Source organism: Urtica dioica, chromosome 8 (assembly GCF_054948205.1).
Source record: "Urtica dioica subsp. dioica isolate 48M chromosome 8, U.dioica_male_clone48M_v1_H2, whole genome shotgun sequence".
NCBI classification, from domain to species: domain Eukaryota; kingdom Viridiplantae; phylum Streptophyta; class Magnoliopsida; order Rosales; family Urticaceae; genus Urtica; species Urtica dioica.
This window is the reverse complement of record NC_142763.1, coordinates 49,624,427-49,768,605: the sequence shown is the minus strand read 5'-3', so window position 1 is coordinate 49,768,605 and position 144,179 is coordinate 49,624,427. Positions and strand designations below refer to the sequence as shown.

Sequence of the window (144,179 nt, the reverse complement as noted above, 5' to 3'; positions counted from 1 at the left end):
AAGGAGTGGAGTGGTGGAAAGTGTGGTATAGGAGCCGAGCTACCAAGTCGGGAAATCCACTCCTTTTAGCACCAAAATGTTGTCTTTTGGTTTTGAACAACGATTTAAAGACTCGAATGGTTCGACCCAAGGTCGGACCAAGTGACCGTGCTAGAGCCTACGCATCTTGAACTCGGTATCCCGAGTTCATCCCTAGTTGTGAATGGTCTTCCACATCCTTCAATGTATCCTACAAAGAGAAGGAAAGGTGAACGACAAAGGGGAAGCAAAGGGGTTGCCTCTATTTACCTCTCCGACTCTCAACATTAAGAGGATTGAGGTGGAAGAAAGGTGTTTAGAAGCCAAAGATGAGTGAAACGAGTGACTCACGGGTTCGACATCGTTTCGAAGCCCAATTTCGGATAACCTAAGAAATAGAGCCAATGCCTCTATTTTATAGATTTGGAGACGGGGTGGCTGGGTAGACGACCTCCTAGTCGCCGAGTGGCCTGGTGGCCGGATGGCTTAGTGGCCGAGTCGCTGGACCGCCGAGTGGCCGAGCGGCAGGTGGCCGGGTCACCGCGTGATAGGTCGGCTGGGTTTCCGTGTGACGGGTTGGCTATGTTGTCGTGTGACCGGTCGGCTGTGTTGCTATGTGACCGCTGTGTATTTCCGGGCGGTGTGCTTCTGATCGGGCCTACTTTAGGTAGTTCCGTTGATTGATTTCCAAAGTTCAAAATTGATAAACATTATACTAAATAACTATAAAATCTATGTCGATATATATCTGATCTATAATAGTAACGATATTTTGATATTTATATCTTTGATTGGGCCAGAATAAGAATTTATTCAACTTGGCAGTGAGAGGTCAGCTTATTTATTCATTAGAAAAGTTCATAGGTTTCCTATGTGTTTAATTGAACTACCCATTAACATAAGAAGAGTCGCATTGGTCACTGACGATGGTGACAGAATAAAGAACTTATCAGAGAAAGAAGAAAGAATTGTTGTCGCCGCCACCATAGTCATTGAACCTCGTACAAGCTCTCTGAATCTGGTTGACAACCATAGCAAATTCTCCATAGTTATCATGATCAAAAGCTCTCTATGTGGTTTTTCTCGCTCGAAACCCTAAAATTACAATCTCTCGTTTGCTAGTTCCTTAATGAAAAAGAAATGAAAGTCCAGCCGCACGAGCCAAACAAGAATTTTGTTTTTTTTTTTTATATTTATTTTTTTTATTATAAAAACAATTCAAGGTATAAAATGAGGGAACTCATTAAGGGTAAAATTAGTAATTCAATTTTTAATACTTACCAAAATCAATAGAATCTTATGAAAATAAAGGATTTTTTTTTTTTATATATATATAAACATGTTTTAAAGTATATAATTGATAAAAAAAATATTAACAAAAACTTCTTGTTATCCGTCAATTCTGAGACTCCGACTCGAGAGACAGATCTATCTAGAGCGGACTGTTGTCAATGGTGCTCACAAGAAGAGTAGTAGCGTCTATTTATGTACATTTGATGTAGTATAGTCTGACGAAGACTCTTGCTTATAACTGCTGAATAATTAATAAAAGTTGAAACGTTCATTCATTTTTCCTTGTCTGTTTGAAGCTTTATGATAATCTATAGTCTTTAGTCCTTAAACAAACCTAACAACATATGAAGAGACAAATGTAGATTTGCATGAACAAACTCTTCATGATTTGCTTAAAACTGCATATTCACAATCTAATGATCAAAGGACTTTTGATCTCAGTACGATTGTTGGGAGAATCTATGATGTCTGGTTATGGGACATTGAGAGTTGTAGACTCTATAGTTATTGTAGGTATCTTCTTAAGGTACTGAATTGACCAGTGCACTTCTAGAGACAGAATAAGAACAAACCATTTAACCTCTTATGTCTCGAAGTCACTACGTATGAATTGCATCATGCTTACCTAAATCCTGAAATGAGACATGTCATTTCATAGCTTACGTATTCTCATTTGAGAAACTCAGAGTTCAGATTCACTATGTGATTCTGAACAGGACCTATTGGTGAAGTACTAAGCTATGAAGATGTCATGAGTAACTTTGTGAAGATCTCATAGATATGAAATTCATGTACAAGATTGCTGAAATGCAATGTATATCACCTCATGCTTTGTTCATTGGAATGTGAATAAATGAACTGGCCAGTGTCCAAATTGAGTCATGACTCTTTTGGATGAATCAATGTGACCTGTTAGCTCCTCGTCAATACATTGCTTCTAACTTATTCACAAGTCAGTTGAGGAAATAACAACTAGAAGGGTAAAATGGCAATTTTGTAAATCTCATCTAGTTGATGATATTCATGAAGGGTAAACATAGATAATATTCAATGGATCCAATCATCACAATTAAGTAGAATTCTTAAGTAGAAAATATATTCATTTGAATCGAGAGATTTTAGTTTCAACTCTTTAGTGGAGTTAGTTGACATTAAGCAAGAATTTGGAAAAGGTTTGTGAACTTTTGAGTCCAAGTATGCTAGCTCAAGCTTTGTTCATTTGGATCCATGAGGTCACTACCACAAGTCATTAGAGTAGGATTAGTTAGACTAGAAGCTAAGTCAAAACAAGTTCAAGTGTTGAACTAAATGGTAATTTTGTCCATAAGGACATTAGATGGTATGAATGTCAATAAATAAGTTTTTTTGACATTGTCATATGATGACAATGAATTTAGTCACACAGCCAATATTATTTAATTGGCCCTGAGGATTGATTTTCATTACATGGAATTTTATGTGAAAATTCTACATGGGCTTTTCTTATATTGTCATGAACAAATAAGGAAACATCTAGAAGCTTGTTCTAGACTCCAATTTCGTCCCCCATCATAAGAGAAAGAGGGAAATTATTTTGTGCATTGATATATGAAAATACTTGTCAAAAGAAAAAGAGGAAACAAACTTGCTCCATGAAGCATCATATGATTGGGCGGCCAACTAGGAGAAAAGAGGAAACTTCTTCCAACCTTGGTAGTTTGTGTTGGTGAATCTGGCGCGCATCAGACACGAACAATCGCTCTGATGCGCCTCGATTGAGATGATTCCACCATATAACCATATTAATGCGGAAAAATAATTAATTACGCTGATCATAAGCTAATTAAATTATGGTTATAATTAACAAGATCTAGTTATGTTTAATTAATTTAATTCATGATAGCATATTTATCAAGCAACTGATTTGAGCGAAAAACGAATACTTACATTGATTTTCAGTTCAGCTACAGAACGCTCCTAAACCAATCGCGTACTCATTGCCTCGTCTTGATGAAGGACTCGAGGATGACACCTTAGTCTTCCGAAACGTAATCTCCGAGACGAATAAGAAAGATGAGTGGGCACAGTCTTTATCTCACTAGATCACGAAACTAGGTGTTTCGAGATCTTTCTTTTATTTTACTAAGAATGGAAACGAATTTCCGAGGGGAGGGAGAGAAAATTTCGCACGGCCAAGGGAGAGCCACGAAATTATTAGGTCAAAATCCTTAATTTTTGCCTTCTCATGAACCCCTATTTATAGTAGTAAAAATAGAGATATTCATGGAATCTTCCAGAATATATTATTTCTTTTTATTGTGTTCACACTAGATGATTTAATCTATGCCCTTGGATCTCAACAAGTGAATCCTACTTTTTCTCTCATCCATCAGATTAATATCTATGAGATATTATTCTCTATTTAAATAGAGAATATTTTATTTAGTGAGAGAATAAATGAGAATATATTATTTCCCTTTAAATATATTCTCACATATTCTCCTAAATACTTTCCTTTAAATAATGAGAAAATATAAGACAATATCTTATACTATTCAGTCTCCTTCATTTAAACAACTAAAGAGAAAATATTGGTAAATACCAATATTATAAAAATCGAATTTTAGGCACACGGCCAAGGGGAATTTGCACAAACCCTAGTGCCAAAAAAAAAACCAAATTCGACTTTTCATGTGTGCAAGGCCCAATTGCTTAAAACCCAATTATTTATTTACTTGGTCCAACAATAAACAAATAATTAATAATTGTTTATTTACTTGATCAAACAATAAATAAACAATTCTACCATAAATATTTATTTAATTATGCGAATACCCGTTTTCCAGAATTAATGCTGTCAATCACAATTACAGCAAGTGAGATTAATAATGATAAACATTATTATACTAAAGTTCTTATCCGCCTTTATCAGAGCCGAATTGTGGACCATGGACCTAGTAATAGAAGCTTAACAAATCCGATGAAAAAGACGAAATAGTCATTTCTCTTTTTCCATCGATTCGTCTAATCTTGGTCAAATACTCCACCTTGTAAGCCAAGACTGAACTCTCCTTTATACCATAATTATATTTACTCATCGTGACGAGTGTCCACTGATATAGTCAGTTCGTGATCAAGATCCTCCAGGTTCAACCCGTGTCAAGAGAAGTCAATTTTTCCGTTATACTTCTCTTGATACATATCAGCCCTAAACAATGTTGCTTCCCCAGGGAAAGATTCTTTCGAACGTTACTTACTTCGATAGTGCTAGCAATCTATCGGTTCTGGAATCAACCCTTAGGTGAGTGAACATTAACCTTCTTTCAAGAAGGCTGGATTCTGTATCTGTAAATCATTTCCCACTCGAATTATGCTCTGAGAAAACTCCCAAGACATAAGCTGTGATTGGCATGAATAGCCTTTTAGAGAATGAGTCAAAGAGTTCAGTAACATAACCCAGTGTCCATGATCACTTCAGGATTTAGATCAAGTCTCACTGTGACCATCATAGTGGCCTCGGTTAGTGTGTCGTAACGGTCCTTAAACGATACATCTACAACCAAGACCTGTCCAAGTCGTACACTTACCACAAGTGTAGAATGCTCCCACATAGTGATCAGCCTTCACATATGTGTTCCACATATATGACTTTAGATATAGCTTTCCAGGCGTATATCAGTCATTGACCTCGTTTTAACTCACCGCCCGAACTCAGGTGCCCAGCACGTGACTCAGTTTAATACGGAGGCTATGGAAGATAGTTGTTATTGATTCTAATGGTTTAGAACTCAACCCACTAATCATATAATGCTAATAAAGTAATCTTATTATCGAATTTAGTAATCATTTATTCATTATCTTCAAGTGGGCAATATTCCGGTTAAGGATGCCATCTTCAATGATGGGTTTAATCCTATGAAGGATTTTGCTATTTATTGAACAACAAGTGGCTAGATTTCATTAAAGAAAGCTCCCACTCTTTTATTGAACAATAGTGACTAGAATCCTATTAAGGATGCTCCCACTCAATAATATTGGTTATTTAGTGGCTAGGTTCCATTTATGGATGCTCCCACTAAGTCAATGAATAAGAGTAGCTAGGTTCCAGCTAAGGACGCTCATACTCGATTATTGAATTTTAGAGTGGCTAGGTTCCAATTAAGGATGCTCCCACTCAATCAATAAATCTAGAGTGGCTAGGTTCCATTCAAGGATGCTCCCACTCAATCAATACGAATATTAGTGACTAGGTTCCAATTAAGGAAGCTCCCACTAATTTAATTCATCATCAACACTAACTTTTAGTTGTGTCTCCTTTATTACTAATTATTCGCACAAGTCATTGTCGAATAATGGTAATAATTATTTAGACGCTTTCAAAGCTCTAAATAGTTCTTAAACAATCAAACATATTCAACATAAGAATTTAATGAAGCAATAAAAGCTAATTAAATTTTAACAGAGATAATAACTTAGAAAATATTTATATTTATTTATTGTGCTTCTATATAGCATACGAACGGAAAAAACGTGACCTTCATATTCTATATCTTTTTCATAAGGACATAAGCATTCATGCATATTCAAATATCATAAAAGCAATCAAGGCATTCAATTATAGAAGGAAATATTTAAAGACACAACCATGTGTTCATAAATAATGTAATAAAACATAAAGAAAGAAAGATTCATCCTTTCTGGAATAACCATAAAGGCTACAGTCCAAAAAACCTCGGATTATTAAATGACACATCCCATGTTCAAAAATAAATCCAAAAATGAAAGTAATAAAACTAGCGGGAAATTAGATATTCAAACGGAGCATGAGCTTCTCTACAATTCGGGCTTGAATCCGACATTGTTCAGCAAGCTCGTCTACACACGTGTGCTCCATCAGATCTGCTCTGCAACAAGAAAAGAAGTATGCTCATGAATAATTATCCTCAAAACATTTTTAGGATATCTTTAATCATGAATTTTAAGGTACCATACCAGCATTCTTCTTGTTTTTCTCAAGCTTTAATCATGAATTTTAAGGTACCATACCAGCATTCTTCTTGTTTTTCTCAAGCTCAGCCAAGTACAAAGGACAATGCCTCTTCCAATGGCCTTCAGTGTTGCAGTGGTTACATTTACCAATGCTTTCTCGCTTCTTTTCTTTTCCTTTTCCACTTCTCTTGAAGTTCTTCCCTTCCTTCTTAGCGGGACCTTTCCCCTTTGAAGTATTCGGGCGTGCCTTAGATGACTCAGCACTAGAAGTCAACTTCTTCTTGGTTTTAGGCGAAGAACTCTTGTCAGCATAGAGAGCCGACCCTTTGTTCTTCCCATGTCGAGTGATAGACTCGAAAGTCTGTAGTTCATTCAACAGCTGAGACAGTCCATACGTCAACTTGTTCATGATGTAGTTGGACGTAAACTGTATGAAGTCACTCGAAAGGGAATTCAGGATTATTCCCACCTGAGTAACCTCATCCATCTGTGCCCCCATGGAGTTCAGCTTCGGTGAAGTAGTTAGTCATCTTCATGACATGATCCATCACCGGAGTTTCCGCAATCATCCTAGTGCTAGTGCACTTACGGGTGAGCTCAATGCGGGCTTGCTCGCTTTGCATCCCAAACATTTATTGCAACGAGTCAAGGATCTCCACAGCGGTCTCCTTCCCTTCCATCTTAGTTCGCAACGCATCAGATATGCTTGCGAGCATGTAGGCCACCGCCTTATTATTGGCAGTAGTCCACTTGTCATAGTCCTCCCTTAAGTTCTTGGAGGCACCATGAGCAGGAAGAGGAGGTCTGTCTTCAGTGAGGATAAAGCGAATGCTTTCACTCACAAGCACAATATTGAGATTCGACTTCCACTTAGGGAAGTTATCTCCAGTCAGGACGTCTTTCGACAACAGGGCCATAATAGGGTTCGACATGATTACTAAAAACATAAAAAAGCACATTTACTAGCAATATGAAAAGAAACAACTATCAATATAATTTAGGAAATAAAAACTATAATGCAAACATGCACGAGATAAAATACTAATCAAAAGAACCCAGTTTTTATATTCCAAGGTAATTCGACTAATAGCCACAGTCCGTTTCACTCAGGTGACGTAAAGGAGTGCACCTAGTGAAAATGAGAACCATCTCAGATTAGTGAGCAATCATAGTACATGCACCTTCATAACTATGCTCACTAACTACCAATTTTATAGGAATCTTTGGCCACATGAGCAACCACCGGTTGGTTCATGCATGAGTCAACCCAACATTTCAGTGAAAGAAATCTAGCTCATACGCACTAGCGTAACTAGTACACGTAGAGATCAACCCTCCCACCTATCGTCAGAGACACAACCTTGGTATTGGAATCAGAAAAGCCCTTCCGAATGGAACTGACCACCATGTTTAGAAAACCGCCGGTCACGAGGGGATCTTTCATCCTCACGGTGTTGTGTCAATGTTGGACACCTACGACTCAATATACTTTCAGTATTTTAATTTTTCTAGCATTAACTTTAATCTAGGTGATCCACTCGAGTTAACTAAGTCATATTAAAAACTCGAGTGTTTCTAAGCTACCCTTAAAAACAGATGTTTCGATATAGCTTAGTGATTAGGAATTCGTGACATCTAGTCTTGATTATCCTAAAAGTATTCCATCACGGAAAAGCTCCCAGTAGAGAAGGTGAGACACTAGGTCTTCTTAAGTACCTCTCAGCTTAGCCTTTTATCGGCTTGGTGACAGAGCTCTCCGATCCGTTCAACTCATTCATTAATTAACTATCCTAATCCAATTAGACAATTTTAATGAATGAAAGCCCATGACAACTATTAACATACGATACATGATCTAAGTTATAGCATACAACCATGGCATAGTAATTAAATAAACAAGCAAGAGCATGCAAGAATGGTTTGATTCGGATTGATCGTTTCCTATTTGATTCTATAAAGTAAATCAAGATGAGCCCAATCATATTGGTCCATGGATTCAATTGGGCCCATTCTTATGTCCCTTAGAAAAAATAAATCAATATCAAATTATTTAATTTTTCTAATTTTTTATCGAAAAAATTAATTAAGTAAGGGCCCATTCTAATGTCCCATTTAAAATAAATCGATATCATAATCCTTTATTTTGTAATGCTTTAAATAAAAATCATTAGGGCTCAGCCCATACAATTAATTAAATAAAACATTTAAAAACTTAATTTTTTTTTCGGTAAATTTTTTTTTTAATGAGTGGGCCTGTGGGCCCACTAGGGTTTCCGGGCTGAGGCCCGGACGAATCCTCTAATCTTGACCTAGGTCAAGATTAGACTTGAGGCTGCACCGGACCGCCGCCACCACGAGGACGCGGCCCGGCACGAAGAGGACGGTCGAGACTTGTCACAAAATTTTGTGACAAGTTTTCTTGTGGCGTAGTCGTGGAGGCTTTCTTCGTCCGTCATGCTTCTTCGTTTTGTGTCCGTCTCTCGCCGATCGTCGTGATCAAGAACGTCGCACCATCGGATTACAACAACAATAATAATAATTACATAAAACCTATACCCTTTGAATTTCGGGTTTACAAAAAATCTAGAAAAGCGAGAATCAAATATTCTACGATCAAACCACGAATCACAATCCACATATCATATATGGAATTGCATGAAATTCACATCCACATATAATTTCATTCAAACCATATTTAAATTAATTACAAGAACGAATCGATTAATTAATCATAACAACTAGCTCTGATACCACTTGTTGGTGAATCTGGCGCGCATCAGACACGAACAATCGCTCTGATGCGCCTCGATTGAGATGATTCCACCATATAACCATATTAATGCAGAAAAATAATTAATTACGCTGATCATAAGCTAATTAATTCATTGATTATATAACAAGATCTAGTTATGTTTAATTAATTTAATTCACGAGAGCATATTTATCAAGCAACCGATTTGAGCGAAAAACGAATACTTACATTGATTTTCAGTTCAGCTACAGAACGCTCCTAAACCAATCGCGTACTCATTGCCTCGTCTTGATGAAGGACTCGAGGATGACACCTTAGTCTTCCGAAACGTAATCTCCGAGACGAATAAGAAAGATGAGTGGGCACAGTCTTTATCTCACTAGATCACGAAACTAGGTGTTTCGAGATCTCTCTCTTATTTTACTAAGAATGGAAACGAATTTCCGAGGGGAGGGAGAGAAAATTTCGCACGGCCAAGGGAGAGCCACGAAATTATTAGGTCAAAATCCTTAATTTTTGTCTTCTCATGAACCCCTATTTATAGTAGTAAAAATGGAGATATTCATGGAATCTTCCAGAATATATTATTTCTTTTTATTCACTACTACATAATGCACATTAGAAGACATGGGATTTAAGACGTTCTCTAAAATGCACGACTTTAATAATCTAAATTTTCGTTTGAATTTTTAAGTCATTTAAAAAACGTCTCAAATAAACTTTTGAAGTCAATAAAATAATGTCTTCAAAAGATATATAAAAAATGTTTTAAGTCATTTAAAAAATGACTTGAAATGCGTATATATTTTTAAGATGTTTAAAAAATGACTTAATAATTTATTTGAAGTTATTTATTAAATTACTTAACAAATTAAATCATATCATTTAAGTCATTCAATAAACGTCTTGTAATATATATAGAAATAATTTTACAATTATTTTTATATATTATTTTAAATTTATTTGTAATTTCCACATAGACAAATAAATCTCACGTGGCAATGAAAAATAATTCCACATGATATCAGTAAGCTGTCAAAATTATTAAAAGCAAAGCTTTGATTCATAGCAATTGTATCCAGTCTAGAAGCTATTTCGTAATATATGTAGCTTTACTTTTAAAAACGACAGTTTGCTTAAACACACACCCTATCCTGTCGTTGTAACAAAAAAAAAACAATTCTCCTCCAAATATCTCTCGCTCACCACGATGAACGCCGATGAATCCCCATCACCACGAACGTCAATCTCTCGCTCCAATCGAGAACTAGACGAAGCCGAGGATTTTATTTCCACCACCAATTCGCCCTTCATGACCCTCACACCCTTGAAAAGAAAGAAGAAGAAGAAAGAAAGAAAGATTTGACCTAATCCCCCGCCCAAAAAAAAAAACCCAAATTTGAGGCTAGGAGATCGAATTGGAGACGAAGCTAGAGCTGGTGACGAAAGCGCCGTCGAAGAGAGAGCACATGTTCGACAAGGTGGTGAGGCGAGCGATGTGGGGAAGCTGAACAGGCTGGTGATACCGAAGCAGTACGCGGAGAAGCACTTCCCTTTGGGCGCGTCGTCGAACGAGAAGGGCCTGCTTTTGAGCTTCGAGGACTCGGCCGGGAAGCAGTGGCGCTTCTGCTACTCCTACTGGAACAGCTCCCAGAGCTACTCCGGGAAGCAGTGGCGCCCCCCGACTCCTCACCCGGGCCATGTCTTTTACCTTTCGCCCCCGCCCCAGGCCGTCGTCTTCGATTCCGTGCCCGTGCCGCCGCAGCACCATCTTCCCAAGGCCACTGCCAAGCGGCTGAGGCTCTTCGGGGTCAATATGTCTCGACTGCGGCGGAACCAGGGGCCCTCGGCGCAGACTCTGTTATTTCTTCTATGTATGCCCTGTATGATCTGTACTGTATTGCTTGTTTTTTTTTTTTTGTGCTGCAAATCAATGACCATCCGATGGTGATCCAGGCGAGGCAATTTCCGGTCAGGATTGGGCAGTCAGGATGATGATCCGATGGAATCCTCTAGGTGCTCGACAAAATGTCTAAGACAAAAAACAGCATTTCTTATAGACTCAGAGGTTTGTTTCCTAAAAAAGAGAATTGTATTTTTTCCCCTGCCCATTTGAAACTTTTTTTATTCAATCATACCCTTCTTTATTTCTTCAACAAAAATATTCACTGACCTGCAAATCCATTTTCCAATCTCTGTTTAAGAAAACCAGGGCAGGAGTAACTAGGTTTGATTGAGAAAACGTAATAGAAGAACTTATTCTTCTGATGCATTTGAAGTTGATCACCTTTTATTTTATTTACTCTGATGAAAACGATTTAAATAGAAGATTACAATTCGGACGTGTTGTTAATATACCCACGTACGTAAGTCAGTTTCCTTTTTTTTTCTTTTTTTTTTTAAAAGAAAGTCAGTTTCCTTTTTTTTCTCTGAAGGTGGTTTTGTAGACGTTCTTTTTTTTATTAACGTAAGTAGTTTCCTTTAAAACTCATATATATATATATATATATATATATATATATATATATATATATTCAATTTTTTTTATTATTAGTCTTTCAGAAAATAGAGAAAAAAAAGGGAAACCTAATTGTTTTTGTTCTGAAACAGTTTTCCACGTTCTCTGCCTTCACTGTGCCCCCGTCCTTCACGATTTTTTTCAGTCCTTCTCATTGTTCGTCGAGTACGTGCAGACACTGTTTCTCTTTGGCCGACACTTGCTGATTCCAGCGGTTAGTATATATCTATACTTGACGGTTTCTGGCTGGTTTTTTTTTATCTTCTGTATTTGACTCTGTGATGAATCAGCCTTTGTTTCTGGCTTTTTATTTTATCTTCTGTGGTCGTATATGTGTGCCCACTAATTTCAGACTTGGTGCCAAATTGTTTAATGTGGACTGATTAAAGTTCTTTAGCATATAGTTGACTCATTTGAGTATCGCTTTTATTATTTTGTCCATGTTCCTCTTTTATTCTTGGAAAATGTCTAATTTTTCTTTTCATAGCTAGTATCATGGATGTGGGGTTTTGAGTTGAAAAATGAATGGGTTAAGTGGCTAAAACTCTACTCTGAGAGGATATTTCATGAAATAAATTGATGTAACAGACACACCATAGTGTTCGTGTCCAGTTTGCATATCGCAAAGCGTAGCAAGCTAGTACAGTGATTACACGGCTATATAAAACCGAGTCTTGTGCCAAAATATATGTTGACTATATTAAGATGCACTTACGCACATATTCTGCACTTCAGTGCACTACTAGTTATATTTGAGTGCTAGTCTATCTCAGAGGTACCGTTAAAAAATGTGATTTCTTTCATACAGGTTTCTACCATAAAATAAAAATGAAATTAGCTAGTCTCTACCAGGTTTCTAATAGTTATACAATAAGATTGCCAATAATCTTCCCTTTTCCAGTTATATATTTGGTTTGTATGTTTTATTATTGATATAATCTTTCCTGACCTCTTTTTGTTATTTTGAAAATGTAGTTTGATAAAAGATCATTATATACGGCTGCTGAAATCAACGAAGTTCGAGTTATTTGGGCGGAATGTGTAATTGAAGGATTACAACTTAAAGTCTAACTAGAAGTTATGCAAGACAAATGAATGCAGCTTCTTCCCAAGGCATGCTCTTTTTTACACTTTCCATTTGAATCCAATATTATAGTTGTTTTTGTTGTCACTTCGTACATTATGCTGTATTGCATTATTGCACTTTGGATTAATATATTGCATTTTGGATTGTTGATGCCAATTTGAGACTATAAATGAATTTTTTTTTTTGGTTATGCTATTTGTAATTATAGAAAAGGTATTGAAAATATTATGAAAATATGATCATGTATTAAATATATTATGAAAATATTTAAATTTCTCAAAATTAATAAATTGCCGCATCCACGTCAGCATCCCAAATTGACTAATAAAAACGTCTTCTAAATTGCACCCATTTAAAAATAACGTCTTCTTTATTAAAAAAAATAATAATAATAACGTCTTCTTAATATAATTCCACGTCAGCGATATGCAATTAAGACATTAAAAAAATGTCTTAAAAATGAGTACATGTCAGCAACATTGATTATGTCAGCGTTTATTACGTCGTTTTTTAAAAAATTATAAAGACTCTTATAAAACGTCTTCATAACTTGTCCACGTCATCTTTTATTGATGACGTGGAACCATTTCAAGTCGTTTTATAATGAGATTTAAGTCATTTTTTATAATTCTACAAAGACATATAAAAAATGTCTTTAAAGACCCCTCCACGTCAGCATTTCTTTGTCTACGTGGACACTTTTCTAAGTCATTCTATTCAAATATTAAGTCATTTTTTTAGGTGATTTGAAGACATTTGAAAAACGTCTTAAAAACTACAGACTTTTTAAGTCACTCACCTAGAGGTCGTTTTCTGGTACGACTCGGAAGGTATTTTAAGTCACCATTTTGATGTCTTAAAATGTGCTTTATGTAGTAGTGATTGTGTTCACACTAGAGGATTTAATTTAGGCCATTGGATCTCAACAAGTGAATCATACTTTTTCCCTCATCCATCAGATCAATATCTATGGGATATTATTCTCTATTTAAATAGAGAATATTTTATTTAGTGAGAGAATAAAGGAGAATATATTATTTCCCTTTAAATATATTCTCATATATTCTCCTAAATACTTTCCTTTAAATAAGGAGAAAATATAGGACAATATCTTATATTATTCTCTCTCCTTTATTTAAACAACTAAAGAGAACATATTGGTAAATACCAATATTATAAAAATCGAATTTTAGGCACACGGCCAAGGGGAATTTGCGCAAACCCTAGTGCAAAAAAAAAACCAAATTCGACTTTTCATGTGTGCAAGAACCAATTGCTTAAAACCCAATTAATTATTTATTTACTTGGTTCAACAATAAACAAATAATTAATAATTGTTTATTTACTTGATCAAACAATAAATAAACAATTCTACCATAAATATTTATTTAATTCTGCGAATACCTGTTTTCCAGAATTAATGCTGTCAATCACAATTACAGCAAGTGAGATTAATAATGATAAACATTATTATACGAAAGTTCTTATCCGTCTTTATCAGAGCCGAATCGGGGACTATGGACCTAGTAATAGAAGCTTAACAAATCCGATGAAAAAGACGAAATAGTCCTTTCTCTTTTTCCATCGATTCGTCTAATCTTGGTCAAATACTCCACCTTGTAAGCCAAGACTGAACTCTCTTTTATACCAGAATTATATTTACTTATCGTGACGAGTGTCCACTGATATAGTCAGTTCGTGATCAAGATCCTCCAGGTTCAACTCGTGTCAAGAGAAGTCAATTTTTCCGTTATACTTCTCTTGATACATATCAGCCCTAAGCATTGTTGCTTCCCTAACGAAAGATTCTTTCGAACGTTACTTACTTCGAAAGTGCTAGCAATCTATCGGTTCTGGAATCAACCCTTAGGTGAGTGAACATTAACCTTCTTTCAGGAAGGCTGGATTCCGTATCTGTAAATCATTTCCCACTCGAATTATGCTCTGAGAAAACTCCCAAGACATAAGCTGTGATTAGCATGAATAGCCTTTTAGCGAATGAGTCAAAGAGCTCAGTAACATAACCCAGTGTCCATGATCACTTCAGGATTTAGATCAAGTCTCACTGTGACCATCATAGTGGCCTCGGTTAGTGTGTCGTAACGGTCCTTAAACGATACATCTACAACCAAGACATGTCCAAGTCGTACACTTACCACAAGTGTAGAATGCTCCCACATAGTGATCAGCCTTCACCTATGTGTTCCACATATATGACTTTAGATATAGCTTTCCAGGCGTATATCAGTCATCGACCTCGTTTTAGCTCACCGCCCGAACTCAGGTGCCCAGCACGTGACTCAGTTTAATACAGAGGCTATGGAAGATAGTTGTTATTGATTCTAATGGTTTAGAACTCAACCCACTAATCATATAATGCTAATAAAGTAATCTTATTATCGAATTTAGTAATCATTTATTCATTATCTTCAAGTGGGCAATATTCCCAACAGTTTGATAGGAATGGGATATAAAGATTATGCTCATGAATATTTGATATTCAATATAAAAGAAGAAACTACCTCTTCAAGGAAATCTCTCCTCTTATAAATACCCCACCTCATTCACAATGTTGAACACATAATTGTGAGATTGAGAGTTTCTCTCTCTAAGTTGTTTAGCCGCCCACCCCCTCTCTCTCTCTATCTCTTCTTGTCCTTTTTGTTTTGGAACATAGGTCCTCATTAGACCTGGCGTTTTGTTTTAGCTCTTTGGCTCAAAGACTTGTTCTTGAGTCATAGTGTTTAAAAGTGCCCACACATTGAATCCTAACCATACTCAAAGACTCTAGTGGTAGAATATTTCGTGGTACTCACAGGTTCAAAAGACTAGTGGGAGAGGCGAGTTGCGTGGGGAGACGAGCATTTCACACTTGCTAAGGCTTCTCAACGTTCAAGCTCCATTCAAGGTTGGTACCGAGTAAAAATTAAATGTAGTTTTAAATTTTGAAATTATATGTTCGTTCGCTTCGTCTAGGTTGTAAAAACGTTTTATGAGTTTTTAAAGAATTTTTTTTATATTCTGCGTCTTGCTGGAAGCGATAAATCTTTTCTTAATCTTAGATCTATTCCAACAATAACGATGATCTAAAGTCTTCAGAACCAAATCCTCGAGATGCGAGAGTCGGGGGCAGGCGCCTATGGGCCAGACAATAGGGTGGAGACATCCTATTCGCCATTCACTGCCCAAGTTCTCACACGACCTTCAGTGGATCCACTCATTACAATTAAGTAGAATTTACATTCATTTGAACCGAGAGATTTCAGTGTCAACTCTTTAGTGGAGTCAGTTGACATTAAGCTAGAACTTGGAAAAGATTTGTGAACTTTTGAGTCCAAGTATGCTAGCTCAAGCTTTGTTCATTTGGATCCATGAGGTCACTACCACAAGTCATTAGAGTATGATTAGTTAAACTAGAAGCTAAGTCATAACAAGAACTAGACAATTTTACGAAAATTGTCTAAAGGGTAATTTTGTCCTTTTGGACATGGGATGGTATGAATGTCAATAAATAAGTTTTTGGACACTGTCATATGATGACAAGAAATTATTCCACGAGGCCAACTTAAATTATTTGGGCCTTGAGGAATGAATTTCATTTCATGAAATTTTATTTGAAAATTTTTAATGGGCTTTTCTTATGTTGTCATGGACGAATAAAGAAACATCTAGAAGCTCCTTCTAGAAGCCACAGAAACCATCCATACCAAGGGAGAAAGATGTATTATTTTGTGCATTGATGTATGAAGATACTTGCAAAAAAAAGTAGAGGAAACAAATTTCCTCTTGAAGGAAACATGTTGGGCGGAAACCAAAGGAGACACTAAAAGAAATACCACATTTAGCGACGAAACTATTAGCGACGATTAAGTCGTCGCTAATCACCCTTTTAGCGACGATATTATCATCGCTAATTCTTTGGTGCGAAAAATATTAAAGTTTGGCGGCAAAGATAATTAGCGACAAATTTGTCGTCGCTAATTCTTTTTTGTCGTCGCTAAGTTCGCGGGAAAAGAATTAGCGACGATAAATTCGTCGCTAATGATTTTTGAATTCATTTAGCGACGATAATATCGTCGCTAATAATGTTGAATTAATTTCGAATTTTAAAGAGGGAAAAATCCCTCCAATTTAATTAAGACGAAAACATTTAGCGACGATTTTCTCGTCGCTAAATAGTTTTTTGTCGTCGCTATACAATTAGCGACGACGAAATCGTCGCTAAATGTTTTCGAATTTTGACGAATTTTAAAGAGGAAAAAATCTCTCCCATTAAATTAAAACGAAATGATTTAGCGACGATAAAATCGTCGCTAAATATGTGAAATTTACTAATAGCGACGAAGAAATCGTCACTAAATGCCTGGTTAACGTAAGTTCTTTTAGCGACGACATGAAATCATTTAGCGACGAGAAAATCGTCGCTAAATGTCTTTAAATACCAGATCGCGACCCAGCTTCCCCATTTCTCTTTCTTTAACCTAAATCGATATTCTCTCTCTTTTTCTCTCTCCCGCCGTCGCCGTGCCCTCCTCCGCCGTGTGCCGCCGACGCCGTCGACGCCTACCCGGTAAGTCTCTCTCTCTCCTTAGTTCTCTCTCTCCTCACATGCATCTCTCTCCTTACCTCTCTCTCTCCCGTTGCAGCTCCTCCGCCGCGCCACTCCGCCGCCGACGCCGCTCCTCCGCCGCTCCGTGTGCTTCCCCTCTTCCCCGCGAACCCGCGCCCTCTTCCCCGCGAACCCGTCTCACTCGATCAGTAAGTTGTTTTTTTTTTATAACTTTATATATATATATATATATATATATATATATATATTAGTTATTTATAGAATTAATATATTAGTTATTTATATATATATATAATTTTTTTATATATTAGTTATAAATATAAATGAATTAATTAGTTAGAAATGTAAATGAATTAATTAGTTAGAAATGTAAATGAATTAATTAGTTATATTTACATAATTTATATTTATAGAATTATATATTTGTTATAAATTATAAATGAATTAATTAGTTATAAATGAATTATATATTTGTTATAAATTTTATAAATATTTAAATTAGTTTTGTTTACACAAATATTTAAATTAGTTATAAATTTTAATATTAGGTATAAATATTTAAATTAGTTATAAATATTTATATTAGGTAATTTTATGTAAAAACATGTAAAAACAATTAGTTAGTTTATGTAAATTATGTAAAAACATGTAAAAACAATTAGTTAGTTGATATGGATTATGAATTTTAATAATCGAACCACTGAGGTTGGATTTATTGTTAGTTTTAGGATGTTTCTATGCAGGTTTTAAAGTTAAAGGCTTGATGCCGGGTTGTTAAGTTTATAGGGGAGGTTCTGCCGAAATTTCGGTAGGATCGATCGTGAAATTATAAAATAAAATCCGAAAACTACTAAATTTTGAAATGTTCAATCTATAGGTAAAATGAGTTATCCAAATAGGAATTGGATAATCGAGGACCAACGTTTAAGCGTTGAGTTTGCGGCTGGCATGACAGAGTTCATGGCAATGGCCCGACAACACGTAAATGTCGAAGGACGAGTTAAGTGTCCATGCAAGAGGTGTAACAACGTGTTGATGCAAAAAATTCCTGATATAGAGAATCATCTCTTTATCAGAGGATTTAAGAGGAATTACACGAGGTCGAACTTTCACGGGGAGGAAGAAGATGACGTAATGCAGTATCAGACGGAGTACAGAGGAGGAGGGATGTTTGATGTTGTACACGATATCTTAGATCACAACGACGTAGACGGTGATGATGACAGTATTGACCCGAATGCAGAATACCAAAGTGGATAGTTCGATGAACTTTTCAGCGACCTGAACACAGAATTATGGCCGGGTTTAGGGATGGCATTTTTACCCGAAACCCGTTAGCCCGTCCGTTACCCGGTCTTAATGGGTCGGGTAATACCCGTTCAAAATGAGTTAACGGGCTAACGGGCATTACCCGTTAGTATTTTAGCGGGTACGGGTCGGGTAGCGAAAATGTTAAACCCGCCCCGTTAACCCGCTAACCCGCCGGTTAATTATTTTTATGGAAAAAAACTAGATATTTTTTTTAAGAAAACATTATATTACATCATAATGGGTAGATTGTTGTTTTGATTCTTACTAAAAATTATTTTTTTATTATTTTTAAACGGGTTAGCGGGTGCTCAATTTTGGCACCCGTCACCCGGCGGGTATACCCGTTACCCGTCCCGTTGGGAAAACCGGGTTAACGGATACGGGTTAACGGGTATTTTAATAGGCGGGTACGGGTACCGGTATTGGTGTACCCGCTAAAACCCGTACCCGTTGCCATTCTCAGCCGGGTTGTACGGAGTATTCGTCACTCTCATTTGTTGTCACGTTTATGCATTTGAAAGTGATGAACAAGTGGACGAATAAGTCGTTTGATCAGCTACTGAAAGTACTGAAAAAATCTCATCTGATCGGTTCCAGAGTCACACTATGAAGCAAAGGCGAAATTGCGTCGATTTGGTATGGGTTACGAGATTTTTCATTTTAGAATTTCACAACCAAAAAACCATAAAAAATAAATAATTAACGGCGAAAAAAAAAATTATAATAATAATAATTAGCGACGATAAATTCGTCGCTAATTATTATTCCACACAAGGTTTTAGCGACGACTTTGTCGTCGCTAATTCACGCGGGAATTTTTCCCGCGCTAATTAGCGACGAAAAAGTCGTCGCTAATTATCTGTTTCAAAATGAAAAAAAACTTCTCGTCACAACATTTAGGGACGACTTTATCGTCGCTAATATCGTCGGTAAATATTTAGCGACGAATAAATCGTCGCCAAATATATTTAGGCACGGACAATTAGCGACGATTATTATCGTCGCTAAATACATTTAGCGACGATTATGGTGTTATTACCGACGAAAAAAATCGTCGGTAATTGTCGAATATGTTGTAGTGAGAGAACAAATTAGGAAACAAATCCAAGGACTTGCATGGTAAGGCTTGCACGTCTATATGGAAGAAGGGGAAGCAAATATTTGCTCATGAATATGAGATATTCTATAGAAAAGATAAAACTACCTTTTGAAGGTAATCCTCCTCCTCTAAATACCCCACCTCATTCACAACTCACAACACACAATTTTGAGATTGAGAGCCTCTCTCTCTACTTTGTGGCCGCCCCCCTCTCTCTCTCTCTAGAATCCCTTCTTGTTCTATGTTTTGGCACCTAGGTCCTCATTAGACCTAGCATTTGTTTTAGTTGTTTGGCTCAAAGACTTGTTCTTGTGTCATCGTGTTTAAAAGTGCCCACACACTAAATCCAACCATTCTCTTAAGACTCTAGTGGTAGAAACTTTCGTGGTTGCTCACAGGTTCAAGAAGACTAGTGGGAGAGGCGTGCTGCCTGGGGAGACGAACGTTTCAACCATCCAAGGACTTCTCAACGTTCAAGCTCCATTTGAGGTTGGTACAAAGTAAAAACTAAATGTAGTTATAAATTTTAAATTATATGTTCATGCACTTTGTCTAGGTTGTAAAATCGTTTTACGTGTTTTAAAAAAAATTATATTCTGCCGCTTGCTAGAAGCAATAAATCTTTTCTTAACCCTAGATCTATTCCAACATGCATATCACGAGAAGTTTTATAAAACGAAAATTACTTACTAGAGAGATCCACTACATATGAAAAATTCTTGAAAAATGAACAAGTTTCTTTTGTACCTTTAAAGCGATCAAAAATACAGTTAATATCTTGAAGATATGTTGGGATAATATATATATATATATATATATATATACTGGCAGACAAAAATGTTACAACAATTGTCTTGTGAAGAATAATATATCCCGAGCAATAAGATGTCGAGCACTAAGAATTTTTAGCATGATTATCTCTAAATGTAGACGAATCTAGTAAAAGAGATAATGTAATTGAGGGTGTTTAATGATATATGAAGCATTCTGGTGCGAGTTTGAGAGTAAAATCGTGCGTCGTTCATTTCGTTGCTTCCTCGGCTATTTATAGGCATTACAGAGTTGAGTACTTGGGCTGATCGGACCCATGTTTTAGTAGTGGCCTCTAATAACTTCCCTTGATCGTATGTAGTGGGTGATTAATATGGCTTGTGTTCAGAATAACCGTCCAGGTGTACGTTTCTCGAACGACGCTTTAAGTTTTAGTGGCCACATATTTTATTACTTGATTAGTTTTTGACCTATCAATTTCTCATTTCTCCAAAGTTTTGTTGCTCAGTACGATTCTCTCCTACTTTATTAGTGGCTTCTTCTTCTTCTAGAATCTAGTTTACTCGAGTCCGGTGCTTGATTTATATTGTTTTCAGTGCTTCAAGTTCTAATTCGGCATTGGCAAATTCAAGGAGTAACAATAAATATTTATAATTAAACCAGTGTAATTCAACTGAATTTCCATCTACAATCTGTAGTGAGCCGAAGGAACTGACTGAATTCTTCATATATAAGATTACATGTTGTTCTCTTAGACCTCATACACGTGCTAAGGAACATAGGCATTCATTTTTCTTCCAATATATATGTAGCCACTTCAAACTCCTGGCGATATCATTTCTTGACCTCTACTTTTGTTTTATTTACTTTTGTACTCATTGTGTTTTCATAGAAGCGTGATAAATAAAAAAATAAAAATCTTTATTACGTTACGTTTCAAATGTTGGGCGGCAATGAAAAGGATAATAATATAAAAGTATACCTTATACGCGAGTGTAGTGGATAGAGTAAAGAAGACGGAGTAGTGGTGCTGGTGATAGTGGGAAAGATAACAAGAGATTCCTTTCTCTTTTTATGGCAGCTTTCTATGACCATAATTATTCATCACATACACATTTATATGTATATTCTTCCGTTCGACTCCATATATATTTGAATAAATACCGGAGACATGTATTAATTCCAAGAATACAAGCCTTTTGCAGATTTCAAGCTCAAACGTAGTAAAGGGCACCGGGTCACACCAATTATACATATACATATATATATATATATATATATATATATATATATATACACACATATATATATATACATTTGTATGTGCGCTTCAAATACTGTGTGCTCATGTTTAGCATGGCTTCATATATCTTTTTACGTTATTTTGGCGCAATTAACACAATAAATTTTTTTTATTGTATTGTTTTGGTCTCTAACCTCTTCTTTTAACATTTTGATCCTTAAGTTTTTAAATTAATAACTTTTTACGGCCCTTTACAAAAACAATTAATTTTTTAGGACGAGCAAGTTTATAGTTCAATTAGTCCATCTTATAAAATTTTAGTTTGACCATCATTTATTTTATCCTAAAACGCAATCCTATAAACTAAAAATTTAAAAGCTCACAAATTCTCAACTCCTCGAATCCGATTAATATTATTAATCGTAATGATTAATATTATTAACCGTAAATGTTAATACGATTAACAGCTTGTGATGTACTATGTAGTTAACGGCTATGAAGTTTTTATCAACCATTCGCTATAAATTATGTATTCGGTTCGTAATAATGACAAAAAGGTTAATAACACGAGTGTTTAATCGTAAAACTATTTGAAACTTTCTATCAATGTCATTTAAACATCCATTAACTTAGTATTAGCTGTAATTTTGTTTGGTGTTAATAACCACTTTAAGACACCAAATATATATTGGTTAAGGAAGGTTAAAGCTAAACACCAAAATACTCACCCGGATGATATTTATGGGAAGATATTATAACATTGGCTAATTTTGAATTATTTTATAGTTTTGCTGTATAATTAATCTATTATTAGCCCCATCAAAAGGTGGCTAATCAATTGCAAAACAAATTTTTATTTATGGGAAAATATCAAGAGTATCCCTTGTGTTTAATCGAAATGCGAGATTTATCCCCTCTATTTTTAGAAATATCAGACATATTCCTCCAGTTTAATATAAATGACAAATACATCCCCTAAAAAATGTTATATTACAAATATCACCCTTTTTCGTTTATTTTTTACAAAAAAATAATTTGAAATCCCCTAAATACCCTTAATGAAATAATTTTTATCTTCTATTCTATATACAAAAAAATTAAATTAAAAAAATTTCTTTATAAAAAGTTAAGGTTTTTTTTTTATAAAGAGAGATTTTGATTTTTTTTTAATAAAATAGTAAATAAATATTTATTCTATTAAGGGTATTTTGAGGAGTTCAAATTATTTTTTTGTAAAAAATAAACGAAAAGAGTGATATTTGTAATATAACATTTTTTAGGGGATGTATATGTCATTTATATTAAACTGAAGGGATATGTTTGATATTTCTAGAAATAAAAGAGATAAATCTCGCATTTCGATTAAATACGAGGGGTACTCTAGATATTTTCCCTTTATTTATTGTGCTTGGAATCAAGTTGATGACTAAATTAAATAATCCAAAAAGAAGATTTGGGACTAAAATAGTTAGGAAAATTACTACAAAAAAAAAATCTTATTTATATAATTAAGAAATTTACTGGCTAATAATCATAGATGTAATTAGGTCTTCATACGTATTATACATTACGTAGTTAAGTAATGATAAACGTACATACTAATGAATGTTTGAACTTTGAAAATGTTGGAAAATATGAAGATAGATATTATCCTTTATTTTATATTTTATATTGTGGTTAATGGACACTAATCTGATGACCCACTTTAAAATAAATGTGTGGGCGGTGGTGTTTTAAATCTTGGCTAATGGTTAATTAAGCAAGCCTTTCAAGGTGATTAGTTGACGTATTCAGGATAATTAAGAATAGTACTATGTTCCACTAGCATCGATATCCCAGAACATACGTTAGGCAGCAAAAGCCCGTGGACCAACCGCCATTTTATAAGAGCAATGTACGTTAATCTATACTAGAACTCTCAACAATAATGATCGTGAATGGTCTATAAATGAATTTGTTGGGTTTTAGTTTGCCAAAATTGTATGTTTTAAGTTGTTAAATACGATGACACAACTACTTGTTCAAGACTTAGATTGTACAAGTCATGTGACAGTTTGCGCGAACATAACTAAAGATTGAATATTTTTAGTTCCCATTTTTATTGAGATACGATAAAATTTAGTTTTCTGATTGATTTAATTCGCGGAGATTATGTTATTGACGCATATAAAAAATTCACTGGGTTTCATTAGATCAATTGGAACTTTTAGGTCAATAAACACGGACTTTAATCTAAAATCGGCCTCTCTACCAAATCTCTATATCGGCAAATGACTGAAGATAGCTTGCTACTGTTGTGCTTTATTTAAGATAGCTTCCTACTGATGTGCATTGATACCCTGAGAATACCTTCGGGAGGGGATCGTGTGATCTTCGAGAGGACGAGTTACGTGGAAGTGAGAGGGAGTTTCAGATCTGATGGGAGCTCAGATTGAAATTCATCAGAGATCGGAGGAGATGGCTATATGAGAGGGAGTCTTCAAAATTGAGTCATTGTACCTTTGATTATTATAATGAATTATTTTTCACCACCAAACATATCAGTGCACCTAAGTATGTGCTTTATCATCGAATAAGGTTCTTAATTCCGTGTGTCTTTTATTACTTTATGTTTAACTGATTGTTTGATAGTCGATTTAATTAATCCTGCTAAACTCAATCAATTGTTCAACAAGCAATTCCACCAACATAGTTAAACAAACTTCTCAAAACACGTTTAGTCATTTCATAAGAGAAATTTCATTAATTGGGCTTAATAAGCCATTAAATATCAAGATTAGACCCTAATGTTTAAAAATATCTAAATATGGACTTTTGACCCAAAATCGGACAAATATACCCCTGATTCAAAAAACCCATGTTTTTCTCTCATTTTCAAATCATTTTCATCACAATTCTTTTCATTTTCGAATTGGTTGCGCTAGGATTAGAATTTTCGGTGGTCGAGCTAGGAATTTGGGTATGTGTTCAGTTTCGATTTTGAGGGTTTCACATTGTATCTCATCGTACGGCATCGTATCGCATCGTACGACATCGTACAGCATCGTACGACATCGTACGATATCGTACATTATAATGTGTATGAATTTTATCGTACATTATAATGTATCGTATCACATCGTATCGCATCGTACGGCATCGTACAGCATCGTACGACATCGTACATTATAATGTACGATAAAATTCGTACACATTATAATGTACGATATCGTACGATGCTGTACGATGTCGTACGATGCGATACGATGCCGTACGATGAGATACAATGTGAAACCCTCAAAATCGAAGCTGAACACATACCCAAATTCCTAAAAAAAAAAAATCGGCGACCACCGAAAATTCTAATCCTAGCGCAACTAATTCGAAAATGAAAAGAATTGTGATGAAAATGATTTGAAAATGAGAGAAAAATATGAGTTTTTTGAATCAGTGGTATTTTTGTCCGATTTTGGGTCAAAAGTCCATATTTATATATTTTTAAACATTAGGGTCTAATCTTGATATTTAATGGCGCTTATTAAGCCCAATTAATGAGATTTCTCTTTCGTAATTGAAATAAAATACTTTGACTTCTACTTCTGAGCGTGCCTATATATAGATTCCCTGAGAGGAATTACTCCTGGCCAATCTTAATAAAATACGTACATGCATCAAAGTTAGTGCACATCGAGTCCAAATATTCTTCTCTCTCGCACCCTTTTTTTTTTTTATAAATACGTATATATTAAACATTTACACGTCATGGTGTCAGCCTCTCATATATCATGTATTCTTTTTGTATTACGCTCGCTACTTTTGCTCCCTCCTTTATTACATTTATGTAAATTGTTATAACTTCTTGTCGATCCATATCTCCCTGAATAATAAAACAGCATTTAATATTAAAGCTACGAATATTCTTCTTTTTCAGTTGATTTCGAGTAAAAGCAAAAGGTATTGTCTTTACCGTTATTTTCAATTAGTTAATTCATTACTATAAATATTGGTTTGCACCATACAATTTACACGATAGCTCCCAAAAAATTATCGTGCAACTACTTCACCGCCACAAGAATTCGGCTCGACGTGGCCCAAAGATCGTAATAATAGCTTGCACAACACTTTTTTTTTTGTGTTGTGCAATATTAAATTTTACATCTTGCACGATACATTTTTGTCTGTAGTACAAGCATCGAAATATTTTTCAGATTGAACGAAAGTTCTCGACTGTCGTGCACGTTTTTAACCCTGAGCTGCAGCAGAAATAAAATATGCAGCAGCTAGTTACAAATTGTACGACAGTAAATGCACTGTCGTGCAATTATGGAGTAAAAATATAAGAGTAAGTGTAAATTAAAGATCCAAGCCGTGGCGTGAATTTCTCTAGCTGCGGCAAGCTATATTGTTGTATGACAATAAAACCTATATGTCGTGCAATTAGAAGAAACTATATAAGAGAATTCTTTAATTTTCAAACTCATTTATTTTATTTTTCCCTAGCAACAGAGATGGTCAACCTTCACCTTCAACATCCCTTCTTCCTCACCACCGCCACCTATCTACCACCGCGACATGTCTTCATCCTCTCCACATTCCACAACTGTTTTTAAGCGTTGTAGAATCCTAGTTTTGTAGTAGTGTACACCGCCAACCTAGACCTTCGACATCGAATTTTTAGGTTTGCCTCTCTGTCTCTCTCTCTCCAACCGTCTCTCTCGCACTCTCTCTTACCTTTTAATGGTAGACGATTTTTCAAGTTTGTCCCTCATTTCTCGACCAGTCAATCCTTGACAAGGTTTGTTTCCCTTATCTCTTGAATTCGAATTTTTATTTTGATAATCCATGGAATTGGAATGGAATGTATACAATTTTGGTAAAATGACGTTTTGGTAGTACGAGAAAAATAGAGAATGGGCTAGAAGAGAAACACTTTGGCTGGAGTTGAGAAATGATTTAACAGGTAACAAGGATCTGGCTCTAAAAGAATTGGAGAAAATTGTAATCAGAGCTTTATATTTTTTTTTTTTTGATAATTTTTAATTATCATTCTTATCATTGTTTATTTCGCAGAAATATTTATCGTCGCAAGTTGCTAATGGTGAGTGGGAACCAGAGGGGTCAAATGACGTCTTTCAAATATCATTGGGATCTAAAGAACATGAAGGTCGGGTTTGGGGACAATCCAAATTTGCTACACAAACCAAATACTTTTGCACGCCTTATAATTACACGCCGGATAGATTTTATAAGCTAGAACGTGTAATGCTTGAAATGAAATCGAAGATGGAAGCGGGGCTCTCGCACACCGGAGTTAATGGAGATCGTGTTAGCGTTGATCAAGGAGATCGGATTAGCATTGATCATGGAGACCGGGTTAGGGTTGAAGATCATGTCAATGTGGAGAAAGAAACAAAAGCCGAAAACATAAAACAAACTGCTGAAAAATGAAAATGCAATAGCATCCGCCAAAAGTTGTTTATTGAATGAAGGATCGCCACAATCTCTCCCTCGGACACCAACTTCAGATGATAGTGACGAATGCATTCTCATGATTTTTGATGATTTAGGAAAGAAGACCATCATTGCGACTGGACACGTTTGGATGAGTAGTCTACCGACCGTTCATAATACACCTTTAGGTGATGAGAAAGTAAATGTGTCTATTCACGTTGTTGTCTTAAAAAAAAATTATTTGCTTCCGATTCCATACGATCTATGACAATTGAAGAAGCCGTCGGGAGTTTCGTAGCTTGGTCGAGGAGCTTGGTTGAGGTTAACTTGACAAAAGGAAGTCGCGGCCCCGATCCTAAAAGAGGCTCACACACAACGATCCAACCTCCCGTGGAAAAAACCAAGAAGATTTTTTATTATGTGATCTTGCATGTGATGAGATTTATTGCAAACTATGTCAATACATCAATGTTATCCTGTGATAGAGTAATTAATGTAGGAGTATTTAAGACTCTTTCGGATCTTGGCATTCTGATAACATTCGATGACACATCTCATGGGTTATGAATTTCGATGAATTAAGTCAATCATGCATAATGATTTAGATGAGGTCAATTTCATCATCTTCATCATACGTGAATTTTTATATTTTGTTTTTAATACTAATTGGAATGTTGTTAATAATTACTAATTTCAATGTTGTTATAGATTGGTAAAAACTAAAGTGGACAAGGATCATTGGACCAATCAAACAGATTTTATACCTCCACACATGTGTTCTTAACTAAAATATAGTGATGCTCCTATGAAGGACCGAGTTTCGAATATCACCAATTTGTTGGAGAAGTGCAGGAATGGAAAAATATGGCTAATGCCATATAATTATGCAAATCATTCGGATTCTTGTTCTCTCGATCCTTGGCCGGATTTCGTGCTAATCTTTGATCCCGTTGATGGAGGCAAATCACCTAATGATCTAAAGTTTTTCATATTTTTTATTAATGAAACATTGTATTGTATTATAAACTTCTAAATATATGATTGTATGTGTGGAACATTTTTTTAGAGTTTATGGTGAAATCAAGATCATAAATATAGGTTTCGGATCGAAGACTAAATTGACCACATGTACCCTTTCCAAAGACTCTCCAAAACAATCAAGAAGTGTGGATATTACACTCAACGTTACATGCGCAACATCATAAACTTAGGTAATGATGGCATTCCTAAGGAAAAAAATTATTCACAACGTGAAATAAATGAAGTTAGACTCGAATGGTGTGATTATGTAGGAACATATGCTACTTTTGTTTAGTTTATGTGGGGAAAGATGTTGATATGGAAGTTATTTTGATACAAATATAGACATATGAGTTTGACATATATACATTTTGCGAAAGGATTTTGAAATTTTTTTTTTCTTGGAAACATGAACTATGATTGATTGTGATTAGTAGGTTATTATTGAAAATTTTGTGTTACTTTTGATGGATATGACAGGTTGTGGTGAATGTTTAGAATTTGTTATGATAAAAATATGTATTTTTGTACCAGAAAAATGCATTCCATTGTATTGTATTGAGCATTTTTTTTTTATTTTTTTGTCTAAAAATGCACTTTGTACGACGGTTACAAAATAGTCATGCAAGGTCTAGATTCAAAAAAGAAAAATTATCAGAAAATTTCCACCGTGGCGAATAATATTGGCGCCACAGCTTGGATGATTCAAAAGACATTTACAAAACACTAACTGAGCCGCGGCGATCTATCTATGCGCCACGGCAAATATCTTATTTTAAAAATAAATAAAAAAACCTGGAATACACGAAAGTTAAGAACTGTCGAATACACGACAGTTAAGAACTGTAGTGTAAACATTTATTTCGCCACGGCCTTACGTTGAATGTCACGCCGAAATTACATGCCGTGGCCTGACGTATTCCGGCCACGGCGAACTTTATTTTGGCCACGGCCGCGACGAACCTATTGTAACAGCTTTGCACGACAGTTTAAGTGTGTCGTGCAAACATAGCAGTTTTCAAAAATTTTGTGCAAGGTTGCACAATATGCTCTTACACGACACAAAAGAACTGCAAGCCCATTTTTATACTAGTGATTATTCTTAAAGGCGTGGGGTTCCATCTAAAATCAAACTTGGTAATTAGATGAATAACCCACAAGCCTTATAAAGAGGTTAGGATCGTAATACCCAGTCGATGTGAGACTATCTTTGATACACCCCCTCACGCGCACAGCCACACATTGGCACAGGCACTGGAAGCGTGAAGTATAGACCCGATCAGGTAGCCCACAATCGAGAATGGGCTTCGCTCTGATACCATCTTAAAAGTGTGGGGTTCCATCTAAAACCAACCTTGGTAATTAGAGGAGTAACTCTCAAGCCTTATAAAGAGCTCAGGATCGTAATACCCAGTCGATGTGGGACTATCCTTTATAATTATGGCTAGTAAACATTCTTAATTATGATTCGGTAAGCAGTTGGTTATTATGATCAAGTACCTTATCATTTCTTATATATAAAAAAGTATTAAAAACGGTCATATCTGGGCTTGTGTAGGTACGTACAGAAAAACAAGCAAGCAAATCTCTCGGAAACATAACTTGTCATATCATATGAAAAGCACAGTGACCCGGGGTGTTTTCTATATAGTAAAGTAGGGAATGAATGGGATCAGCAAAAAGAGTTGTCGTTGGTCTGGAGAGTGGATCCCCTTGGCGGAGCACCAGGAAGAAAGCAAGAGAGAAGCGGCGGGATGGTGAGATCTTGGGTGAGGGCATAAGCGTTGGAGCAGAAAGGGTCCAAAACGAAATCTCCGGCGACAGGAAGGAGCTCAACGTCGGAGACGGTGAGGTTGGCGCAGGGCACGGAGTCGCTGCAGGCGAAGTGCACCGCGGGGCTGCGCACGTCGTACGTGCCCTTGATGCTGCGGTAAGACACGTCGGACACGGACACCGCTGAGGTGGCGTTGCGTGCGCAGGGCTTGGAGAGGCAGTAGAACTGGTCGATGATGATGGGGTTCCTCACCCCTTCCATGCGTATCTCGCTGAAGCTCACGCCCGAGACCCGCCCCGACCCCCCTTGCCACGTCTTTATCCTCACCCCGTTGCTCGATGCCTTTATGGTCGACTCTTGCACCGTTATGTTCGACACGCACGCCCGTGAGTTATGGTTCCCCAGGCTCCCAATGCTGCACACGCCTTGACATTTTCTAAAACCTGTCGTTTTCCAATGAATCTTTTTTTCCTCTCATTTTGCATAATGCCCATACCTTATTCCGTGGCCGGGTCCGCAGGTGAGGTTCCTAATGTCGACGTGGTGAGACCCTGAGCCAATGGATACGCAGTCGTCTCCGTTAGCGATGAGGGAGTTGTGTATGCGCACGAATTTGGTGTTCTCAATATGAATCCCGTCCGTGTTGGGACTCAGCGCCGGTGCTGTTATGGTGATGGATTCCACGTGCACGTTTTCGCAGCCGTCAAACCGGAAGTGGAACTGTGGGCTGTTCTTGATCCTCAGTCCCCGCACCGTGACGTTTGAGCTCATGAAGAACCTTATCGCCTACCATTATCACAAACGCTCTTAATCAACCATTAATTCTCATACGTGAATAAGATATCATATATGTTTACAGGAATTGGCCATACAATGGGGCTTTCACAAGGTCCGGGCTTTGCCTGCAAATGAAACGTGATAGCATGTATTAACTTTTAGATATATTAAAAATAATATTTGCGGATATACAGTCATATAGACAAATATTATGCATATATATTACGCACTCTTTCTTTCGGTATTGGTTTCTCTTATTCATCTCAAATTTAATTGTGGCATTCTAATAACTGATCTTATAGAGAGAGAGAGAGAGAGAGAGAGGTGACCTTGTGGGGTTTGCAAGGGAGATCCCACCATTTTTGGCCTCGTCCATCGATAAGACCGTGACCTTGCAAGGAAAGACCGTCCACTCTGTAGAAAACCAGCCACTGCCGGCGGCTATTGGCCTTGGGCCACGAGTCCGGACCATCAGGAGGCATAATGGTCCCATCCACATGGAAGACGAGGGCAGTTTTGCAAGGGCCGGTGAATATGGAGGACTGAATCATGAATGAATATCCGTCGGGAACCATGACGACCGAGGGCGACGGGTCTGCCAGCTGGCATGCGGCGTCCCATGCCATCTTGAAGGCGCTAGTGTCGTCGGACATGCCATCTCCAATGGCGCCAAAGCTTCGCACGTCAAACACTCCAGTAGCGGTTGGATCGTCGCCGCTGTAGTGAGGTGGCTCGGCAGATGGCTCGGGAGCGAGGCCGAGGTCGGGCTGCGATGAAGGAGGTTGGGAAATCTGGGAACTGCCTTTGTGGCGGTTAGAGTGGTGGTGAGAATGGTGGTGAGAGTGCTGAAGACCACGATGCCTCGCCTCCGCTGAGAGGAATGATAATAATAAAAATAATAATATGCTAAATAATGCAATGTTACGCAAACGGGTATGCATTATGAATATATAATATAACTAAATTCAAAGTTCAGTTAACAAACTGCAAGGACAGTGAAGAAGTATGAAATTCATGAAAGGGATAATCAGGTGTATATATAATACCAGAGTGACAGTGGAAGCACTTTATTATCTGAACCTCAAACTTCCACTCCTATTTGTTGATTAGCAATTAAGTAATAGTATTTGTGGGGCGGGAACCGACCATTCGCAAACAACAGTCACATTAGCTTTTTGTGTTTTATATTTTAATTTTAGAATAGATGTGGTATGACAGAGATTCTGAGTCACAGAAAAAGAAAGAGAAATAATAGATATACAAGGGAGCACTCCCACGTTGTTTCCATAAATTCGTAGGAGAGTCAGTTTAGCTTTTCTGTGGCCCCAAATCAAATCGGTTACTTCAAGTTTCAGCACTAGTCACTACTCTAGCATACCACCACCGCACTAATTGCTCGTCTTTTTCTTTTTATCCTTTGTAACCCTTTGCCAACGCCACCATAATTTGTGCTCTTTACCAAGTCAAGGTACAACCTATATATTCTACACTACCCTCATTTATCATTTCCTTGCATAATATACTATGTACAAAATATTTCGCTCAAACTAATTCAACTTTCAAACTTTATTGTATCGCACAAAACTAGAAAATCATAATTCTACAACAAATATTAGAAACAGCCACAACTTTTATACCAAGTAATAGCCGCGACAAGTCGTGACTAAATAACCGCGACATATAATGCTACAACAGTGACTAATTGCGGCTGTTTCTTATTTCATATTTTCATTTAGGCGTACTTATTTCCGCGCTAAGTATTTGGGGATTTTGGAATAGCGGCGACTTTGTCGTGATTAATCACTGTATAACGGCATATAGCCACGACTAGTCGCACCTGAGTATAGCTTAAGTCTCGTACAAAATTCATTCCTTCTCGCCTCATTTCTTTCTCACTTTATCTCCATCGACTCTCTTTCTTAAATAATCAGAATACTACCACTCCGCTAATTAAACCACCACCACTGTGACTAACCACCACTAGCCACTGGACCACCACCACCCCTGATAAACCCAAATCACCAAACCCCCGCCACTGCGAAAACCCTAGAAATATGACCACCCCCTAATCAGCCCGAAAACTGTTAAACAAACCATGGTCGTGAAAAGCCCCAAATTTCACGAGCCCTGGAAATCTGACCACTCCAAATCAAAGAACATCAACCGCCGTCGCCGCTCAGGTCGTATTTCGCTCCGAACATCTTGCACACGACAGCCCGACTTGGTGAATACCGCACAGAGCTCTAGGTAACTTCCTAGATTCTTTCCCTGATATCTCTATCTCTGTTTTTCTCTGACTCTTCTATGTCTCTCTCTCACTTGTCTCAGTTGGGGTGAAATCTGCTCAGCCTCTCATAAAGCCCTCTGAACTTTCCGTTTCTCCCTTTGGTGTGGTGTATGGTTGTTGGAATTGATCTAGGGTTAAGAAAAGATTTAACGCTTCTAGCAAACGGCGGAAAATAAAAAATTTCTTTTAAACAAGTAAAACGATTTTACTAACCTAGACAAATAGCAAGCACATGTTATTATTAAAACTATCTAAAAGCGATTACACGTATACTAACCTTTATGAAGCTTGATCGTTGAGAAGCTTGTGGAGGTTGAATCACTCGTCTCCCCACGCAGCTCATCTTTCTTCGTTCTTCGAGAACTCGAGTAACCACGAAAGTTTCTGTCACATAAATCACTCGAGGTAAGAAGGAATAAGTGTGTGGGCACTTTTAAACACGACGACTCAGAACAAGTCTTAGAGTCGAAGAGCTAAAATAAACGCTAGGTCAAATGTGGACCTAGGTGTCAAAACAAAAACGAAAAGGGAAGAGAGAGAGAGAGGGAGAGAGAGAGGGTGACCACTTGTTCTAGAGAGAGAAGCTCTCAATCTCTAAAATTGTGGGATGATAAAACAATGAGAATGAGGGCCCTTATTTATAGGAGAGGAATTATCTTCAACAAGGTAGTTTCCTCTTCTATAGAATATCACATATTCATGTGCAAAGATTCCCTCTTTCCCCTTCACACGGCCAAGGTAGTCTTCTAAAAGACCATGGATTTGCTTCCTCTTTTGTTTTTCTTCTCTCTTGCCTTGTGTTTGCCGCCCATATCCCTTCCTTGTAGAGGAAATTTGTTTCCTCTTTTTCGTTTGGAAAATATCTTCATACATCAATGCACAAAATTAGTATCTCTTTCTTTGGTTTGGACGTGCAACCCTTCTAGAAGGTGCTTCAAGATTTTTTTTCATTTGTTCATGACAACATAAGAAAAGCCCATTAAGAATTTTCAAGTAAAATTCCATGAAATGAAATTAATCCTCAAAGCCAAAATTCTTTAACTTGGCCGTGTGTTTGAATTTCATTTTTCATCACATGACAATTTCAAAAAATTTATTTATTGACATTCATTCCATCCCATGTCAAAAAGACAAAAATACCATTTAGACAATTTTCGTAAAACTTGTCTAGTTCTGTTTTTGACTTAGCTTCTAATTTAACTATTCCTACTCGATATGACTTATGACAGTGACCTCATGGATCCAAATGAACAAAGCTTAAGCTAACATACTTGGACTCAAAATTTCACAAACTTTTTCCAAGTTTTAGCTTAATGTGAACTGACTCCACTAAAGAGTTGACACTGAGAATCTCTCGGTTCAAATGAATTTATTTTCTACTCAAGAATTCAACTAAATTGTGATGAGTGGAACCACTGAATATTATCTATGTTTACCCTTCATGAATATCATCAGGTAGTCGAGATTTACAAAATTACCATTTTACCATTCTAGCTGTTATTTCCTCAACTCCTTTGTCGCTTGTGAATAAGTTAGAAACAATGTATTGACGAGGAGCTAACAAGTCACATTGTTTCATCCAAAAGAGTCATGACTCAATTTGAACACTGGCAAGTTCATTTATTCACATTCCAATGAACAATGCATGAGGTGATATACATTGCATTTCAGCAATCTTGTACATGAATTCCATATCTATGAGATCTTCACAAAGTTACTCATGACATCTTCATAACTTAGTATTTCACCAATAGGTTCTGTTCAGAATCACATAGTGAGTCCGAACTCGTACTTTCTCAAATGAGAATACGTAAGCTATGAAATGACATGTCTCATTTCAGGATTGACGTAAGCATGATGCATTATATACGTAGTGACCTCGAGACATAAGAGGTTAAATGGTTTGTTCTTATTTTGTCTCTAGAAATATACTGGTCAATTCAGTACCTTCGTAAGATACCTAGAAGAACTATAGAGTCTCCAACTCTCAATGTCTCATAACCAGACATCATAGGTACTCCTAACAATCATACTGAGATCAATAGCCCTTTGATCCTTAGATTGCGAATGTATTGTTTTAACCAAACCATGAAGAGTTTGTTCATGCAAATCTACATTTGTCTCTTCATGTGTTGTTAGGTTTGTTTATGGACTAAAGACTAAGGTTTTATCATAAAGCTTTAGAAAAGGAAGAATGAATGAACGTTTCAACTTTTTTTGATAAATAAGAAATTATAAGCAAGAGTCTTCGCGAGACTTTATTACATCAAATGTACACAAGTAAAGACTACAACTCTTCTTGTGGGCACCACTGACAACACGGTTATCCTCTTGTCATCGTTGAGGCGGTAGACCATCACTTCGGGATCAATTCTCGGCATGTCAGCGTGTGTCCATGCGAAGACATCCTTGAATTTGTGAAGGAAAGACACGAGTTGGAGCCGGACCTTGGTCGAGAGTTAGGCGCCGATTTTGACAACTTGGTTAGGTTTGGCATCATCCAACACGACGGAAATGAGGTCATCAGGTGTATCTACCTTCTGACACGGTACTTCATGTTGGGAATATTGCCCACTTGAAGATAATGAACAAATGATTACTAAATTCGATAATAAGATTACTTTATTAGCATTATATGATTAGTGGGTTGAATTCTAAACAATTAGAATCGATAACAACTATCTTCCATAGCCTCCGTATTAAACTGAGTCACGTGCTGGTCACCTGAGTTCGGGCGGCGAGCTAAAACGAGGTCGATGATTGATATACGCCTGGAAAGCTATATCTAAAGTCATATATGTGGAACACATAGGTGAAGGCTGATCACTATGTGGGAGCATTCTACACTTGTGGTAAGTGTACGACTTGGACAGGTCTTGGTTGTAGATGTGTCGTTTAAGGACCGTTACGACACACTAACCGAGGCCTCTATGATGGTCACAGTGAGACTTGATCTGAATCCTGAAGTGATCATGGACACTGGATCATGTTACTGAGCTCTTTGACTCATTCGCTAAAAGGCTATCCATGCTAATCACAGCTTATGTCTTGGGAGTCTCTCAGAGCATGATTCGAGTAGGAAGTGATTTACAGATACGGAATCCAGCCTTCCTGAAAGAAGGTTAATGTTCACTCACCTAAGGGTTAATTCCAGAACCGATAGATTGCTAGCACTTTCGAAGTAAGTAACGTTCGAAAGAATCTTTCGCTGGGGAAACAACAATGCTTAGGGCTGATATGTATCAAGAGAAGTATAACGAAAAAATTGACTTCTCTTGACACGGGTTGAACCTGGAGGATCTTAATCACGAACTGACTATATCAGTGGACACTCGTCACGATGAGTAAATATAATTCTAGTATTAAAGGAAAGTTCATTATTGGCTTACAAAGTGGAGTATTTGACCAAGATTAGACGAATCGATGGAAAAAGGTAAAGGATTATTTCGTCTTTTTCATCGGATTTGTTAAGCTTCTATTACTAGGTTCATAGTCCCCGATTCGGCTCTGATAAAGGCGGATAAGAACTTTCGTATAATAATGTTTATCATTATTAATCTCACGTGCTGTAATTTTGATTGACAGAATTAATTCTGGAAAACGGGTATTCGCAGAATTAAATAAATATTTATGGTAGAATTGTTTATTTATTGTCGGATCAAGTAAATAATCAATTATTAATTATTTGTTTGTTGTTGGACCAAGTAAATAAATAATTAATTGGGTTTTAAGCAATTGGGCCTTGCACAAAATATGAAAATCGGATTTGGGAATTTTGGCATGGGAGTTGCGCAAATTTGCCTTGGCCGTGTGCCTAAAATCCGACTTGTATGATATTGGTATTTACCAATATTTTCTCTTTAGTTGTTTAAATAAAGGAGAGAGAATAATATAAGATATTGTTTTTTATTCTCTCCTAATTTAAAGGAAAGTATTTAGGAGAATATATGAGAATATATTTAAAGGGAAATAATATATTCTCCTTTATTATCTCACTAAATAAAATATTCTCTATTTAAATAGAGAATAATATCCCATAGATATTGATCTGATGGATGAGAGAAAAAGTAGGATTCACTTGTTGAGATCCAAGGGCCTAGATTAAATCCTCTAGTGTGAACACAATAAAAGGAAATAATATATTCTGGAAGATTTCATGAATATCTCCTTTTACTACTATAAATAGGGGTTCATGAGAAGGAAAAAATAAGAAGAAGGATTTTGACCTAATAATTTTGTGGCTCTCCCTCTTGGCCGTGCGAAATTTTCTGCCTCTCCCCCTCGGAAATCCGTTTCCATTCCTAGTAAAATAAGAGCGAGATTTGAAACACCACATTTCTCATCTAGTGAGATAAAGACTGTGCCCACTCATCTTTCTTATTCGTCTCGAAGATTACGTTTCGGAAGACTAAGGTGTCATCCTCGAGTCCTTCATCAAGACGACGCAAGGAGTACACAATTGGTTTAGGAGCGTTCTGTAGCTGAGCCGAAAATCAATGTAAGTATTCGTTTTTTTTTTTGCTCAAATCGGTTGCTTGATAAATATGCTCTCGTGAATTAAATTAATTAAACGTAATTAGACCTTGTTAATTATAACCATAATTTAATTAGCTTATGATCAGTGTAATTAATTTTTTTTCCGCATTAATATGGTTATATGGGAGAATCATCTTCAACGAGTGGTATCAGAGCGATTGTTCGTGTCTGATACGCGCTTCATTCCCCAACACTTCATCCCTTTGGTCCAGCTCCCCGAAGGTACCTCCTTCCTCCAACTTACATTTGAACTTGTCCCCAAGTTTGTAAATGGTGCTCACCATTTTCCCTTTCTCCTAGCCGTTCACCCCTTGAACGTAGCACATCCTTGCCATGGATTGGTCTCCCAACATCGTGGTGATCCTCTTTTCATTTGGAAATTCATCATAAGGTGATATGTGGAAGTGATCGCTCTCAGTCGATTCAGAGTGGGGCGGCCGATTATGATGTTGTACACGGAAGGCTAGTCCAATACCAAGAACGATACGATATAAGTGACCGCAATCGCCCCCGGAGTCCCGAAGGTGACTGGGAGGTCAATGGTTCCCTCGGTCATCACCATCTCCCCGGAGAAGCCGAAGAGCGGGGTTGAAATCGGAGTTGGCCTCAGCTCGGTCCGCTTCTTCCTGTCCAGAGCCGACTTGAAGATGATCTCGGCCGAGCTGCCGTTATCTATCAAGATCCTCCAAACTAGGTTGTTCGTAACCAGTGTCGTGACAACAATCGCATCGTTGTATGGGTGCAGCACGCGCACCGCCTTCTGGTTGGTGAAGAACATCGACTCGAAAGGAGATGGGGGCGAACCCTCGTATGTGAGGTTGATGTGCTGGGCAATATTCTCTTGAGAGACCACCCGAAGATATTTTTTCTTTTGAGTACTAGAGTCCCTGAGTTCGGGGCCTCCCATGATTATGCCCACGACATGCATTTGTGAGCGTTCAGGTTCGTTATCTTTTCTTTTACCGCGGGCGCTCCCCGGACGCGGTGGCCATTCCGATTGTTCGGAGGACATACTCTTTGAGTTTCCCATCCTAGATGAGGGCCTCAATTGGTAACATTCTGACGTCAAATTCCCATGATCTTGGTGGTACTCACAAAACTTGATCTGATCCCGTGTCGCGGGATCCTTCTTTAGGGGAGCAGGGGTACCCAGCTTGTCTCGATGCAACACTAGGATCCGCTCCGGTGGAGTGTTCAATGGGGTGAATGCCAAGAACTTGCGGAAACTATCAGCTAGAGGTAGCCTTGCCCCAGGGAGAGAGCGACCGTTAGGGGTCTGGCCCCCCTTGTGTCTCATCTTTCGAGGCTCAGGATGATCGTTAGGGGTCTGGCCCTCCTTGACGCCGACTGCTCTGACCACTCCCATTTCATCCATCAAGGTAGTCCTCAATTCCCATGTACGTGCGGGCTCGTTTCATGAGCTCTGCCTTATCCCTCAGGACTCTATCGACTATGGACTTGAGGAAGTCGCTCGTGCGAGCTTTTTCAGTGATGGCGGTGATCGCATCCTTGTCGCCGAAACCCTCAACTTTGTGGGATTCCTCGGTGAAGCGAGCGAGGTATTGCCTCAAGGTCTCGCCACTCTTTTTCCGAATTGACAAGAGGTATGTCTTCGATTTCTTTTGAGCCACGGATGTGGCGAATCGGGCGAGGAATGCCTCTCGGAGGGCTCGGAAGGACTAGATGCTTCCCGGCCTCAAACTTCTAAACCATTCAAACCCAGACCCGGTGAGGGTCAGACTGAATGCTTGGCACACGTTGCGTCAGATAGCCCCTGCATGGTCATCTACGTCTCGTAGTGTTGGATGTGGAAGTTCGGATCAGTACGTCTGTCGTATAGAGGAATCGAGGGCAGCTTGAAATTCCTGACGCATGGTTACACCAAGATTTGGGTGGCGAATGGCGAGTATGATTCCTCTATGCCGTCGTACGGTCTTTGGCCCCCTGACCCCGATTCCCTCATCTCAATGATTTGGTTTTGGAGGATATGAATCATCGTGACCATGTCAAGCCCGTTAGTTGGGTTAATGGTCTGGGCCACATGAGTCACCTATCGGCGCTCATTGGACGTTTAGTCCACGACATTGAATGGGGGGGGGCGACCTAGCGTGGCAGTGCCCAACACGCCTCTCTGCGAATTCAGCCTTTGTCTGAGGTCCTGACATCGAGAGCTCCTTTGAGCAGTTAGGTGCTCTCTAAGGTCCCCGTTATGCGCTTGGCGGGGGGCGTGACCCTCGATCGAGCCTTTCGGCGGGCCTCCCGACTATCGGCTCTGTCGTCAACGTGAGTGGCTCTATCCTCAGCGGGGCATCGCATCCGACCTTCCCTTGACATCGAGGGGGCATGCCTCCGGGAATGGGTGCACGACGTGCCAACGAGGTTGCCCTCTGTCGACCATGGGAGGGGACGGCCACGCTGTCTCTCGGCCTTTCGGACTGGGTGCGCATTTGGCTGGGGTCGGCATCATCAGTCCTTGACTCCCCCACGTAATCGGGGTCCGTATCATGGCGACTAAAGTCGTCCTTGAAGTCGTATCCGAGGAGGTTGGCGATGAGCGTGTCGTCCACCCTCGGCCGATCGAGGAGCTCGGCGAGTCTCAGGGCCATGTCCTCATGGAAATCGTCATCGGCGCCGTTGGCCGGTTCGAGGGGCTAGCTCTCGTTGTCACGAGGCCGTTGTTCCCCTACGTAGTGTGCCAAACTTCTTAGGTCGTACCTCGAACTAGTCGCTCGACCGGCCACGGAGGTAGCGGGAAAATGACTCATCAATCGAGAGTTTTTCCGTTGAAAGTAGAAAATGAAAGTAGTGAGGGAACGAGCTGCCAAGTAGGGAAGTCCCCTTTTTCTAGCGCCAAAATGTTGTTGCTCATTTTGGACAACTATTTAGGAGCTCTAAACAGTTCGACCCAAGGTCGGACCAATTGGTCGCGCTAGAGCTCGAGTGTCCTGAACTCGGTGTCCCGAGTTCTCCCTAGCTATGGATGGTGTCTATCTCATCCGTCGTTGGTCCTACAAGAGAATGAAATGATGAACTACAAAGGAGAAACAGAGGGGTTACCTATGTTTACCTCTTCGACGCTCAACATTAGTGTGATTGAGGTGAAAGAAAGGTGTTTAAGGGTGAGAGGCCAAAGATGAGTGAAACGAGTGACTCAGAGGTTCGACAGCATTTCAGGACTCAAAAATGGATTACCTTTGGAATAGAGTCGGGGTCTCTATTTATAGGGAGCGAGGAGTGCTCGGGAGAAATAGATGGCCGGCCGAGTTGATGGCCGAGCGAGCCAATGGTCGGCCGAGCCAATCGCCGACCGAGCCAATGGCAGGCCGAGTGAATGACCGACCGAGTGGATGGCCGGACGAGCCCATGGTCGGCCGAGTGGATGGTAGAGCGAATGGACGGCCGGACGAGTCCATGGCTGGCCGAGTGAACGACCAAGCGAGCCAATGGCCGGCGAGCAAATGGCCGACCGAGTGGATGGCCGGCCCAGCCGATAGCCGACCGAGTACGTGGCTGGTCGAGCCATCGAGAGACGGCCGTGCGGGTCGTAGCATCCGTGAAGTCGTTGTGACGGTTTTGTCCTCGTTGGTCCGGGACGGGTAAACAACATACGTAAACCGTCTTTTAAAATACATTAAACACTGGCAACCTTCTTGTAATCTTTAAAAGACGGTTAATAATCACCTTTTAATCCAAAATTTCTTTTACTGGGGAGAATTTCAAGCTTAGAAACATCTTTAGTTTAGGTATGTGAGTCACACCACAATCAATGAACGAATAGATACAAGAAAGCCAAGTAAAAGCATACTCTAATACCACTATTGAATTTTGTTAACTCTTAATTACACTTTCAAACTTTGGTTGTTAACCCTTAAAATGTTCCTGCCTATAAATAGTCATTCATTTTAATGAAAACAGAGATCCAGATTCTGATGAAAAAAATGAGTCTTCTCTTTTAAGTTTTATATGAACTTTTATCGAACTTGACTTATCAATCGGTCTTTTGCATCTGATCCTGGTTCCATTCAATCTCCGAATTATCAAACGAGTTTTCACCGTCATTTGTGGCGCCTTCTTTATTCCAAGTTTCACGTCTCTTTAGGTGTTGGGTCACGGTGTCACCAAACTTATCGTAATGTTCCGTTCCCTTGAAAGCGTGATCATCACGAAGAGGATCACATCAATATTTCTTTGTGTTTTATGGATGGAGAGGAAAAGATGGGAACGAAAAAATATGAAGGAAACTGTACAACTAATGAGGGGATTATCTTTCATGAAAAATGATATTCATCCAAATTTTTACATGGGGGGCTTGTGTTTATGTCTATTTTCTCATTTTTCTTTTTCTTTCTCACTCTTATTTTATTTTCCAGTTTCATTTCCTTAATATTATCATTTTCCCTCATACTTTATGAGTTTCAAACGAACTTTAGAGAATTGAGATACTATTGTATTTTTAACGAATATCGTGTTGTACATAAATATGGGCATCGGAATAAGAATGTGGCAGAATTTTTGGTTCCGACCACCCACAACGACCCGCATGAACTTTTATTCCAGTGGGTCTTTGAACAAGCACTTATGGTTTCCTATTGAAATTGGAAGGCAATGGTACAACCCAAAAGCACATGTTTCGGGAATTGTACCGTTAAGATATAGGAGCGTTTTTTATTGGGCCAATTACGTCTATTACTGCCTTCGGCCTCATCCTCAATAGTTTTAGCGAGAAGAACTCGTCTTCACCTCTATTGAAGTTGGACAATCTCATATTGGTTGTGTGTGTGACTGGACATGTGTTTATATATCGGTTGGACCTCTCGACTTAACACCAATTGGTTTTAAGATTAAATTTAACATGTTATCAAAGCCTTGTCCATTCACACAATTGAATTTGGCTCAGCTCACGTGAAGCGTGAGGGAGATTGTTACTCAGTCTAATCATGCTATGCGTGAGGGGGAGTGTTGAAATGGGATAATCTCACATTGGTTGTGTGTGTGAATAGACATGTGTTTATATATCAGTTGGACATCTTCACTAAACACCAATTAATTTTAAGATGGAATTTAACAACCTCGACACTACAAACTCCCACCACCACCAATCTCATCCTCAGCAGTTCCATCAAGATGAACATGAATTCGCCTCAACTTTGCGAGCTCCCAGAATTAGTTGTATATAAATGTAATTATTAATACATAACTAACCATAACCCTTTTTTTTCCAATAAGTGGTATAGAATTATATATGATATGCTTCTTCGGGTGGTTTGCAATAAAAAATATTGACAGCCATATTACTAATCAAATGTGCGGATAAGTGTCAAGTGGAAACTAATATCACCCATTTTTATACACACTTAAATGGCCCATCCAGATAGTAAAAGAAATTATATCATGGCAGTAGGAAATAACAAGCACGGGAGCAAAAGGAGGATGAATTGTGGCCCTTTAAGTTGCAGCATAAAAAATAAACATAAATATATCCAAGAAAAGGTGACTTAGATTAGCCGGCTATTAAAATATTAGACGTGCTTGGCTTAGCCGAAAAGGTTTCAGAGATTAAGTTATTTTTAGAGCACTGAGACCTTTCTTTCTCTTTTGGTCGCCGACTTTGTACTTTTGATCATGCCCATGTCTCGATACTTCTTCTTCGAGTCTCTTTCGAAATTCATTACCACTAATTTTCCACTAAAACATATAAGAAACACTTATAACTAATTAAATGGCTATCTTCAATTAATTAAAGAAAAATTTGTTGTAACTAGCCGCTAATTCTCTAGCTTCTTTTATAATTTTAGCTAAAGTTTTATTTTATTTAAAAAATAGTTCACCATGCCGAAATAAATTAAATTAACTGAAACAATTAATTAAATTTACTTAGATCAGGTCGAAGTAAATAAAATTAACTAAAATATTTAATCGAATTTACTTCAGCATGGTGGACTATTTCTTAATAAAATGAAACTTTATTTTTTTTTAGAATGAGCGTAGGCTAATGTGCTACTGGCTTAGTGGTCCCTCCATTACAATTATAATCTAATTATTTAAATATTAAAACAAATAACCTAACTCATGCCTACCTCTCTATAATATATCGCATGCGTCTTGCTCGAGTTTAAGCTATTTATTTAATTTATAGAAACTTCAGCTAAAATTTTAACGCAGGGGATTTAAATGTGTTATATGCCTGATTGGAGAGTTAGGTAGATAGTCCATTTAAATTCCCTACGTTAAAATTCTAGATAAAATTTCTAAAAATTAAAAAATAAAATAAAAAAAATAGTCCAAACTCAAGTAAGATGCATGCGCCATATTATTTAGATTGCTTAAATAAAATAATTCTTTTGTAGTTTTTCTACATGATCATTTCAAATTATTCTGTCACGGATTCTCACGCATTTAGCTTTCGATTATCATAGTTTAGTATGAAATTTTTTTATGTTTTAAAATTCCCAACGTAGTCAATTAATTTACCAATGAAGAGAGTTTTCTTGTTTTTTTCCCCATTCGATATCGTTGATGATTGCATTGGAAAAACTATGTTGTAGGCTTTGTAATCTGGTTACCAAATTTCATCCGAAGATTTTTAAACAATTTAAAAACTAAATTATCAGCCAAATAACTTGTATCTTCTATAAGACAGAATCTTTTTTTTCATGTTTTGTTGTTTAATTTTTTTTTTTTTTTTTTTTTTTTTTTTGTAGATTGATTCTCTTATCAATTCGAATCGTTATGTCATAGATTCTCGCAGATTCAGTTTCGGATTCTCATAGTTTTGTCTGAAAAGTTTCATATTTTTTTGGTAAATTAAAATGCCATACTATTAAATAAATTTACCATTTGGAGAGTTTTTTTTATCCTCTTTATTGCATTTTAAAAAATTCTTGTGCATGTTCATTTTATGAAGTATTTCATTTCTCTTTGTAATGGTTTTGCCTTGTTGTTTTTGTATTTTATTCGATGATTTATTATAGTTTTAGTCAATTAAATTACCAACGTATATCTACTACTGAAGAGTATTAGTGAAATAGTGTGATGTTGTGTAGTCTCATGGACTAATTTTTACTTGAATGATACTCAAGTCTGGTGTACTACTTAGCTACCTCTCCCCCACAATGAGAAAGAAAGATTTGATATAGCTTCATTAAAACAACAAAAAACAAGTGTAAAGAATGAGGAACACAGGGCAAATAACAAAGAAGAAAGACCAAGTCGAACTTAACTTTCTTTCTTTATATTTGTTAACAAAAGAATATTTATTAGATAAGAGATCTAATGAAGATCACTCAGATTGCAATGATTGCCTTCTTTGGGCTAATTTAGCCCGGCTCTAATGAGATGTTTTGATTTTCTCTAGAAAAAATTGATTTGTAGCCAGTTTCCCGTCCAATAATATCAATATGCTACAACGAAATTTGCAGTCAACTCAATTCTCTTTTTTTCCTTTACGGATCTGTTTTAGTGGCGCTTCGTAATGAATTTACTGGAACACTTTCAAATCCTGAATTGTGATAGACTTGAAAGAGCACCTTTCATCTAGGGTAACAAAACACAAAACGTGCACGTAACTAAAATAACCTAGCAAGGTTAAATACTTGGCATAATGCCATAATATTATACTTCTACATAAGAAAAAAAGTATTGTGTGTACACGAGTAACAAACGAACAAGGAGATCAAAGAACACTGCCTACGGGTGATCAAAATGGATTTATAATATAATAAATTTTAAAAAAAAATTATAAATGAAAAACTTTTAACTACTTTTTCTACAGTAATGGATTTTGCGAGAAGCAGATAAGCGGCCGGGAAAACCCATCATGATCCGAGGAAGCCACATTGTTTCTTAGCATGGTCCGGAACCAGTTTTACCAGCATCTCCACAGGTACATTCTTCAGCTCTGAGTGTTATAAAACTAAAACCGTAAATTTTTTGAAATATATATTTAAAACAGAATGATAAAAACACGAGAAATTAGCTTCTTCATGCTTGCTTACCATGAGACTTGAAGTTGAACAAAGGTGGAAGGAAACGGCCATTTGGGAGGCGGGTGTGAGAATCGCGTAGCTCGTCGAAAAATGGATGAACCATCGCTTCCAACTGCCATCACAATTATCAGAGATCAATAATTTTGAGTTGAAAAATATGAGAAACATTAAATGTTTGAGAAGAAAGAAACAAAGAAAGAGTGAATAGAAACATAGTCTACTCACCGCTGTGCTCCGGAGGTTTGGTGAGTACTGAAGCAGCCTTGACACCAGATCCACCGCTTCAGGAGGCATCCTCTTGTGAAATATCTGTTGTCGAACACATATCATTATTGGAAAAAACAAAATTAATTTTATATAATTTATTCTCTCAAAGGAAAAGAAAATACCTTGTGCCACGGATGGGCTTTAATTTGGGGAAATTTGAACTCCGTGTAATTCGGGTTCATGCACTTGATTTCCTCCCGCGTTGGGGTACCCAAAACCTGATAAGAGAATTTAAACTCACATTTAGGCTATAAACAAATTAATAACAAATAATAAGAATAATAATTGTAGACATATTTACCTTGATGATTTCGACGAGCTGGTCAACACCACTTTCACCGGGAAACAAAGGCTGGAAAGAGAGCAAGAACTTGTTAGTTTTTTCGGCGAAAGGGAAAACTCAGACAATGACAATTGACAAGATGAGCTGACCAACCTGACCAAGCATGAGTTCAGCAAGAACACAGCCTGCAGACCAAATGTCGATTGCTGAGGTGTACTCGGTCGCCCCAAATATGAGCTCCGGTGCTCGATAATACCGAGAACATATGTACGATATATTCGGCTCCCCTTTCACCTGCAAAATCATACAACACAGATCAGTATTCCTATCACTGGAGAGAACGTATGTAAATAAGTCGTGACAACGCTTACCAAGACTTTAGCGCTTCCAAAGTCACAGAGTTTAAGCTGATGAGTGTGTGGGTTAACCTGTTCAACAAATCAAAAAAATATTTTTAATATATCCTGTAAGAATATTAAAAAAAAAATAGAAGTAAACGTGTACTTACCAATAAATTTTGGGGTTTGATGTCCCTGTGACAAACTCCAATGCTGTTGTGAATATAATGAAGGGATCTACATATCTGAAAATAAGAAGAAAAAAAAAATTATATCTAAAAATATAGTGACGCAATTGAACAAAGTCATGTTCAGTCGCAATATATATATATACCTGATAAAAGTAGAGTTTAACATATATCAGTGGCAATCTTTGGTTCATCTTGTAGTAATGTTTGATGACTCGATGAACCGTCTCGGGTACAAACTCGAGTACGAGATTAAGATAGAGCTCATCCTTTTCGGTGGTAGAGAAAAAACAGTGCTTCAATGATACAGTGTTCGGGTGGTCTAAAAGCCGCATCGTTTGCAACTCCCGGTTCTTATACCTCTTATCTTGAAGCACTTTCTTTATTGCCACTGTTTCTCCTGTTTCCAAACACTTGGCCTGCAAACAAAATAATCATTACACAATGAATTAAAATCTCTAATAGGAACACATCTACTAAATAACCTACTCCTTCATAAATTCTCGTACGCACCTGAAAAACTACACCGAAAGATCCGCTCCCTACAACACGTTCAGCCATATAGCTTATCGTCTGAAACCATGGCCACAAAATTGTATCAGTGTAATCAGGGACGAAGCCTATAAATTACTTTTGGGGGGCTAAATTATTAAAAGAAAATCAAAAAAATTAGTCAAATAAACCACCGAAAGTCTAAGAATTGCTAAATAACCAACCTTTTGTAAATAGTCATCTCAACTTATTTACGACACTCAAAAAGACAAAAATACCCAAAAACATTCTCGCCTATTTTTTGGTTTTGTCGTCTTTTTGAGTGCCGTAAATAAGTTGAGGTGGTTATTTACAGAAAATTAACAAAATGTTGGCTATTATAAAAAACGTTATAAGTCAAACGGTTATATGTAGCTAAAAGACCCAAAAAAAAATACTTATAATATGATTGAAGATACATAAATCTAATTAAAATTAGACAATATAGTTATTTTAAACTTTTATTAAGAAAACAGTCAAAACTTAACTTATTAAACAAAATGACAAGGTTTTTTTAGCTTATTTGAAAGGAATTTGACTACTTCGTAAATATAATAATACACTTATTATCTGATTTTTAAATCATGCATACATTTTCACTTAATAATTTGGCGTATTAGGTCATACACCGGAAGATCCGAAGGCGAACGCGGTGATACACGACTCAGCAACACAAGCATCGGCGCCGGTACCAGTAACCACTTGAAGATCAAAGCCAAACAGAAAAGCGGCACTCAACCTCGAGCGATCAAGAAGTCCACGACCAAGACCGGCGGGCCCAGATGGGGTCGGCGATTACAAATCTGATGACTTCCGTCACGACCCGCAACCGCAAGACTAGCGCAGCTGCTCATCAAGACCACGCCAAAGCGGGAGGACAGACGACTTCGGAAGAGATGGTAATCAGGAAAGGGAGGAGTCCCTAGTCATGAGTGAAGATAGCAGGCAAGAGGGGGATCGTGAGTGAATGGTGTAACGATTGGAGCAACGACGACGGCCGCGTCCTCAATTATCTGGGTCGGGGAACTAGAGTGGGGGAGTCCAGCCATAACGACTTGCGAAAAAGACACTCTAATTGGATTTCGAGATCGTACGGTCATCCTTTTAGTAGACGGTGTTGCTGGGATTAAAACTTGGCCGACAATCTCCGACGAATGATCAACCAACGCTTCAGTTGGGATCCTTGCACAGCGGAATGAGGGTGTGAACGAGCTACTCGTAAAGGAGGCGTTGTGGAGTTTGAGCTTAAGGACAAGCTCCAAGAGGAAGAGGGGGGTAATGTTACGTATTTAGTATCTAGAGTTATTAATTAGGGAAATTAAGGGTTTTCAATTATGAAATTAGGGTTTTATATTATGCAATTAAACTTTTAAATTACACCTTTTCATTATTCCGAGTTTAGATAATCAATTAGAGGGTTTTATTTATGTAACTAGGCTTACGGTTTTGGGCCCGGCCCATAAAGTTGTAAACCTAGTTCTATTTAAGAGATCCTGAATTAATGAAAAAGAAAACCAATAATCAATCACCAAAAGTTTAGTCCCTCTCAAAAGAGGGGAGGCTAAGCTAGGTGAAAGATTGGCAAAGCTCTTTTCTCAAGATCGAATCCCGGATCATAGTGTAGTGTAGGATTTCAGCAAAAAGTAGGAAAAGTAGGAATAAAGATATACCTGTTTTGGCTGGCCATTTTTTCCGCCAATTGTAGTGACAATAATGTGTCCTGTTTCTGTCCCATTGCCATCAACGATGGTTGCCTCCATTTCCTACCCAGAAGAAAATGGACATGTTAAGTTACTTGCAAAATCAAGAGACTTATAGCGATGCTTTGCGAACCTTGTCATCTCTGATTTTCATGTCATTCATCTCCTCAGGCAATCTGTCAACACCAATTGTGTTCCCGCTGGATTCTCTTACTGCCCTGGAACCAGGAGCTACGCTTAAAGTGGCCATCAACTTTAAGAATTTTATCAAAATAAATTATCCTCCAAATCAACCAAGCAAATCAACAACTAATCTGCAAAAGTATGAAAATGAAACATAAGGTAAGGATTATGATGTTATAAACGATCAAGCATCGAACTTTATGATGAACAAAATGAGACTCTCTCAGGGTTCGGGTTTTCTTTTCAATTTACAAGCAATGCCCCGTAAGAGCAAATTATCAGAAAAATAATTATACAAAGATTAACTAACATATTCGTTGGAAGTGTATTTCTGACTTATTGAAAGTAATTGAATATCGGATCTCAAACACACGACGAATTTCCCTTAAGAACAAGGAGTCCCTACAAAAAATTGGTACTTTTCCACGAGCTATGGAAACATGCAGAATCAAGGTACATCTAAGCTTGTTACGAAAATCTACAGCTACATTTACAAAAAAAATTAATATCCTAAGAGTTAGTACAAAGGAAACCAAATTAACCCATCAACAACGAGAAGACATATCGAAAACCAACCACATTTCAAGATCGAAGAATTTAAAAAAACCCAAGTGCAGCAGAAAGACAGAATTATAAGCAACCCTAGTTGGATCGGCCGAAAATCAACCCGAGACTGACCTAAGAAAGCGAAATTTGTTACATAAACGGAAGGTGAAAAGAAAGGCGATAAATTTACCGGCGATGGATTCATGACATGACAGATCTGAAGATCCGAGTTTTTTGTTGTGAAGGACAGTCAGTCAAAAACCATACATGGGAAGATCAACCCAAATGTGAAACATACCACCCCTGCTTTTATACAAAAATGAATATATATATATATATATATATATATATTATAAATTTCTATATTATAGGTGTATATTAGGAATAGAGGGAGAGAGTTTTTTTTTTTTTTTTTAAGGGAGAGAGAGAGTTGTTATGGGTAATTGGGATGGACTTTTGCTTTCAAGATTCAACTTTCAACAGTCTCCTCTCTGTCTTTTTGACCGTTCAACTCACTCTTTAACCAAATGGGACCCACTAAACCACCACTTTTCAAATCTCCAACATTAACTATTACCAAGTGGGCCACCCAATAAGTTTTTTTTTTTTTTACCAAAATTGCATTTGCGCCAATCAATCTGAAATTCTATTAAAATATAAACAAAATCAAAAAATTAGATTATGCTTAACTTGCATATCGAATTTAACTTTTGGTTTTCAAAAATATCGAGTTTCTATCATCCATTTAATTAAAATGATGAAATTATACTTTAAAATAGATAACACGCCGCGAATCTTCTTTTTATTAACTTTTCATTAATTAATTTTGATTTTAATATAAGAAACAAATCAAACTTCAAACTAGTGCCCCAACCCCAAATTCCCAATTTTAAAGTAAAAAAAAAAAAAGTTTTAATCGAAATAGACTAATAAAACTCATACCTCATAAGAGATAGTTTCCTTCCGTGTTCGAATTGCAATTCTGAGTCCTGGATTTGACGCTCAAATCAGCGATTTTGATGACCATAGACTATCAATTTTTAACCATTTTCTCTGTCTGTATTCTCCATGATGCAATAATTATTATGGGTTATTAAGTTAAATAGCCACCCGAAAATAGGCAATTGTTTTTTAGCCCACATGATGTTAATTTATGGTTAATAGCCATACTCATTTATTTACAGTATAACAAAATACCAAAATGACATCAACTGTTCCAGCTCATTTACACACCGAAAATAAAAACATTTAAAACAAATATACGGTCAATATTCTTCTGGCACAAATCAAGGCACAAATCAAGGACCATTAACAAACGAAATTAAACATCACGCACCACAAAATCCATTCAAAACAAACGCACCGCAGAATACACCGAGATGCACCCTCGTCGACAGGCTCACCACGAATCTTTTCTTCTTCTGTCGTCTTCTTTCTTCTCCGGGGGGGCAACGAGATGAAAGAAGATGGCAGAAGAAGAAAAGATTCGTTTAAAAGATAAAAATATTCATTTGTCCACGTCTTGATGTCGACCATGGTGTTCTCCGCCGTGGTCATGCTCGACGAGAGCGATCAGAATTGGGATTAGAGGATTTCTTGTATTATGATGATCCTTCATTTTTTTTCTCTTCTTCTTCTTCTTCTTTTTCTTCATCGGAATTGCTGGTGGTTTTGAGTGTATGAGATATGTTTCAGTGATTGTGAATTTGTTGAAATTTTGGTTCTGGTGTTTCTTTACCAGTATTGTAAATACGACGTTGATTTACAGTTAATACCAATTGTTTCAGCTTTAAGGATTATAAAAATAAAGATGATTTACAGTATATTCGTGTAAAAATAAAACTGATTTACAGTATATTCGTGTAAATACATAGCATATTTACAGTATATTCATTGTAAATACAAAGCATATTTACAGTATATTCGTGTAAATAAAACTGGAAAAAATTCTGTAAATATTTTGGACGTTATAAAATTATGAATATATGGAAAACATAATAATATCAGTTTTTAAATCATTAGAGTATTCTAATATTTGAATTGGAATTGGCGGCCAACTGAGATCCGGAATATCGTATGTAATATTTGAATTATTTTCCAGAATAAAGTCAATAAATGAGGAATTCTTTTGCAGATTGTATATTATATTTTGCCACAAAAATAGAAACTGATTGCCTAAGGTCAACCGGTAAATCTTTTATAACCACACGTCCAAATCTTCTATAACTACTTTCCTAATAGGTTTCATTATTTAATTCGAAATTTGAAAAAAAAAATTGCCTAATTAATAAAATCTGCCGAATTAAATAAAGGCAAAAGTGTAAACCTAATTTAATTAATAAGCTGTCACGTAAGCAATATGGCTATTTACAGGAAATTAACGAAAGGTTGGCTAAAAAAATTGCTAGTGTTTAAAATGGCTACGCAGCCAATAATTTGAATTATTATTCGTTTTTTCGTTTCAAATAAATTATATATACGGCGCGAATGAACCCAAATGAGGTTTACACATAATAATTAGAGTCAAAGTCAATGAAAAATGAAAACAAGAAAGTTTTGTGGCACTGAAATCTATTTTAGGGTATAATTTTGTCATTTTAATTAAACAAATTGTACAAATTCGACATTTTTGAAAACCAAATGTTAAACTCGACATTTCACAAAACTAAAGGTATATATATGTCATTTTCCCTGGATTTGACTCTTAGCACCTATATCCTTATCTACCAAAAAAAAAACATTTTCATAATTATTTTTTTCAAAAACCTATTGAATTTTGTCGGATTCAATCGAATTTTATTGAATTATGTCCGATGATATTTAAGGACAAAACCAAACTCTTTTTAATATAGTTGTTTCACCTTAAATTGTAATTTTAACATCTAAATTTGATGACTCCTCATGAAATTCATAATGCTAAAACTTAATATAAGAGTATTTTTCGTTCAAAAATCTGTCAAAAGTTAAATTTTACAAGTTTGCAACCTCCTAATTTAACTAAATAATTTAGCTAATTATAAGTCAAGAAAGTGAAATTTTCCTAATAATTAAATTAATTTTTCCAAATAGCTAACTATAGTCAGAAACATTAAAGCTTGCACTAATACCATACTCACCAGGTAAGTCAAGCTTGTAGGCATGTCATTGATTCGCTCCAAAACCTGAAATGGTATGTCATCCCTTGGAAGTAACTTGGAACGCCATTGCTCAGGGAATCGCTCCTTCCTCATGTGCAACCAAACCCAAACTCAAACCCCTGGCTCAAAAATCACTTTCTTGCGGCTCTTGTTGGCATTCTTTGTGTATTGCTCAGTCTGTCGCTCTATGTTTTGCCTTGTCTTCTCATGGATCTGTTTCACAAGATTTTGTGCATTGATGTATGAAGATACTTATCAAAAGAAAAAAAAAAAAAAAAAAAAAAAAAGAGAAAACAAATGTGCTCCATGAAGCAATAGACTTGGATGGCCAACTAGGAGAAAAGAGGAAACTTCTTCCAACCTTGGTATTTTGATAGGAATGGGAAATAAAGATTACGCTCATGAATATTAGATATTCAATAGAAAAGAGGAAACTACCTCTTCAAGGCAATTCCTCCTCTTATAAATACCCCACCACATTCACAATGTTGAATACACAAGTTTTAGAGATTGAGAGTTTCTCTCTCTAGACTCTTGCCGCCCCTCTCTCTCTCTCTTTCTCTCTCTCTCTCTCTCTCTCTCTCTCTCTCTCTCTCTTATTGTTCTTTTGTTTTGGCACCTAGGTCCTCATTAGACCTAGTGCTTTGTTTTAACTCTTTGGCTCCAAGACAAATTCTTGAGTCATAGTGTTTAAAAGTGCCCACACACTAAATCCAACCTGAACTCAAAAGACTCTAGTGGTAGAAACTTTCGTGGTTACTCACATGTTTAAAGAAGATAGTGGGAGGCAAGCTAATTGGGGAGACGAGCGATTCAACCTTCCTAAGGCTTCTCAACGCTCAAGCTCCATTCAAGGTTGGTACCGAGTGAAAACTCAAAATAGTTTTAAAATTTTAAATTATACACTCATGCACTTTGTCTAGGTTGTAAAAACGTTTGACGAGTTTTTAAAGAAATTTTTATATTCCACCGCTTGCTAGAAGCGATAATCTTTTTTTAATCCTAGATCTATTCCAACATAATACTAATATTTTTCATTTTGTAGGATGGCGACTACTTCAGGAGCGGGTGGAGGCCAGGATCCTTCAGGAGGACACCGCAACCAGGTGTAACCACAGATCAGCATATGCCAGCTTCTGTGGACTTTGTGCGAGATCGTCCTAGCGGAAGCGGCGGAAGAAGCAGTGACAGAACATGTACCGGCGGAACTGGCAGTGGCGGTCGAGCATGAGGAGGACGCACCGGATCCCGAAGTGGCGACTTATTTGGAAGAGGAAACTCAACAATCGACAAGTTTTATAGGAAAAAAAATAGAATTTGTACGTTTATATATGTATTTCTAATATTTGACTTGATTTTATATTTCTATTTATATAAGAATTCTAATATGAGAATCTTATTTCTAATTCTAATTTTGTAAATTAAATTTTCTTTTTTCTTAATTAATTATATAAGAATTCTAAGTATGATTTCTAATCTATAAATTTGTAAATTTATTTTTTTTAATTAAAATAACGTATTAGGTGCGACATGTCGCACCTAATACTTGTCTTCCCTCCATTATTGAGATTTTCTACTCCCAAATATGTGCAACTTTGGGTACGACATGTCGCACCGAAAAGTGTCGCACCTAATATGTGACACTATTAGATGTGACATGTCGCACCCGAAGCCTTTAGCGACGAACTTTTGGGTGCGACATTGTCGCACCTAAAGTCGCACTCGAAGAACTTTCGGGTGCGACATTTTGGCATTAGGTGCGACATTTCGTCGAACCTGATGCCTATATATGTAGTAGTGGTAATCGTCTCCCATTGTGCTACCGTCGCTAGTTCCGCTGAGGTCATGGTGGCTCTCTTCAAATGAGAGAGAGAGAGGCTTTTTTTTTGGCAGATTCACAATAAATAGTGTGTTCCAAAATCATTAGAAGCAAATACATAATTCAAAATCATTATGCCTCTTCTTCATTCTCAACCTCGCCAAATTTGATTTATGCAGAGAATAACACGAAAATATCTATTTTTTTTTTAATCCCACACAAAGTCGGCCATGGAACCTCCTCATAAAGCGTGATTCAATCTCACTGGACTGCAGGTTTCAGTCGGTCTGAGGTTCTCGATGATCGAGGTGACACAACTCTCTAGCAACTCTCTGTGCCCCGGTTTCGATTACAGCGACGAGGCCAATGCCTCCTGAAATTTAAAAAAGATTAAATTTGTACCCCTAAATTTTTAAAAATTAAATTTTTTTATCCTAATATTTTATATTTTTATTCCAAAATTCTATTAGTTTTTCATATTTGCCTTTCAAGAAATTTTACCTCAAAATTATACAATTTTTTATATCTACCCCTCATGAATATTTTTTTTCTTAATTAAATAATTAATCAAATTTACTCCCTGGCTAAAAATTCTAGCTCCGCCACTAAGTCTTAGAGGAGTGTTTTTCTAAAGGAAAAAATGAAGTACACACACAGAAATGAAGTTCGTTTTTCTATCTCGTGCTCTAGACCTCCCTCTTGGCTTCTCTCTTTCTTTTTCTTATGTTCATCGTGTAAATGAGTTGAAGAAGACTAATTTCGTAACTCGTAAGGCTCAGATAAGGAATATTCTCAAAATTTGCTACCTAGTCTCTTCTTATTTACTCATTTAAGTCCCTTCATTTATCGTCTATTCTGTTTACCTCCACAAAAATTGTATTCAACCTTGCAATATTATTTATTTATATGCGCAAGCAAATGTTATATATACACATCACCTAATCTGCCAGGGTGACCAGTTTTTTTTCCCCTGAAATCAGCTTAATATAAAATGAGCGGGCATTTCTTTCATTGATATGATATGACCATCGAGTTTATAACATTGTGATTTATATATAATAGTCATCCTAGCTAAGCTAATGCCTAATAAATACCACAAAGGCCTAATTCCTAAGTAAATAAATAAAATGTCCAAAAGCTGTGAGTCCCACTTACCAAACTGCCCGCGTATGGACTGAATTTGTTTTTGTTTGTTCACACGCTTGCTGAGTCAAACAAAAACCAAGGGTATTTACGTCCATCAAAGTACCCAATTCGTCACTTCCCGATGTCAGAAAGAAGAGAAATATCTAACGGACGAAATCAAAGTATTCCCAGACGCTGCTTCGTCTATTCCAAGAGTCAACGTTGACAACGCGACGTTTGAAGGGGAAAAGAGAGGGAGGGGACACGTGTCGGTCTCAGAGAAAAATAAAACAGCAATGTGCTGAGCAGAAATGGACACGTGTCCGCACACCTACAAATTTACCTGTAGTTTACGGTTCTACTTTCAGGTCTCCCACAAAGTATGAGCTTATTCATAAGCGTCCGAGCTTGCCTGATTCTCAATATTTTGGTCCACAAAGTTCAAGAGAGAAAGCCCCGATTCTTTATCAAATTATTTAATCGTTTTGGTGTTTGAGAATCATGGGAGCTGAGACAGAAGCCGTATCGGTTATGGAAGTCAAGTACTTGGGTGCTTCCAAGCCCGGTTGTGATCTACTTCGACCTCCAGATTTGGTCTCCATCGACTTGAATCCCTCACAACTGGTAAGGATTCGCTTACGAGTTTATGAATTCAAGCATCGTTGATCCATCACAAGACAATACTGCACCAAGTTATTTTTTAAGCTAGCTTCCTTGTGCTTATACGTACTCTTTTTTTTTTTTTTTTAATTTTATAATTATGCAATCTCCGTGGTCATGTATTTCAAATGGAATTGTTAATATTTGATAATTCAACGTTATTAATTTCTGCTGTATATGAATTTGTAGGGAAACCAATTCTTCTGATTTCTGTTAATTTCGAGCTTTGGAGTTATGCATATTGTAGATCTTAAATCTGACTAGTAGTAGTTGTGTGAGGGTCAAAATAATGAGTAAATCTGATGTGTTAACTTAATCTGATGTGTGATATGGCATAAATAAGAATCGTAAATCAGTGGATAAGAATTCAGAAGTGGCAGTGGAATCGGAGTTTGTTCCGTGCGTTCGTTCAGGTAGCTTTGCGGACATCGGGCCTCGGAGATACATGGAAGATGAGCACATTTGCATCAACGATCTCTCGTTGCACCTTTCTGATGAGCTTCCTCAGCCAAGTGCCTTTTATGGGGTAACGTAATGTCATCGACGAACTTGCTTATCATTTGTGCCTTGTTTGGAAATGAATGAATGAACGATTTGGATCCATCTTTGTAGTGCAGGTGTTTGATGGGCACGGAGGGCCCGAGGCGGCCGCTTTTATGAAGAAGCACGCGATGAGGCTGTTTTTCGAAGATTTCAAGCTCTCAAACACGTCCGAATGCGATGATCAGGTTGATGAGTCTCTACGCAGAGCGTTTCAGGCGGCGGATCTTGCTATCGCCGACGATCCCACCGTCCATGCTTCTTCTGGGACGACGGCCCTCATCGCTCTCCTACTCGGAAGGTACACACGCATTGTTTTGGACTGTTGGATTGCAAGCTTTTGTTAGAGCTAGGTGAACCGAAGTGTTATAAGTTCCAGCTCAAACCAAGTGCTAAGGGTTGTGATTCGGTCTGTGCCTAGAAAAGAAAGATAAAAATGTTTGGTTTGGGCAGTGTTCTAGTGGTAGCGAATGCGGGGGACTGCAGGGCAGTGCTGTGCAGAAAGGGGGAGGCGGTGGAGATGTCTTCGGATCACCGGCCGGTCCACGCGGCAGAGAGGAGGCGCGTGGAGGAGGCAGGTGGGTTTGTGGACGACGGGTATCTGAACGGCGTGGTGGCAGTGTCGCGAGCATTGGGTGACTGGGACATGAAGCAGCCGCGCGGCTCCAAGTCCCCTCTCGTCTCCGAGCCCGAGCTGCGGCGCGAGACTCTAACGGAGGACGACGAGTTCCTCATCATGGCCTGCGACGGCGTCTGGGACGTCATGTCCAGCCAGCAGGCGGTCACCCTCGCCAGGCGCAGCCTCAGGCGCCACGACGACCCCCAGCAGTGCGCCACAGACCTCCTCAGCCAGGCTCTGCGCCTCGGCACCTTCGACAACCTCACCGTCCTCGTCGTCTGCTTCTCTCCCCGCGACGCCGCCACTCACCACCACAGACTGCGCTGTTGTACTCTCTCTACCGACGCTCTATGTACCCTTAAGAGCCTCTTGGACGGTGGTGGCCGATGACTCCATCACTGTTGCATCTATGTATAGATATAGATATAGATATCATTCATACAATTCATTGTTATCACTTATCAAGGACATGTCTTGCTGCATGTATGTATGTATATAGCATATGTCTAATGTAATGTCATATTGGTTTTGGTACTATGTCTGGACTGTACATGATTGCCGGATCCAGAATTTGGAATTTATCAGGGCACAAATAAAATTATAGTACCTAAAAGAACATCATAAAAATGATAAAAATAAAAATTCATTCAGTTCAACGATTGTAAGATACAAAACTACAATTGTACGCGACAAGCTTTCATGTTTTGATACCGTTGCACAATTGTTTCATGATCTATGCATTCAAAAATGTTACGCATTTAAATTGTCATTCATCCAGATCTCCCACTTGATTGCGTGAACGCTTCTTCACAATATTCATGTTTGAAAATACCCTCTCGAAACTGGTGGTAGCAATTGGAAGAACCAATGCAAGTGTGATGAGCAAATATGTTAACCGGTATACTTTGTCCTTCTTTGTCTCACCCATCGTTTTTGCAAGATCTCCGATCCCTCCTAGCTCAGAGTATTTCGGATTATAACGCACATCAAAGATATGAGTCTCAAATTGATTATTGAGCTTCAAGCGATTTGCATCAGAAAAGTCTTCGGGATAAAGTTCATGTTGACAATGGTGCCCACAAGAAGAGTAGTAGTCTTTACTTATGTACATTTGATGTAATAAAGTCTCACGAAAACTCTTGCTTGTAACTGCTAAATAATTAATAAAAGTTGAAACGTTCATTCATTCTTCCTTGTCTGTTTAAAGCTTTATGATAAACTTTAGTCTTTAGTCCTTAAACAAACCTAACAAATGAAGAGTCAAATATAGATTTGCACGAACAAACTCTTCATGGTTTGCTTAAAACAATAAATTCACAATCTAAGAATCAAATGGCTATTGATCTCAGTATGATTGTTAGGAGAATCTATGATGTCTGTTTATGAGGCACTGGGAGTTGGAGACTCTAGTTCTTCCTAGCATTTAACCTCTTATGTCTCAGAGTCACTATGTATGAATTGCATCATGCTTATCTCAATCCTGAAATGAGACATGTCATTTCATAGCTTACGTACTCTAATTTGAGAAAGTCAGAGCTCTAGACTCACTATGTGATATAGACAAGATCTATTGGTGAAGTACTAAGTTATGAAGATGTCATGAAAACCTTTGTGAAGATCTCATAGATATGGAATTCATGTACAAGATTGCTGAAATGCAATGTATATCACCTCATGCTTTGTTCCTTGGAATGTAAATAAATGAACTGGCCAGTGTCCAAATTGAGTCATGACTCTTTTGGATGAATCAATGTGACTTGTTAGCTCCTCGTCAACACATTATTTCTAACTTATTCACAAGCGACAAAGGAGTTGAGGAAATAAAAGGGTAAAATGGTAATTTTGTAAATCTCATCTAGTTGATGATATTCATGAAGGGTAAACATAGATACTATTCAATGGATCCACTCATTACAATTATGTAGAATTCTTGAGTAGAAAATATATTCATTTGAACCGAGAGATTACAGTGTCAACTCTTTAGTGGAGTCAGTTGACATTAAGCTAGAACATGGAAAAGATTTGTGAACTTTTGAGTCCAAGTTGTTCATTTGGATCCATGAGGTCACTACCACAAGTTATTAGAGTAGGATTAGTTAAACATGAAAGCTAAGTCAAAACAAGTTCAAATGTTGAACTAGACAAGTTTTACGAAAATTGTCTCAAGGGTAATTTTGTCATTTTGGACATTGGGTGGTATGAATGTCAATAAATAAGTTTTTTTTTGACATTGTCATAAGATGAAAATAAATTCTAGTCACACGAGCATATTGAAATATTGGGCCTTGAGGAATGAATTTCATTTCATGGAATTTTATGTGAAAATTCTTAATGGGCTTTTCTTATGTTGTCATGAACAAATAAAAAACCATCTAGAAGCATGTTCTAGAAGGCTCAAATTTCGTCCATACCATAGAGAGAAAGAGAGTTTATTTTTTGCATTGATGTATGAAGATACTTGTCAAAAGAAAAAGAGGAAACAAATTTGCTTCTAGAAGCAATATAGTGGGCGGCCAAGGGAGAGAAAAAGCAAATGAGGAAAACAAATCCAAGAGCCTTAACGGCTTAGGTTGGACGTGCAAGGGAAAAGAGTAAACCTAGGATTTTTTTTCTTCAGAATATGTGATATACAATGGAAAAGAGGAAACTACCTTTTCAAGGGAAATCATCCTCCTATAAATACCCCACCTTATTCACAATTCACAACACACAATTTAGAGATTGATAGCTTCTCTCTCTAAGTTGTAGCCGCCCAGCCTCTCTCTCTCTCTCTCTCTCTCTCTCTCTCTCTCTCTATCTCTTCTTGTCCCTTTTGTTTTGGCACCCAAGTACGCATTAGAACTAGCGTTTTGTTTTAGCCTCTTTGGCTCAAAGACAAGTTCTTGAGTCATATTGTTTAAAAGTGTCCACACACTAAATCCTAACCATACTCAAAGACTCTAGTCGTAGAAACTTTCGTGGTTACTCACAGGTTCAAAAGACTAGTGGGAGAGGTGAGCTGCGTGGGGAGACGAGCGTTTCAACCTTCCTAAGGCTTCTCAACGTTCAAGCTCCATTCAAGGTTGGTACCGAGTAAAAACTAAATGAAGTTTTAAAATTTTAAGTTATATGTTCATTCACTTTGTTTGGGTTGTAAAAACGTTTTACGAGTTCTTAAAGAAATTTTTTATATTCCGCCGCACTACTACAGATTCACATTTCTGGTGCGGAAAGGTATTAGGTGCGACATGTCGCACCTAAATGTTGCACCTAAGCTCCTATTCGGTGCGACATGTCGCACCGGATAATCATCCGGATGACTAAAAGTTTTGCTAATTTTTAGTGGTACCTAATCATATTATGAAATTGTCGCACCTAATATGAAATTGTTGCACCTAATCATATTAGGTGCGACAAATGTCGCACCTAATGGGTTTTAAATTTAAAGTTGTCAGGCGAATCCCTCCGAATTTTTTTGGATCTGGGATTTCATATTGGGTGCGACATTGTCGCACCCAATATGATTATTAGGTGTGACAGTGTCGCACCCAATAGTCTTAGGGGTTATAACCCGAGCCCTCTTCTTCTCTTTCACCCATTCATTCATTCTCTACAACTCGACCTCAACCCGTCTCTCTCGTTCTCTACAACTCGACCACGCCCCGTCTCCGACCAAACGCTCGGGCGACCAGCCCCCCCCCCCCCCCCCCTCTCACTCTGTCTGTCTCTCTCTCTCTCTCTCAGACAGCCCCCCGCCCCTCGCCGTCTGTGACCAGCCTCCCCCGCCCCGCCGCCTGGACCATCCCCCCGCCCCTCCGCTTGGACCAGCCCCCACGCCCTCCGGTACGTCCCCCTCTCTCTCTCTGTCTCACCATCTCTCAATCTCTCTCTCTCTCAGCCAGCCCCCCGCCCCTCGCCGTCCGTGACCAGCCTCCCCCGCCCTGCCGCCTCGACCAGCCCCCACCCCGTTCCCTGGACCAGCAAGCTCTGAGCCTTGGTGAACCGACGCGTACCCGACCCGAGCCGCGCGCCTCAGCTGAGCTCGACCCCCGCGTCGAGGCCGCTCCATCCTTGACAACGAGCTGAGCACCGGTGGAGGTATGGGTTCCCCTCGTTGATGTTTTGGTCTCGGAATTTGTTTTGTTGGCCATGTGGTTTAGGAATTGATTTTGGATTTGATTGTTTTTTGGAACGTGAGGTTCTTAATGCTTAGGTAAGGTTAAAAATCATGTTTTGATTAGATTGGTTAGAGATTTTGGATTGGTGAGGTTCGCTAGGTTTATGTGAAGTTGAATTGAAATGTTTAATTTAGTTTAGTTTTAGATTATCGTAATTATTTGAATTGAAATTGAAATTGAAATGTTTATGTGATTGTTACTTAGTAATTTCGTTAGTTAAGTTGAATTGAAATGTTTAATTTAGTTTAGTTTTAGATTATCGTAATTATTTGAATTGAAATTGAAATGTTTATGTGATTGTTACTTAGTAGTTTAGTTAGTTATGTTGAATTGAAATGTAAAATTTAGTTTAGCTTAGTTTAGTTAGTCTTGGTTGGTTATATATGTGGTTTTTTTTTAAATTGCAGATTTTGGTTAGTCAATGTTATAGGGGAAACTCTGCCGAATTTCTGGTAGAATAAAACGTATTTTTCAAAAAAATTAACTCTTTCGACAATATATTTTAACGAATTAACTCATTTTTCGAAATTGGTTAACTCGTTCAGTAGTGAAGTGAATTTGTATTAACGATTCACTCTCAATTTTCTAATAATTCACTCTTACAAAATGAATTCTAAAGATTCATTTTTATCTCTCAATTTCCCGTCTCATTCAGCAGAATGTCAAATCCAAGTAGAGATTGGATTACCGAGAACAATCAGTTGAGTTTGCAATATAAAACAGGGGTTAACGAGTTTATCCGCCTTGCAAGCAAACTCCTGAACAAAAACGGTCATTATCGTTGTCCTTGTAAGTCTTGTAATAACGTGAGATGGCTGGACATCAGGGTCGTAAAGAATCACCTTTTGAACAAGGGGTTTACCCCGGGATACACCGAATGGTATCATCATGGCGAACGTCATGTGCTTACCCAAGTAGAAGATGCCAGCGAGACTAACCAGAGAAGAGTCGATGGATTGCACGATGCTCTCCATGATATAATGGATCACGAGGACTTCGACGATTTTACGGATCCGACTCCGAGTGGAGTACGTGCAGAGGAGCAAGTGGAAGACTTATTCGTCGAGTTGGAAGCAGAATTGTACCCTGAATGCAAAGAATTTTCGTCTTTGTCGTTCATGGTTTCGTTGATGCACATCAAAGTCACGAACCATTGGACGAACAAGTCGTTTACATAATTGTTGCAGCTCTTGAGGAAGTCTCATCCAATTGGTAACCGAATCCCGGAAAAACACTACGAGGCAAAGGCGAAGTTGAAGCGTTTCGGCATGGGATACGATATGATCGACGCGTGCATGAACGATTGTGTGTTATTTTGAAAAGATCTTGAGAAAACTGAAGTGTGCCCAATTTGCACCAACGACTGGCCTCGTTTTTGTGAGAGCTGGTGTTGGGACCCCTGGAGCGAACATAGTTATGATCAGACACAACAGGCATTCTACCACGACGTCATGAAGCAAAATTCGTTGATCGGGACGTTCCAAAACTGATTAGGAAACCTGATCAAGAGTACCATTCCATTCGACCTCCCAGACTGGAATCATGTGCCTGCGCAGAGTGTGGTGGCTCTTATGAACTCGATTCATAACGAGTACCGCTTTGTTTACGCTCATCCCAACATTGGCAAGCTTGTGTCAGCAGATCCTATTCGCAAAAGATTGATATGGCTACCATTTGCGATGCGAAGAGAATGCGCCGTGGCCAGAAGTTGAGGTTGTCGCAGCTCTTCTTCAAGACGTTTTGCGGGAGTAAGGATCTCGCTAAAAACGAACTCCCGAATGCTATAACAAGGAAGCCTGGTTGAAGGCAATAGAGACGTTCGACTCGCCGGAGCATATGGTATGAGTTGAACTTCCGATGGTTATTTGAATTTCTTAATATTGAACTTAACGAATTTATGTCTCATAGGCAAAGTTTGTACGCAACTGGGAAAATTCAAAGAAGAAGAAGACGAAGGCGAGACAAGGGTCGCTTAGTTTTTTTGGTCATCGCTCGAGGAACGTAAGTCGCTTAATATTAATATGCAATATATATGTGATTCATATTTTAATGTTGAAAAATTACAGAGAAGGGAAGATTAGAGTATGGGCTCGGCTTTAGCGATATGGTCAGAAAAACACCATGACGCTAAGGGATCGTGGACGACGGACTTCACGAAGTCGCAATTTGTAAGTTATTTTTTTATTTACTATATTTAATTATATAAATTATTCTTATCTGATAAGTTTTTGTGGTTTTTTTTTTGTGAATGATCAAATCACCGTCCAGACGATAGATATTTTGCAGCAAGCGGAAGAGCAAAACACTGTGATCTCCCAAGAAGATGCAGAGATGTACGCGATGCGCGACGTTTTGGGAGTACGCAGAGACTGGGAAGTCGGTTTAGGGCCTTCGATCCCAAGGTCATCACTGGGTGTTGCCCAAGCGCTAGATAGAGGCTCGTCAAGTTCGTCAATTCAGACAGATCCATTGGTTGCCAAGATGCGAGCTCAGATGGATGCCCAACAAGCTGAGCTGCAGGAGATGCGGCAACAGATCGCCTTCCTCACCCAGATACACAACCAGCCTCCCACGACTCCCCAACCTCTGCTTGTACCGCAACCAGGTGGCACTGATCAGCAGATGCCAGGTTCCACGCCGGATTCTACTCCTAGTTCTATGGATTTCTTGCGAGACCGTCCTTACGGAAGCGGCGGAACGAGCGGCAGCGCGTTAGGCAGCGGTGGACGAGGACGCGGAAGTGGTTCCCGAAGTTCTGGCAACTTATTCGGTAGAGGGAATTCTACTATCGATAAGTTGTATAGGAAAAAAATTAGGAATTTATTTTTTCGTTTTTGTTAGAATGAATTTGTATTTTTAATTAAGAATTCTATTTTCAGAATATTATTTCTAATTCAGAATTTGTTAATTAATTCTAGATGAATTTTGATTTAATTTTCTAATTTCTAATTTTGTAAATTTAAATAAAATAACATATTCGGTGCGACATGTCGCACCGAATATAGTGGCGGGAAGAGTAGTAGGTGCGACAATGTCACACCCACTATGAATTTACCCGCCAATTTCTATAAATTTGGCAGAAAAATAGATTCGGCATTAGGTGCGACATGTCGCACCTGAAAGTGTCGCACCTAAATGTATGATTATTAGGTGCGACATGTCGCACCTAATGCCTTTAGCGACAGACTTTTAGGTGCGACTTTGTCGCACCTAATGTCACACCTAATAAACTAATAGGTGCGACTTTTGAGGTATTTGGTACGACTTTTGAGGTATTTGGTGCGACAATCGTCGCACCGGATGACTTTTTTTTGTCCTAGTGCCGCTTGCTAGAAGCGATAAATCTTTTCTTAATCCTAGATCTATTCTAATAGTTCAGTAACATATATATCAAGAAAGGTATAACAGAATAATTGACCTTTCTCGATACGAATTGAGGATTGAGCTCATGTACTGACTATATCAATGGTCGCTCATATACATCGAGAAAAATATAACTCTAGTAACAAGAAGAATGCAGTCTCGGCTCATCTTGTGGAGTGACGCCGAGATTGACGAATCAAATGAATAAGAGAAAACACAGATTTCGTCTATTTTGTTCAAATTCGTAGGAGCTTCAGTTACTAGGTCCATAGTCCTCAAGGTGGCTCTGTAAGATAGATATAGATACTTGTTGTTGTCGCTGATTTTTGGACAACGATTTAGGAGCCCAAAGTGGTTAGACCCAAGGCCAGACCAAGTGGTCTCACTTCGGCTCGAGCGTGTCGGGCTTGGTATCCCAAGCCGTCCCTTAGCTGTTGGTGGTGTCAATCTCGCCCAGGCACTTGAAAAGCAAGCAGAACGAGGCGTGAACTACAAAGGGGAAACAGAGGGGGGGCCTCTGTTTACCTCTCCGACGCTCAACATTAGTAGGATTGAGGTGGAGTATAGAGGTTTTAGAGATGGTGAGAGGCCAAAGATGAGCGAAACGAGTGAAGTACGAGTTCGACAGCGTTTCAATCTCAAAATTGGATTACCTGGACCAAGGGAGGGGCCTTGGTATTTATAGGCGACCAAGGGGCATTTAAGGAACCCCTTGGCCGAGGGAAGACTCTAGAGTCGGCCAATGGCCGATGGAAGACCCTAGAGTCGGCCAATGGCCGAGGGAAGACCCTAGAGTCGGCCAATGGCCGAGGGAAGACCCTAGAGTCGGCCAATGGCCGAGGGAAGACCCTAGAGTCGGCCAATGGCCGAGGGAAAACCCTAGAGCCGGCCATGGCCGAGGGAAGACTCTAGAGTCGGCCAATGGCATTTGGCTCGGCCATGGAGGAAGGCCGGGTCTGAGTCGAGCATGGAGGAAGGCCGGGTCTGGGTCGGCCATGGAGGAAGGCCGGGTCTGAGTCGGCCATGGAGGAAGGCCGGGTCTGAGTCGGCCATGGAGGTCGGAGGCCGGCTCTGGGTCGTCCATGGAGGTCGGAGGCCGGCTCTGGGTCGTCCATGGAGCTCGGAGGCCGGCTCTGGGTCATCCATAGAGCCAGAGGCCGACCCTGGGTCGTCCATGCAGTTCGGAGGTCGGCTTTGAGGCGGCCTTGGAGACGAGGGCTGAGCTTAGGAGGCCGAGCTAAGGAGGCCGAGCTGAGGCCGAGCTAAGGAGGCCGAGCTGAGGCCGAGCTGAGGCCGAGCAAAGGCCGAGCTAAGGAGGTCGAGCTGAGGCCGAGCTGAGGCCGAGCTAAGGAGGCCGAGCTGAGGCCGAGCTAAGGAGGCCGAGCTAAGGAGGCCGAGCTCAGGCCGAGCTGAGGCCGAGCTAAGGAGGCCGAGCTGAGGCCGAGCTAAGGAGGTCGAGCTGAGGCCGAGCTAAGGAGGCCGAGCTGAGGCCGAGCTAAGGAGGCCGAGCTGAGGCCGAGCTAAGGAGGCCGAGCTGAGGCCGAGCTAAGGAGGCCGAGCTGAGGCCGAGCTCATCAGGTTGGAGGTCGGCCATGGAGCTGGAGGCCGGAGGTCGGCCATGCGTCGGGGGAGTCCTCGGGGGGGGGAGGGGGGTTGCTATCACGGCCGTCGCTGCTCTACCGGGCCGAGATGGACCGGTAACATTAGCCCCCCGAGTTTTCGGTCGAGCGTAGGTCAAGTGGAAACTCAAAATCTACGCTTTCATGCGGATGCGGGACGAACGCTCTCGGGTTTGCGTCACGGGGGACGGCCTTTGCACGTCGCGAGGGACGGCCTTTGTGCGTCACGAGGGACGGACTTTGCGCGTCGTGAGGGACGGCTTTTGTTCATCGCGAGGGACGACTTTTGTTCCGAGTTGATCGTGCGTGGCTTATTTTCTCAACCTACCAATGAAGGCGTGATCGATTTGCACGGCTTTACTGTGCGCGACTTATTTTCTCGACCTACCAATGAAGGCGTGATCGATTAGCACGACTTTATTGTGCGTGGCTTATTTTCTTGACCTACCAGCGAAGACGTGATCGATTTAGCACGGCTTGGGCCTCGGGGGGCCTTGGTGTCACGTTTGTGTGACCGGGCTTTCCGCGGACGCTGGCTAGACCAGGTACGTCCGGCGGACGCAAGCCTTTGAAACTCGCTGCCTTTCGGCTCACGAGCTGGGCGGCGAGCGCGATGCCACATTTGCGTGGCGAGGTTTCCCGTGGACGCTGGCTAGACCAGATACGCCCGGCGGACGGAAGCCTTTGAAACCCATTTGAAACTCGCTGCCTTTCGGCTCACGAGCTGGGCGGCGAGCGTGATGCCACATTTGCGTGGCGAGGTTTCCCGTGGACGCTGGCTAGACCAGATACGTCCGGCGGACGCAAGCCTTTGAAACCCATTTGAAACTCGCTGCCTTTCAGCTCACGAGTTGGGCGGCGAGCGCGATGCCACATTTGCGTGGCGAGGTTTCCTGTGGACGCTGGCTAGACCAGATACGTCCGGCGGACGCAAGCCTTTGAAACCCATTTGAAACTCGCTGCCTTTCGGCTCACGAGCTGGGCGGCGAGCGCGATGCCACCTTTGCGTGGCGTGGTTTCCCATGGACGCTGGCTAGACCAGATACGTCCGGTGGACGCAAGCCTTTGAAACCCATTTGAAACTCGCTGCCTTTCGGCTCACGAGCTGGGCGGCGAGTGCGATCCCACATTTGCGTGGCGAGGTTTCCCGTGGACGCTGGCTAGACCAGATACGTCCGGCAGACGCAAGCCTTTGAAACCCATTTGAAACTCGCTGCCTTTCGGCTCACAAGCTGGGCGGCGAGCACGATGCCACATTTGCGTGGTGAGGTTTCCCATGGACGCTGGCTAGACCAGATACGTCCGGCGGACGCAAGCCTTTGAAACCCATTTGAAACTCGCTGCCTTTTGGCTCACGAGCTGGGCGGCGAGCGCGGAGCCAAATTTGCGTGGCGATGTTTCCCGTGGACGCTGGCTAGACCAGATACGTCCGGCGGACGCAAGCCTTTGAAACCCATTTGAAACTCGCTGCCTTTCGACTCACGAGCTGGGCGGCGAACGCGGAGCCACATTTGCGTGGCGAGGTTTCCCGTGGACGCTGGCTAGACCAGATACGTCCGGCGGACGCAAGCCTTTGAAACCCATTTGAAACTCGCTGCCTTTCGGCTCACGAGCTGGGCGGCGAGCGCGGACTCGGGACTCAACTCGAGGACTCATGTAGAGCTTGCACGAGGAGTTACGTGAAGAGTCGGCACGAGGAGTATCAGTCGACTCGCGGACTCGAACTCGACTCGAGGAATGAACTCATCTCGAGGAGACATGTAGAGTCGGCACGAGGAGTATCAGTCGACTCGTGGACTCGGGACTCAACTCGAGGACTCATGTAGAGCCTGCACGAGGAGTTACGTGAAGAGTCGGCACGAGGAGTATCGGTCGACTCGCGGCCTCGGAGCTCGACTCGAGGAATGAGCTCGTCTCGAGGAGATATGTGAAAAGTCGGCACGAGGAGTATCGGTCGACTCGTGGACTCTAACTCGACTCGAGGAATGTACTCATCTCGAGGAGTTACGTGAGGAGTCTCCCTTTGGGACCTCCGGCCTGACCATCGACCCCTTGAGACTTTACTATTATTATTATTTGTTTTCTGTTTCGAGAGAGTTAGCCCAACACGTTTGGGTGAACTGACGAACCGAATCCAAAGACGTTTGGACGAAGTGATGAAGTCGCTCCAGCTCGACTAGACAAAGTGGCGAGCTCGACAGACGAGGTGACGAGCTCGACCAGGCGGAGTGACGAGCTCGACCAAGCGAGGTGACGAGCTCGACAAGGCGAGGTGGCGAGGCGAAGTGGCGAGCTCGGCCTAGGCGAACTGGCGAGCTCGGCCCAGGCGACGAGGCGAGCTCGGCCCAGGCGACGAGGCGAGCTCGGCCCAGGCGACGAGGCGAGCTCGACTTAGGCGAACCGGCGAGCTCGGCCTAGGCGAACTAACGAGCTTGGCCCAGGCGAAGTGGCGAGCTCGGCCTAGGCGAACTGGCGAGCTCGGCCTAGGCGAATTGGCGAGCTCGACTATGCGAACTGGCGAGCTCGGCCCAGGCGAACTGACGAGCTCGGCCCAGGCGAACTGGCGAGCTCGGCCCAGGCGAACTGACGAGCTCGACTTGGCGAACTGACGAGCTCGACTAGGCGAACTGACGAGCTCGACTAGGCAAAGTGGCGAGCTCGACTTGGCGAAGTAGCGAGCTCGACTTGGCGAACTGACGAGCTCGACTAGGCGAAGTGGCGAGCTCGACTAGGTGAAGTGGCGAGCTCGACTTGGCGAACTGACGAGCTCGACTAGGCGAAGTGGCGAGCTCGACTTGGCGAAGTGGCGAGCTCGACTTGGCGAACTGACGAGCTCGACTAGGCAAAGTGGCGAGCTCGACTTGGCGAACTGACGAGCTCGACTATGCGAACTGGCAAGCTCGGCCCAGGCGAACTGACGAGCTCGGCCCAGGCGAACTGGCGAGCTCGGCCCAGGCGAAGTGACGAGCTCGACTTGGCGAAGTGACGAGCTCGACTTGGCGAAGTGACGAGCTCGAAATCCCAACAATCCGTTACTCAACTCGAGGACTCATGTGGAGTCTGCACGAGGAGTTACGTGAAGAATCGGCACGAGAAGTATGGTCGACTCGTGGATTCGAACTCGGCTCGAGGAATGAACTCATCTCGAGGAGTTACGTGAAGAGTCAGCACGAGGAGTATCAGTCGACTCGTGGACTCGGTACTCGACTCGAGGAGTGAACTCGACTCGAGGAGATATGTACGGGGTGTGTTTCTCTTTGGGACCTCCGGCCTGACCATCGGCCCCTTGAGATTTTGCTACACTTTTGTTTTTGTTTGTTGTTTTTGTTTTTGAGTTGTTTCATTGCTCCCTATTAGCCCCCCGAGTTTCTTGTGTTTGTGAGACGAGGACCAAGAAACTCTCGTGTTGGAGGTGTACAATAGTGTGCGTTGACATGTGTAAAATAACTTTTTATTGCAGTAGGGAGGTCGTTACAGGTTGTTATGGCACTTGGCCTTCTTTGAAAAAAGAAAATTACATAATTGAAATGAAGCGATTACAAAGTCGAGAGAGTTCGGGCGTGAGTTTAAGGGCGAGAGCTTTGACAATCACGGCTTGCTAGCAGACGCGACGAATTCCTTGAGGTCCCCACTTCGAATTAGGGAGTCAATTTGCTTCTTAAGCTGGTAGCATTCCGTCGTTGCGTGTCCGTGGTCATGGTGATATTCGCAATGTTTGCTCTTGTCCCTCGTTGCGGGGTCCATCTTAAGCAGGGGTGGAGATCCCAGTTTTTCCCTGTATAAGCTCAGGATCCGGCTGGGCGTCGTGTTGAGTGGGACGAAGGGCTGCTTCGGGGCTGGAGAAGGATGGTCATTAAGGACTCGACCATTTCTACGCCTCTTTCTTCGCGAGCCGAGACCGGTGGCCGGTGCCATGAGTGTGGCGGCACGATTCTTGTTTGGTGCACGGTCGGCAACGTTTGGTGGTTGGTGTCCCAAGGCAGCTTCCATCACGGTCTTGCGTCGGGCGTTGAGTTTCTCTCTCAAGTCGCACCCACGGGATTCCCTTCGGGACTCGAGGTGGTCTCTCAAGTCTCCATTGGCCGTCCCTATCACTTTGGGCGAGGATACGCCATTCGAGTGACGTCCTCGACGGACGTCGTGACCATTGACGTCGTCATCTCCTCGGGGGTTTTGGACGCGAATGGTGAGCTTGGAGCGTCCCTTTCGGGACCTAGAGGTCGAGCTCCCCCGAGTATTATTCGACACTTGACGCCTCGACGTGGTCGCCCGAGGGTGTCCCCTCGAGGGCGTGTGCGCGTGTTCGTTAGAAAGTTGACGTCTCAGCGCGGTCGCCCGAGGGTGTCCCCTTGGAAGCGCGCGCGAGCGTCCCCTTTCGTGAACAGCATGGTGGAGATTGGTCTCGTTGGTTATCGGCTTCGCCACGTGACCGGGGTCTTTCTTGTCATGGTTGACGTCGTCGACGTTGTTGGAGTCGAGGAGGTCGGCGATGAGCGCGCCGGTGACGCCGGGGCGGTCTAGGAGCTCGGCGAGCCTTCGAGCCGCGTCCTCTCGGACTGCAGCCTCGAGGTCATTCGCCGGGTCTTGGGGCTGGCTCTCATTATCATGAGGTTGCCCTTCAAGACGGTGCGCAGAGCTTTGGAGGTTGTGCCCCGAGCTAGTTGCTCGGGCGCCCACGAAGGTGGCGGGGATACGATTCATCTCTCGAGAGTCGTAGAAATAGCAGGAGTGAAAGTGGTAGAGGGAATGCGTCGCCAAGGTCGAGAGACCCCTCCTTCTAGCGCCAAAATGTTGTCGCTGATTTTTGGACAACGATTTAGGAGCCCAAAGTGGTTAGACCCAAGGCCAGACCAAGTGGTCTCACTTCGGCTCGAGCGTGTCGGGCTTGGTATCCCAAGCCGTCCCTTAGCAGAACGAGGCGTGAACTACAAAGGGAAAACAGAGGGGGGGCCTCTGTTTACCTCTCCGACGCTCAACATTAGTAGGATTGAGGTGGAGTATAGAGATTTTAGAGGTGGTGAGAGGCCAAAGATGAGCGAAACGAGTGAAGTACGAGTTCGACAGCGTTTCTGGACTCAAAATTGGATTACCTGGACCAAGGGAGGGGCCTTGGTATTTATAGGCGACCAAGGGGCATTTGAGGAACCCCTTGGCCGAGGGAAGACTCTAGAGTCGGCCAATGGCCGAGGGAAGACCCTAGAGTCGGCCAATGGCCGAGGGAAGACCCTAGAGTCGGCCAATGGCCGAGGGAAGACCCTAGAGTCGGCCAATGGCCGAGGGAAGACCCTAGATTTGGCCAATGGCCGAGGGAAGACCCTAGAGTCGGCCAATGGCCGAGGGAAAACCCTAGAGCCGGCCATGGCCGAGGGAAGACTCTAGAGTTGGCCAATGGCCGAGGGAAGACTCTAGAGTCGGCCAATGGCATTTGGCTCGGCCATGGAGGAAGGCCGGGTCTGAGTCGGCCATGGAGGAAGGCCGGGTCTGGGTCGGCCATGGAGGAAGGCCGGGTCTGAGTCGGCCATAGAGGAAGGCCGGGTCTGAGTCGGCCATGGAGCTCGGAGGCCGGCTCTGGGTCGTCCATGGAGCTCGGAGGCCGGCTCTGGGTCGTCCATGGAGCTCGGAGGCCGGCTCTGGGTCGTCCATGGAGCCAGAGGCCGACCCTGGGTCGTCCATGGAGCTCGAAGGTCGGCTTTGAGGCGGCCTTGGAGACGAGGGCTGAGCTAAGGAGGCCGAGCTGAGGCCGAGCTAAGGAGGCCGAGCTGAGGCCGAGCTAAGGAGGCCGGGCTGAGGCCGAGCTAAGGAGGCCGAGCTGAGGCCGAGCTGAGGCCGAGCTAAGGAGGCCGAGCTGAGGCCGAGCTGAGGAGGCCGAGCTGAGGCCGAGCTGAGGAGGCCGAGCTGAGGCCGAGCTAAGGAGGCCGAGCTGAGGCCGAGCTAAGGAGGCCGAGCTGAGGCCGAGCTAAGGAGGCCGAGCTAAGGAGGCCGAGCTGAGGCCGAGCTAAGGAGGCCGAGCTGAGGCCGAGTTAAGGCCGAGCTAAGGAGGCCGAGCTGAGGCCGAGCTAAGGAGGCCGAGCTAAGGAGGCGGAGCTGAGGCCGAGCTCATCAGGTTGGAGGTCGGCCATGGAGCTGGAGGCCGAGCTCATGAGGCCGGAGGTCGGCCATGCGTCGGGGGAGTCCCGGGGGGGTTGCTATCACGGCCGTCGCTGCTCTACCGGGCCGAGATGGACCGGTAACACTTGTAATAATTAGACAATTGATTACACTCTCACTACTGTAACTTGGTTGCAATTTCTTTTGCATTCGTAATAAAGTATTTTACGAATAAGTCATTAATTGTTTAAGTAACTTCGGAATATTATTTAGACTTAAATGTGGTTGTAAAAGAGTAATTCAAATCAGCCCACAAGACCAATAGGGCTTATGGTAGGCGTGTACATCATGGTACATGGCCCTTGGATTTGTTTGGCCAAAGCCCACTTGTATTGAGGTTTTTCTCAAATAGGAAATAAATATTATATAGAGAAATTGGCGGCAAAAATACCCAATGATTTCGAGTTGTTGCAGTTTAATACTCAACCTTTAAAACTTACGGGTAAAATCCTCAAAGACACATTCTTGTGTCATGGTTACTACTATTGACGTTAAAAGAAGACGGAAAACACGTGGACGCACCAAATCATCTCTGAAGTTCTTTTTTAATGGTTTTGCATTTAATAAATATTTAAAATCAATTTGTAACCATTTTAAAGCATTTTATTTTATTTGTTAAATAAAAGGTTTTATTTTATTTTAAAAACTGTTTTCGTGTCTGTAAACCCTAAATCCCAAAATTGAGCGGGGCGCTAAATTTGAATCGAAAATTGCTCGAGAATGGGTTCTGATCGACACGATGGTGAAGGCGGTGATTTCGAACTGGTTGAGGACGAATATCACGAAGAAGATGAAGCCAACGCAACTGCACCGACTCAACCGTCCGAACCAAGCAAGTGGTGGGCTGTGGTCAACGAAATCTGCAACGACGGAGCTGGTGTTGATGAAGAATCGGAGGGAATAAGGTCTGAGAGTGACCTCGACAGTTTGTGTAGCGACGAGGATGAGCAATCAACGAGGAAGAGTAAGAGAGAGTTCAATCCTCAATCACGTGAAGACGTTCAACTGAAACTCGGTATGATATTTCCCTCCATTGGTCATCTTCGTAGTGTTCTCAAAGAGGTGTTCATTAGAGAGAATAGAGATTTTCAATATCTCGCCAATGACCAAAACAGAGTGAGAGCAAAATGCAAATGGATAGGTTGTAAGTGGCTTCTCTATGCGCAAGTTCAGAATTCAGACCGAAAGACGGTGAGGATTAATACTCTCGTAGATCAACACGAGTGTGGAGTTGTGTTGGACAACAAACGTGTGAATAGCGCTTGGTTAGCCCAAAATTTCCTTGACCAATTTCGGCTAAATCCACACTTGGAGTATCAAAGCTTCAGGGAAATGGTTGCATCGACGAAATACAACAACGTCACTAGTACAGTGTTCTACCGGGCTAGGAAGGCAGCAAGAGAGACTCTATAGGGTTCGGTGAAAGATCAATATGCCGTCCTAGAAGATTATTGCAAGCAACTGTCCTCAACTAATCCTGGTACAACAACTCTGCTAAAAACATCTCTTATTAATGGACAAAGAATATTTGAAAGAGTATACATTTGCTATAAGGCTTGTAAAGATGGCTTCAATAAGGGGTGTCGACCTTTGCCCGGCTTCGATGGTTGTTTCTTGAAGGGGTATTGCAAAGGAATGTTATTGGCGGCCGTAGCAATTGATGCGAACAACTCTCAATTTCCAGTTGCATTCGCTGTGGTTGAGAAAGAGAATACAGCAACTTGGAAGTGGTTTTTGAGCCTGCTGCTTGAAGATCTTGATGTAGAGAACACGTCTCGATTCACAATGATGAGTGATCGGCAAAAAGGATTAGAGAAGGCGTTGGCAGACGTGTTTCCAGGTGCTGAGAGCCGATTCTGTGTGCGACATCTTCATGCTAATTTCAAAAAAGAATTTTCTTCTTTGATGCTGAAACAGCTCTTGTGGGGGTGTGCCAAAGCAACTACACGTCCCGAGTTTACAAAAAGAATGAATGACCTAAAAGCAGAGAATGAGAAAGCATATGAGTGGCTGCTAAGGAAGGACCCGAAACAGTGGAGCAAATCACATTTCAGGTGCACTGTGAAATGTGATATGCTTCTCAATAACGTATGTGAAAGCTTCAACGCTGCAATTATGCCTGCTAGAGACAAATCCATTGTTACATTGCTAGAGAAAATTAGGTAATGAATTGAACAATTTGTCCATATTTTAAGTCTTGAATTTGTCCCTATTTTAAGTCCCGAATTTGTTCACTATTTTAAGTCAAGAATGTGTCCATATTTTAAGTCTTCAATCCTGGAATGATTTTCTTTGCTCTTTCAGAATCTTCAGGATCAACCCATTGAAAAAAACTACACCCACCCTCTGCCTGAAAATCACCAATTATAGCATAAAAAATCAGGTATTTGTTTCTTGTATTAGAGCCTATATGAGTTCTGGTTGTATTCAAACATGATACAATATCCGGGCTAGCTGCAAAGTGGACAACTGCAAGTCCAATTTCTGTCGAAATATTAACCAGAGATTACCAAGGATACCTTGATCAAGGTATCTTTGAGACGACAAACCCAAATACCAAAAATCCAAACCACACTCATAATAGGATTTTAATAAATTTCAACCAAACTTTCAAAATCAAAATCCTTACCCTCGTCACGTGGCAATTTCTGAACCTCCTACTGGGATTATCCTTGGTCCATGACGTCCTCTCGACCCAGTGTACACCGCATTTACACAGAAATTCACCTGGAGAGTCTCTCATCGTCGTCGAGTCTCTGCGTTCGTGCTTCGTGTGCGACGAATAAGAGTGTTGCGATGAAGAAGCGCGTTTCACTGCAATTCTCAAGTTGAAACCTCACCAGCGATGAAGACAGATCGGACGAGAGACAGCAAAAGGAATCTGGGTCGAATTTGGGGATTTAGGGTTTAAATTGATTCTCAATTATTTTATACGTACAAATGTTTTAAAGAGGTTTTAAAATAAAATAAAATAAAATGATTTAAAATGGTTACAAATTTATTTTAAATATTTATCAAATGCAAAACCATTAAAAAAGAACTTCAGAACCATTTGGTGCGTCCACGTGTTTTCCGTCTGCTTTTAACGTCAGTAGTAGTAACCATGACACAAGAATGTGTCTTTGAGGATTTTACCCGTAAGTTTTAAAGGTTGAGTATTAAACTGCAACAACTCGAAATCATTGGGTATTTTTGCCGCCAATTTCTCTATTATATATTAAATATGATCCGATTTGGTGAGTATTTAATGTAGTAATTATTTAAAAGAGTATCATGGAGATATTCTCTTCTTTTCATTTTATGAAATAGTATATCCTATTGTGAGAAACAAATAATATATTAATTATGTTATTTATTGAGAGTATCATGGAGATATTCTCTACGATCATATTTATAGAATAGTATCTCTTATTGTGGGAAATAAATAATATATTAACGATGTTATTTGTTGAGAATATCATGAAGATATTCCATATTAATCAGTTACCTGATTAATATATTCAAAAGAAGTAAATAAATATCAGATATGAATTGGATACATTAGAACGCACATAAAAGATATAAGTCTTAAGTTGATTATTGAGCTTTGTTGATGGGATAAATCACACTAAAATAGTCTCGAAAAATTTGTGGTTAAAATGGGTCGATTTAGATTTATAGACAGGCCTCAATTCTCCGTAGCAAGAATAAATTCGATCTCTCGAAGAACTGGAAATTAAATGCGTAATTTAAACGAAGATGAAAAATAGGATGTAAGAATAGTTCGGGGCTTTTTTTTTTTAATTAAGATCGCATGTAAACTGTATAAAGATGACATTTTGATAATAATGATAATAACTAGAAAGTAACTTGCAAAAATGGACCTAATTGTCATATATTTATAGTCTGAAAAGATGGGATAGCGAGCTCTGGGTCGTTCGGAACACGTCATGTGTCAGTTGGAACTCAATACTGCATATTGAGATACCTGGCGTGAGAGACCTATTCATGTAGGGATGGTTGAGGATTGTTCTGGCTGACGAGCCCTCTCGATACCCGGTTCTTTAGGAGGCGGTTATCTCGAGCTAGAAATCGATCCTGCAGATGGGCAGGTGTGCTGATTAAACCAGCTAAAAACAAAAATGCATGGGCTTGGGCCCATTAATTGTACTGGGTCAAATCCATTGGGCATTAGATGGAGGACGAAATCCAACATCAATGGTCAGTCCTCCAGTTTATTCAATATATAATAATGGATAAACTAAAGACAAAAAGCATATACGAACTGATCAATAAGCGAACTAACTGCACTCATAGTCCGGAATGGGTTACTAGTTATGCAACGTGTACTGCGTTACCTTTGGAACGGGTAAATATATTATTTGTTATTCAAACCGTAATGATTTTTATCTCGAGAAGATCAAGTGGTTATTATAAAATATTTGATTTGGTCAGATACGATTTGACATGATATGAAAGCGCATTAAATGCGAGTATGTTGGGCTTCCGTGTCTATAAATTGAAGGGACGTCTCCATCGGTCTCACATATATATTCGCTCGAGTCGCTTCGAAGAACGGTACATTCTAAACCTTTTTCTTTCTCTTCTTTGTTTTCTTCTCTGCTACAGTTTTGGGTTTTCTGGCTTAGGGTTCTGAAAAAGAAAACTTTTTCTTGAAAAACTTTTAGCTTAAGATAGCTCTGATGGCGTCGACGGGCCAAAAAATCCAAGTCTCGAAAGTTTGGGTACCCTCGTGGAGATTTCCTTCACGAATGTCCTTAATCCTTACTTAGTAGACCCGATTTAGACCGCGTTAGGCAGAGATTTCATATTCTGCTCGAAATAGAGCTCTTACTGCCTGGTCCAGGCAATACGGCCGAGACCGTAAAAGATGGGTACTTATGCGTCCGTGAGATTTTTCTGGAAAAGTGTGGGCTTAGGTTTTTGATTCCTAGGCTCTTCTTAGGTTGTATGGAGCAAGTGGATGTGACTTTCCTGCAGCTCATCCCATTTTCCTTGAGGATTGTGTGTGGGCTGCTTACGCTGGCCGATGAATTGGGTGTAAATCTTTCCCTACACGACCTGATTCACCTTATTAGGAAAATGAGAAATTCTCACCATCCCGGGACTTTCTATTTCTTGTGGAAGCCCGCAATGACTATTATTCAGGGGATCCATACGAGGGATAATAAATGGGTGGAGAGATATTTTTATGTTAGGATTTTTCATCTCACCATAGGTCGCTATGCTGATCTGGTTCGCGTTCACTGGTCTAGAGCAGCAGGTTAGGCTAGCTTCTTACTTTAGCTCCCTTTGTTACCTCATGCGTCTCTCCTTCTGATGTTGTTTTATAGTTGCTATGCAGTTTCTCTGAAGACTATCTCTTTAGACGATCGGTTCGAGGATCTTGTTAGGACGCTTCGAAGCGAACCCGTGGATTGGGATAGATTTACACGAGCGAGGTTTGACCGCGATTTTTTTGGTTTGGAAAATTCCAGGTAGGAATGCTTAACTCCTTTTTCTAGGGCTTTTTTTCCAGTATGAATTCTTGTTTCCCTTATTGTGGCCGTGGAAGACTTGTGTGCAAGGGTTGAGTGTCAAGACGAAGATCCAAGACAAGCGAGCCTAGACAAAGAAGGAGAAGACCAATATCCAGGATAAGTGAGTCCGGACAGAGCGAAAGAAGATGAAGATCCAAGACAAGGGGATATGCGTGAAGAAGAGATGAAGGCTCGAATTTACGGTTGGAGGGTGAAGAAGGAAGCAGCGGCGAAGGAGGCTTCAGCGAAGAAAGGTGCGGAACAAGAATCTATGGTGAAGGAGGCTGCGCTGAAACGGCTGCTGAAAAGTGTTGTCAATGGTGCCCACAAGAAGAGTTGTAGTCTTTACTTTTGCACATTTGATGTAATAAAGTCTCACGAAGACTCTTGCTTGTAATTGCTTATTTATTAATAAAAAGTTGAAACGTTCATTCATTATTTATTGCTTATTTATTAATAAAAAGTTGAAACGTTCATTCATTATTCCTTGTGTGAAGCTTTATGATAAAACCTTAGTCTTTAGTCCATAAACAAACCTAACAACACATGAAGAGACAAATGTAAATTTGCATGAACAAACTCTTCATGGTTTGCTTAAAACAGTATACTCGCAATCTAAGGATCAAAGGACTATTGATCTCAGTACGATTGTTAGGAGAATCTATGACGTCTGGTTATGGAACATTGAGAATTGGAGACTCTATAGTTCTTCTAAGTATCTTCCGAAGGTACTGAATTGACCAGTGCACTTCTAGAGATAAGATAAGAACAAACCATTTAACCTCTTATGTCTCGAGGTCACTACATATGAATTGCATCATGCTTACCTCAATCTTGAAATGAGACATGCCATTTCATAGCTTACTTATTCTCATTTGAGAAAGTCAGAGTTCGGATTCACTATGTGATTCTTAACAAGACCTATTAGTGAAGTACTAAGTCATGAAGATGTCACGAGTAACTTTGTGAAGTTCTCATAGATATGGAATTCATGTACAAGATTGCTGAAATGCAATGCATATCACCTCATGCTTTGTTAATTGGAATGTGAATAAATGAATTGGTCAGTGTCCAAATTGAATCTTGATTCTATTTGATGAAACAATGTGCTCGGAATCAAACGCTCTTCGTGATGAGACAATTATTATACCATTTTTTCTGTCTATGTATAATATAATATTAATATATATATATATATATATATATATATATCGAATAATATAAATTAATCCAAATTTGTCCAAATTTCCTGCGGTAGTGGAGAAGTGGTCCCAATTGGTAAGTAATTGAGCAATTAAAGGGTTCGAGCCCCACAGCTATATATTAGCTATATTTTGAATGCACCATATATACATATATTAATATATTATATATTACATATAATATATACATATATATATATATATATATATATATATATGTATATCCCACGTGAAATTATATTTGCTAATAATGAGAATAATATGGCTGCACTTGCATGCAATGCAGCAAAGTTGGCTAATTAATTTGACCCCAACCAGTTCGAGTTAGAAATGGTGAGCGTACTAATAATAATATCACATAAAAAATAAAAAAAAATTAAAAATTATTGTAATAAGCTAATTCTCTACTCTTTTTAAGCTGAAGTTAACTAAATTAACTGTTAATTAATTTAATTAATTTCGATTTGATGAATTAATTTTTTAATAAAATGAAACTTAAAATGTTTATTAAAAAAAAATAAAGGTGAACTACTCGGCTAATCGCCTGATTATCTCTTAAAAAAATTAGGTTGAATGTTCCAAAGAAAGCAGAAGAAAAAAATATTATGAAATGCAAAGGTTTTGAGACATAATTAGTTAAAAACAAATATAGAAGTTTGGAGCAAGGGGCAGACAATTGAGAAAATAAAATAGACGGTGATCATGAGATTCAGAAGCAGGCAGGCAGTTTAATAAATAAATAAATAAAGCACATGGGAAGACAAAATAAAAATATAAAATAATGGCAGCAGATCCAAGAGGCTTATAATCCGGAAAACTGCAACACAGAAGAGAAACATCGAATCATTTGCACTTGCTCCTCTAACAGGAGAAAAAGAAGAGGAAGAGGAAGAGGAAGAGGAAGAAGAAGAAGAAGAATGTCGTCCAAGGGAAGGTACGTTGATTGCGGACAATACTGATGGTATACAAATTTTGTATGTGAAAGGGAATGAATGAATGAATGGTTACAGGAGGCTGGAAGGGAAAGTGGCGATAGTGACAGGGGGGGCAAGCGGGATAGGGGAGGAGGCGGTGCGGGTATTTGCGGAGCAGGGGGCGTGGGTAGTGGTGGCGGACGTGCAGGACGAGCTGGGGCGGGGCGTAGTGGAGTCGGTGGGGAGCGAGCGAGTGAGCTACCGGCACTGCGACGTGAGGGAGGAGGCGGAGGTGGAGTCGGCGGTGAGGCACGCCGTGGAGAGGCACGGCGGGCTGGACGTGATGTTCAGCAACGCGGGGGTGATCGGGCCCATGAGCAGCATCCTGGAGCTGGACATGGCCGCCTTCGACGCCGCCATGGCCGTCAACGTGCGCGGGGTGGCCGCCACCTTCAAGCACGCCGCCCGCGCCATGGTCGCCTCCTCCACCAGGGGCTCCCTCATCTGCACCGCCAGCGTCGCCGCCTCCCTCGGCGGGACCGGGCCCCACGCCTACACCGCCTCCAAGCACGCCCTCCTCGGCCTCGTCCGCACCGCCTGCGGGGAGCTCGGGGCGCACGGCATCCGCGTCAACTGCGTCTCCCCCTTCGGCGTGCCCACTCCGCTCGCCTGCCGCGCCTACGGCCTCACCCCCGCCCAGGTCGAGGCCCAGAGTGCTCAAGCCGGTAACCTCAAGGGGATCGCCCTCACCGCCCGCCACATCGCTGACGCTGCTCTCTTCCTCGCCTCCGACGACTCTGCCTTTGTCAGCGGCCATAATCTCGTCGTTGACGGGGGCTACACCGTCGTGGCTCATACCTACGCCTCTCCTCACCAACATTGAGTCCATCATCAATATAATCTTTCTTTTTTTTTTCTTTTCTTTTTACAAGCTCCTATAGATTCATTACTTTGTTTCCTTAGCGTCATTTTAATGATTATATTTCTTTTTGTTTTTGTTTTTAATAGTATGAAACTCCCATTGCATTGCTTATGAATACGTACGACTTGATAAATAAAGTTATTGCTAGTTTATTTACCAAGTGCCGACCGCCATGCATAGAATCTGGGATACTTTGAGTGCATTTTGAGTTTCGCGATGATGGTCAAATGCAGACTTATTGTTATTAAACATGTCGTTCGCAGACATATTCACAAGATATATTTTTTGAATAAAAATTATAGAAAATAGGCTAAAGATTTTTTTTTTTTTTTTTTTTGGCCAATTTAGCAAGGCGTTTAAGTGTCTATAAAAAGGGAATTTGACGTTAATAATACCATCTTGTTGTCACTTACCATATTTAGCCCAAAACTCAAAATTTGACACATGTAATACCTAGACCAATAGGTAAAGACTATTATACCCTCAAAACTAATTTAAACGAAATAAACCATCCCAACCCAATTTTCTCCATTTTCCCTCGCACACCTACACCTCTTCATCTTCTCGATTTATCTCCCTCCCTCTCTCTCTCACGATTTTCAAACCTCAAACCCCTCCCACATTTTCGCTCTCACGATTTCACTATCTCTTCCTCTTCCCTCCCACGATTTCGCTCTCTAATCATCTTCCTCTGTGTCTCTCTTTCTCTCCCTGTCCTTCTCTTTCTCTTTCTCGCTCAAAAATCGCGACGACCCATCTCGGGGACCCACGACCCAGCTCTCGGCGACCCAGGTCTCGGCGGCGAAGGCGCAACCCACCTCTGCTCGACCCAGCTCTCGGCGACCCAGCATTCGGTGACCCAGCTCTCGGCGACCCACTCCTCAGCGACCCAGCTCTCGGCGGCGAAGGCGCAACCCACCTCTGCTCGACCCATCTCTCGGCGACGAAGGCACCTCTGCTCGACCCAGCTCTCGGTCTCTATCACATTCTTGACGTTAATCGGTGAAGAAGAAGAAAAGATTGTGTTCATCTTCATATCAAGGTAAATCGGCCGATCTCTATTAAAGCCTCAAATTGATTGAAAACTCTATTTAACCTCACATTATTTGATTTAGGGTTTTTGACTCAAATTTTTTTTGGGTGTTTTAGTGTATTTGGTGTTTGGGCGAGTGTTTGTTGTGTTTGGCCGAGAATGTGTTGTATTTGGGCGTTTGATTGTATTTGGGTTTGGGTGTTTGAGTGTATTTGTGTTTGGGTGTTTGAGTGTATTTGTGTTTGGCCGAGAATGTGTTGTCTTTGAGTGTTTGTGTGTATTTGTGTTTGGGCGAGTGTGTCACGGAATGACCCGAGTCCGTGACACTTGTGTCACGAAGTGGATTCACTCCGTGACACATATTTCATTTATTTCGGTCTCTTAAAACCCTAGAAATACGGGTGAGTGTTTGTTAAAACCCTATTTCATTTACTAAAAAAGGTATGGGTATCTCTATTTCATTTATTTCGGCCGAGTGTTTGTTGATTTAGGGTTTTTGGCTCAAATTTTTTTTTGGGTGTTTTAGTGTATTTGGCGTTTGGGCGAGTGTTTGTTGTGTTTGGCCGAGAATGTGTTGTATTTGGGTGTTTGATTGTATTTGGGTTTGGGTGTTTGAGTGTATTTGTGTTCGGGTGTTTGAGTGTATTTGTGTTTGGCCGAGAATGTGTTGTCTTTGAGTGTTTGTGTGTATTGTGTTTGGCCGAGAATGTGTGTGTTTGTGTGTGTTTCGTGCTCGTGTATATATTTGATTGAACAATGTTAGGGTTTGGCGAGTGTGTGTGTGTGTGCATGTATTTGGTCTTGAAGTTGTTGAAAATTGGTGACTTGATTTGTTTTAGGTTTTAGATTCAATGACGAAGTCTAAAGGAAGCAAGGTCGAGGAGGCCTCAAAAAGTGTCCGAAGAAGTCCTAGGACGGCTTCGAAAAGGAAAATAATTTCGCCGTCCAAGCGTTCCAACGATAACGACGCGTTCGTCGTCGCACCAACAAAGATAAAGAAGGTATAGAATAAAAATGAAGTGACTTAATTAGATGTATGTGCAGCTATTTGATTTTGTTTTGTGTTTGATATAGCCAAAAAACAAGGCTGAGTCATCGGGCGTTGCGACCGCGTTGGAGAGTCCTACAACTGCTATTCCCCGAAAGGTGAGTGTCAGAAACTCATTTTGATCCTGGTTCGTGACAGATGTGTCACGGACTCGATGACTTCGTGACAGATGTGTCACGAAGTCAGCGAGTCTGTGACACATCCGTCACGAAGTGGGTGAGTCCGTGACACATCTGTCACGAACTCAAGCATAATGGTTTCACTAATAATGTCATTGAATCATATGTGTAGGAGTGGAGACGGTTTATACCGGAGTCCAACGTTGAAGGATTTTCCTTTAACTTCCACGGGGGATTGGAAAATTTCCTGGCTCTCTTACTCGGCCGCAGCGCCGAAACGCAAGCTGGTTTCGCCCAATCATGTTTTGGGCAGTTCGTGGGGCAACCCAAAATAATGCGGTCATCGGCGATTATAAGCCACTTGGTGTTGAGGACCGGGAGCTTCGACGGAGAAACCACTGACAGGCTTCTAATTGAGATTGGAGGCCAAGTCCGGGAGTTCACGAAGAGAGACTTCCAGGAGATCACATTCCTCAAAGTCGTCGATGACTACGAGGAATTCAAGTTCGAGGGGGTTTTTTCTAATGACAGCCTCTTCAAAAAATTCTTCCCGGGGAAGTATTTGAGTCGGAACTTGGTCAACCAATTCTTGGAGGCGAGCGTAGATTGGCCGACAGAAGTTCAGGTAAATTACCTGAAAATTTACTTCGTCTTAAATGTCCTCCTGGCGGACGATGCGAAGAACAGGACACCGTGCGTAGAGCTCATTAAGGCGGTGGAGGACACAGACACATTCGGTCGCCATCCATGGGGCAACGTGGTGTGGAACTACCTTCTCGGCGAAGTCCGGAAGTTTGTGGAGAAGGGTGGCGAGCGAATGGAGCAAGGTAAAAAAAAGGAAGCTCCATCTCCCCGGATTCGTCGAGCTGCTTCAGGTTTGGGGGTACGAGTGTCTTCCTTTCCTGACGAACATGGGGGTTTGTGAGAAAGTCTCCACCACAGCTCAGCCAATAATGCGTCGGTGGAAGTCTATCAGACTTGTTCAGGATGCCGCCATGAGAGGAATCAACTTCCATGAGGTAATAAATTTGTAGGTTAGTTCATACTTAATATTGATCACACTCATTTGTTAACTTGTCCCACGTATAGGTTGAATTTCACGGAATCGGCGACACTTCTTCAAGCGTTGCAACCCCTTCTACGACGGCAGCGGGGGTGGACAAACGCTCGGAGAAGAAACCCAAAAAAGACGCCCCACAACCAGAAACACCACCACCACAACCACCACAACCACCACAACAACCGTCCCATTCACAAGCACAGACAGTTGAGGTAACACAATTTTGGGTTTCTATTTTAATTTAAATGAATCCACTCCGTGACACATCTGTCACGGAGTGGATCCACTCCGTGACAGATGTGTCACGGAGTGGATTCACTCCGTGACAGATGTGTCACGGAGTGGATCCACTCCGTGACAGATGTGTCACGGAGTGGATTCACTCCGTGACAGATGTGTCACGGAGTGGATTCACTTCGTGACACATCTGTCACGGAGTGAATCCACTCCGTGATAGATGTGTCACGTACTGGATTTACTCGTCAGCCAGCTTACTTTGTTATTTTGGTCATGGACAGTCCCGGCTCGACTCTCTCGAAAACTCAGTTGAAAATCTCGACGAGCGTTTCCGCTATATGCAAGACGACTACAGGAAGTTCAAAAAGAAATTTAGGACGCGGTGAAGAGCTACAGAGTGGCTCTTGATGAACTAGATCAGTACTACGATTGGAGAAACGAGTTACAGTTAGAAAAGAAGCGCCGGGAGAAGAAAGCGGCCAAATTGAAGAAGTGGGCAGAAGAGATGGCGAAGAAGAGAGCGGAAAAAGAAAAGAAAAAAAAAGAGGAAGAAGAATATGTTGAGAAGCTGAAGAAAATGTAGGAAGAAGAGAAGAAAATGCGGGAAGAAGAAGAGAAGAAGCAGAGAGAAGAAGAAGAGGATAAGAAGAAAGAAGAAGAGGAGAAGAAGAAGAAAGAGGAAGACGAGGAGAAGAAGAAGAAAGACGAAGAAGAGAAGAAGAAGAAAGACGACGAAGACGAGAAGAAGAAGAAAGACGACGAGGACAAGAAGAAAAAGGACGATGATGGGGACAAGAAAAATAAGCAGGACAAAGACGACAAGAATAAGAAGGACGATGGCGCCAAGAAGAGCAAGAAACAGGAGGAGAAGAAGGATGGCAACCAAAAGAAGAAGAAAAACGAAGTCGAGAAAGGGAAAAAGAAGCAAACCAGTCAACAAGAGGTACAAGATATGCAATAGACATATTATTTTGTTCTTTAAGAGTGGATTCACTCCGTGACAGATGTGTCACGGAGTGTACTTAGTGCGTGACACAGTGTCACGGAGTCGCTGAATTTCGTTATTTTGATTACACTCATGTTGAACTAAATGATTTTGAATGGTCAGGAGGATGAAAGTGACGTCGAAAACACACAAGGTCAACAATCTTGGGGTGATGAAGATTCGCCTCTCAGTCTAGAAGCCCAAATGAATGCAGAGGCTATGGAAGAGTATGAGTTGTTAGGGACACAGGGGGTTCAAGAGGTACCTCCATTAATTTGATGGTTGAACTTAATTCTTGACTTGTTTAGAAGCATATAATTGTTATGGTTGAACTCAACAATAAACTTGAACTCAAATAAGCATATAATTGTTATGAAATATTATTTTATGGTTGAACTCAACAATAAACTTGAATTCAAATAAGCATATAATTGTTATGAAATATTATTTTATTGTTGAACTCAACAATAAACTTGAACTCTATTTCTCTTGTTGGATAGATATATGACTTGAAGACACCGAATCCCCATATCCTTATTGAAGACTCACCTATCAAGAAACATTTGACCCGGCAACGACGCAGCCCCGATAGGTTTACTCCTTCCAAAAAGGTGTTGCCTTTTCTGAGGTTCACAAATGCTCCAGACGTGCTTCCTGATGAACTGCCGCTGTCGGAGGTAACCAAACAACCGGACCAGGATGACGTTGACGTCATGAAGTTGTGGTTCCAAGTCGGCTTGAAGAGGGGCCACAAGAACATATCTCAGGGCAAACCAAAATATAAGCCGGAGGAAGAAACCATAGCGCCTTCTATGGAACTTGGACAGATGGCTATCAACCAGAAGACCTTCTTCTACAACATGTGGCACGAGGACGGTTGGTTGTCTGATCAGGTATTAATGTGTGTCAGTAATTTTTAAAATATGTCTTGTTTTGCAGCTCACTTCGTGACAGATGTGTCACAGAGTCAATTCACTTCGTGACAGATGTGTCACGGAGTCAATTCACTTCGTGATAGATGTGTCACGGAGTCAATTCACTTCGTGATAGATGTGTCACGGAGTCAATTCACTTCGTGACAGATGTGTCACGGAGTGAATTGACTCCGTGACACATGTGTCACAGAGTGAATTGACTCCGTGACACATGTGTCACAGAGTGTACTCAGTCCGTGACACATCTGTCACGGAGTGAATCCACTCCGTGACACATCTGTCACGAACTAAAGTCACTCCGTGACACTTGTGTCACGGACTGAGGTATTTAGTGCTTATGTTTATCTTTTGTCGTGCAGCATGTGGACGTCGCGATGTACTACCTCTTGAAGAAGAAAAATGCGGGTTTGTTACGTCACTCCTTCACCATCATGTCCACGGTCTTCTTTAAGTATCTCCGAGATAGTTACACTCAGTTCAATGCTAGTCAAGATCCGGGTGTATTCTTAAAGAAGAAACTGAAAAAATGTGTCGTCGACCACATTACCGGAGAGTCTGGAGCGGAGCAACTGGTGGACCGATGGGACGGGGTCGATGATGTCTTCATCCCTGTAATAGATGGCGGACACTGGTATCTTCTTGTTGTCAACGTGCGTTCAAGGTGTATAACGGTGTACGATTCCATGAGTTCCACCGGTGGACACCAAACGCTCGTGGACACTGAAGTCAGAAACTTGGCCACCATTTTGCCATATGTTCTGCATGTCGCCGGCGTTCTACTCTCCAATGAAGAAATATTCAAGGTCATCCACTACGATCAAATGCCACAACAAGACAATGGGTAAATATTTTAATTCTTAATTTTACATTCTTAATGACACATATCAATTAAAGCATGCGTTTTTTGTTCCTTCAGAAATGATTGTGGCATGTTTATGATCAAGACTGCCGAGTTTTTGGCGCGCGACCTTCCATTGTCTGATTTGAAACAGGAGGACATGATCATGTATCGACAGAAAATGACCACCGAATTATACCGACACGGAGCGCTAAAACTACACACGCGTGGAAATGCCAATGTTGAGGCAACTTGAAATTATGTGTTTATGATTGTACGCATGTGTTTATAACTTTATATATGTATTCTTAGAACTTCAATTTCTTAGTTTAAAAGTGTGTGTATTGTTTATAACTTTATATATGTATTCTTAGAACTTCAACTAAAAGTGTATGTATTGTTTATAACTTTATATATGTATTCTTAGAACTTCAATTTCTTAGTTTAAAAGTGTATGTATTGTTTATAACTTTATATATGTATTCTTAGAACTTCAATTTCTTAGTTTAAAAGTGTATGTATTGTTTATAACTTTATATATGTATTCTTAGAACTTCAATTTCTTAGTTTAAAAGTGTGTGTATTGTTTATAACTTTATATATGTATTCTTAGAACTTCAATTTCTTAGTTTAAAAGTGTATGTATTGTTTATAACTTTATATATGTATTCTTAGAACTTCAATTTCTTAGTTTAAAAGTGTGTATTGTTTCGAAATCAATTTATGTATCACAAACTGACCTCATTTCGTGACATATGTGTCACGGAATGAGATCACTTCGTGACACATGTGTCACGGACTGTGTTCACGTCTTAACAATAACATTGTTTCAATACCAATAAAGTTCAAAACATTCAAAATGTAATACATAACAAAACACCAAGGAAGTTCTAGATATTCAATGATAAAACGTGTCGAATTACAAACCAAACCAATGTCCCATCCCCGGAGCCCTCATTTCCGGTGGAATTAGGTTGCGACACGTAGCTCTATTGTGACCTACACCTCCACAACGGGAACATTTACGAAGCGAGGCATCAAATTCTCCAAGAGAGGGAATCCTTCTCTTCTTAGGTCTACCCGCCGGATGACCTAAGAAGTTAGGCGGATTTACTTTGATCTGCTTGATTTCGTCGGGAAAAGTCCATGACGATTCACTTCCTTGAGGATAAATAACCCCTGCATACGCCAATTTCCAATACTCGGTCGTGTAGTACTCTGCACAATAGCTCTCAACTGGTAGGTTGCGTAAGCGACAAGCCGCAATGGCATGGACACATACAAATAGATCAGTTTGAAATTCTCGACACGAGCACGTCTTATCAATCAAGTTCACTGCCCATGGTGTTCCTTCTGTGTCTAAAACCTCGAATTCGTATACTGCAGAAGGCCGGACCTAAAACATAAGCAAAAAAAAGTTTAAACATAACCACTCAGTCCGTGACACATGTGTCACGAAATGACCCGAGTCCGTGACACTTGTGTCACGAAGTGGATTCACTCCGTGACACATGTGTCACGGACTGAAGTCACTCCCTATAACATATGTGTCAAAATATTGGTTTTGGGCTAAATATGGTAAGTGACAACAAGATGGTATTATTGCTGTCAAAACCCCCTATAAAAAGGATCGACACTATTAAAAATTTGGCACCTCTACGTACGTTAGATCCGGCTCAAGAAATTCTGGGCCGGGCTTGGATGAGAAGCAAAAAAATGACCTTTATAGTTAATAAAAAATTGGATTACAAAATAGAGAGTAAGAAAATTACACAAATTATTTTTTTTTTAGATGCAAATTCATAAATTAAATCATTATAATCAAATTTATCTAACAACTCATTTTCAACTGATATAGTGAGTCCACTGAGTCTTTTTTGACACATAGATGAGCTCAAATAAGACTTTATCAACTTTAACTTGAAAAAATTTCTCTTTGCTGAAGCAATAAAAATATAAATAGTCAACATTTTTCTATAACCAATATAAGTATTAAGAAAAGAATCAATGTGCTTAATATAATTAAGTATTTACATTGAGTTAGTGTTGGGTCAAAAATTTTCTAGCCTAAAAAACAAATAATTGGGCCTCATGAGCAAAAGACAAAATCAAAAGCCTAACCTAATCTCACACACACATTATTATATATATATAAAGCAAAACCCATATTTTACTATTCATGCTACACAGTAACTCCATATTTTTTCTTAAAATTTCCATAAATACCTATTTAAGTTTTTAAAATTACATAAGTAACCGTATAACAAAATTCCAAAAACAACTTAAAAAAAACGAAAATTCCAGAAACAACTCCAAAAAACGAAAATTCCATAAATGACTCTAAAAATGAAAATTCTCTAAACTAATTTTAAAACGATAACAATTATTATTACAACTTACAATTTCTAATTTTTTTTTTTATATATATGAGTTATTATTTAATTAAAATGGTTTAAATATATATTAAAAAGTGGTAAAAAAAATGCTAACTTTTACGTATGACAAGTGACAACCAACAATTGCAAACCGTTCACATTATTATCTAAATTAAAATTTATCACACCTCCCGGGCAACGCCGGGGCCTATTGCTTGTAAGCATATATAAAGAAAAAGATGCAGTCTTGAGGTTTTTTCTCTCCGGGATGGATTCACACGGCCACAAAAATTCAAAAAACAACATTCTCATTTTCTCTCTCCCACTTTTTCTCCAACAACCACAAAGAAGAAAAGTCTTTATCTTCTCCTCTTGAGAAAACTTTCCCACGGCAGCCGGCCACACAAGACAAAAGAAAAACCTCTCTCTCTCGCTCCATGATCTCGTCCAAAGCACAACCCACAAAAAAAGACTACACTCACTCCTCTTTCTCGGTTTCATGGTGAGAAGAAGGACAAAAAACAAGAGAAAAAAATATCTCTAGTACTCTCTCCAGAAGGCACACAAAAGTAAAGAGCAAGAGAAGAACAACACGGAGAAGATGAAAACGACCTCGAAAAACTCCCCGGTGTCAGTCAAACGGCCGGATATGCTCGCGATGATGTCATCGGCATAGCCAATCGCCGACGGCCAAGATTTCTAAGCCATGCTCTCTCCACTGCGCCGGCTAGCCACCATGAAGCCCGCGCCGAATATTCCTTCGCAGAGAATTCACGCCAAAGGTCTCAGCGCCGCTGGAATAGACGGAGATCATGTTGAAGCAACGATCTCCTCGTGCTGACGAACCACCTTGTGCTAGCGACTTCTCAGCCGCCGACCAATGCCGCGAACTCCCGCTGGACAAGAACACATATAAAAACAGAGGAAAAATATATAATATATATATATATATATATATATATATATATAAGATATATATTTACATAAGCACATACGTACAAGATAGACATTATGTAAATACATGTACACGCGTAAATATTATCTATGTATATTAAAAACATATATACACAACATGTGGATTAAAATATGTATACAGAGATGTAATAATATATATATATATATATATATATATATATATATATATATATATTAAATGAAACACGTGAAACCTTCGGCGAGGCGAAGAGACCCAACCCACGAGACGGACAAGAGAGATGAGCTCGGCGAGGCATCGAGCCATGCGACGGAAGTGACTCTGATGAACCACTCGAAAAGGCGACGAGCCATGAGACGGACAGGAGAGACGACTTGGCGAGGCGATGTGCAACGAGACGGGCGAGTCTCCAACGGACCACTCGGCGAGACGACGAGCCTCGAGACGGACATGTGAAATGTACTCGGTGAAGTGACATGCCACGAGATGGACATGATAGATGTACTTGGCGAGGTGAAGAGCCACGAGACGCGGGATTCTCCGACAAACCACTCGGCAAGGCGACGAGTCACGAGACGGGCGTGACTCCGACGAACCACTCGGAAAGGCGAAGAACCACGAGACGGACATGAGAGACAACTCAGAGATGCGAAAAACCACTAGACGAGACAATCTTTGATGGAAGACTCGGCGAGGCGATGAGCCACGAGACGGACATGAGAGACGTACTCAGCGAGACAACATGCCACGACACGGACAGGAGAGACATGCTCGGCGAGGCTACATGCCACGAGACGGACATAAGAGACGTACTCGGCGAGGCAACGAGTCACGAGACGCAGGAGTCTTCGACGGACCACTCAGCGAGGCGATGAGCCATGAGACGGGCGTGACTCCGATGAACCACTGAAAAAGGCGACAAGCCACGAGACGGACGAGAGAGACGTGCTTAGCAAGGTGACGAGCCACAAGACGGGTGTGACTCCGACAAACCACTCGGAAAGGCGACGAGCCACGAGACGGATATGAGAGACGACTCGGCGAGGTGATGTGCCACAAGACGGGCGAGTCTCCGACGGATCTCTCAATGAGGTGACGAGCAACGAAACGGACTGAAGAGACGTATTCGGTGAGCCAACATGCCATGAGACGGACATGAGAGATGAGCCACGAGATGCGAGAGTCTCCGACAAACCACTTGGCGAGGCCATGAGACGGCGTCCCCGATGGACCGCTCGGTGAGACGGATAAGCCCAACACATAAAATATAAACAAGAGAGAAATACTCGGCGAGGCGACGAGCCACGAGACGGAGGAGCCTCCAACGGACTACTCGGCGAAGAGACGACGAGTCGTTGTCCAGCTAGCCACCTCGAAGCCACGTGCCACAATGAACCAAGGCCGAGAGCCAGCGCGATCCCAAGGCTAGCGAGCCTCCACACGCCCTAGGTCGTTGAGCCTTCGCGAAACATGAGACTGAATGGTTACCTCGATCCTAAGGTCGGCGAGCCATCATGATACCAAGGCCACTGCGATCAAAACTAGGCCAAATTCTCTAGTTATTTTCTCTCACAAAAACACATTTGAGTCCAAACAAAGATAACCAAAACAAGGCTACCAAACTCATACAATATCAAAAAAAAAAAAAATCCAAACATTAAAGAGGAATAATCTTCTTCCATTCTCTTCAGAAGGGGAGAAGAAATATTTATTCTCTCTCAAATACTTTCTCTCATAAACAAAGGCTAACTAAGCCAAATTATATTACCTCTCTAAAAGTGTCAAAGAGCTTGAGAAATCGATTCTCACGTTCTTTACCTAATAATAGTAATATTTCACCACCACACTCAAACCCTAGTCGGGTTCTCATCCCAAATCACGAATCAAAGATTTCTCTGAAGCTCTCGAACCTTTTGGGTCTTGTCCTAAACTTTCTTGAGTCTTTTGAAATCTTGAAGAGTGATTTTGAGCCCATCCAAGACTAGGCGCGTGACTATTCCACGCACACCACGTGTCCTGAAATGTTAAATCTAAAAAATGGCTTAACAGTTACTATCATCCTTTTGAAAAACTTCCCTTTAAACTTTTAATTTAGAAAATAAATTCAAACCATCTATATCTGAATTTCCATAATACCTTAAAAAACATTCAAGATTCAAACAACATTTTTTCAACGTATTTTCAACTAAAAGCTCAAGTATTTTAAAGTTTACCAAAAAAAACCAAATAGATTTTCAAAGACTACATATTGTTCAAATATAATTTTAAGAGAGGTTATTACTCAACCATAAAGAAAAAATAATCAACCCTAAAGAATTCATCAAGAGATTTTATGTTATTATCAACAACATTTTAATCGAACTACCTTTTTTTTTTTTTTTTTTTTTTTACGATTAGCTCTTTTTTACGAAAATTTAAGATCTATCTTCATCTCATTTGCAATTTCTTTTGCGGAAAGCATAACAGATACAAATTTATTTTCATGATAGTTTTCAAAATAAGAAACAACGCCATTTACTTTATCTATAGCATCATCGATATGGATATCTTCACTTTGAAAGTTCCTTCTAATCGAATTGACAACATACAAAATATCGTACCAAATAGTCATACCTAACAAAAATCTAAAATCCTCTAGTTCATATATTGCTAGACATTTAGCTTCATTCTTTATTTTGGGATCTTCACTTGTTTCTTCTAATTCGAATAAAGCATCTCGAATTTTAAGAGTTTGAAATTTAATTGTCTTAACACTTTCAATACGACTTTCTCAACGAGTTTGTGATAGTGACTTGACTGTAAGACTAGATATATATATTTTTTTAATTTCATCGTTTGGGGGAAGAAATTAACGAATAAATTCGTTGAAGAACTCCAAAAGAATATATGGCTCTAACACAAGAGTTTGCAACAGCACAAGTTACTAGACTAAGACAATGACAACCACAAGGAGTGTATAATGCTCTAGGATTTATATTTAACAATCTTTTTTTCTACACTTTGATTTTTCCCTTTCATATTATATCCATTATCATATCCTTTACCTCTTGCATCTTGTATATCAAGACCCAATAAATTAAGTTCTCCTACGAGTTCATCAAAAAGTATTTTTTTTCCTGAAATGTTGTCTATATTTAAAAATATTTGAAATACAAAAAAAATCTTGAATCAAAATAGGATTTCTAGAAATATCTACACACCTTAAAATCGTGGTCATTTGTTCTTGATGGCTTACATTCGGAGTACAATCGAGAATGATCAAATAGTATGTAGCTTCTTTTATTTTATTTTTTTCAAAATTGTATTTTTCACCTCTTGCGCTAATACTTGAATCAATTCATTTTGAATATTATGTCCTAAGTATTGATTGAAATTATAATTGGATCAAATTCACTAATCATTTCAATTAAGCTTAAAAAATTCTCATTGTTTTCTTTATATATTTTCTCATTACTTCCACGAAATGCCAAATTATTTTTTGCAAGAATTTTCACAATGACTATAATTCTTACTAGCTAAGACATTTCTTCAATGTTTCTTCTCTTTAATAAAATTTTCATGGACATCTGTGTCGATTGTTTTATTCTTAGTCACTCCTAGTTCAAAATAAAACCAAGCACTCATATTAACCAAATGTTCATTGTTTGTCTCTTGACTCTGCGACTTGTAACTAAGGTGTTTCCAATCTCTAGTTCCTTCATTTCTTAGTTGACTCAAACTTTGTTTAACACCTAATAGTTGGCAACAAAAAACAATATATTTTGTCTAAATATTTAGAATAAATCAACCATCTCCTATCATGTTTCTCTCCATTTAATAAATTTCTTACATAATGAGAAATTGCAAAGTGCCTAGAATTTTCATCTTTTCGAAAATCTATATTATTTTCTCGTATTGGACTTTTCTCAATTACTAAAATTTAAACTGGTTTTCTATATTTTTCAATCTCCCCGGATCGTAAATACGACTCAAATCATCATTGGTGTCTTGAGGTTCAATATCATTTATTGTATTTTCAGTAATTGGCTCATTGCTATCGCCTAATACCTTCTCATATATGTTTTCATTCTTTTTTTTTTTTGCTTGAATTTGCTTGATCATTTTTATTGCATAAAACAAATTTTTCAATCGCTCTTTTTTGTGATTTAACAAAACTTTCTAGTTTCCTCTTTTTTTTTCTTCATATCTTTCATATCCTGATTGATATTTCATATTCGACATATCTAACACTACTTATTAATATGTTGACAAAAAAGACAAACACACAAAACTTATAAAATAAAAATAAAAAAACAAACAGAAAACAAAACCATAATAATAAAATTAATCTAGTTCAAGTACGAATAAACCTGGAACCTAAAATAGTTGATGGAAGTGGCAGCAGCTTGATGACTTGATTTCTTGATGACTTGATTTCTTGATCACTTTTATAAACCTGGTCTTTGAAATACAATAATAGCAAGTAATACAAAGTATAACATCTTTTATATATATATATATATATATATATATATATATATATATATATATATACCTCTTTTGATCTCTTTTTTTTTTCTCCCTTGAACTTTTAATCTTTTTTTTTTCTAACTTTGAATATTGTAAAACCAATTGAATTAGGAATGTATAAATAGGGGAACAAAATAGCACTTTAACCGTATAAAAAAAAATGTTTTGGTTTTCAATATTAAGCCGTTGTATATATATTTATTTTTGGGCAGCAAAATAGCAAAAAATGAAACTATGAAATTTGTTTTTAGTCTAGATTTCACAACTTTTAGGAAAATAGCCAACAAGTTTATGTGACAATAATTAAGGTCTGATTTACCCTTATTTATTAACAAATTCGTAATTTTTTCTCTCCTACTTTTTTCCTACACTTTTTTTTTACATAAAACTTCAAAAAACCATATCTATCTCATATGAACTCAAAATTGAGTGATTCCAAATCCTACGGATTCGTAACGCCGAGATCTTCAAAAATAGATCCATTATGTTTGATAAAAAATCATGTTTAATACCATAGATGTAGAAAAATCACGTTACTACCTTAAATATGGAAATAACTGAAATTTTTTGAAATTATAAAAAAAATAAATGAAAACGTAAATATGATGCATTAAACATAATTTTTCATCAAACACAATGAGTCTTTTTTTTTTTAAGATCTCGACGCCACGAATTTGTAGGATCTGAAATCATTCAATTTCGAGTTCGTATGAGAAAAATACGAATTTTTGAAGTTTTGATGCAAAAAAAATTATTTGAAAAAAATAGGAGAGAGAAAATAACGAATTTGTTAATAAATAAGAGCAAATAAGACCTTAATTATTTTCACATAAGTCATTTGGCTATATCCCTAAAAATTGTCAAACATAGGCTAGATCCAAAATCACATGTTTAAAGTAGCCTATTTAATTATAAATCTCTTTATTTTTACGTTAAAAGCCTAATTTGAGCTTTAAATTGCATAATTAATTGCAAACTCAGCAACAAAATCGCATAAAACAACTGGCTCTTGTTAAGTGCAGCCCAGATATATATAAATACAAATAATTGGCTGCGTAAGCCACTCAATGTCTAGCAATTTAAAATTGGCCAACGTTTTGTTAATAATCCGTAAATAGCCTAGATGATGACGTGGCAGCTCATTTAATAAGGTTTTTTTTACTTATTTGCCCTTGTTTGACCGATTTTGGAAGTTTTTTTTTAGGCAGTTTTTTTGTTTGAATTTTGAAAAAAATTTCGGCAAGTTTTAATTATTCAATATTCAAAATGGCAAGTTTTAATTTCAGCAAGGTTTAATTATTCAATATTCAAAATTTCGGCAAGTTTTTAGGAAGTTTTTTTGTTTGAATTTTGAAAAAAATTTCGGCAAGTTTTAATTATTCAATATTCAAAAATGGCGAAATTATTGAAGAAGTGGATGCAGTTCAATATTCATATTTTCCAGAATTTTCGTGCTCAAAATATTTCCAGAATTTTTATTTCAGTTCAAATATACTGTAAATATACTGTAAATAAGCTTCTTATTTACAATGAATATACTGTAAATATGCTTTGTTTTTACAATGAATATACTGTAAATATGCTTCTTATTTACACGAATATACTGTAAATATGTTTTCTATGAACAGCAACAAAAAAAAAAAAAATTGTTCTTCTTATTTAATCATGTCTGTCTCTTCCTACGCGGACCTCGGAGGTCACCGGCAGCGATGGTGACGTGACCGCCATCAAAATGGACCGACGATGGTGACTCGCTCGCGGCTTGGATCTTGGATCGGCTCGTGGTCGCTCAACAACGCTCGTGGACGCTCGGATCTGCGCTTCACAGCCATCGCCGGCGCGCGTCGCTCGCGGCTTGGATCTTGGATCGGCTCGTGGTTGCTCAACAACGCTCCTGGACGCTCGGATCTGCGCTTCCCAGCCATCGTCGGTCGCGATCTCCTTCGCGCGCGCTCTCCGACGGTCCGACGCGACTCGATCTCCGCCGTCGTCGGTCGCGGCTTCCCTCGCGTGCGTCGCCAGCCACTGCAGCTTGACCCGGTTGAGGATCTCCTTCTCAGGCGCGGCTCGAGCACCAGCCTCCATCTGCGATGGACTCGTCTTCGAGGTCTGCAGAAATCGCTGCAACAAATTCGTGAGAGGATATTATCGTTTGGCCTCGTTTTTTTTTTTTTTTTTTTTTATGGAAATTAATGTGGGCGGTTGTGTGTGAACACATATACATGGTTTTAGTTACTTCCTAGATTTTCGCCAGCATTAATAACGAATTTTTGTGCTGATTAATAACGAAACTGGGCGGGAAAATGAAAATGGTAGTCTAGTCAAAGTTTGGCTGTTAATAAATCATCCGGCCTATTTACCACTTATTTACAGAACGTTGGCTAAAAATAAATTGGCTATTTTCAGGAGGCTACTTAGCTTAATTACCCATATAAATAATTGAGGGATAAGCTTGCCCAAAAGAGCGCAATTCAAATGGGGCTACGTAGCTGTATTGTCCAAATAGAGTGAGCCTTTACTGCAGCAGTACTGTATTTAACATTGTTCTTGTGACTTCATTTTTTAAATTAAATAATCCAAATTAAGGGCCCTCCTCGAGAGGGGGCCTTGGGCCGTTGCCCCACTCGGAAACAAATTCTTGGTATATTAAGTTAATTTGTAAGCAAATTCATCCACACAATTCAAAATAATCAAAAAGAAAAAAAATCTTTATATTGATTAAATTATATTATACACATATCCCCTATATGTGTGGCCCGTCTATTACGTAAGCAAAGCACTCATCGGCGCTGAGACACATCTATCCGGAGATTGAAAAGCTATCCCTCGCCTTGGCCATGGGGGCACGAAAGCTACGACCATACTCTCAAGCGCATCAGATCATTGTGCGTACAGGGCATCCAATAGAGAAGGCATTGCAAAGAGGATCCTCGACGAGGATGGCAATATGGTCGTAAGAGCTAAGCGAATATGGGGTCACATTCCAGCCTAGGACGGCGATAAAAGGGCAAGCCCTCGCCGATTTTGTGGTGGAATTCTCATACATGCCCCAATTAGAAGATGTAACAGAAGCAACAAGGCAGGAAGATGACGTGCGAGAGCCGTCAAATAAGAAGGAAGTCGGCCCTATTAGGCTAGTGTGGAATCTGCACGTGGATGGCGAGTCGAACGCTCAAGGAGCTGGCGCCGGGGTGGTGTTGACGAATCCCAATGGGGAAGTTTTGCAGTACGCGTTACGCTTTGAGTTTAAAGGCTTCCAACAATGAGGCCGAATACGAAGCATTGATCATAGGGCTGGAGCTGGAACAAAGGTTGGGAGTCGGGAACCTTCGCATTAACTGCGATTCGCAGCTTATCGCAAACCAAGTGAAGGGTGACTACACAGCCAAAGAGCCCAATATGATCGCGTACCTCGCAAAGATGTTGAAGAACCTCGAGGCCATCTCTTGGCTCGAAGTCGTACAAGTCCCAGGTGAAGAGAACGCCAAGGCCGACGCACTAGCGCGACTCACATCGGGGATAGATGAAGTAGAAGAAGGGAGCGTTCCCATCGAAGCCCTGACGCGAACTTACGTCTCGAGAGATGACGTAGGGGCCGTTGGAGAAGTGTCCCCACCACCATCGTGGACGACCCCACTAGTGGAGTACATCTCGAAAGAGATTCTCCCCGAAGATCGAGAGGAGGCGAAGAAGCTAAAAAGCTTGGCCTCGTAATACAAAATGCGAGGAGACATCCTCTACAAGCAAGGATATTCGATGCCACTACTACGGTGCCTTCGTGAGAGCGAAGCCAGGAAGGCCATGCACGACGTGCACGAAGGGTTGTGTGGGAATCATACGGCGGGACAATCCCTCGTACTAAAGCTCCTCAGATTAGGATACTTTGGCTGACCTTGAGAAAGGACGCGCATGCATGGGTGAGAAAGTGCGACAAGTGTCAAAGGTTCGCCCACATCCCGTGGCAACCTCCCGTGCCCCTCTGCTCCATCGTTGTTCCACGACCATTCACAAAGTGGGGAATCGACATAATCGGCGAGTTGCCCAAGGCCTCGCGACAATTCAAATACGCCATAGTGGCCGTCGACTATTTCACCAAGTGGGTGGAAGCGGAGTCATTAGCCAAGATTACCAAGGCGAACACTACGAACTTTATCTTGAAGAACATAGTGTGCCACCATGGCATCCCAGCCTCGATCGTGACAGACAATAGGAAGTAGTTCGATAACGCCCGCCTATGCGACATTTGCAACCAGCTCGGAATCAGCAAGACATTCTCCTCTCCTTGACATCCACAAGCCAATGGCCAAGTGGAAACATTGAACCGCACGATCAAGGAAAACTTAAAGAAGAGGCTAGAGGAGAAGAAGGGCGCGTGGAATGACGAGCTTTCGTTTGTCCTATGGGCATACCGCGTTCGCTCTCGCCTACAGGGTCGAAGCCATTGTTCCCATCGAGATAGAACTCCCAACTTTTTGCATGGATGCATTCGAGGAAGAAGGCAACGACGAAGCCCTAAGAATCGAGCTTGACCTAATCAACGAGAAGAGGATGGACGCCTTAACTTGCCTAGCCGAACAGAAAAGGAAGGTCGAAAGGTATTACAACTCGAAGGTCAAGCTTCGAAGATTTACGGATGGGAGCCTCGTTCTGAGAAGGGTGTTCCAAAACACAAAAGTGAAAGGCAACGAAGTCCTGGGACCCACCTGGGAAGGGCCGTATCGAGTACGAAGAGCCATTCACAAAGGCACATACGAGCTTGAGAACATGGAGGGCCAAGTTTTCACCAATTGGTGGAATGCCGAGCATTTAAGGCAATATTATCAATAGAAGGATAATCGTCGTCAACGGCCCCCCCTCGACTTTTCTCTTGTTATTTTTTTTTCTTTTGGGTTTAATTTTTATTTTCTTCAAGGCCAAGTGCCAAAAAAATTATGTTACAACTTTTCGATTTGCAATGGAAAGTTGTCTTTCGCTCTTAAAAGTGTTGTTGCATATCTTGTATATTGTAGTTTCCAGGCTTTGCCCAACAAACTCGAGAAACTCGGGGGGCTAATGGGGACGATGCAAAAAAAATGCGATCAACGCACTAAGGTACCACGCTCACCATGGGATCAAGTCAACAAGGGACTCAGCTGTGCAATGCAAATACTGATAGGTAATGCGACCACCGAGAAGTCAAGTCCACAAGAGGCGCAATCGGAGACATGGCCACGAACGCCGGTAGGCGCCATGCCTCCGAGGGATCGCCGCACTCGCCGCCCGACAAAACGACTCATAAGCCGATAGGCCATCGGGCACGCCGGATTCAAGGCAACATTCACCGCCTAATCAAGCGACTCGTAAGCCTGCAGGCCATCGAGCACGCCGAGTTCAAGGCAACACTCATCCCCCGATCTAGCGACTCGTAAGCCGATAGGCCATTGGGCACGCCGGGTTCAAGGCAACACTCGCCGCCCAATCAAGCAACTCGTAAGCCGATAGGTCATCGGGCACGCCGGGTTTAAGGCTGCACTTGCTGCCCGATCAAGCGACTTGTAAGCCGATAGGCCATCGAGCATGTCGGGTTCAAAGCACGCGTCCGTAGGGCAAACAACTGGCTCCGCCAGCATCTACGGGAAAATAATCAAAGGCTCATCCTCACACGCAACATGCATGCCAAAACGCCGCGTTCGTAGAGACGAGTAGCATGCTTGCCGCCCGACGGGACAAGTCACGCACTGATAGGTATCTGACCATGTCAGGTTCATGGTTCGCGTCCACAGGGCGAACAACTGGCTCAACCAGAGTCCATGGGAAACAGAGTCACTTGATGTGACAACTATTCACGGCCAAAGGCCTCTCGCGCGAATCAATCGGACCCCTGATGGACGATCAAGAAAATAAGACGTACATACAACCAAAGAAAGCTCGTAGTTGAGAAAGACATAAAGCAAAGCAGAATGAATCCAAAAAGATGCAATAATCACAAAACAAGGTGCATAATCCATTACAAGAATCCGACAATGGAAACGAAGAAAAGGCGCTAAACAGGTGCGCAAGAAAAAATGAAATGAGAAACTACTCGGACCCAAAGTCTACACACTCCTCGTCCACCTCCGACAACGGCGCATTCGGACGCTTGAGAGAGTTCTCGATGGATGATGGGGCGGGCTCAGAGGGATGAGAGTTGGTCGGCCCGCCGGGGCGCAACACGTCATCGAGGATGGTGGTCCCCCGCGAGGCATTTTCCTCCACCGTCGCATTCCACCCGGACCGCGGCCGCGTGGCGAGCCTCGTATAAAGCGACGTCCCAGTTCTCCTCTAGCTGGGCCTTCGTGCGTGCGACCTCGTCTCGATCGTCGATGACCACTTGTATCTCCCCGAGCAAGGAGTCATTCTCGTCCTCCGTGTTCACACGCACGGCCTCACTCTCACTAAGTTGCGTGTGCGTAACCCGTGAATCCTCCGCAAGGGCCGTGGCTCATACTCGAATTCCTTGGCCTCCCTCAAGAATGCCTCGACAGACTCCTCGACCGTCGTACGAGCAGCCCTCTCATCCTCTAACTTCGACCTCACGAGCCTTCTTCAGCTTCGCCTGGAGATCCGCAAACTCTTGGGTCGATCGCCATCCCTCCAAAGCCTTAGCATGCTCCGCCGCGGTGTGATCCATCTCTTCCCTCATGAGATGCATCTGCCGACGCAAGTCGTCGACGATGCGTTGCCCCCGCTCATGGCCAGCAAGCATCTGCAACAAAGAAACAATTAGCACTTACGGACAAAGCATACCTTCCTTGCGTCACAGATCCCTTGCTCAAAGAACTCCGTATCGTCGACCATGACAAGTTCCTTGAAGTTCTTCAAAGAAGACTCATGGACCCATCGGGAAGCCAGTTCCCTAAGCTCGGCCGCCTCCGCAAGAAGCAGCGATTCGGTGCCACCGGTAGCTGATGCGTCAGAAAAGCGCCGAGAGCTCAAGGGAGCATCGCACGTCGAAGACGAAGTGGGACCTTCTTTGGAGGGCCCTCGCTACGCTCCTCTTGGGAACGAGTCCTCGCCCGAGTCTTCTTCCGCTGTTGGGCCACTCGCGCCCGAGCCATGGCCAACACGTCAGTCGGAGGGCGAGGTCGTGGCAACCTGGCACGAAAGAGCTCGCCGGTCAAGTCATCTGCACAAGGAAAACCAAGGGTTAGAAAACACATAATACGGAAGAGGCGAAAGATACAGAAAAGTAGCACGTAAAAACTATGCTCTATACCGCCCACGTCCTCAGCAACGGTGCCAGAATTCCCCTCCTCGGGCTCCGACTCCGAATGCTCGCTTCGGTGGGAACGGGGCTAAGGAGGAGGGGGCGCACCACAAACAAACCATCCGGTGGTTGCCATCAAGTCCGGCGACTCAAAGATGGAGGCATGTCGCCTAGAACTCGAGAGCCTCCTGACTAGCATCCCAAGCTCGGTATCATCCACATCTTCATCACTCGAGAAGTCCGTCGCACTCCCGAAAGTGAGGAGGCGCACCCGAAGGCGTTCGCAGAAACCCGTACCCAATGGTATCGGGACTTCATCGTCGCTTGCGTGAAAATGGAAAATTGCTTCCGATGACGGATCGTGTAGAAGCCTGGCTTCCCAGGGACGGCGTAGACCGCCACGAGTTTCCTCATGTCCTCCACAGTAACGTCTCAGCCCGTTTCCCTATGAAGCATCATATGGCAAGAGGCCACGATCCGATAAAAAGATGGAGACATCTGGATGGAATGAACGCCGAGGTAGAGTAAAAGGTCCTGAATGATCGGTTGGAAAGGCAACCGGAGACCGCCGCGAAGGCTTGCCAGGTGTACAGCGGTAAACCCCTATCGAGGCCGTGTGGGACGATCCTCAGCCAACGGACACAATAGTTTGATGTCATCTGGAATCCTGACCTCATCCCTCAAGGCCCGAAAAAAAACTAACTCAAACGGTGCTCGAGAAGTCAACTACCGAGAAGTCGCGCCTCTGTGCGTGGCCGAGGCGCCCCCCGGGAATGCGGGCATACGCTTCTCCTCCTCTCAGGCGGTCAAAAGGCATCGTGGCATCGCCTCCTCGGTGGCCTCGTTCTCGAGGTCCGATACGGCCGGCGTTCCCCGGCAAGAGCGGCCTACCACGGTCGGTGCCGGGCCGGGGCTGTCCCGTGCTTGCCCGACAGGAGTAACCTCGCCTGAAAGGGTCCAGCCTGATGCGTCCAGCTTGGTGGGATCGCCCGGACCGCCTCACCCCCACGCGCCTAGCTCACCCCCGCTCGGTCGGGTCCGGTCCGGCGCATCCAGCTCGAGGCATTTGGCCGGGCTCCCTCGGTCACCTCGCCCCTGCCCCCCTGGGCCACCTATGCCTGGACAAGCCCAGTGAGGCGCGCCCAGCAGCCCCTGGGCCGGTGCTGAGCCCTGATCTCCTCGCGGCCGGTCACGCGGCCCGTCCTTGCCCAGACGGGCCCGGCCCAACTCACCCCGCGCTTGGTCATGCGGCTCAAGGACTAAGTTATAAAGATGTCATGAGTAACTTTGTGAAGATCTCATAGATATGGAATTCATTTACAAGATTCCTGAAATGCAATGTATATCACCTCATGCTTTGTTCCTTGGAATGTGAATAAATGAACTGGCTAGTGTCCAAATTGAGTCCTGACTCTTTTGGATGAATCAATGTTGTTACCGGTCGTTTTCGGGACATCGGAAATTCAAAAACGTTTCAAGGCCAGCCGGGCTCCGCCGGCCAGAAGCCCAGCGGCCCCCGGCTCAATGGGCCCCAGCGCGCCCTAGCTTGCGCTCCAGCGCACCCTAGCTCGCGCGCACCCCGCGCCCTGGCCGTCCCGGCCCGCGCGCGCTCCCGCGCCCCGGCCTCCCGGCCCGCGCGCGCACTCCCATGCGCCCCGGCATCCAGGCCCACGTGCACCTCGACCGAGCATCCTGGCCACCTCGGCCGCCTCAGCCGAACACCTTTGCCACCTCGGCCATATCGGCCGAGCCTCTTCGCCACCGCGGCCACCTCGGCAGAGTATCCTTGCCACCTCGGCAGGGCACGACTACTGCCTGGCACGCCGCGCCCGACCATGTCCCGCGCCCGGCATGCCCCGCGCCTGTCCGGGCGACCTGTCCCGCCCGCCCCGCTCCCGGCCACCCGATGGGCCTCAAGGGGTCGGCCCAAGGCCTCCCTCCAACACTATAAATACCCTCCCCCCCTTTGGGGAAGGGGAGAGAAGAAAGAGATCGACAACATGAATCTTACACAATTCCTTCTTGGAACATTTCTCTTCTTTTGAGAATTCTTTCGTGCTCTTGTGACATTCCAAGAGCGCGCAATCCTCCTCCCTCGGCTCAGAAAGTCAAGGACCCCCCTCCACGAGAGGGAGCGCGCTCCTCTTCTGCGACCCGAGCCTCTGCAGTACATACTGCTCTCCTGCTTCTTGGCCCTTGAGCTAGAACTCCGAGCTACGAGGCAAGCGACCCCTCTAAAGTCTTCACTAGAAGCTACGAGTCCGGTCCCCCTCTAAAGTCTTGGATTCACAAAGCCTCCGAGCCCAAGATAGCCTCCCCACACAAATTGAACTACGTTCTGACCTGATCCCGACTAAAGGGTACGTAGGCAGCCAACCTTTGGCACGGTCACACCCCCCAAAACACACCTCAGAGTCTGGAGGGTGCAGCTCGGTCTACGAGCTCCCACTTTTGGCCCGGGCGCGGTCACTTGGTCCGGCCTTGGATCGAACCGCCCGAGGTATCTAATCGTTGTTCTTTTTCGTGCGACAACATTTTGGTGCTAGAAGGAGGGGACTTCCTGACTTACACAGCCCGAAATCCCTTCTACAGCTCGACCCCTTTCTCCTCGACTTGAGAAAGACATTAGTGGTCAACCACCCATTCGTTCGGAGGGTGTGAACGACCCCGGAAACGCAACCGCGGTGAAGAAATACTTCCTGCGCTCCCGAGCGCAAGGCGACGAGGAGTCTCTCAACGACGAGAGTCACACTCCCTCGCCCCCTCCACCTCAGGACAGTCGGGACGACCGCATCCTTGAGATGGAGGCGAAAATCCGCCAGCTAAAAATAGCTAACGCAAGGTACCACCGCCAACTGGCGGGCAAGGCACCTGCGCAGGACTCTCCTCACGGGAAATCCTAGGACCCCATGGACGAGGGACATGACTATGACCCCGACTATGAAGGCTTGGAAATTTCGGCTGACATCGAGACTTATCTCACCAAAGAAGGGGAACTCCCTGTTGAGATCGAAGCCGGTCCGTCGAAAACAAGAGCAATACCGATCTCCTCTCAAGAAGAGACGTCCCGACGTTCAGCCCATGACCGACTCGGTCAAAGAGGCAACATCAGGGAAGGCACGACAACTCGGCGAGTAAGGCGTGTGGCTCGAAGCTCGCGCCCCCATACCGCCGGTCCAGACCTTAGAGATCGCCTTACCGCCCGACGAAGCGACCGTGGCGAAGACCTCCGGGAGAGGCTAAGTGCTCGCAAGGGTCACAACCATGCGGGCCCAATCAATGGGGACTCCCGCACGGCTCAAGGGTCGAATGAACGGCGACAGGTGACTCCTCCTGAACAAGGAGTGACCCCTAACACTGGCCTCGATGTCGTCACCATGATCCACAACCTTCGTAACGAGGTACGAGATCTACGTGAGGGCGGCTTGGCCGGTGATACATACGGGGTCATAGAAGAACATTCCTCTCCCTTCACTGCCCAAATCCTTGCTGAGGTGTGCATGGGAAACTTCAAACTCCCAAATCTCCCTCTCTACAATGGGAAAACTGATCCCACATATCACATCCAACATTACGAGACTTGGATGACGATGCAGGGCGTTTCACCTGGGGCTCTATGCCAAGCTTTCAGTCTTACCCTCACCGGACCCGGTTTCGAGTGGTTTAAGAATTTAAGACCAGGGAGCGTCCAATCGTTCAAAGACCTGAAGGACATGTTCCTGGCACGATTTGCTACATCCATGGTCCAAAAGAAGACCAAGATGTAATTATGGTCAATCAGGCAAGAGAATAACGAGTCCTTGAGACAGTATCTCACTCGATTCACCGCAGAATCGAACAAGGTCGACCGCTTTGATGACAGTGACGCAATTACAGCCATCATCGAGGGCTTGCGCACCGGAGACTTCCTAAAGTCCGTCGTCGGCAGAGTCCCTTCTACGATGGCCGAGTTAATGAACCGAGCCAAAACCTTTATGGGGGTAGAAGATTACCTTGACGGCCGCAGGAGCGACCACCAAAGCTCCCGCCGTCGAGATGAGTCCGGCAGCGAGCCGAGTAACCCCCGCAAAAGGGTGAACAAGGGCGGTCAAGCTACCGATAGCCGGCCCCCTACGTCTCGAAAGCCGCGCCTTGCGAGCAATTTTAGAGACTACTCGGGTTACACTCCCTTGAACGCCCCGGTAGAACAAATCTACGCCGTGGCGCGTGACAAATTCACCGCTCCGACTCCAATGAAAGGCGGCCCCGCATCTCGCGACCGGTCCCGCTATTGTGAGTTCCACCGGGATTACGGTCACACGACCGCTCAATGCTTCCATCTTAGGAAACAAATTGAGACGTTAATCCAGAAGGGAGAGCTCAAAGAGTTCGTCCTTCGCTTGGTAGGAGCGGCAGGCCCCGCCAACGACAGGCTACCGTCTGAGAAAAGTGGAGGGCCCAACGCTAACACTGACCGCACAGCGGTCGCAGCTACGGCTGATGCGCAGCTCCACGTCGTCACCACCATACTAGGTGGCCTGCAAGACGGGGACTCGGCCCGACAAAGGAAAAGGCTCCTCAGGGCTGCCTCTCAAGAAGGCCTTGCCGGGCAAGTTAACCTCACCTACGAGGAACCTCCGTCCGTGCCTTACGAGACGATACAATTCACCAATGAAGAGACCAAGCGAGTTGTGCACCTGTACAATGATGCTATAGTCCTTAAGGCCTAGGTGGCCAACAACTTGGTAAAAAGAGTTCTTATTGATAACCGCAGCGCGGCCGATATAATCTTTAAGACCACCCTCGAGCGCATGAAGCTCGGGGGGCTCCGCCCTGTCCCAACTCAGACACCCCTGTTTGGGTTCACGGGAGAAAAGGTCATGACTGAAGGAATCATTGATTTACCAGTCACCTTCGGAACTACCGGAGGCATCGAAGTCGTTCACATGGTCCCCTTTCTTGTGGTCGACCAGGAGTCGCCCTACAATGTTATCATTGGGCGACCCACGTTGAACAGACTAAGGGCTATCACGTCCACTTATCACCTACTAGTGAAATTCCCCACCGAAGAGGGAATTGGCGTCATGGCCGGTGATCAAACCCAGGCGAGGATATGCTACGTCCAAGGCGTGGACGGCAAGCCCGCAAAAAAAAGGGTTAACACGATCTACCAACTGGAAGACGACTACCCGTGTGATCAAAAAGACGCACGGCAACTCGGGGAATTAGACCCCCGCGACGATATCGAGAGGTTGAAAGTTGACACCCCCGATGATCTCACTTCGATCGTTCTCGACGAAGCTAAACCTGACCAGGTAGTAAAGATCGGTGCACAACTCCCTCTCGCCATCAAAACTCAACTCGCGTCCTTCCTTCGGGAGTTTAAGGATGTCTTTGCATGGACACATGCAGACATGCCCGGCATAGACCCCGATGTGATTGTGCACCGATTGAATGACGATAAAACTATCGCTGAAAAGGTACAAGCTAGAAGTGCGTTCAACCCCGAACGATACCTAGCGATAAACGAGGAAGTCGAAAAACTTCTCTCCGCTGGTTTCATCCGAGAAGCCAAGTACCCAAAGTGGGTGGCCAATGTGGTCATGGTCAAAAAGCCCAACGGGAAGTGGCGCATTTGCATAGATTACAAAGATCTTAACAAAGCCTACCCGAAAGATTGCTTTCCACTCCCACGCATCGAACAACTGGTCGACGCCACGGCAGGACATGAACTCCTAAGTTTCATGGACGCCTACTCGGGCTATAACCAGATACGAATGCACGAGCCCGATCAGATCAAGACAACCTTTGTCACTGATCGCGGCCTCTACTGCTACAAGGTCATGCCTTTCGGCCTTAAGAATGCATGAGCTACTTACCAACGATTGGTAAACCGGATCTTTGCCGACCTAATCGGCAAGACCATGGAAGTGTACGTGGACGACATGCTCGTTAAAAGCCTACTGGCTACCAACCACGTAGACAACCTGAGGGAGATGTTCTTAATCCTCCGCCGGTACAAAATGAAGCTCAACCCCAACAAATGTGTGTTCGGGGTCGAGTCCGGGAAGTTCCTAGGCTACATAGTTAGCCGTCGAGGTATCGAAGCGAACCCCGAGAAAATCAAGGCACTCCTCGATATGAAGTCCCCGCGACGTGTCAAGGAAGTCCAAACTGACCAGTCGGACTGCCGCCCTATCGCGTTTTGTGGCCAAAGCAACCGACAAGTGTCTACCGTTCTTCAAAGCAATAAAGAAGACGGACAGCTTTGAATGGACGGACGAGTGCGAGAAGGCCTTCCAAGAAATGAAGGCCTACTTCGGGACACCTCCGTTCCTCTCCAAGCCGAAAGAAGGCGAGACGCTCTACGTTTACCTCGCCGTCTCCGAACGAGCTGTGAGTGCTGTGCTGATTCGTGAAGAAGATAGGGCTCAATGGCCCATCTTCTACTTAAGCAAAGCCCTACTTGACGCCGAAACGCGTTATATAGAGATAGAGAAGCTCTCTCTCGCTCTCCTCGTAGCCGCCAAAAAACTACGCCCCTACTTCCAGGCTCACCCAATCGTTGTCCGAATCGGGCACCCAATCAGTAAGGCTCTTCAAAAGGGAACATCGACTCGCATGGCGGTCTGGTCCCAAGAATTGAGCGAGTACGGGATTGAGTTTCATCCGAGGCCGGCAATAAAGGCTCAAGCCTTAGCTAATTTCGTTGCAGAATTCTCCTACACTCCCGACATGGGAAGAGCAGAAGACGGCTCGACCGACGACTTGTCGGCTCGAAAGAGAAAGATCGACCCTACGGGTCCCATCTGGGAACTACACGTAGACAGAGCATCTAATGCCCAAGGAGCAGGCGCCGGTGTGATTTTGACAAATCCCGACCGGGAAAAGTTACGCTACGCCCTCCACTACGGATTCCAGGCCTCAAACAATGAGGCCGAGTACGAAGCCCTCATCGTAGGGCTAGAGCTCGCTCAAAAGCTCAACGTACAGAATTTACGAATACACTGTGACTCGCAGTTAATCGTAAATCAGGTTAAAGGCGACTACGTTGCCAAAGAACCTAACATGATCGCCTACTTGGCAAAGACAAATGCCAAGCTAGATGCCTTCTCCTGGTTCGAGATCATCTTGATCCCACGAGAAGAGAACTCCGAGGCTGATGCCTTAGCTCGCCTCGGATCCGGTATCACCGAAGACGGGCTGGGAACCATCCCAATCGAGTCTCTATCGCGACCATCCGTCTCACGTGACGAGGTGGGAACGATTGAGAGCGCCGCTCATCCAACTTGGATGACCCCGCTTACGGACTTCTTGCGAAGAGGGGTACTTCCCGAAGACCGCAAAGAAGCCGAAAGGCTAAAAGCCCTCGCATCCAAATACGTGTTGAGAGGCGAAGCCTTATACAAGCGCGGACATTCAACCCTGCTACTCCGATGTCTCAACAGCGTCGAGTCGACTAAAGTCCTCCGCGAGATCCACGAAGGCCTCTGCGGGAACCACGCCGCCGGGAGGTCCCTCGCGCTCACAGCGCTTCGACAAGGCTATTTCTGGCCAACGATGAAAAAAGACGCCTACGACTGGGCGAGAAAGTGCAACAAGTGTCAACGTTTCTCCAACGTTCCACGACAGCCGCCATGTCCCCTAAGTAGCATCGTTGTTCCACACCCCTTCGCAAAATGGGGCGTAGACATTATCGGCAAGCTTCCCAAAGCCCCGAGGCAATACGAATACGCCATCGTCGCTATCTACTACTTCACTAACTGGGTCGAAGATTAGCCTCTGGCCAAGATCACCTAGGCCAACACTACGAACTTCATCTCAAAGTCCATAATATGCCGCCACGGCATCCCCGCGTCAATCGTGACCGATAACGGCACACAGTTCGACAATGCGAGGGTTAGAGAGATCTGCGCCCAACTAGGGATAAGCAAGACATTCTCATCCCCGCGACATCCACAGGCTAATGGCCAAGTGGAAGCCGTCAACAAGACGATTAAGAGCAACCTCAAGAAAAAACTCGAAGCCAAAAAAGGCGCCTGGGCTGAAGAACTGCCTTTCATCCTATGGGCCTATCGAACGACCGTTCGAAACGCCACCGGAGAGACCCCCTTCTCCCTAGCTTTTGGGGTTGAGGCGGTGGTCCCCGTGGAAATGGAAGTCCCCACCTATCGGGTTGACACTTTCGACGAAAAAGAAAATGATGAAGCCATGCGCCTCGAACTGGATCTAATCGACGAGAAAAGATCCGAGGCTCTCACCAGACTCGCTGCGCAAAAGCGAAAGGTCGAGAGATACTACAACGCCAAAGTCAAAAGGCGGATCTTCGCCGTCGGCAGCCTTGTACTCAGACGCGTGTTCCAGAACACCCAAGTGCAAGGCGCCGGAGTCCTAGGCCCAAATTGGGAAGGACCGTATAGAGTCCGACAAGTCATACATGACGAGACCTACTACATCGAACACACGGACCGAACTCCAATCCGGCACCCGTGGAACGCCGAACACTTGAGGCAGTACCACCAGTGATCAAGTCCCCTCATTATTGCTCTGATTTCCCTTATTCAATAAAGGCCTATGGGCCACTGTTCAAGGATGTTCCCCGTTAGCAAAAATCAATAAAAAATAAAGTTTGCGGTCTTTTTTACCCACTTTATAAAAAAAAAAATTTAGTCATCACGGCACGGCCTGTAAACTAAAAACTTGGGGGGCTAACGGGTCCTGCGACATACACTCAAGAATTCACGGCCAAAATATAAAAAAAAAGGTAAAAACCTTAAGCTCCCCACTTCTGGGATGAGGCTTAGGTCGACCTAACTCGGCGAGCTCGGTCGCTCACCAGAGCAAGCTCAACAAGGCCGGCATTGAGTCGAGCTCGCTCCTCGAGTCGAGCTCAAGCTCGCTCCTCGAGTCCAGCTCGCTCCTCGAGCCCAGTTCGCTCCTCGAGTCGAGTTCGCTCCTTAAGTCGAGCTCGCTCCTTGAGTCCAGTTCGTCTCCGGGAGTCGAGCTCGCTCCTCGAGTTGAGCTCAAGCTCGCTCCTCGAGTCGAGCTCGCTCCTCGAGCCCAGTTCGCTCCTCGAGTCGAGCTCGCTCCTCAAGTCGAGCTCGCTCCTCGAGCCCAGTTCGCTCCTCGAGTCGAGCTCGCTCCTCAAGTCGAGCTCGTCTCCGGGAGTCGAGCTCAAGCTCGCTCCTCGAGCCCAGTTCACTCCTCGAGTCGAGCTCGCTCCTCAAGTCGAGCTCGCTCCTTGAGTCCAGTTCGCTCCTCGAGCCCAGCTCGCTCCTCGAGTCGAGCTCAAGCTCGCTCCTCGAGTCGAGCTCGCTCCTCGAGCCCAGTTCGCTCCTCGAGTCGAGCTCGCTCCTCAAGTCGAGCTCGCTCCTTGAGTCCAGTTCGCTCCTCAAGTCGAGCTCGCTCCTCGAGACGAGCTCCGAGTCCGCAAAGCCGACTGGTACTCCCCGCACCGAATCTACGCGTCTCCTCGAGTCGAGCTCCGAGTCTACGAGTCGACTGATACTCCTCGTGCCGACGCTTCAAAAAAGAAAGAAGGGAAGAAAAACCTTGAAGCCCCCCACTCATGGGATACAGAGAGTCTTAAGAAGCTCGGGCCCGACGGCTCATCAGGCATACGGGTCCGAGAAAAGACGTCGACCTAACCCGACGCAACACACCTGCTCGGTCGCTCAATAGCACGAGCTTGAAGACGCCGGCCTAACCCGGTGCAACACATAAGTCCGGTTGCTCAACCCACGAGCACGTCGGTTGCTCAACCCACGAGCACTTCGGTCGCTCAACCCACGAGCACTTCGGTCGCTCAACCCACGAGCTCAACCCAGGCCTAAGTCCCCCACGGGGATACAGACTTAGGAAGCTCGGTCCCCGACGGCCCTTCGTGCATACGGGTTCGAGTAAAACGTCGGCCTTCCCGGCGTGCCGTAAGACGCGTAAAGGTGCAGGTGAAAGACGTCTCCCGAGACGCATGTAAGTCGCGTAAAGGCGCTGCCTCAAACCCTTAAAAAGGCCAAATTTGAGCCGAATTCGCTAGCCTCAGGGCACGAACACCAGATCGCCGGCCTAACCCGGCGCAACAGGGTTTGAGTTAAAGACGTCGGCCTAACCCGGCGCAACCCGCGTCCGCTTGCTCCAGGGCAAGCGGGCCCAAAAAGACGTCGGCCTAACCCGACGCACCCGCGTTTGCTTGCTCCAGAGCAAGCGAGCCCACAAGACGCCGGCATAACCCGACGTAACCCGCGTCCGCTTGCTCCAGGGCAAGCGGGCCCAAAAAGACGTCGGCCTAACCCGACGCACCCGCGTTCGCTTGCTCCAGAGCAAGCGAGCCCACAAGACGCCGACATAACCCGGTGCAACCCGCGTCCGCTTGCTTCAAGGCAAGCGGGCCCAAAAAGACGTCGGCCTAACCCGACGCACCCGCGTTCGCTTGCTCCAGAGCAAGCGAGCCCACAAGACGCCGGCGTAACCCGGCGTAACCCGCGTCCGCTTGCTCCAAGGCAAGCGGGCCCAAAAAGACGTCGGCCTAACCCGACGCACCCGCGTTCGCTTGCTCCAGAGCAAGCGAGCCCACAACACGCCGGCCTCTCGGCCCGCGCGCGCTCTCGCGCCCCGGCGTCCTAACCCGACGCAACCCGCGTCCGCTTGCTCCAAGGCAAGCGGGCCCAAAAAGACGTCGGCCTAACCCGACGCACCCGCGTTCGCTTGCTCCAGAGCAAGCGAGCCCACAAGACGCCGGCATAACCCGGCGCAACCCGCGTCCGCTTGCTCCAAGGCAAGCGGGCCCAAAAAGACGTCGGCCTAACCTGACGCACCCGCGTCCGCTTGCTTCAAGGCGAGCGGGCCCAAAAAGACGTCGGCCTAACCCGACGCACCCGCGTTCACTTGCTCCAGGGCAAGCGAGCTCAAAGACGCGGCCCAGCCCGGCGCAACACGTTCAAGCTCGGTCGCTCAACAACACAAGCTCAAAGACGCCGACCCAGCCCGACGTAACACGTTCAAGCTCGGTCGCTCAACAGCACGATCTCAAAGACGCCGACCCAGCCCGGCGCAACACATTCGAGCTCGGTCGCTCAACAGCACGAGTTCAAAAACGCCGGCCTAATCCGGCAAGCTTGGTCGCTTAACAGCACGAGCTCAAAGACGCCGGCCCAGCCCGGCGCAACACATGAGAGTTCGCTTGCTCCAGAGCGCGAACTCAAAAGACGCCGGCCAAGCCCGGCGCGAATTACACGTCCAGTCGCCAATGGCACGAATGCAAAGCCCCCGGGGACTACCCGGTACGACCTCTTCAATCGCCGAAAGGCACGAAGCGAAGTCACTGGGCCACGATAGCCCACAGAGAAGGCGCATGTGAGTAAAAACTGCTCGGAAAATGAGATAGCATTCAACATGAAAGCAACAAAAAATATCTCATAAATAAGGAGAGCCACGGCTCCGAATCCAATGAACACGTGCTGAATAAAAAGTGCATGAAAAAATGCAAAGCGCTAAACATGCGCGTTAAAAAAGAAGCCACACGGCTCAAGGGGTACCCTCATCCAGCAAGGGAAACAAGGTGTCGAAGAAGTCGAAAGTGACCCCCCGGGCCTCGTTCTCGGTCGCGGTCGCATTCCGACATTCCACCGCTCCGGCACGACGGGCGTCCTCGACCCCTATGTCGTAGTCATCCTACAAGTCGGACGCTTTTCGCTCCGCTTCAGCAAGCCGGGACGAGAGACGAGCGTTCTCCGCCGCCAGAAAGTCGCGCTCGCGCTCTGCCCGAACACGCGCCGCTTCGCTCGAAGTGAGCTGGCAGTGCGACGTCTCCAAGGCATCGGATCGAGCATCCAGTTGCCTCCGAAGGTCGGTAACCTCAGTGCGAAAAATCTCCGCTGATCGGGTCGCCACCTCGCTAGCTCGCCTTTCTTCGGTCAGCTCCCCCGCCATCTTGGCCACCGACAATTGGGCTCCATCACGCTGATCCCGTGCAATTTGGAGTTCCACCTTAGCTTCGCGAAGCTGGCCTCGAAGCATCTCGGTCTCCGCCCCCAGGTGCGAACCTCGCTCGACCTGAGCCAGCCTAGCCTTCGTCCGAGCGAGCTCGTCCTGGGATGCCCCCAAGCGCCGAATGAAGTCATCCAGAATCCTGTCACTTCGCACGGCCCTCGCATACGCCTGCGACGACAAAAAGCAAAGGTTAAAAATAAAACCTACGCTTGTGACAAATGATCAAAAATACTGACCCTCTGAGCGTCAGTAACCCCCGCCTGAAAGAAGGCGATGTCGCTCTTCGACACCACGCCCTTCCACCAGGATAGTGGGGATCCCTCGAGATGAAGGAAGCAATCCCCTCGAGCCTCTATCGCCTCCAGCTCCACCGCCGAGTTCGCCCTCTTGGGTTCGGAACACTCATCGGGGGCGCCGTTGTCGAAGCCCTCTTCAAAGAGGCACGAGGCTCTGGTTCGACCGCACCAGCGGTCTCGACGCCCTCTCCCCTCGCCTTACGGTCAGCGACCCTAGAGCGAATCTCCGCCATCGACTCGGGGTCCCGAGAAGCGAGAGCCAACCTCCTAGCTCGCCTCTTCGCAGCTATGCAAGGCAAAGCAGCGAAAGTCAAGTTCCTGCCGAACAGAAAATTTTTACAAAGCCGTAAAAGTTACCTCGAGAAGCAGGAGCAGCTGGCTGAACCACGGGACTCGGGGGCCTGCTCGCCCGGCGCGCCTCCTCGGTGCCCGGAGCAAAGGGCAGGAACCACCCAGTGAGCGCCATCAACTCAGGGGAACGGAACCGCTCGCCAGCCTTGCGGGCTTCCGACATCCCCGATATCTCTCTCACGAAGGGGAGCTCCGCTGCCCCCTCATCCGCTGAAAAATCGGCCAGACGACCAAAGCGAAGGGGTGCCCCGCCAAAGGCGTCCGAGGTAACCCACACCCACGCCCGGTGGCTAGGCGGATCACTATCCTCGACCAACCTCACATTGCCCCGGGCACGGGCCATATGAAACCCTGGCTGCCCCGGCGCCGGGAAGACGGCAACCAAATTATGGAAGTCGTCCATGGTCATGGCACGCTGTGTCTGGCAGTGCCACTCCATAAAGCACGTAGCCAACAGGCGATAGAACGTCGGGCTCATCTGGCACGCATGAACCCCTAGCCGGATCAGAATCTGCTGGACGATCGCCGGAAACGGAAGGCGCAGCCCGCAGGCGAGACTCCCAATCGCCACGGCCGAATACCCGTCCCTTGGACGAGAGGGACTATCCTCGGGGGCAGGTCTGATCAGCCCCACCGAAGGAGGGATGTTATATGTCTCCCAGAGCGTGCTGAAGACTCGGGAAGTGAGCGTGCTTGCAGCATCAACCCCGTTGCAGTCTAAGCCGACGGGGGCAACAGAGTCGCCTACTCCGTACATGCGGGTCCTCTCCAAAGACCTGGCATAGGTATAGCCCGAGGCCTCCGCGGACTGGGAAGCTGACCAAGCCGTCGCCAGCACTTTGCCGTCGCGTTTCTCCTTCCCCTTCGCGGAAGGAGTCCCCAAGTCCTCTTCAGGGTCTTCCGAACCCGACCCTAGGGGATCATCGGAATAAATCTCGTCCAAAAAAGACTCGGACGGCACTATCGAAAGCCCGGTACCCGAGGCGTCTAAGTCAGACGCCCGGAGGAGCCCGGCGCTCGCCATGGCTTCACCTCGCTGCTTGAGCGAGGGGGGGTCAAAGGATGCCTCACGGGAGACGAGGTTGATCACCAGGCGTGACGAACGCGAGTCCTTGGACCCTTCGTTCTCCCCTTCGGGGCCGCACCTGGTAGGAGGGCCACTCCTGGGCCCCGCCTGCTCGGCTATCGCCGCGGCGTCAGTCCCCAGCTCCGCGAGCCATTCGTCGGCCGCACTGAGGTCTTCCTCGACAAATATGGGGACCTCGTCAAGTTCCACAAAGGGACCCTCGGCCGCCCCCCCAAAATTTGGGAGAGGGCCGCAAGAGTCGGCCTCAGGATCATCAACGTGGGCAATAAGCTCGCTCCCCATAAAAAAAACAATAAAAAAGTCGGCGGCCCAAAGGGAAGTTTCGAAGTCAAAGGAATTTTCCAATTTCCCAAGAAGCTGCCAGGTGTGAACAGAAAGGGCGGGAGCTCTCCTATTTATAGGAGAGGAAGGAGCAAACCCTGCTCCTTCTCCCCTGCTGCGCGCGCGACACAAGGTCCGGACCACAGGCCGGCCTCGCGCGCGCGCCAATCCCAAGCGCCAGGCCGCGCCGGCCCCTGCTGCCCGGCCGGCCCGGTCCGACCCCCAGGGGCCCGGCCAACAAAAAAAATGGGGAGAGAAAGATATGCGCGCGTACGGTCACACATGATCGAAGGTGAAATTACCTCAACACCATTCTTCTCTTCTAAAGTTCACGACTTACGTCCCGTAAGCCGTAAACTTGGAGGGCTAATGTTACCGGTCGTTTTCGGGACATCAGAAATTCAAAAACGTTTCAAGGCCGGCCGGGCTCCGCCGGCCAGAAGCCCAGCGGCCCCTGGCCCAATGGGCCCCAGCACGCCCTAGCTTGCGCTCCAGCGCACCCTAGCTTGCGCGCACCCCGCGCCCTGCCCGTCCCGGCCTGCGCGCGCTCCCGCGTCCCGGCTTCCCGGCCCGCGCGCGCTCCCGCGCCCGGCCTCCTGGCCTGCGCGCATTCCCACGCCCCGGCCTCCCGGCCCGCGCGCGCTCCCGCGCCCCAGCCTCCTGGCCCGCGCGCATTCCCGCGCCCCGGCCTCCCGGCCCGCTCGCGCTCCCGCGCCCCGGCCTCCCGGCCCGAGCGCGCACTCCCATGCGCCCCGGCATCCAGGCCCGCGCGCACCTCGACTGAGCATCTTGGCCACCTCGGCCGCCTCGGCCGAACACCTTTGCCACCTCGGCCATATCGGCCGAGCCTCTTCGCCACCGCGGCCACCTCGGCTGAGCATCCTTGCCACCTCGGCAGGGCACGACTATTGCCGGGCACGCCGCACCCGACCATGTCCCGCGCCCGGCGCGCCCCGCGCCCGTTCGGGCGACATGTCCCGCGCGCCCTGCTCCCGGCCACCCGGTGGGCCTCAAGGGGTCGGCCCAAGGCCTCTCTCCAACACTATAAATACCCCCCCCCTTTGGGGAAGGGGAGAGAAGAAAGAGATCGACAACACGAATCTTACACAATTCCTTCTTGGAACATTTCTCTTCTTTTGAGAATTCTTTCGTGCTCTTGTGACATTCCAAGAGCGCGCAATCCTCCTCCCTCGGCTCAGAAAGTCAAGGACCCCCCTCCACGAGAGGGAGCGCGCTCCTCTTCTGTGACCCGAGCCTCTGCAGTACATACTGCTCTCCTGCTTCTTGGCCCTTGAGCTAGAACTTCGAGCTACGAGGCAAGCGACCCCTCTAAAGTCTTCACTAGAAGCTACGAGTCCGGTCCCCCTCTAAAGCCTTGGATTCACAAAGCCTCCGAGCCCAAGATAGCCTCCCCACACAAATTGAACTACGTTCTGACCTGATCCCGACTAAAGGGTACGTAGGCAGCCAACCTTTGGCACGGTCACACCCCCCAAAACATACCTCCCGGTCTACGAGCTCCCACTTTTGGCCCGGGCGCGGTCACTTGGTCCGGCCTTGGATCGAACCGCCCGAGGTATCTAATCGTTGTTCTTTTTCGTGCGACAACAAATGTGACTTGTTAGCTCCTCGTCAATACATTGTTTGTAACTTATTCACAAACGACAAAGGAGTTGATGAAATAATAGCTAGAAGGGTAAAATCGTAATTTTGTAAATCCTATCTAGTTGATGAGATTCATGAAGGGTAAACATAGATAATATTCAGTGGATCCACTCATCACAATTAAGTTGAATTGTTGAGTAGAAAATAAATTCATTTGAATCGAGAGATGTTGGAATTGATCTAGGGTTAAGAAAAAGTTTAACACTTCGGATAAGCGGCAGAATTTAAAAATTTTCTTTTGACAAGTAAAACGATTTTACTAACCTAGACAAAGAGCAAGTACATGTAAATAAAACTATTATGAGCATAATAAATTTACTAACCTTTTTAGAAGCTTGAACGTTGAGAAGCTTTTGGAAAGTTGTAACGTTCGTCTCCCCTCGCAACACGTCTCTCTTCCTCCCTCGGCAACACGAGCAACCACGATAGTTTCTATCACAAGAATCACTCGAGAGACAAGGAATTAGTGAGTGGGCACTTTTAAACACGACGGCTCGAGAACAAGTCTCAAAGTCGAAGACCTAAAAACGCTAGGTCAAATGAGGACCTAGGTGCCAAAACAAAAACGAAAAGAACTTAGAGAGAGAGAGAGAGAGAGGATGGGCATCCAAGCTAGAGAGAGAAGCTCTCAATCTCTAAAACTTGGGATGAATGAACAATGAGAATGAGGCCTGTTGTCGCTGTTTTTCGGACAACCATTTAGGAGCCCAAAGTGGTTAGACCCAAGGCCAGGCCAAGTGGTCTCACTTCGGCTCGAGAGTGTCGGACTTGGTATCCCAAGTCGTCCCTTAGCTGTGAATGTCCCTTAAGTTCGTCCAAGCACCTGAAAAGGAAGAGAGAACACGTGAACTACAAAGGGGAAAAAGAGGGGGTGCCTCTGTTTACCTCTCCGACGCTCAACATTAGTGGGATTGAGGTGGAGTATAGAGGTTTTAGAGGGTGAGAGGCCAAAGATGAGCGAAACGAGTGAAGTATGAGTTCCACAACGTTTCGGGACTCAAAAATGGATTACCTGGACCAGGGGAGGGATCCCGGTACTTATAGGCGACCAAGGGGAATTTTGGGCAACCCCTTGGCCGAGGATGGCCTTGGCTCGGCCATTGGCCGAGGCTGACCCTTAGGCAGGCCAATGGCCGAGGCTATTTGAGCCGGCCATTGGCCGAGGCAAATGTGGCACCGCGCTCGCCGCCCAGCTCGTGAGCCGAAAGGCAGCGAGTTACAAATGGGTTTCAAAGGCTTGCGTCCGCCGGACGTATCTGGTTTAGCCAGCATCCACGGGAAACCTGGCCACGCAAATGTCGCATCGCGCTCGCCGCCCAGCTCATGAGCCGGAAGGCAGCGAGTTACAAATGGGTTTCAAAGGCTTGCGTCCGTCGGACGTATCTGGTCTAGCCAGCGTCCACGGGAAACCTGGCCACGCAAATATGGCACCGCGCTCGCCGCCCAGCTCGTGAGCCGAAAGGCAGCGAGTTACAAATGGGTTTCAAAGGCTTGCGTCCGCCGGACGTATCTGGTCTAGCCAGCGTCCACGGGAAACCTGGCAACGCAAATGTGGCACCGCGCTCGCCGCCCAGCTCATGAGCCGGAAGGCAGCGAGTTACAAATGGGTTTCAAAGGCTTGCGTCCGCCGGACGTATCTGGTCTAGCCAGAGTCCATGGGAAACCTGGCCACGCAAATGTGGCACCAGGCTCGCCGCCCAGCTCGTGAGCCGAAAGGCAGTGAGTTACAAATGGGTTTCAAAGGCTTGCGTCCGCCGGACGTATCTGGTCTAGCCAGCGTCCACGGGAAACCTGGCCACGCAAATGTGGCACCACGCCCGCCGCCCAGCTCGTGAGTCGAAAGGCAGCGAGTTACAAATGGGTTTCAAAGGCTTGCGTCCACCGGACGTATCTGGTCTAGCCAGCGTCCGCGGGAAACCCGGCCATACAAATGTGGCACAGCGCTCGCCGCCCAGCTCGTGAGCAGAAAGGCAGCGAGTCAAAAATGGGTTTCAAAGGCTTGCGTCCGTCGGACGTATCTGGTCTAGCCAGCGTCCACGGGAAACCTGGCCACGCAAATGTGGCACCGCGCTCGCCGCCCAGCTCGTGAGCCGAAAGGCAGCGAGTTACGAATGGGTTTCAAAGGCTTGCGTCCGCCGGACGTATCTGGTTTAGCCAGCATCCACGGGAAACCTGGCCACGCAAATGTGGCATCGCGCTCGCCGTCCAGCTCATGAGCCGGAAGGCAGCGAGTTACAAATGGGTTTCAAAGGCTTGCGTCCGTCGAACGTATCTGGTCTAGCCAGCGTCCACGGGAAACCTGGCCACGCAAATGTGGCACCGCGGTCGCCGCCCAGCTCGTGAGCCGAAAGGCAGCGAGTTACAAATGGGTTTCAAAGGCTTGCGTCCACCGGACGTATCTGGTCTAGCCAGCGTCCACGGGAAACCTGCCCCTCAAATATGGCACCACGCTCGCCGCCCAGCTCATGAGCCGGAAGGCAGCGAGTTACAAATGGGTTTCAAAGGCTTGCGTCCGCCGGACGTATCTGGTCTAGCCAGAGTCCATGGGAAATCTGGCCACGCAAATGTGGCACCAGGCTCGCCGCCCAGCTCGTGAGCCGAAAGGCAGCGAGTTACAAATGGGTTTCAAAGGTTTGCGTCCGCCGGACGTATCTGGTCTAGCCAGCGTCCACGGGAAACCTGGCCACGCAAATGTGGCACCACGCCCGCCGCCCAGCTCGTGAGTCGAAAGGCAGCGAGTTACAAATGGGTTTCAAAGGCTTGCGTCCACCGGACGTATCTGGTCTAGCCAGCGTCCGCGGGAAACCCGGCCATACAAATGTGGCACAGCGCTCGCCGCCCAGCTCGTGAGCAGAAAGGCAGCGAGTCAAAAATGGGTTTCAAAGGCTTGCGTCCGCCGGACGTATCTGGTCTAGCCAGCGTCCGCGGGAAACCCGGCCACACAAATGTGGCACCGCGCTCGCCGCCCAGCTCGTGAGCCGAAAGGCAGCGAGTCACAAACAGGTTTCAAAGGCTTGCGTCAGCCGGACGTATCTGGTCTAGCCAGCGTCCGCGGGAAACCCGGTCACACGAACGTGACACCGGGGCCCCCCGAGGCCCGAGTCGCGCAAATCGATTACGCCTTCGCTGGTAAGTCGAGCAAATAAGACGCGCACCGACAAAACCGTGCGAGTCGACTACGATAGTATGTTGAGAACATATGACACGCACAAAGGCCGTTCCCCGTGACGCACAAAGGCTGTCCCTCGTGACGCACTAGAGGCCGTCCCCCGCGATGCATTGAAAGCCCTTCTACGGCATGCTCGCAAACCCGAGAGCGTTCATCCCGCATCCGTATGAAAGCGTAGATTTTGAGTTTCCACTCGACCTACGCTCGACCGGAAACTCGGGGGGTAATGTTACCGGTCCATCTCGGCCCGGTATAGCAGCGGCGGCCGCGATAGCGACCACCCCGGGACTCCCCCGACGTATGGCTGACCTCCGGCCTCAAGAGCTCGGCCTCCAGCTCCATGGCCGACCTCCGGCCTCATGAGCTCGGCCTCCAGCTCCATGGCCGACCTCCGTCCTCATGAGCTCGGCCTCCAGCTCCATGGCCGACCTCCGGCCTCATGAGCTCGGCCTCCAGCTCCATGGCTGACCTTCGGCCTCATGAGCTCGGCCTTTAGCTCCATGGCCGACCTCCGGCCTCATGAGCTCGACCTCGGCCAAAGGCCGAGCTCGGCTATCCTCGGCCATCGGCCGAGCCTGGCTAGCCTCGGCCATTGGCCGGCCCTAGAGCTAGCCTCGGCCATTGGCTGGCCCTAGAGCCAACCTCGGCCAATGGCCGGCTCAAATAGCCTCGGCCATTGGCCGGCCCTAGGGCCAGGTTTCCCGTGGACGCTGGCTAGACCAGATACGTCCGGCGAACGCAAACCTTTGAAACCCATTTGTAACTCGCTGCCTTTCGGCTCACGAGCTGGGCGACGAGCGTGGTGGCACATTTGTGTGGCCATATCACCTCATGAACATGGCGAGTGTGGCACCTTAGTGCGCTGGTCGTATTTCCGGGTTGGGTCTCTTGGGTCGAGCCTTTTGCCTTTGTTAGTGCGGCGCCCTGGTGCGCGTTTCACGTTTGGGTACTCTGGTGGCCCATTCTTACTTGGTACTAAACTCGAGGAGTGAACTCGACCAGATGAGGTATGTAGAGTCGACACGAGGAGTGGCTAGTCGACTCGCGGATTCGGTACTTGACTCGAGGATTGGACTCAACTCGAGGTGACATGTAGAGTCGGCACGAGGAGTAGCTTGTCGACTCGTGGGCTCGGTACTCGACTCGAGGAGTGAACTCAACTCGAGGAGAAACGTAGAGTCGGCACGAGGAGTATCTTGTCGACTCGTGGACTCGGTACTCGACTCGAGGAGTGAACTCAACTCGAGGAGAAACGTAGAGTCGGCACGAGGAGTAGCTTGTCGACTCGTGGACTCGGTACTCGACTCGAGGTGTAGACTCAACTCGAGGAGAAACGTAGAGTCGGCACGAGGAGTAGCTTGTCGACTCGTGGACTCGGTACTCGACTCGAGGAGTGAACTCAACTCGAGGAGAAACGTAGAGTCGGCACGAGGAGTAGCTTGTCGACTCGTGGACTCAGTACTCGACTCGAGGAGTGAACTCAACTCGAGGAGAAACTTAGAGTCGGCACGAGGAGTAGCTTGTCGACTCGTGGACTCGGTACTCGACTCGAGGAGTGAACTCAACTCGAGGAGAAACGTAGAGTCGGCACGAGGAGTAGCTTGTCGACTCGTGGACTCGGTACGCGACTCGAGGAGTGAACTCAACTTGAGGATAAACGTAGAGTCGGCACGAGGAGTAGCTTGTCGACTCGTGGACTCGGTACTCGACTCGAGGAGTGAACTCAACCCGAGGAGATACGTAGAGTCGGCACGAGGAGTAGCTTGTTGACTCGTGGACTCGGTACTCGACTCGAGGAGTGAACTCAACTCGAGGAGAAGTGTAGAGTCGGCACGAGGAGTAGCTTGTCGACTCGCGGACTCGGTACTCGACTCGAGGAGTGAACTCAACTCGAGGAGAAACGTAGAGTCGGCACGAGGAGTAGTTTGTCGACTCGTGGACTCGGTACTCGACTCGAGGAGTGAACTCAACTCGAGGAGAAACGTAGAGTCGGCACGAGGAGTAGCTTGTCGACTCGTAGACTCGGTACTCGACTCGAGGAGTGAACTCAACTCGAGGATAAACGTAGAGTTGGCACGAGGAGTAGCTTGTCGACTCGTGGACTCGGTACTCGACTCGAGGAGTGAACTCAACTCGAGGAGAAGTGTGTAGACCGTCTCTCTCTGGGACCTCCGGCCTAACCATCGGCCCCTTGAGACTTTGTTATGCTTCTATTTTTATTTTGTTTTTTTTTTCTTTTTGAGTTGTTTAGTTGATTGGGTATTGATCCCTGTTAGCCCCCCGAGTTTTTTGTGTTTGTGAGACGAAGACCAAGAAACTCTTGAGTGGGAGATATACAATAGGATGTCACAACTAGTAGAACAACTCTTTATTGGAATGAAAATGTTGTTACAGCTTGTCTTGGCACATGGCCTCTTTAGGAAAAGGGAATTTACATGTCTTATATAAAATGACAACAAGTTCAAGCGCGAATGCAGTGACGAAAGTTGTGTCGGCCGCGGCCGCGAATGCTAGGCGCGTGTTAGACAGTGCTCATCATCTCACTGTCTTTGCGCTAGAGGATTCTCCCTTTTGACAAGCCGGTTGCTCGGTCGGGGTCGCCTTGCTAGCGAATGTGACGAACTCTTTGAGATGCCCACCTCGGATCAGGGAATCAATTCGCTTCCCAAGCTGGTAGCATTCGATTGTCAGGTGTCCGTGATCCCGATGATATTCGCATTGCTTGCTTCTGTCCCTCGTCGCGGGGTCCGTCTTAAGCGGGGGCGGAGATCCTAGCTTCTCCCTGTGTAAGCTCAGGATCCGGTCGGGCGTTGTGTTGAGTGGGACGAAGGATTGCTTCGGGGCTGGAGAGGGGTGGTCATTAGGGACTTGACCATTTCTACGCCTCTTCCTTCGCGAGCCGAGACCGGTGGCTGGTGCCATGAGTATGGCGGTTCGCTTCTTGTTGGATGCGCGGTCAGCCACGTTGGGTGGTTGACGTCCCAAGACGACTTCTCTCTCGATCCCGCATTGGGCGTTGAGTTTTTCTCTCAAGTCGCTCCCAAGAGATTCCCTTCGGGAATTGAGGCGATCTCTCAAGTCCCCGGTGGCCGTTCCTATCACTTTAGGCGAGGGTACGTCATTCGAGTGACGTCCTCGACAGACGCCATGGCCATTGACGTCGCCATCTCCCCGGGGGTCTTGGACGCGGATGGTGAGCTTGGAGCGTCCCTTTCGGGACCTGGAGGTCGAGCGTCCCCGAGTATTACTCGACACTTGATGCCTTGACATGGTCGCCCGAGGGTGTCCCCTCGAGGGTGCGTGCGCGTGTTCGTTAGAAAGTTGACGTCTCGGCGCGGTCGCCCGAGGGTGTCCCCTTGGAAGCATGCGCGTGCGTCCCTTTTTGTGAACAGCGTGGTGGAGGTTGGTCTCGTCGGTTCTCGACCCCGCCATGTAATCGGGGTCTTTCTCGTCATGGTTGACGTCGTCGGCGTTGTTGGAGTCGAGGAGGTCGGCGATGAGCGCGCCGGTGATGCCGGGGCGGTCTAGGAGCTCGGCGAGCCTTCGAGCCGTGTCCTCTCGAACTGCGGCCTCGGGGTCATTCGCCGGGTCTCGGGGCTGGCTCTCGTTATCACGAGGTTGCCCTCCTAGACGATGCGTAGGGCTTCGGAGGCCGTACCTCGAGCTAGTCGCCCGGGCGCCCACGGAGGTGACGGGCAATTGACTCATCTATCGAGAGTTTTGCTGTTGAAGGATGAAGAAGAGTGGTAGAGAGAATGCGTCGCCAAGGTTGAGAGATCCCCTCCTTCTAGCGCCAAAATGTTGTCGCTGTTTTTCGGACAACCATTTAGGAGCCCAAAGTGGTTAGACCCAAGGCCAGGCCAAGTGGTCTCACTTCGGCTCGAGCGTGTCGGACTTGGTATCCCAAGTCGTCCCTTAGCTGTGAATGTCCCTTGAGTTCGTCCAAGCACCTGAAAAGGAAGAGAGAACACGTGAACTACAAAGGGGAAACAGAGGGGGTGCCTCTTTTTACCTCTTCAACGCTCAACATAAGTGGGATTGAGGTGGAGTATAGAGGTTTTAGAGGGTGAGAGGCCAAAGATGAGCGAAACGAGTGAAGTATGAGTTCGACAGCGTTTCGGGACTCAAAAATGGATTACCTGGACCAGGGGAGGGATCTCGGTACTTATAGGCGACCAAGGGGCATTTTGGGCAATCCCTTGGCCGAGGATGGCCTTGGCTCAGCCATTGGCCGAGGCTGACCCTTGGGCCGGCCAATGGCCGAGGCTATTTGAGCTGGCCATTGGCCGAGGCTGGCCCTAGGGCTGGCCAATGGCCGAGGCTATTTGAGCCGGCCATTGGCCGAGGCTGGCTCTAGGGCCGGCCAATGGCCGAGGCTATTTGAGTCGGCCTTTTGGCCGAGGCTGGCTCTAGGGCCGGCCAATGGCCGAGGCTATTTGAGCAGGCCATTGGCCGAGGCTGGCTCTAGGACCGGCCAATGGCCGAGGATAGCCAGGCTCGGCCATTGGCCGAGGATAGCCGAGCTCGGCCTTTGGCCGAGGTCGAGCTCATGAGGCCAGAGGTCGGCCATGGAGCTGGAGGCCGAGCTCAGGAGGCCGGAGGTCGGCCATGGAGCTGGAGGCCGAGCTCATGAGGCCGGAGGTCGGCCATGGAGCTGGAGGCCGAGCTCATGAGGCCGGAGGTTAGCCTTGCGTCGGGGGAGTCCCGGGGTGGTTGCTATCGCGGCCGCCGCTGCTATACCGGGCCGAGATGGACCGGTAACAGGGCCTCTATTTATAAGGGAGGGATTACCTTCATAAAGGTAGTTTCCTCTTTTGTAGAATATCACATATTCATGAGCAAATATTGCCCTTATCCCCTTTAATTTACACGGCCATCTCTATGCTTCTAGAAGCAAATTTGTTTCCTCTTTTTGCTTGCCTTGGCCGACCAAATACATTCCTCAATTAGGAAATTTGTTTCCTCTTTTACTTTTGGCAAGTATCTATATACATTAATGCACAAAATAAACTCTCTTTCACACTATGGCATGAACGAAATTCAGCCTCCTTTTCCTAGGGTTGGATGTGCAAGGCTTCTAGAATGGGTTTCTAGATTTTTCTTCACTTGTTCATGACAACATAAGAAAAGCCCATTAAAAATTTTCAAGTAAAATTCCATGAAATGAAATTAATCCTAAAGGCCCAATAAACTCTTCATGGCCGAGTGTTTTAAGTTTCATTTGTCATCATATGACAATGTCAAAAATTTGTTTCCTATTTTGCTTGCCTTTGCCGCCCATGTCATTTCCTCCTAGAGGAAATTTTTTTCCTCTTTTTCTTTTGGCAAGTATCTTCATACATTAATGCACAAAATAAACTCTCTTTCATACTAAGGGTTGTAGTCTCCCATTTCCTTGGGTTGGACGGCCAAAAGGCTTCTAGAAAGCCTTTCTAGATTTTTCTTTACTTGTTCATGACAACATAAGAAAAGCCCATTAAGAATTTTCAAGTAAAATTCTATGAAATGAAATTAATTCACGAGGCCCAATGATCATATCATGGCCGAGTGTTATTAGTCATCATATGACCATGTCAAAAAAAAATTTATTGACATTCATTTCATTCCATGTCCAAAAAGACAAAATTACCCTTTTGACAATTTTCGTAAAACTTGTCTCGTTCTTGTTTTGACTTAGCTTCTAGTTTCACTATTCCTACTCGATATGATTTGTGACAGTGACCTCATGGATCCAAATGAACAAAGCTTGAGCTAAACACTTGGACTCAAAAGTTCACAAACCTTTTCCAAGTTTAGCTTAATGTCAACTGACTCCACTGAAGAGTTGACACTGAAAATCTCTCGGTTCAAATGAATTTATTTTCTACTCGAGAATTCAACCAAATTATGATGAGCGGATCTACTGAATATTATATATATTTACCCTTCATGAATATCATCAGCTAGTCGGTATTTACAAAATTACCATTTTACCATTCTAGCTGTTATTTCCTCAACTCATTTGTCGCTTGTGAATAAGTTAGAAACAATGTATTGACGAAGAGTTAACAAGTCACATTGTTTCATCCAAAAGAGTCAGGACTCAATTTGGACACTGGCCAGTTCATTTATTCACATTCCAAGGAACAAAGCATGAGGTGATATACATTGTATTTCAGCAATCTTGTACATGAATTCCATATCTATGAGAACTTCACAAAGTTACTCATGACATTCTCACAACTTAGTACTTCACCAATAGGCCCTATTCAGAATCACATAGTGAGTCCGAACTCTGACTTTCTCAAATGAGAATACGTAAGCTATGAAATGGCATGTCTCATTTCAGGATTAAGGTAAGCACGATGCAATTCATACGTAGTGACTTCGAGACATAAGAGGTTAAATAGTTTGTTCTTATTTTGTCTCTAGAAGTACACTGGTCAATTCAGTACCTTCGGAAGATACCTAGAAGAACTATTGAGTCTCCAACTCTCCATGCCCCATAACCAGACATCATAGATTCTCCTAACAATCGTACTGAGGTCAATAGTCCTTTGACCCTTAGATTGCGAATATATCGTTTTAAGGAAACTACGAAGAGTTTGTTCATGCAAATCTACATTTGTCTCTTCGTAAGTTGTTAAGTTTGTTTATGGACTGAAGACTAGTGTTTTATCATAAAGCTTCAAACAGACAAGGAAGAATGAATGAACGTTTCAACTTTTTATTAATGAATAAGCAATTACAAGAAAGAGTCTTCGTGAGACTTTATTACATCAAATGTACAAAATAAAGACTACAACTATTCTTGTGGGCACCATTGACAACACCGGCCGCTCGGCACCACAACCACCCGGTCAGTCGGCCACTCGGACAGTCGGCCGCTCGGCTCTCGGCCACTTGGTCATTCGGCCAGTCGGCCATCCGGGCAGTAAGCCTCTCGGCCGTCCAACAGGCTGCTCGGCCATCCGGGCTGCAAGCCTCTCGGCCGTCCAGCAGGCCACTCGGCCCCTTGGCCTCCCGGCCCCTCCAAGGGTCCAGTCAAGCCTTATAAATACAAGGCTTGGCCCTCACCAAAAGGTAATCTAATTCTCCTCGTGCTTGAATACCCGAAACGCTGATGAAGCCCTAACTCACTCGGTTCACTCAACGCGAGCGACGAACCTCTAAACACCTCTACACTCCATCGCAATCCTCCTAATGTTGAGCGTCGAAGAGGTAAACAAAGGAACCCCTTCTGTTTCCCCCCTGTAGTTCACGTGTTTTCCTCTTATTTTAGGTGTTTCGACGAACGCTATCAACATCCAGGCTAAGGGATGACTTGGGATACCAAATCTGACACGCTCAAGCCCAAACGCGACCACTCGGTTCGACCTTGGGTCGAACCGTTTGAGGCTTCTAAATCGTTGTCCGGAAATGAGCAACAACATTACTAGTAACTGTAGACATGAAAGTATACCATTGTCATAAACTGTAGACTTACAAGTCTACAATTAACAACAATTGTAGATAAGTCTACAATTACTAGTAAAAGTGTCCAAAAATCTAGTTGCTATTATTTTAGTCCAAAATATCAAAGTTGTTACTAGTTGATGTCATTTCGCTTTATGTTTGGGTAATATGTTTATTTATTTTGGTCCAAATTTAGCGCAATGAAATAAGTGCGAATTTTTATATAGCCAAAAAATTATCATTCAAGTTTAAAAAAAAAAAAAATAGCTACGAATTTGTTATTTAATGTTAAAAAAATTGTAACGGAATAATGTTGAAAATCAAACATTTAAAAAAAATTATTGTTCTCCTATTTATACCTTCTTAATTCAATTGATTTTACAATAGTACACAGGAAAGAAAAAAAATAGAAGTCAGAGATTGATCAAAGAAAAAAAAAAGACTGAAGTTCACATTTCCATGTTTTATGAAGATACATATTGTTACACATCTTAAGCAAAACCATTTCCATGTTTAATCTTTCTTTAACTCTTATTATTTATTTCCTGTTATTGCTTTCTATTTTAATTTTTGTTAATTTTGTTTTAATTTTTCTTCTAAATTTTGTCAAAATATTAGTAGTCCTATTTGAAGTTGAAGTTGATAAAGTTCTATTTGAGATCATAAATGTGCCAAGAAAAGAAAGACCGATTGAGTTTGCTATTTTATCAATTAAAAATGAGTTATTAGATAATTTTAAATATAAGGATGTAATCTAAATTTTCATCTATCAAGAATAGTAGAATTTTTGCAATTATCTTGTTTTTTTTAAACATAATTTTCTTGAAAAATATTTAGTTTTATTGTAAGTACATATTTAATAATTTGTTTGATGATAATTTTATAATGTGTTGTTTCTTAATTAATCTAAAATATTATTATAAATTGCTTTTTTTATAATGTTTGTGTGTGTGTGAAGTCATATAAGAGATATTAGAGATATGGCGGTCCCGCCGGTTCTACCGGGTCATTGCTCATATATGTGTCAACTTTTGACTTAGCAACGTGATGTTTGACAATTCAAATATTTACTAGATGGAAATTAATCTCGCGTGCGCTATAAATTTTAGTGGATTTTCATTTATCATCTAAATTTTTATAGAAAATAAAATCTCACTTTTAATTGACTTTCCATCTTATTTCGTTTTCGATCTAATTTTCTTTCTTTAAATTGTCGTCGATCCAATTTTTCAGCCTATACGAAAAAAAAATATTGAGAGATATTAGATGATTTACGAAATGTTGCTCATTAATAAGACCAGATTTTACAATTATCACAGTGGAGCGACATATACGACTATTATTGTCTTTTGTTGAATACGCATATTTTTTTTCTTTTCGAAATAGTTTAATACACGTGTTTAGAAACTAAGATGAGCTGTCCCATTAGCTAGGTGTTTCATAAGGTTTGAAGTTGTGGTGGATCACATGATTAAGAGGTAGGATATAAAAATGAAAAAGCGTATTGGAGTGAAAGAGCAGATAGTCAAAACTACCAGTCGTAGCAAAGCATCAACCGTAACAACAAACTAACTAGTGTACAAGAAAGGCCAGTTTGCTTGGATGGTAATTCTCTGATCCGAGAAAGGAAAACATGGGATTGGAGGTGTACTGGTACGACTTCGTGTGCTTCGGCATCGTAGGAGTATCGTGTTGCTGTGCCTTGTGGGTGATCCTCAGATATGAAGGTTCCTCCTCCAGCAGCCCCGTGTCCAGCTGGAAAGGAGTTCATCCCAAGTGGCTCTTCTTCACTCGCTCTCTCTCCCTCCTTGTCCTCGCAGCTTTCTTGGCTTGGGACATCCATGACTGGGACGCTTCCATTTTCATCTACTACACCGAGTATATATTACTATATATATGTTTATATGTATAATTCGTCCTTTTAATCCATTTATAATTATATATCCAGTGCTTGATCATGATTACCTGCGCAGGTGGACTTTTACATTGGTTATGATCTACTTTGCGGTACGTATTATATAGACCTAACAATCGAAATCTTATATAAGACCATATCTATATGCATTACGTGTATGTATGTGTGCATAGGTGGGGATGATTGTATCGGCACATGGATGGTGGGTGTACTCAAATAAGAGTGATTTGGAAGAGGCATTAATCAATAATAATAATAATAGTGAGAGTAATGGGAAGCTCTACGCTACACAAGATGTGTATCGGCTCCAATCTGCCGGCTTTTGGGGGCATCTCATGCAAACCATTTTTCAGGTTGGTCATTCGTAATTGATGTTAGTAACATCATATGGTCTTGCTTAGATTCTTCTTGGTCCGGATCTTGTATATTCCTTGTATCTATATATTGAAATAACCTTGTATTATTGTGAGGTTTTTCACTCGTATCGTTGCTTACTAATTAAGTCTTCTTTTTTTATGACGTGAGATTCTTAACAGACTTGTGCCGGGGCTGTTATCCTGACCGACGTCGTCTTTTGGTGTGTCATCGTCCCATTCATGTCCAGCACTCATCTTGGACTCTATCTGGTGAAAAATATCATCCTATATTACAATATTTAGTAAAATCTCTTCTCTTCTTATGATCCTCATTATCATATATTTTCTCTTTTTTCTGATTTAAACTTCTAATTGATAATGTGATAGTTGATGGGGTGTATGCACACACTCAACTTGGTTTTTCTTCTGCTGGACACTGCTTTGAATAGCCTCGTGAGTGTATTTTATCACTAATTATTTGATTCCATACAAACTAAAACAGCTTCTGTTAAACTAAATAGATGTATATATATTTGTGTTTCAGCCATTTCCGTGGTTCAGGCTTGCATATTTTGTGCTTTGGAGCTGTTTGTATATCATATTCCAATGGGTCATCCACGCCTGTGGTTTCTCATGGTACCCATAGTCTAATTTTAATTAATATACAACATTAACATATTAGTTTGGGGAATCAATAATCTAAAGATGTGATTGTTTTTAATATTTCTCACATAGGTGGCCTTATCCTTTTCTAGAGCTTAACACGCCATGGGCTCCTTTATGGTAAAATTCCCATTACACATTAAGTATGTATAAAATGTATACATGTACAACTAAGGAGATCAAGTGATTTTTTGATATGTGCAGGTATTTTTGCCTGGCTGTGATTCACATACCCTGTTATGGTATATTCGCGCTGCTTGTGAAAGTCAAATACAAATTTTTGCCGAGATGGTTTCCTCAGTCTTTCGTAACGTCTTGTTAATTAGTTTCACTTGTTCATTTGTTGTCCTTCAAAACTATAAACTCCAGCTATGGACTTTTTTTTTTTGGGGTATTGATGCTTTGTTTTTGTATAGGAACAAGGGGTAAAAATGTGCCATGATCTGATGTGTAACGTATATTCCTTCTCTAAATTTGTGTTACGCAATTTTGCATTTGTTGCTTGTCGGTTACACTTCGAATCAATTTTATTTAGATCTTGTAGCAATAGTTGTCTTACATTCAATTCAACCAAACAAGAATATTGTGTTGGATAATTTACCAACCAACAATAAAACATGAAGAGAAGTTTGATCGAACATGTGAGATTAAAGCATGCCATTTAAGATTACAAACCTTTAGTGAAATTATGCTCCGAGACAAGATGCTAAAGACAATGTAGAGTCAATGTATGCGATAATTTATTTCGATGCAGTAAAAAGATAAATTAAAAACAATGCGTAAAAATAAATGACACAAAGATATTGGTAACCAATTTCGATACAAAGTCACGTACTCTGGAGAGCAGTCTGCCCAATGAAAAGGAAATTCACTACTCAATAAGTAGTCTTTTTATAAGTACAACAATGGACTTATATGAACAATCTCCGCTTCAAGGCCTTTTTTTGTTACTACCCGTGAATTTCTAATCATGCTCTTCCTGAATCTGAGCTTCCCTCAATTCTACTCTCAAACACTCCCTAAGTGTTTAGTAATCTTCGATGTCAATGCACGTGAATCTTCAATCACGAAATCACAAAATCCAAAAGAAACTCTAACGCTTAATAAGAATATGAATAGCGTTCAGAGTATTGCACCACAGCCATCAAATAATTAGTTTTTCAGTTCGCGGGTCTTGCATGTCTAAGAACTCTAATTGTGTAAATGAATGCGTCCAAAGACCACTAAAGACAGAGGCTTTCTTTTATAGTAGTATCCATCTCTAGAAGTCGAAAATAGGATTTCTTTACCCATTCATCCAGAGAAATTAAAGTATAAAGTATTTTGCTGTCAATTTTTGCGAAACATAAAATTTGCTAAAATTACAGTTCTGTGTACAGCGGTCAAGATATCTCAACATATCCTGAAGAATGTTATAAGACAGCTTGCCGAATAGACTTACATGAAATAATAAATCAACAACACACATAACACTATTAAAATTATAAAGTGAACATGTTAAATATTTGAAAAATACGTGTATCTTTGTATCTTTCGGTAAAAATATCTTTCAAGCTAATTTAGAAAGTACCAGTTTGTTTACCCCGCGCGTTGCCGCGGGTTGTAATTTATCTCATATTACAATGAATAATATTAGACGATGTTATAGAGTGAAAAGAATAATTTCAAATTCATAAAAAGTAAAAGTGAATTATCTACTCTTTAATATATATATATATATATATATATATATATATATATATATATAACATAGTATATAATTGACACTACCAGAAATATGGGATACAACTACATTTTTTTTTAACTTCAGTTTAGCATTTTAATGAAGTCTTTTAAGATAGACTATGGTCACCTTTTTTTTTTCCTATATTAGACTCTAGTCGAATATAAAACTATAGTTAATGGTCTTTTTTTCTCTACAGTCAATATAAAGAAGTAGTGGTAATACCCAAAAAATTAAAAATTATCAAAATTTCACTACTTTAAAATGGAGGGAAGTTTCCCACTAAAATTTAACACCTTTCACTACAGCTAAATCTAAAGAAGTAGTGGTAGCACTAAAAAAATAAAAAAATTCTAACATTTCACTATTTTGTTGATGTTGGAGGGAAATTTCCCACAATTATTTTGTTTTAAGCGGTACATCAAAATTCTAAAACTGACTAAGTAAAAAAAAATAAATCATCTCTCTCATCTTCGTATATCACTCTCTCTCTCTCTCTCTCTCTCTCTCTCTCTCTCTCTCTCTCTCTCTCTTCGTAACCTTCAGATGCTCTCTCTCTATCTCTCATCTTGTATCTTTCTAGAGTCACCCTTTCTCTAATATTTTTCTCGGATTTGTTAGTGAGCAATTTCTAGGGTTTGACGTCGGAGTGAGTTCAAGAGGCCAAAATTCTTATCTCCGTCGATAGACTTCGTGTCTTCTTAGGTCGAAAAGCTCGACGGAGATTCGATAGACTTGGGGCTTCGAGCTTGAGAGGTAAATCATTGCTTGCTGAAAGTATTGCAGAGGTAAATCATCACTCGTGTTTGTATTCTCTTCTTTTTTTTCATCGGTAGAAATTAGGGGTTCCTTCCCCTCTGAGGGAGCCTAGGTCAGATTTGGGGCTTTAGCTTAGTGTTTTTTGATTGACGAATATTGAATATTGTTGCAATCCTCTTATTATTTTGGTCGAATCCTCGTTTTTCCTTTGTTTCATGGTCTCAGAAGAGTTTGACCTAGTTCACTTTGGGGCTTTGTCAATTTTCTTGCTCTATTTTTTGTTTGTGGGTTCGGAGCAAAGGATTATTACCTGTACTATTCAAATATCTGGGATTAATGTGATCTTGTGAGAGGTTTATATTGAACATATTATTTTGTTGGCTACATTGCATCTCTTTGAAATTATATATAAATATTACATATGAAATATATTACATCGATTTTTCAGAAGAGATATCCGTGCGATTGTTTCTGTGCGAAGATTTATTCGATTGAATGTATTTCGTTTCTGTAATTTCAGAAGAGATCGTCGTCGTCGGCTTTAGCTTCGAGCCGAGGGTTTAGCACTGTCTCGGCTCCGAAATGCGCGGCGTCCGATCCAGAACAGTTGAAGAGCGCGCGAGAGGACATCAAGGAGCTTCTCAAGACTACCTTCTGCCATCCTCTTTTGGTATAAATTAGTATATCTGTGTTGCTGTATTCGATTTTTCTTACAACAGACCAAGACTAGTTAATCTGGTTATGCTATTTCGAATTAGGTCTTAGCACCATTTGCACTGATTAGGAAGTGTTCGTGTCATGAATTTGGCTAATTCGCTTCTTTCTTTCGTTTTAATCTATTTATTTATTCTGCAAGTTTTTTTTTTTTTTTTTTTTTTTTGCTGAAGATTGGAAATAGTGAACCACTGAAGCAAAATAAAAGCTCACCAGTTCATTTGATAATGTTTTCCAGCAATTAATTGTTTTGTTTTAATGATTTTTCTGTTGGGAATTATTTATCCATGATTCTGAGAGTTATCATTTATTATATTCTGTGCGATAGGTTCGCCTGGGATGGCACGATGCAGGCACTTACAACAAGAACATTGAAGAGTGGCCACAGCGAGGTGGCACTAATGGAAGTTTGAGATTCGAGATCGAGCTCAAATACGCAACCAATGCTGGTGTGACTAGGAAAATGAAATTCATAACTGCGATGGTTGATAGTTTGCTTTTTGGAATAAGAATATCATTGGTAATTTCAGGTCTTGTGAATGCTTTGAAGCTTCTTCAACCAATCAAAGAGAAGTATGCTGGTGTGACCTACGCCGACTTGTTCCAGCTGGCCAGCGCTACTGCAGTGGAGGTATTTTTATTTTAAGTTTTTCTTTTAACTTAAAACTGCAATCTAAGATTTTCAAATGCGTACAAATTTCAACTCATGAAGTGCTTTTGAGAATTCAGGAAGCCGGAGGTCCTAAACTGCCCATGAAATATGGAAGAATAGATGTGACAGGACCTGAACAGTGCCCGGAAGAAGGCCTGCTTCCCGGTGAGTGAAAAAACTTCTATTCGCTACTAATTCTTTTGTTGTGCCATGCTTGGTTTGTTACCATTGTCGGCTTTGTTTGTAAAATACTTGCTGTCCAATTTTTCACAGATGCCGGTCCTCCTTCCCCTGCACAGCATCTTCGAGATGTTTTCTATAGAATGGGCTTGAATGACAAGGTGAGCTTTTGAAGACTTAGCTTACGAATCTGAATTAGATGTCTTATTATATCTGTTTTACCTTCAAGAAATTGTTGCACTGTCCGGTGCCCACACGCTTGGAAGGTCTAGACCCGATCGTAGTGGCTGGGGCAAGCCAGAGACTAAGTATACGGTATTGAAACATGCGTGCTCTTTTAGTTTCAGGAACTTTGTTTACAAAATGAGAATGATAATGAAAAAGTAAATTGGCAAGAGTTTTGAATTCATAAACTAGCATATGGAAATTAATTAGTGTTAGGGACATCTAATGGAGACCCTGAATTGAACTCTACTTTCATTCAAACTATTAGGGTATTTGAGTTTGGTGGTGATTTGCAGATTCCTCGTTTGTTGAAGAAAGATGCGATTGTGAGATATTTTATCCTGTCTCATTTATTGGGTCTGATTGTGATTTTTGTGAGTTAAGATGTAGGGTCTTAATTGATTGTGGATTTGTGTTCATATTTTTTACCTTCTTAATCTTCGTTTGATGCTCGTTCTTGGATTTAAAAATGATTTTGGTGTTTATGTATGTGTTTGGTGTTGAGTGTGTACGGAGAGCTGCAGGGTCTGAACAATATATCCTGAAGTGTTTGGTGTCTTAGATTCGCTATGGTCTTTTATATACAAACTGTAATTTTCTCATGCTCACATAGAAACTCGATTATTTCGATAGTTCTCTTAAATTCTTCCTTATTTCTCTATGGAATATATTTCACTTCAAAACAGTCAGGTATTTCTGCAGACATGTGTCTTAGATTCCCCTATTGTAGTGATGATTATTGTGGCTGATCTGTCTCATTTGGAAGGTACCATAACAATTTCATTAATAGAAGCAGCAAGGTTTGCATTAAATGAATACAACAAAACTGAGGTGAGTGAGTGAATGTGTATCCAAATTAAGAACGACAGTACATAGATAGATGATCATACGTATAGTCGAGTTACAAATGGATTAAATTCAGGGCCTCAATCTGGAGTTGAAGAACATTACTGAGGCATGGGAGAGCTCGTTGCAATCGTACAATTTTCTGTTGGAGGCTACTGATGGCTGCTTCTTCAAGGCACTGGTGGTTCAAAAAGACCTTAAGCTCTTCAATTTTATATAAAGCTCAATTGCCTTAGAAAATTTGATTTAACATAAACATCTACACAAATATATATTTTATGCATTTATTTCAAATACCTGATCATTTTTACTAGACTAGCCTCTGACAGGTTAGTGGTGCGAGTTTGGTACGACACCGAGCTTCAACAGGGACACCGAGCTAGGACGCGAAGTTGAGTTTCGACGCTTCGTGACTGAAAAAGAGAAAAAAGAGAGAGTAAGGAGCGAGAGGCTGGTGGTGATGGAAGTGGGCGGTGGTGGTCGAAGTCGCTGAGTGAGAAATAACTTACTAAGGTTAGGCGCGAGAGGTGCGGGACTGATGCGCGGGAGGCACATGGCTGAGGTGAGGCTTCGACTGAGTTGCGACGGGGTTCTCGACAACAACGAAGACATCATGGTTTCGAGCACTGGAGACACGGCAACGGAGACGACGGGGCTGTTGGGGGAGGCTGCTGAGACGTTTTCAAAACCTCGCTGCTACCAGAAAATTTTGTGTATGTATGTAGGTATGTTTTAAGTGGCTAAGTGGCTTTAGATACTAGTTTTCAAAACATTTTCTATTTGTTTTTATAAGTTCCAAAAACTTGTAATGTAATCTTTATGTAAATGATATTTTTAATTGATTTAATGAAATATGAGATTTTTTGTATATTTATTTATTATAAATGTATTTTATTTTATATTTATTTAAATATATTTTTTTTGTATAAACTACATAAATAAGATGTAGTCTATATTGTTAAAATATAATTTCATGAATTTCAACTACAGCTAATCAATGTAGTCTTCAACAGAAAAGACAGGAGTTATAGGCAAAGAGATAAGACTCTAGTGCAATAGATGGCACAAAAACGCCGTAGTCTGTCTAATTAAATCAATTAAGACTACTTGTTAAAACTGTAGTGTTTTTTTCTTATGTAATTGAGTTATATATAACTACATCATAATGCTGTAGTATTTATAGATGAGACTAGTAAGACTACATCTATAAAATGTAGTTATATATTTTAACTACAGTTTTATAAAACAGATACACTACGGCCAAAAACTGGAGTCATAATCAAAGAGATAAGACTACAGTGCAATAGATGACAGTCAGTAAACTGTAGTCGACTTAAAATGACTACGGCGTTCGGCAATAGTTAGAGGCCAAATTTCTGGTAGTGTGATAACACTTTTTTTTATATGAATGTAATGTTTAGATGTATGTATAACATCGAACAATAGATATATTTGTATAATTTTTTTATTTTGTATTTAAATTTTAATTAATGATTTTTAATACTTTTATTAATTTTATTGATCTTAAGGACAACAAAGCCATAACATAACTTGCATACAGAGAAAACCAAATTGATGAGACTATATATCATTAAGACCTCTCCTCATTTTTTTTGTCTTTTTGGTTTATTTATTTTGCTCCTTTGTGAATGTAAAATTTATAGATATATTATTCTAATTCATTTTATTTTAAGAAAATTGGCTGCCTAAGCCACAGAATCTATAGCAATTTAAATTTGGCCAAAGTTTTGTAAATAATCTGTAAATAGCCTAGTTGATTATGTGACTGCATATTTATGACGATTTTTTTACAGCTATGTCCTTGTATATATATTTCGGATTAGTAACTGTAAATTAGGCAGTTTTTTTTAAATTGAAATAAATATATAAAATCAAATTGGTAAGTAATAATTGAAATTTCAAATTTAGGACGAAAATCCATGAATATTTTGGGTCATAAATTTATAATTTTGAGGCCGTGGATTTGAATATCTTAGCGCATTTTTTAGGTGATTAGTTTCTAATTTCCTTACATAACATTATCTGAAAATCTGTTAATAATATTTCCATTTATTGATAATCTTTTTCTGTTGGGCAATTGGCGGCATAAATACCTCAACTCTTCGGGTTTATACACTTTAATACCACATCTTTTTTTTTCGCGGCTAAAATACCTAACGTTGGTTATTAGCACCATCGTTAAGTTTAAAACGTGAACTGCTGACGTGGACTCTCAAAAACAATTAAATCGACAGAAAAAACTGAATAAAAATTTGAACAAGAAAAATTCGCGTTCCCCGGTATGGTGATCGACCCAAAAGACGGACTTACGGTGATAAAATACGCACAGAGCACCGAATCCCCAGCACCGAAACCTTCACCGTGGAACTCGCCGGAGTTTTCACCTTGACACCGTATGGCGGGACCGTCCCCAACGTTGGTCACGACCCTCTTGAACTTCACGACCCCAGACTTGTCCGCGGTCTCGCAGGCCGCCACGAAAGACGGGTAGTTCAGATCCAAGGAAGCCCTCGAACAATTATTGGCTTTCGTCCTCGTGACGGCCGCGATTTGGTCGGCGGTGAAGTTGAGAGCGCACATGAAGTCCACGTAGTCCTGCGGGGCCGCGTCGTAGACCAAGCCGGGATCGACGGCCCTGTTGGGGTCCACGTGGCCGGACCCCAGTGCCAGAGGCGAAGCCGGGCGGTCGGGCAAGTTGTCGATGATGGGCTTCCCTGTGTTGTCGAGCGGGTTCGCGGTGGTCATAATGGCGGACTTCACCGCCGCGGGGCTCCAATCAGGGTGAGCCGATTTCAGCATCGCCGCGACTCCGAAGATGTGGGGGCAGGCCATGGAGGTTCCGAAGAGGATATTGTAGTTGCTCGAGATCGCCACGTTTCTCCCGAGCATGGCGGTCTCGACGCCGGGGACCCAGGCGGCGAGGATCCGGGCAACGCAAATTTTTCTTGTTCAAATTTTTATTCAGTTTTTTCAGTCGATTTAATTGTTTTTGAGAGTCCACGTCAGCAGTTCACGTTTTAAACTTAACGATGGTGCTAATAACCAACGTTAGGTATTTTAGCCGCGAAAAAAAAAGATGTGGTATTAAAGTGTATAAACCCGAAGAGTTGAGGTATTTATGCCGCCAATTGCCCTTTTCTGTTTGATGGTTACTCATTATATTTTGGCCGCCAATTGTTATTCAAATTTTACAGTTTCCTACAATTGAACGTTCGAATTGTTTCTCCCAGAATTCATAACCGTCCAAGAAGCATGGATAAATGGTTGTCCTTTTCTCTAATTGATTCAGGTTTGTGTTTTTCTCTCAATTATGCAGTATTGTTAATTGTTTCGTCACTCTAATTTTACCCTTTTTTCCAGTGAAATTATTTGAGCAACAATGCCATGATTCATCGAAAGCATTATTGCCTTATTCTAGTCATGAAGATTTCGGGGCATAAATTGTATTGTATGATGAACCCGGTTTGAGGAATTTTCCTATGAATTTTGAAATTAATGTCAATAACGTATTTAAACGCAAATATGTACTTCAAATGGCTATTGGCATGACTGCAGTTCGCAATAATTTTGAATTCAAGGTGTTTAGATCTAGTAAAACTCGTTACAACATTGGTTGTTCGAATCTGCAGTGTTCTTGGAAGTTAAATGCGTCGGTTTGCAAGAAATCTGGATTATGGGTCAGAACGTCATATGTTAAAGATCATACTTGCTATGGTCAATCAATTGTGCACAAGAATAAACACGCATCTTCTGTTCTTATTAGCAAATGTGTCAAAGATGATTTCAGGGGTTCATTGGCAAATCAAATTACTCCTTCCGGTGTTGCTGAAATAATGAGGACACGATTTAACGTGGAGGTAACATATTTTCGGGCATGGAAGGGTCGTAAAGAAGCTCTGAGGGATCTTCGTGGTGATTTTGAAGAGTCATATAGTCATTTACCATTAGTTGGTGAAATGACCAGAGAGAAAAACCCAGGTTCTTATTTTACAACTTATTTACAATTCAAGAAGTCTGTAAATATTATATAAATTTACACTATGTTTACATTTTATTATTTGTTATTTACTACATTCATTGTAAATTAAAGATTTATTTACTCAATAGTTACCTTGTCCTGTTGTAGGTTCTTATACTATGACCGAGACCGAACCTGATGGTACTTTTAGGTATTTCTTCCTTGCATTTGGTGCTTCTATACAAGGATTTCAATTTTGCCGCCCGGTAATATCCGTTGATGGTACTTTCTTGAAAGAAAAATCTCATGGTACTTTACTATTGGCTACTGCTCAAGATGGTGACAATCATTTGTTCCCATTAGCCTTTAGTATTGTGGATTCTGAAAATGATAAATCTTCGTCTTGGTTTATGATGCATCTTCGAGTTGCGTATGGTGTTAGAAAAGAGTTGGGTTTTTTTTTCGGATAGGCACAAGTCAATTCAGAAGGCGGTCAGCACTGTGTTTCTGGAGGCGAAATTTGCTATATGCATGCAACATCTTTGGGGTAATGTGAAGGCCAATTTTGGGAAAACCTACATTCATCCTCTTTTTTATAGATGTGCTAAAGCGTATTCAGAAAGAGAGTATAAATATTGCTCAATATACTCTCCAACAACAAAGTAAAAATTAAAAAGTATCTTCTCAAAGCTAATCCAGAGCTTTGGGCTAGGAGCAAATTTCCTGGGAAGAGGTTTAATGTAATGACCACAAACATTTCAGAGTGTTTGAATACTGTTTTGCGAGAAGCTAGAGGGTGGCCGGTTGCATGTCTCGTTTTGAGGTATAGAAGTCTAATTCAAAATTGGATCAATAAGAAGAAGGAGCTAATTCCAAAGATGCATTCAGGCCTTACAGGAACTGGGTTCAAGATGCTTTTTGATTCACATGAGGCTGCTCGATCTATGAATGTAAGTTATAATATAATCCAGATTCTGTTAATGGAATTATTATTTACCACCTATTTACAGTATACAAACATCATGTTATTTCCACGTTAATTGTAGGTTAATGCCATTAATGACAATGAGTTTGAAGTTGTTGATGGTGCAATTCGTCGAGTTGTTGATGTTTCTCTGAGGACTTGCACATGTTGTTATTGGCAGCTTGAAGATTTTCCATGCTTTCATGCGTGTGCGGCTTTATATCGAAATTTTTTACGTCCTATTGATTTTGTACCATGATATTATTCCCAAGAATACTTTACAGCCACATATGAGAAAGATGTGTTTCCAATTTCTCATGAAGGCGATTGGGAGCAGCCTATCGATGCTTAAGTTATTAATCCTCCCATTCATAAACGTCAACCTGGGCGACCAAAAGAGAAGATGTATCGATCGAAGCATGAAAAATTACACCCGTACAATCATTGATGTGGCAAATGTGGCCAGATTTCTCATAACAAAAGGGGTTGCCAAATTTAGTTGGATCTTGTTATGTTTTCAATATTTTATGTCTTTAACTGAATTTTACGCTTGTGTTGTTTAGTTGTTTGGTGATGTCTTTATTATTTGTAAATTGGTTTAACATTTTGAAGTGTTATGCACTTGTTAGACTTGAGTACTTGTTTTATCTCCCAGTACGCCTGTAATATAACGATATTAATAAGTTATTCCCCATTCAACGCGTATGCTTATGTTAATTAAAGTGATTTACAGATACTTATGTTTTCAAAATGTTGTTATGATATATTTAATGTTGTTAATAAGTATCTTATTTACATATATACATTTATTTACGTGACAATAACGTGCTGTTTGGATACTGTAAATAGATGGTAAATAATAATTCTATTAACAGAAGCTGGATTAGATATATTAATAAGTTATTCATAATTCAACAAGTAATTTTATGTAAATTAAAGTGATTTACAGATGTTAATAGAGGAATATTTTACAAGGTCTTATCTTCTGTACAGATTAATGGACCGAGCATTAAATCATAATTCAACCTCCAAAATATAGTAGTTTATTACATAATATTGAGTGTTCCAACCACAATAAAAACCAAAATGAGTGTCATGTGCTATTTAACATTCATGATTTAGCTCAATATTGTGCCTGCCTAGAGAGAGAGAGAGAGAGCGAGAGAGAGAGAGAGAGAGAGAGAGAGAGAGCCCAAATAAATATTGAATAAAGAAAACTCAAATACAATAGTGGGACCCGTATTTAATAAAAGCTGATCAGTAAAATGACATAAATGTTGTTGCACGAAAATGAACAACTATTTAAAACCTCGGGCGGTTCGATCCAAGGCCGGACCAAGTGATCGCACCCGGGCCAAGAGTGTGAACTCGATAGTCTCGAGCTAGGGTTTTCTCCGATCAACCCGCCTCTCGGGAGAGGTAGGGGGTGAGGAGGATGAGTGACCGTGCCTTGGGGGTCGGCTGCCTACGTACCCGTGTGTGGGATCAGGTCAGAACGTAGTTCAAGCGTGAAAGACGCTGTATGAGGCGCGGAACCTTGATGGAGAAGCGTACTCGACGAAGGAGACGGGGCGCGAGGAGTCCTCGGCGACATCTCAGAACTTCGGAGATCGCGTGCGCGAGAGAGAATGTGTGTTTTCTCTCTTTTAGAGACGTGGAAGACTCTAAGTCAAGAGTTCCTTGTTGTGGTGGAGATTCCGGACGCGTAGGCGATTCCTAGTTGGAAATGCAAGACGCGTAGGCGATTTCTTGTCAGAAATGGCGGACGCGTCTAGGGTGCTAGACGCGTAGGCGATTTTCAGTCGAAAACCGTTAGAGCACTCGTGGGCTCAAGATTAATCGTTCGATCAAGAGAGGCGGCACTCGGGAGTCCCCGAAAAGCGCTTCAGAATCTTTGAGAATGAGAAATCGAGGAGAATCCGCTTCAGGCCAAGGATGGCATCCAGAGAAGCAGAGAGAAGTCTCAAGTTCCTTGAGAATGAATGGGATCGCTTTCCCCTCAATGAGAGGGGGTATTTAAAGGTGTTTGGGGGCCTTAGAAAGCTTCTTTTTCGTCCATGTGGGACTAGGAACGCTCGCGGCGCCCAAAGTGCGGCGCACAACGCGCGGCGTGCGGCGCGCGGCGCAGGGGGCGCGGCGCGGGATGCGCGTCGCAGGACGCGCGGCGCAGGATGCGCGGTGCATGGAGCGCGCGGCGCGGGCGCGTCTTGGCGCGGCGCGCGCCTGCCTGGCGCGGCGCACTGCCTTGCTGGCGCGGCGCGCTGCTTGCTGCACGGCTGGCTGGCGCAGTGTGCTGTACGTGCGGTGAATGGCTCGTCTTGCCGGACTCTTGCGGGCCTTTAGGGGTCTTTGAATACCATCCTTGCCACGCAAAATATAGAGAAGACGAGAGTGGCT

General features: G+C 42.8%; 8 protein-coding genes and 1 pseudogene across 9 annotated transcripts; 5 read left to right on the top strand and 4 right to left on the bottom strand.

Annotated features, from left to right (window-relative positions):
• Positions 1-29,667: 29,667 nt before the first annotated feature.
• LOC149390003 (Pectin lyase-like superfamily protein) lies at positions 29,668-31,610 on the bottom strand. 2 transcript variants are annotated; one of them, XM_089623563.1, is made up of 4 exons: positions 30,961-31,610; positions 30,727-30,756; positions 30,351-30,640; positions 29,668-30,269 (listed from the first exon to the last, which is right to left on the bottom strand). In XM_089623563.1, the coding sequence occupies exons 1-4, from the start codon at positions 31,570-31,572 to the stop codon at positions 29,753-29,755; spliced, it is 1,449 nt and encodes a 482-aa protein (XP_089479689.1). In that variant the 5' UTR covers positions 31,573-31,610; the 3' UTR covers positions 29,668-29,752. The 2 variants fall into 2 exon arrangements, with proteins under 2 accessions (XP_089479689.1, XP_089479690.1); XM_089623564.1 differs by lacking the exon at positions 30,727-30,756.
• Positions 31,611-37,917: 6,307 nt separating this feature from the next.
• Positions 37,918-38,829, bottom strand: LOC149390002 (uncharacterized). The gene has a single exon (XM_089622792.1). The coding sequence runs from the start codon at positions 38,827-38,829 to the stop codon at positions 37,918-37,920; it is 912 nt and encodes a 303-aa protein (XP_089478918.1).
• Positions 38,830-45,016: 6,187 nt separating this feature from the next.
• On the bottom strand, positions 45,017-49,865 carry LOC149390001 (glycogen synthase kinase-3 homolog MsK-3). Its single transcript, XM_089624753.1, has 13 exons — positions 49,666-49,865; positions 48,880-49,060; positions 48,717-48,809; positions 47,029-47,088; positions 46,662-46,934; positions 46,498-46,572; positions 46,361-46,417; positions 46,143-46,283; positions 46,008-46,058; positions 45,829-45,924; positions 45,665-45,748; positions 45,449-45,551; positions 45,017-45,351 (listed from the first exon to the last, which is right to left on the bottom strand). Exons 2-13 carry the CDS (start codon positions 48,994-48,996, stop codon positions 45,269-45,271), a joined length of 1,233 nt encoding a protein of 410 aa, XP_089480879.1. The 5' UTR covers positions 48,997-49,060; positions 49,666-49,865; the 3' UTR covers positions 45,017-45,268.
• Positions 49,866-55,929: 6,064 nt separating this feature from the next.
• On the top strand, positions 55,930-57,912 carry LOC149390000 (Protein phosphatase 2C family protein). Its single transcript, XM_089624112.1, has 4 exons — positions 55,930-56,180; positions 56,560-56,742; positions 56,834-57,057; positions 57,210-57,912. The coding sequence occupies exons 1-4, from the start codon at positions 56,058-56,060 to the stop codon at positions 57,763-57,765; spliced, it is 1,086 nt and encodes a 361-aa protein (XP_089480238.1). The 5' UTR covers positions 55,930-56,057; the 3' UTR covers positions 57,766-57,912.
• A 22,024-nt stretch (positions 57,913-79,936) lies between these two features.
• On the top strand, positions 79,937-81,385 carry LOC149389999 (short-chain dehydrogenase reductase 3b-like). The gene is made up of 2 exons (XM_089623886.1): positions 79,937-80,316; positions 80,393-81,385. Exons 1-2 carry the CDS (start codon positions 80,300-80,302, stop codon positions 81,177-81,179), a joined length of 804 nt encoding a protein of 267 aa, XP_089480012.1. The 5' UTR covers positions 79,937-80,299; the 3' UTR covers positions 81,180-81,385.
• A 4,976-nt stretch (positions 81,386-86,361) lies between these two features.
• On the top strand, positions 86,362-87,729 carry LOC149389998 (uncharacterized). Its single transcript, XM_089622791.1, has 3 exons — positions 86,362-86,593; positions 87,031-87,476; positions 87,552-87,729. Exons 1-3 carry the CDS (start codon positions 86,414-86,416, stop codon positions 87,727-87,729), a joined length of 804 nt encoding a protein of 267 aa, XP_089478917.1. The 5' UTR covers positions 86,362-86,413.
• An 11,939-nt stretch (positions 87,730-99,668) lies between these two features.
• On the top strand, positions 99,669-100,118 carry LOC149389997 (uncharacterized). The gene has a single exon (XM_089622790.1). It carries the CDS (start codon positions 99,669-99,671, stop codon positions 100,116-100,118), a length of 450 nt encoding a protein of 149 aa, XP_089478916.1.
• Positions 100,119-130,336: 30,218 nt separating this feature from the next.
• LOC149389996 (uncharacterized) lies at positions 130,337-132,304 on the top strand. Its single transcript, XM_089623951.1, has 8 exons — positions 130,337-130,684; positions 130,780-130,813; positions 130,895-131,074; positions 131,258-131,347; positions 131,465-131,530; positions 131,622-131,713; positions 131,813-131,860; positions 131,945-132,304. The coding sequence occupies exons 1-8, from the start codon at positions 130,440-130,442 to the stop codon at positions 132,060-132,062; spliced, it is 873 nt and encodes a 290-aa protein (XP_089480077.1). The 5' UTR covers positions 130,337-130,439; the 3' UTR covers positions 132,063-132,304.
• A 6,778-nt stretch (positions 132,305-139,082) lies between these two features.
• LOC149389995 (subtilisin-like protease SBT3 pseudogene) lies at positions 139,083-139,749 on the bottom strand (annotated as a pseudogene).
• Positions 139,750-144,179: the final 4,430 nt, after the last annotated feature.

What these genes read in the sequence shown, in the direction of transcription:
- LOC149390003 (XM_089623563.1), bottom strand. Translation starts at nt 31,572, where the DNA reads ATGCATACCCGTTTGCGTAACATTGCATTATTTAGCATATTATTATTT. An exon ending in TCCCTTGCAAACCCCACAAG is followed by an intron (nt 30,757 to 30,960) that starts GTCACCTCTCTC and finishes TTTCATTTGCAG; the next exon opens with GCAAAGCCCGGACCTTGTGA. An exon ending in GACCTTGTGAAAGCCCCATT is followed by an intron (nt 30,641 to 30,726) that starts GTATGGCCAATT and finishes TGATAATGGTAG; the next exon opens with GCGATAAGGTTCTTCATGAG.
- LOC149390002 (XM_089622792.1), bottom strand. Translation starts at nt 38,829, where the DNA reads ATGGATGAAATGGGAGTGGTCAGAGCAGTCGGCGTCAAGGAGGGCCAG.
- LOC149390001 (XM_089624753.1), bottom strand. Translation starts at nt 48,996, where the DNA reads ATGGCCACTTTAAGCGTAGCTCCTGGTTCCAGGGCAGTAAGAGAATCC. An exon ending in TCAAACCCCAAAATTTATTG is followed by an intron (nt 46,418 to 46,497) that starts GTAAGTACACGT and finishes TTTGTTGAACAG; the next exon opens with GTTAACCCACACACTCATCA. An exon ending in TTGGAAGCGCTAAAGTCTTG is followed by an intron (nt 46,284 to 46,360) that starts GTAAGCGTTGTC and finishes ATGATTTTGCAG; the next exon opens with GTGAAAGGGGAGCCGAATAT.
- LOC149390000 (XM_089624112.1), top strand. Translation starts at nt 56,058, where the DNA reads ATGGGAGCTGAGACAGAAGCCGTATCGGTTATGGAAGTCAAGTACTTG. An exon ending in AGCCAAGTGCCTTTTATGGG is followed by an intron (nt 56,743 to 56,833) that starts GTAACGTAATGT and finishes TTTGTAGTGCAG; the next exon opens with GTGTTTGATGGGCACGGAGG. An exon ending in ATCGCTCTCCTACTCGGAAG is followed by an intron (nt 57,058 to 57,209) that starts GTACACACGCAT and finishes TGGTTTGGGCAG; the next exon opens with TGTTCTAGTGGTAGCGAATG.
- LOC149389998 (XM_089622791.1), top strand. Translation starts at nt 86,414, where the DNA reads ATGAAGTTGTGGTTCCAAGTCGGCTTGAAGAGGGGCCACAAGAACATA. An exon ending in ACGGTTGGTTGTCTGATCAG is followed by an intron (nt 86,594 to 87,030) that starts GTATTAATGTGT and finishes CTCTTGAAGAAG; the next exon opens with AAAAATGCGGGTTTGTTACG. An exon ending in ATGCCACAACAAGACAATGG is followed by an intron (nt 87,477 to 87,551) that starts GTAAATATTTTA and finishes TTGTTCCTTCAG; the next exon opens with AAATGATTGTGGCATGTTTA.
- LOC149389997 (XM_089622790.1), top strand. Translation starts at nt 99,669, where the DNA reads ATGACGAGCTTTCGTTTGTCCTATGGGCATACCGCGTTCGCTCTCGCC.
- LOC149389996 (XM_089623951.1), top strand. Translation starts at nt 130,440, where the DNA reads ATGGGATTGGAGGTGTACTGGTACGACTTCGTGTGCTTCGGCATCGTA. An exon ending in TGGTTATGATCTACTTTGCG is followed by an intron (nt 130,814 to 130,894) that starts GTACGTATTATA and finishes ATGTGTGCATAG; the next exon opens with GTGGGGATGATTGTATCGGC. An exon ending in CTCATCTTGGACTCTATCTG is followed by an intron (nt 131,348 to 131,464) that starts GTGAAAAATATC and finishes ATAATGTGATAG; the next exon opens with TTGATGGGGTGTATGCACAC.